At 43.6% G+C, this 121,896-nt stretch overlaps 4 protein-coding genes across 6 annotated transcripts in view; 2 read left to right on the forward strand and 2 right to left on the reverse strand.

Moving 5' to 3' along the window:
• The window catches only part of IL7R (interleukin 7 receptor), a 15,436-nt gene extending 8,965 nt beyond the window's left edge, over positions 1-6,471 (forward strand). Inside the window, exons 4-8 of the mRNA XM_009983116.2 lie at positions 123-277; positions 1,323-1,500; positions 2,375-2,465; positions 4,403-4,478; positions 5,842-6,471. Coding sequence (XP_009981418.1) covers positions 123-277; positions 1,323-1,500; positions 2,375-2,465; positions 4,403-4,478; positions 5,842-6,345 — 1,004 coding nt within the window. The 3' untranslated portion in view covers positions 6,346-6,471. The remainder of the gene's footprint in view (positions 1-122; positions 278-1,322; positions 1,501-2,374; positions 2,466-4,402; positions 4,479-5,841) is intronic.
• Positions 6,472-12,414: 5,943 nt separating this feature from the next.
• Positions 12,415-22,410, reverse strand: CAPSL (calcyphosine like). 2 transcript variants are annotated; one of them, XM_086629705.1, is made up of 4 exons: positions 22,274-22,410; positions 21,236-21,413; positions 20,163-20,372; positions 12,415-12,516 (listed from the first exon to the last, which is right to left on the reverse strand). In XM_086629705.1, exons 1-4 carry the CDS (start codon positions 22,408-22,410, stop codon positions 12,415-12,417), a joined length of 627 nt encoding a protein of 208 aa, XP_086485831.1. The 2 variants fall into 2 exon arrangements, with proteins under 2 accessions (XP_086485831.1, XP_009981417.1); XM_009983115.2 differs by lacking the exon at positions 12,415-12,516 and adding an exon at positions 17,824-17,925.
• A 25,092-nt stretch (positions 22,411-47,502) lies between these two features.
• LMBRD2 (LMBR1 domain containing 2) lies at positions 47,503-106,576 on the reverse strand. Of its 2 annotated transcripts, none has more exons than XM_086629256.1 (18): positions 106,542-106,576; positions 96,088-96,317; positions 95,556-95,635; positions 93,003-93,098; positions 92,191-92,358; positions 89,333-89,543; positions 81,877-81,951; positions 81,431-81,544; positions 71,362-71,545; positions 70,349-70,530; positions 69,433-69,566; positions 69,126-69,231; positions 68,297-68,394; positions 57,624-57,727; positions 56,404-56,450; positions 54,482-54,584; positions 53,123-53,252; positions 47,503-51,174 (listed from the first exon to the last, which is right to left on the reverse strand). In XM_086629256.1, exons 2-18 carry the CDS (start codon positions 96,259-96,261, stop codon positions 51,114-51,116), a joined length of 2,067 nt encoding a protein of 688 aa, XP_086485382.1. In that variant the 5' UTR covers positions 96,262-96,317; positions 106,542-106,576; the 3' UTR covers positions 47,503-51,113. The 2 variants fall into 2 exon arrangements, with proteins under 2 accessions (XP_086485382.1, XP_086485380.1); XM_086629254.1 differs by lacking the exon at positions 106,542-106,576 and adding an exon at positions 97,261-99,297.
• A 368-nt stretch (positions 106,577-106,944) lies between these two features.
• Positions 106,945-120,570, forward strand: SKP2 (S-phase kinase associated protein 2). Its single transcript, XM_086629211.1, has 10 exons — positions 106,945-106,982; positions 107,878-108,140; positions 109,774-109,885; positions 110,160-110,303; positions 110,874-111,008; positions 112,332-112,430; positions 114,762-114,889; positions 118,103-118,154; positions 118,862-118,969; positions 120,188-120,570. The coding sequence occupies exons 1-10, from the start codon at positions 106,975-106,977 to the stop codon at positions 120,396-120,398; spliced, it is 1,260 nt and encodes a 419-aa protein (XP_086485337.1). The 5' UTR covers positions 106,945-106,974; the 3' UTR covers positions 120,399-120,570.
• The last annotated feature ends 1,326 nt before the right edge of the window (positions 120,571-121,896 follow it).

Below are 121,896 nucleotides of genomic sequence, written 5' to 3' on the forward strand. Positions count from 1 at the left end.
CAAGACAGGTCACACCACAGGGGCTGTAACTTGAAGTGGATTTTTTTTGCACCTTTTTAAACCTGTTATTTTGTAGTAACATTATTCTACTCCTGTTAAATCTGGTCCGTTATGATTTGCAGTTAAGCCTGAAGTACCGTTCGATATAAACGTCACATACCAAAAGGAGGCAAATGAGTATCTTATTCATTATAGTACACCACACTCACGGAAGAAGTACTTAGATGGCAAATTAATACACCAAACAGCCTATCGGCAGGAAGAAGGCACTTGGAAGGTAAGTGACGACGTATTGGCAAGTTTACGATAATTTCTGGAATTAAACGTTATCAGAAATACCAGTATCATGTAAAACCCCTCAAATACGCATTTCTACAGTTGTCCAGCTGAAAACTTGGAAAGGTGCAATATTTGGCGTTTGGAAATTTCATCAGTCAAAACAATTCCAGACCGAGAGGGCTCATGTCTGTTAGACACTTCTCTGGGCTAACGAAGTTTCGTTCATTTGGTCTTTGCAGTGGGAAAACAAAACGTTAATAGCATCCTAACAGAAGCATCCTAAGTATTTGAATGGCTTGCTTTTTGCTATGGTGGTTTTGCTCTTATTTCCCATGGTCATCAGTCAGGAAATCGTATGACTCCTTTTTTTATTTAGCTACAATTTCTTCATTGAGCCTCTCCGGGCTTTGGGTGCCGCCCTGCAGCTCTCCCACCCTCAGAACATGTTTTGGGCTGCAGCTGCCTGTGAGCTGGATCTGGGCTCCCAACTGCTGGGACCTCTGTGTCTGCTGTCACAAGGGCAGCCGTGCAAACACTAGTCCAGATGGGGGATGTTTTAAAGCACGGACCATGCCTGTTTTTCACAGAGGGAACACAGGAGAATCGTAACTAGAAAATTATTCAGACAACCAAATACATTGAAATAAAGAGTGCCGGAGTTGCACTGTGGGATTTCAGCTTCTTTCCTGTAACTGCTCTTTCAGAAGTTATCTTTTTATGCCTTGCGAATGTGTTTTTTCCCCGCTCTCTTCTGAGCTTTCCCAGGGAAGCATGTATTGCCCACTGCAGTGTCGGCAGTAGCAAAGCACAGTTAACGCTTCCAGCTGTTTCTTAGAGAGGTTTTACTCAAAGCTAGTCTCTCTTCTCAATACTGTCTAGCTTAACTAGACTGACGCTGTGACAACCACCTTTACAATGAGCAAAGAGAAGGAACAAACAGAACAGCACTGCAGGAACACACCGATCTCATGCATTTTGCTGAAACTGAAAGATCCTTTTCCCATGTCTTCTAGAAAAATAATAGGACTTTTTTGTGTGTTTAGACAATAGAGTCGCCGTACCTTCAGGTAAAATTACTGGGGAAAAACCTCGAAAACGATGCATCGTATGAGGTGAAAGTACGTTCGCAGCCCAACGGAGTTTATTTTAAGGGCACGTGGAGCGAATGGAGTGCTTCCAAGAGCTTCAGGACTGCAAAGGAGCAGCACTCCACAGAGAGCTGTAAGGGCAGAAACCGCTTTGGTCCACCTGGAAGAAAGCAGAGCTAGGGGCCCTCGGCTGCCTGGCCACCCCCAGTGGCAGTAGTGACAAGAGCATGGGGAGGGAAGAGCCCATGGCCTCAGCAGGGTCAGCCCTCACGGGCATCGGGCACCCCTGAGAAGGTGATCCAGGGAGTGGCTGTATCGCTCTGGCCTGGGGCTGACTCTTCCCATGACATTAAATCTCCCTCGAGGGTGGTAAGATCAGATGAAATGATGCTGCATGGGAATGAGGCGGGTGCAAAGCGAGGTGAAGGCATACTCCTTCCTTCTCACTGCCCACTGACGTGCAGGGGGAAGGACCAGCTCGCACCCAGCGTTTCAGGTAAGGCACAAAGAATGGTGAAACAGGACCCACTCCAGGGCCCCGGATTTGTGTGCAAACACAGCACCTTAATCACAGATATCATACAGGATAAAATCTCATCTTTGCACTTGTAAACATGAATAATCCTTCTGGTCCTCGGGGTCCCTTCAGTCCCTAGGGGCACCTCAGCATTACACATGTTCGAAGTCACTCCGGTGCTGCTGTAAGGATGCAGCGAGTGGTGGCTTCAACGCGCTGCAGGTGATGGCAGACTTTGACCTGCTTTAATCCAAGCTGGGAACCCATCTTGGAGCTCAGCCAAGTGCTGACGCTCTGGCAGCCTACCTCTTTCCTCCTTCAGGGAGGAAGGAAAATGCACCACTGCATCAGTCCAGTGACAGGAGAGCGCAAGTCTTGGCACTAATTCCTAATTTATTGTCTGAAAAGACGTTATGGCTACAGTGGCTTAACAGTGGCTTAACAGTGAGGCATTTACATGCATTGGCTGATGTTCCTTGTTTTTCTTTAGCTAGTAGCGTGGTCGTGATTGTACTCTTCCTCTTGGGATTCATGCTGTCTGTTGTCATGATTGTCCTGATCGGAACTTTTTGGGAAAACAGGTAATCTAAGTTTCTTCATATCAGAAAAAGTGTTGGAAGCCAATCTTGTTCTGACAGGATTGACAGTCCTGTTATACTTGTGAACTACTCCCTTTCCATCTCTGGTCCTCTATATGAAGCTGAAGGCAGGCAAAGAGTAGAAGTGGGTAATACAAGAGAGGGTGTTGTCAGACAGAAGATGATTTTAGTCTTGGGCTCGAAACACTGGGACCTTTGAGGATCCGAAGTTGCCACGACACACTCAGAGTCAGTGTCTCACTGGGGGCAAATTTGACTCAAAATCTTCACGCGAGATCCAGAAAAGAAAGAAACCTGTGGGTTTTAGTGAAGTCCTAAGAGATGCGGAAACGATATAGCAGGGAGATTGCCTCTTATCCTTTCACAGGCTGAGTCAGCAGGGTGTCCGCTCTGCAGTGCTTTCGGAAGCAGCGGGGCAGAGCTCTCTGCAACAAGGGCTTGATAGTGTCAGCCACCAGCACAGCTGGACCCACGTCCACCTGTGTGGCAAACCCAGCCCCTACATCCCCCAAAGGCAGTCATAGCAGAGGTGGGACTGGAGAGAAGTTCATCACACAGGCAGCCCTTTCTCTGCATTATTTTTTTCTCATATATCGGCTACGCAGCAGCAGATAGATAACTGTAAATACAATTTTAAATACATGCCTACATATGCTTACATAGAATAGATAGTTAGTTGACAAGTTTAGGAAAATGAACAGATATGCAGACAACCTGGTGGAACCAGCATCTGGAGGGAACAAGGCCCAAGTTTAACCATAGGAGATGAACCCCTCTGTCCTGGTTTCAGCCAGGCAGAAAGCCCAGGGCTCTTTGGTGGCATTCCAAGCAGCCCATCCATGACATCCAGCTCCACTAACATCCAGGGAGACGGCTGCATGTGAGCTGCTTTTTGGGAACAACATTTGGGCTGTGCCAACTCCTGAATTACACACGGGGATTGCCCGGGAATGTGCCAGTTGGCCCCAGTGAAACCATGCCAGGAACAGGTTTAGTAATTAAGCATTTTAGACACTCAAGTCATCTGCCAGGGAATGCTCCTTGGTGTTGTTTCATTTGCAAGTATAGGTGTGGCTTGAGATTTCTAGCTCTTGCATTTTACTGTTGCTGAGCATCTGCAGTTCTCTAACTTTGCTGGCAGTTCTGTGTACATAAAAATGCTGAAAAAATAGGCTTTTAGATGTCAAAACTTTTTGAACTCAGAGAGATTTCCCTTTTTAAAAAAAGAAGGCTTTATACACGTGTGTATATATACCCACATATACAGACACATAAACCAAAATCTAGATTCATATACATCCATAGTTGTATTTGTATCACTGCAGCATTGAATGTCAGTTGGGCAATATTCTCTAGATGCATCATAGCTGAGGGTTTCCAGCAGCACAACGCAAAAACATTGCTAATTAAGACAGTAAAACGAGACCTGTGGGATAAGGCTACAATACAGATATCTGAAGCACAGAGAGCTGGGGTGAAGGAGTGGGACAATATGCAGTTGTTTGACTAACATAAATACGCAGAGGCAAATATCAGCAAATTTGCACTTTAACCACAGCATCTTTTTTCACTTGCAGAAATTGTTTTCATCATGCAAAACACAGTTAACACAGCTAGATGCAACTGAGATCTGCACCAGCACGATTCGCTGCTTTTCCAGTACTTAGTGAAGTCTTCCTTTAACTGTGACAATTTCTGTGCTTAAAAGAACAATGACTATTCAGTGACCTTTACAACTCCTCTACTCCTCCTGTCTTTGTTCAACTCTGAGACTTCTCTGTCAATATTCTGGGTAATGCAAACCAGCCCTAAGGCTTTGTGAGAATTAGTAAAAATGATGCAATATGAATCTCTGGTGTCTCAATACGTCTCTCTTTTGCTGCTGTCAAACCCCTTTTCCTCGATTGTTGCTGTTTCAGGATCAAGCCTGCTGTGTGGCCAAACCTTCCTGATCATAAAAAAACGCTGGAGCAACTGTGCAAGAAGCCAAAAAATGTATGTATTTCTGCTGCTGTTTTCACCTGAGTATAGGCTATTGGGAACAAAACATGACAGACAGTACATGCTGCATGAACTGGGACATCTTTCAGAAATGACTTCTACATTTCACTGAAGAGAACCCACATTTGCACAGGCAGATGCTAGTCAAGGGTATGGAAATAATGAACAGCTCAACTAGTGCCTGAGCTTTAACTTGTGCAAAGTAACTGCAGAGGGCTGGAGAACTTGATATATAAAGAAAGGCTGAAGGAATTGAGTTTGTTCATAGAAAAGGGGAAGCCCAGAGAGGGGAGTACTAATCACAAACTTCCGATTCCTAAAGTATAGGTAGAAGGAAGGTGGAGGGACTCTCTTCATAAGGCTGCATGGTCTCAGCACCAGAGGCAACAGGTATGTGTTGCTTCAGGGCAAACTTCATCTGGATATAAGGAAAAAATCTTTCTCCATAGAATTATTAAACATTGAGTAGTTGCCCAGAGAAGAAGTGCATTCTCCCTTGCTGGAAACATTCAAGGCTTTGCTTGATAGGGCCCTGGATAACCCAATCCAGATCCTGCTTCTGGCAGAAGGCTGGACTAGTTAGATCTCAGAGGCTGTTTCCAGTCAAGATAATTTTGTGATTCTATGAAACTGTGATCGTGGGGCTGGATGGGGACCCTTTGCAAACATCGCTGGTGACGCCTGTGTTGTTAGAATTGCTCATACACTGTACAGCGCATGAAGCGCTCCACCAGACAAAAGCCAGAAGGACAAATGTTACAAACTGTAAGGTGTGGGATTAACCCATTGCCTTAAAACTAGGTGTCTCATGCATTTTTTCACTTAAAAACTCATCAAGGCTGTTCTCCCCAGTTGGCAAATTATTAGCATGTTCTTAATTTAACAAGAGGTCTAAGATGACTCTACCAGCCTCTGTACTGCCCAGTGCAGGGATTCCCAACGTGTTTCAGGAAGTCGTGGCGAACTTTTACTTCCCTCACTGCTAAATTAGGAAGGTAAAACTGAAAGGAACAGCCTGGGTTGGCATGCTTATTCCTGTGAAATGGCAGGTGTGCAATAGATAAGTGGCTCAGAAAAGTCTCTGAAACACCAGTTTTCACCACGTTGCGCAGAGCATAGAGCACTCTCCACTGGTTGTGCCTGCAGGAAACCTCTGGATAGATTCAGATTAATACAGAAAAAGATTTTAAGCCACATGGCAGTTTATTTTCTGCTAACCTGTTTTTCAGCCTGCTCAGGGTTACTTTCAGATTTGAAGAAATAATAATTAACCTTTTTAGAATCGAATGAATTCTCGAAGTTTCTGTTAATCTAATACCCACTGTTAACTGACAACGCTGTTCCCTTTGTCATGCAGAATTTTGATATAAGCTTTAACCCAGAGAGTTTTGGTTACGTTCATATTCATAAAGTGGACGGCATTCGAGCAAAAGCTGAACTGGAAAACTTTCTACAGACATCAACTGCTCCAGAGACAAACCTTCCAGAAAAATTTAGGAGTGGATCAGACCTGAAGATGATCCCTGCCATGACAGACAAAAGCAACCTAAACCTGTCTGTGACTTATGGAGGAATCTGGCCGGCTGAAGCCCTGTGCAGACTCCTAGGCACCAGCCAGTTTGCAGTCACCGAAGCAAACTGCGGCTCCAGCACGTACGAGGTGTGCCACAGCAACGGTGTGCCGCTGTGCGATGATGGTTTCGACCTTTCCTCCACTCCTACCCTGGATCCCTCTGACCAGCCCAGATCAGAGCCCCTAAATGATGACATCGTATCCCAGATGCTGCCTGCCAGTGAAACGAGGTCACCAAACAACGAGGAAGCCTATGTCACAATGTCTAGCTTCTACAAAATTCAGTAAACCTTACAGGAATGACAGCCTACCACTTTTTCTCTGACACAAGCAGGACACTGAAGCTTTCTGTTTTGTTTTCCTGCATCCAGTGAGTTCCCACCTCCACAACGCAACCTGCTCACAGTGCAATGGTATACCTTCAAGGAAGTGGGTTCTCCCACGTTTCAGTAATAAGATGCCTAACCTCAGCTCTCAGTATGTCAGTAACAATCTCCACTGCAGCAGAAATTAAATTTTCAACCTGAATTTAATGTTCAGATCTGATTAATACAGACAATGACACTGCAGTCGTAGCTGAGGATCACAGCATGCCTCATAAAAGTTAATGAGCTCTTCTGTTAACCTCTTGGTTGCAGAGTTAAGCTCTTATTAATGCCTAAGCAAGAAATATGGAAAAAAAAAATCAAGTTAAATGGTTTCCAATATCTTTTAAACAGCAGTAGGTCAAGAGTAAGTCCTCGGCAGTCAGTGGAAGTCCTCCAGTTTGCAAAATGCCCGTAAATGAGAGTTGCTATCAAGCATTAGTTGCCTGGGGATCCAGGAGCTTGGTCACCATAAAGGGAGTTTGCTGAGCCCTCAGGAAAAGGGCACATGGACTCACTTTTGGGAAGATGTTTTCTCAGACTTTTTTCTCTCTCTCAAACTCAGAGAGAGAGAGAGAGAGATTGAGATTTAAACAAAGCAAAACGCTACATGTCACTATTTTTTGCTATTGGTAAAGATCTGCCCCGAAGTTAATTTTAGGATCCACAGGTACCTTTGCTAGTGCTATATATTAAAGATCTTCAGTATTTCATGTAGTAGCAATGTTTAGCTAAGACAAAAAAAAACCAAAGTCAATGAAAAGCAAAATCCTGTCTCTTCCTATAAACTGAAGTGGGGCTGTAAAATGCATGCTGCTGTCTTCCTCTGCAGCTCTCATGCAAGCATTAATGCAGCATATAAGTACTTTCCAGTTCAGAAGGGCTGAGTGGACCATGTTTGTTTACTAGCATTATTCCCAATGGCTGTGTCTGCAGGATAATAGTTTGAATATCGCCAGGCAATGTTCTCATGTAATATCTGACATAGGAGAATGGATGGAACGTCATGGATCCTGCCAGTGATCAGAAGACCCGTATTATTTTGAAACTACCTTGTAAATTGCCTGGAGATAGTTTTGTGGGTTTTTTTTTTTCACGCGTTATGATGGAGGAAGGCATCCTGTCCCTTCCCATTCACCTTTCTCGGGCTCCTAACATGCTGCCCTGCAGAGATGACTGAGCCACTTCACAGTCCGTCTGGGATGCTGCACATCGCGGAGCACACGCTTGGAGATAAAGCTGCTACGGCCACATGGTTGCATGACAGCTGAGCAGTGTGGCCATGGGAAATCCAAGATGCTTTGCTGCACTCTGGGATTGGGGTTCACCTCACTGTGCAGTCTCAGTTCCTCTAGCTGCTTGAAATTCTCCTTTTACTGAAATGTATTCACATTCGCAGAGTCCAAGGGTAAAAGAATTCTCTCTCATGCTCAGAGCTGCTCAAATTTGTTCTGACTGGTAATAATCACTGAGATGTTGCTATATATGATGTAGCCTGCTGGAGAAAAACAGCCCTCCCAAGACAGCACTCTACCTTCTCCACCTCCACCCAACGCCAGGGAAACTTTCAAATGGGGATAACTTTACAGTCCCTGCGTACAAAGGGGCTGAGGATTTGACTGAAAGCATTCCAGTGACATTTTACAGAATGGTTTTTATTGCTGTTTCTCACCGAACGGAACATTGATTAATGCAGTAGAAAAAGATGAAAGCCCTGGGCATTCATTTGCTTTATAATGCTTATATTTCTCTTTTAAAAGAGCCGCTGGTAATGCTCATACTGTGCTGACTTGCACAGTGTGGTTGTAGATGCAGACAGACTGTGCTGGAAAGGTATCCTCTTCCAGTAACACAGTGATGAACAAAAGGGAATAGAGGAAGAAGCAAAAGCGCATCAGAAAAATCCTGTACAGTATGTGCTATGATTGTTTCGAACTCATTCACATGTTTTTGAGGATTAAAAGGGACATCACAAATGTCTATTTGCACTATTTAAGCAGTAAGGTATCCATGTATAATAGTTCTTCTGTTTGTCCAGAAAGGTATACTGCTCTTTAATACGGGAAAAGTAGTAGAAACCTGATGTTTGCTTTTTAGTATGGGGAAAGTAGTAGAAACTTGATGTTTATTTACTTTAATCACTTGGAAATAGTTATGTTTTTCCTATGTAGTACTCATATTTTTGCATAGCTGCTAATGTTTAAACATTCATTCTATTTTCTACGTCTTATTATCATATTTAATTAGATAACATGTAACCTTGTTTCTATAATGTTTTTACTCTATTAAAAGGACATGACTATTTTACATGACCTATTTATGCTGCTTTAATTCAGTCTTCTAATATACATCTACCAGAATAGGACTTACTCTGCCCCCACTGAAATTAGGGTAACTCCATGGGCTTTACCTAGCTCTAGGCAGGATAAAATACCAAATAAATCCAGACTGCTCAGAGGCCTCAAAGCACTGTAGGGTAACAACAAGCATCACCTTTCCTTCATCACCACCACCCTGTGAGCCAGGGAAGCCTCTCTGCAACTCCAGTATCTACGTTTTGGGCTGGGCACGCCTTTGTTCATCCTGACTCTGATCGCCATCAGCCCTTGTTACCCAGAAAACAGAGAGGTAACAGCTCTGGGAATTAGGCAGGTGAAGCCCATCTCATGCCAATGGCTCGTACTTGCTCAGGCGAGTTTGCCCAAGCGCCCGTGTGCAGCCACAAGCCTGCACTACAAGCACCAAAGAAAGAAGAAAAACCCTCAGGGTTGCCATAGCATAGGTATGCATACAGTAAGGCAAAGTCTCGTAGAGGCTCTATTCTCAGAGATGGTACTTCATTAATACGCTGCTGAACGCTGACATATATGCAACTGGTAGGAAAAAAAGCAGCCTTTTTTTAATTATGTTCATCCAGATGAAGCTTTTCTTAGTGGAGGATATAGGCTAACTCATAGAATCACAGAATCATAGAATGGTTAGGGTTGGAAGGGACCTTAAAGATCATCTAGTTCCACCCCTCCTGCCATGGGCAGAGAAATCCTCCACTACACCAGGTTGCCAAAAGCCTCATCCAGCCTGGCCTTGAACACCTCCAGGGATGGGGCATCCACAACTTCTCTGGGCAACCTGTTCCACTGCCTCGCCACCCTCAATGTAGAAAATTTCTTCCTTAGATCTAATCTAAATCTCCCCTCTTTCAGTTTGAATCCATTGCCCCTTGTCCTATCACTACATGCCCTCATAAAAAGTCCCTCTCCAGCTTTCCTGTAGGCTCCCTTTAGGTACCTGAAAGGCTGCTATAAGATCACCCCAGAGCCTTCTCTTCTCCAGGCTGAACAGCCTCGACTCTCTCAGCCTGTCTTCATAGCAGAGGTGCTCCAGCCCTTGCATCATCTTCGTGGCCCTCCTCTGGACTCGTTCCAGTAGCTCCATGTCCTTCTTATGTTGGGGACTCCAGAGCTGAATGCAGTATTCCAGGTGGGGTCTCACAAGAGTTGAGTAGAGGGGCAGAATCACTTCCCTTGACCTGCTGGCCACACTTCTTTTGATACAGCCCAGGATACGATTTGCTTTCTGGGCTGCCAGCGCACACTGCAGGCTCATGTTGAGCTTCTCATCCACCAGCACTCCCAAGTCCTTTTCCTCAGGGCTGCCCTCAACCCAATCTCCACCCAGCCTGTACTCGTGCTTGGGATTGCCCCGACTCACGTGCAGGACCTTGCACTTGGCCTTGTTGAACTTCATGAGGTTCTCACAGGCCCACTTTTCCAGCCTGGCAAGGTCCCTCTGGATGGCATCCCTTCCCTCCAGCGTGTCCACAACACCACACAACTTCATGCCAGACATGAAGGTTACTCTATTCCAGGCATGCCCCTGGGTATATGTTGAAGCCTATCCAGAAGAGTATCTTTCCAGGAGAGCAGCGACAAGCATAGCCAAATAGAGGAGGGTTAACGGTTAGCATTAAGGTTTCTGAAGGACCATGGCCATGAAACGTGTTCACTCTACCACATCCAACTGCTACCAAGCCAATGCCAACAATTGGGTCATTACAGCAGTGGTCAGTCAAGTCCTGTCAGGCTGAACTTTAACAAGCACTAAGTTCCTCCAAGGTAGCTCTGTTTGGGAATTACGCTGCTCTGAGGCTTGCAGAGGCTAGCAGTCTTCTTCAGCTTTGACCATCTGGCCTGAAGTGTGGGAGCTAAATCTTTTGGAAAAATTGGTCTCTGACTATTTTGCAGGTGCTGGGTACCAATACATGAGCAGTGTCAGTATCAGCATCTCTGAACATCGTATGTAATTTTATAGTCATCAACATAAATTTCATGAGTATATACAGACATAACAGCTCTCAGCTTCCTTTTGGAAAAAAAGAAATCCAAATGTGCACCCAAGAAAGAAGCACCAGAAGCACTTCTGGTCCATGGCCAGCTTTTAGATGCATAGTGCATATATGAAGATACAGCCACGGCTATGTCTTGACAGCACTTCAAAAGGTCAGGACCGAGTAGTTTCCTTTTTCTACGAGACAGAGTTTCCCCCACAGCTGTTCACAAATTCCCATCTGACTCAACATCCGCACAGGGGTGTAGCTCAGCTTTCACACACTCCATGCACCTCCTTTGCTTCAGCACGACCTTCCTCCTCCACACTTTCTGCCTCCTGTGCTGATATTCAGCTGCACACATAAAAAAAAGCTTGGTGACCCTGGTTTCTATGCAGCTGCTTTATGACACTGTGCCTGGAGGTGCCCGATCCTCTCTCTGCACGTAACTCTGAGGCTCTGCCGCCTCTTCTGTGCTCATGGTACAACACTCTGCCAACTTTTTTTCTCCCCTCATCTACGTGCAGCTTGTTTGCACTGTGCAAACATCTCCCAGAGGCACATAAACACTAATCCATGAAATAAAGTAGGTCTTTTGTTGGTTATAACACCAAGTCACTGTGTAATTTTAATGATGCTGAAAAATGTTAATTACCTCTCAAGGCAATGCTTATCCCCTGCTGAATTTATTAGTTTGTTTACCAAATCTCCTCCTCTTGTGCGTGTTCATTATACAGGCTGATAAAACACACAAAAATGCTGTGTGTGTCGGTGAGATGGTAGAAGACCAGATAAGGGTGGAGAGGCAGGGGAAATGTTTCTGTCAGGATGAAGGGATGGTTAAATGCATGTGATATGCAGTGAAGTCTGGGCCATCAAATAACTGGTGTCCCACTGCCACAGGCAAATGTGGCTGAATTTGGAGCAGTTCTAGGCAAGCACGAGCTGACTGTGAAACCATCCCTTCTGGCAGCAAGGAACCTGGCGATGCTGGCAGGGTATTTCTGCAGGGCAGGAGTTCAGCCCTTTCTAGGGTTCTTAGCAAAAGTGTTTATTGACTTGAAGGTCCGTATTTATACAGCGGTACTGCAGTGCTGCAGCCCTGCGGGGAGCAGCAGCAGCTTTTTAGTCAATATGCCTTTGGCTCAAGCTAGTTACCTCTTTGGTTGTGAGTTTCTGAAGCTATCCTTTAAAACCAGCTAAAACATAACACAGAGGAGACTTACCATGTCTGTGAAGAATTATTTTAGGGTCAACCAGTTCCTTATTACTGTGATCATTAAGACACCCAAATTAGCACTCCTGTGTGTAACGAGAGGTTGGCAAAACAAATCTAACGTACAGGCACACAACAAAACAAGTGACAATGCCAGGAAATGCAATTGCTAATTTATACCAACTATGTCATCCCTTTGGTCACGCGGCAGCTCTAGATGGCACTAAGCCTGGTTATTCCTTGGCTTTTAAGCGCCACCTGTTGAAACTTGAAGCCACACGTCAGATTCCAGCACTTGGACACTTGCTGATGTCATCAAATCATGCATCTCTGCAAACGCCACTCAGAGGGGAGCTGGGAAAAAAAGTCAAACCCACAACAAACTAAGCAGCGCGTCACTTCTTTATAATCTCTGGTCCCAAAGAAGTTGGGGCAAATGAAAGCAAAAGTCAGAGTTTCCAGGATTTCTTCATCATTAAAATGAAGTAGGCATCACTGTCCACAGAAGCACTAACTCCAGAGTAGTAGCTCAAAAATTCATCTTTTGTAACCTAAGAATGAGAAAAACAGTGTTTACAATGTGTGAAGGCTATATACTGTGGCTCAAAGCAAGATGTTTATGTAACACATCCCCACATTTTGTAAAAAATTCTTTTCATTTTCCAGAAAGGTCTAATTCTTAGGTCAGACTGTCCTAATCTGACATTAGGATGTGTTGTTGCAGCAAGGTCTTGCACAGTGTGTGGTCTGATGACACTGAGGTCAATGGATTAAGCTTCTTGCTTTGGGAGAGAGAGAGCTGTTGCTGTGTCCTTGAAAAATGAATACAAGAATAATTATTCTGGTTATTGGTCATTATTGACTGTATAACTTAATTGTCACAATGAAATTAGATTAGTCCAACATTACCAAATGATGTAAAAATCCCCAAGGGTTAGCCAAGCAATAAAAAAGCAAGGAAGAAAGATGAAAGGCATTGGTGGAAAAGTCTAAAGGAATAAATCTATGCCACAAAATCAGAGCTTCTCTAAAGCAATCTGCTGGGTTTTTTTCCAGAAAATGCACATAAACTTAAAAAAAAACAACCAAACAACCAACCAAACAAAAAAAAACACAACCAAAAAAAACCAAAACAGTAGATTTTGAATGCTAAAGCACCAAAATTAAAAAAAAAAAAAAATTGCAGCTTTCGACAAAAATATCATGTTTTCAATTAAAAAAGAACAGATTTATCTCTGGAAAATAAACATTGCTCGCATTTTACCACAATCTCTGCTTTTCCACAGAATACCAGGCTTGAGTTAACTTTCGCAAAACATCACACTTCCTTTTTTTCTCACTATTCCTACTTGCCAAGACGTTCAACAAAGTCTGGATCCCATCCCCATTCTCCAGCTGCAGCTCCCGCTGGGATGGACGGCAACGTTGTAGTCTGGGAGGAAGCCTGGGTCCAGGTTTTGGCAGAGGGGGCTGCCGTACCCGGGGTTGGCTGCAATCCAGCAAGCTGAAGGTTTTGCACCCTAGAGCGCTCCCACCTCCCGCAGCCTCTGTTGGCATGAGAGGTGAAGAGGTGCTGGAGCCAAAAACAATGCTTGCTTTGAAACCAGAGACTCCAAACTCAGCTGGGACAAACTATTATGGCTGGGGGCTGCTTCAAATATCAAGGCTGCTCTCAGCCACCTGAGGACTTGGCATTGAGTGTAGCCCACTAGGAACCCCGCTTTCTGCTCATCCTCCTGAGCTGGCTATGAGAAAAGAATTCTAGAGAAACAGGACAGGCTATAATCATAGTGAAAGTCATAGAAAATGGGCAGCTGCTGACGGTGGCACGTTGCTCTTGACATTATTTGTTTTACCAGGGAAAGCTGAGCATGCTGCTGCTGCTGCTCTTGGCATAGAGGACAGGAGCTGGGAGGCAAAAATAACCAAAACCGCCAGGCTCGCTCCTTCTGCCATCCGGTGATGGGGGAGGCTGGGAGCCTGGCTCTGGGATGGCAAAGCTCTTCTCTGCACATGTGGCTGCAGAGGTTTGAGGCAGTACAGTGTAAAACCTGTTACATAAAGGCAAGCCGGCTTTCGCACAGCAACGTGTGCAGGTGGTTTCATCTGCAAAAACCTCAGCTGCTTCCATCCGCCCCTGCCGAGACAGCTTTGAGCCAGGAGACCAACAAAATGAATCAGATCAGTGAATATACCTTGTGGTCTAATTTCAAGAATACATGCCAGTGAGTGGGGCTTGCATTAAAACTCATTTGCTGCGGGAGAGAACAGGAGCTAAACAACAGTTCTGGGCTGCATCGAGCCAAAAATTTCCCCTCCAGGACAAAAACACGAAACCACAAAAGCACACAAGCAGTAAAGCTGAAATGCAGCAAAGGATGCTGCAGGAGGGCCACCTTTCCCCAGGGAACATGCTGGAGGGAGAGGTTGTCTCCTGCCTCTCCACCGTCATGCCTTGTGCTTTTGGGAGGGGGTCACAGAGATGTTCTGATGGTTCAAGTAGAGATCAGAGCAGAGTTTGGGGGAGGTACAAGCGAGCCTTTTCTCCCTGTGGGAGACCATTGGGCTTCACGAGCATTTTTGGAGCGCACTCCTGATGCTGCCTCGCCAGCAGCTCAGGGCTCAGCCCTGGCAAGGCGGTGAGCCACGGGGCAGGCTGGAGCTCAAGGTGGAGGCGAAACCTTTGCCTCTGGTGTTGGCCCACAGCCCTGCAGACTCAGATGTTCCTATGGTTTATGCCATCCTGTTTAGCATCTGTTGCACAATCAGAAAGAAGAAATAGGGCTTCGAACATGAAGCACCGACCAAGATCTGACAATCTTGATGCTAGAACCAGATATGATCACGCGCATTGCCACCTATCTCCAAGTATCTGCCGTGTGTGCTGTGCAACCACAGACTGGCAGGACAGCCTGCATCACCATCTATCTCCAGCATCTGCTGGGTCTGTAACCAGCACTCAGCAGCCTGCAGCTGAACACAAGCACTTCAGCTCCATTTTTGGCTCTCCCAGACCACAGCGCAGCAGCTTCAGCAGACAAGGACAGTGAAGTGCTACAGGGCGGCTCTGGGCACCTTCCTGACATTCTTTCACATCTGATTCAAATCCTTTTAACTTGACTTTAACCTCTGCAGAGTGCTTCCACTGAATCTCAGGTGTAGGTGTCCCAGTGTGTCATTATGGCTGCACATCTCCTAGTAGATATACCTAGTATATAAACAAAATACCTATGTTTGTTCGATGAATTTGCACACTTGTTAATCAAATGACATTTCTTGCACCGATTCCAATTTGTGTTATACGGCACCTGATTACAAGTGAAAAATCACGTGTTATTCTTTCGCAGATTTTATTTTTCCTGAAAGTGCTATACCTTTTTCTGCAGCTACCAGTTTGGGCTCAGGTTGCCCCAGGAGCAATTCTGTTCCCGCAGAAGTGAAAGGAAACTTTGCCACCGACTTCGAAGGAATCTGAAACCAGCCCTTGGAAACACGCTCTGTATAAATTTCAAAATTACTTCCTTGTGAAAAATGTCCTCTTGATGATAAGAAACATATTCAGCGAGCGATGAGATCTGCACGCAGGCAGACCCAAGGAGCCAGGAGCTGCTCTGAGGGCACCATGGAGGTGGGGGCATGAGTTGGGGCTCGTTAGTCGAGCTCAGTGCAGAAATCTCACTCTGGAGCACTAAGCCTTCCCCGGCCGTCACGGGCGCCTGGATGCTGGTGACAAAGCTTCCACTGGTTTAAAAAAAAAAGCATAGTTGCTTTCAGTACCAATTCTCCCTTCTGAAAAGCTATATCACACTCAGGATTAAGTAAAATCAGGAAGTACTAGCACTGAAAAGACAAACTGGTTGCAGTTATTCAGATTAAAACTTTCACTGCACTTGATTAGACATCAGCACAACAGATCGCTGTGGGGTCTGAAGACATGAGATAGCATGCCAGGAGGAAACAGTTTTTTCATTTTGTGATTCCCAGTCCATTCACATTATTTTCTCTTTATTTGAAACATAGAAGACAGATAACATGACACCCTGCTTCAGAGACAATAAATGAGAAATAGAGGGATTCTACTCAAGCTGTCAGGACATGTACAGCATCTATTGAATATTAAGTTTGTTTTTCATATACGGTATGTTGGCACTTCAGTAGCATTGCAGTAAGTAAAGGCTTCTCTTATGATCGACGGCAATCGTGAAGAGACTCAACCACTTTCCAGTGTCGGTCAGCAAGCAAGTTTCTGTAGGCTTACAGACCAAAGAAAATATTTAAGTTTGCACAATCTTTACTCAGGAATTGCAAGCAGATTTTTTTCGTACTGAGGTCATGACTGGACAAAACAAAAACAGAGTTTGCACAGGACCAAAGCAGCAAGCACCCAGGACTTCAGTGTTTGAGCAGTTAGCAGCCCAGGCTAAGTAAGAGCTGAGGCTTCATCATTCAAGACCTTTTGAAAGTCCAGTCCATAAGCCTGTATTGCTTTTAGCTGTCTGCCAGCCTGAAATGAAGCGAATGGTGCCATACACGAGCCATTTACTCTTTGCTACAGCAGCAGCATCTCAGTCTGGGAGAACAGCACAATGATGTGGGAGAAGCAGAAAGAAGATGAAAAAAGGCAAAGGAATCAAGGCAGGAATAATTAGACAGGACCACCACTCTCCTTCTTTTCTTTTTTTTTCCTTTTCTTTTTTTCTTTTTTCTTTCTTTTTTCTTTTTTTCTTTTTTTTCTTTCTTTTTTTTTTTTTTTATAGTTTCCTTTGTGCACCGTTTTCCCACTGTCTGTATGGGAAAAGGACAGAAGACCTCAGAACTGAGACAGCCTCATTAGTGTGACCAGGAGGGCAGGTTCCCATCCTTTTTTCAGCATCAGAAACATAAGATGATGAGACAAGAAAGTCACAAATTCTTGAATACCCAGAAAGTTCCCTGAAGTCATAGTTTGGCATTAACCAGTATAAACACAAAAAGTAGTAGGCAACTTTCAGTGTAGGTCTATACAGACAACAGCTACCAGACCAGTAAATGTTCCAGAAACAGTGAGAAGAAAATACTGTAAGATATGTACACCCTTTAAAGAAAAATATTAGAGAAATGATCTCACAGTTCAAAAAGAAAGAAATCAAAGTGGGGAAAAAAGCTATAAGCAGGCCCACAGAGGTTTGAAACAAGGCACGCACAGGAAAGATGCCTGTGTGCTGAGTTGAAAGCCGGGGAGAAAACAGGGCCTTAAAGAGCACTTAACATTTATTCTGCTCTGTGTCTCTCCTGCGTGATTTGTTTTTCCCTTCAGCCCTCTGGTATTGGGAACTCACTTGTTCCCAGCAGTGAGCTGAGCAGTTGGTCCATTGCACAAGTGAGACCCAAGAAATCAAGAGACAGTGCAGTGCTACAGGCAAGAGGGCTACATGACCCTCCTGGGACCAGCTTCCTCAAGTTTAGAACAGTCTGTCCCAGACACCACCCTGCCAGAACATTTTCGTTTCCTCCTCTTGCATCCTTTGTCGAATAGAGCTGTGTCTAACACTGGAGGAGGGGATGCATTCAGAAGCCACAGGGACCTACTGCGGATGTCTGAGAAGAAAGGAACAGCTCATCTCAGAAAAGACATGTCAGGGATGCAGGGAGAAAAGGGATAGATCTGTGGAGTGGATGGATGCCAGATCTGCTCTCTGATTATGCTCTGATCCCAAGAGGCTGAGCCTAGTGAAGCATTTGGGAATTATTTCTGCGGATTGACTGTAACTAGTACAGTTACTGGAAGCTATTATTATGAAAAATGAGCATGTTGTTGTGCATACACTTAATGATGGGAACCTACAAAAGGTGGAAGTCTTGCTCCTTTAATCACATGATCAGAGTTTCCAAGCATTCTTCATCATGATGATAAAATAGACATCTGTGTCTATGGAAGCGCTCACTCCTGCATAGTAGTTCATGAATTCTTCTGTTGTGACCTGAGACAGAAGGATTTAAAATAGGAAAATGAATCTTTATATTTTTTAGTGCTATAAGTCAAAACCACACATCGAGAACAACTTACACCTGCTATTTCACGTTGTTGTTAGTGAAAAGGAATCCAACAGGGAGAATGAAAACACTGAAAATTTGCATAAATACAATTCTTTGCTAGAAATAAGAGCTCTTGTCCTCCAGGAACACTTGGATGGAAATGAAACATGGAGTTAAACTAACCTTACCAGGAACTGAAGTCGCTGCCCAAGAAGACAAATGTTTTAATGGATTTTTTTTTTCCAGGAATGCTCTAATCTGGTTCTTTGTATTGTTACTAGTAAAAGTTGATGTGGTTTCTGATGCAACCCACAGATAGTTGGGAGCTTTATACCCATTCACTAGAGAGAAAATATCATTGCTCTAAACACTTAAAGAAGCAAACATTCTTTCAAATACCTAAGAGTTTTTAATATTTTTCATGGGTATTTCGAGGTTGACTCGGTTTTAAAATGACGATTAAAAAAAAAAAAATCAGATTAGCAGCTACAAACAGTGCATGTCTCTTGTGACGCCTTAACTCTTGAACGGTGAAGGGCATTCTTTGAATAAACATCATATAGAAAAATAGTTGCCCCTACTGCATTGTGCATTTGAGAGCTAATTGAAATGTGACAATGGGGACAAGTGAAAACTGTAGACTCTCCTAACATCAGGAACCGATTACAAGCTTCGCTGACCCTGCCTATTTCAGAGGCAACTGGCAAGACCGCAGTGAAGAGGATCTTTCTAGCAGATGCTTAGCCTTGAGACACTGTCGGTGAAAACATTTTAGGTGTTCGGTTCATACCAGTGTCATTAGTGACCTCTGATTCAGGCACAGGAAAGTCACAGCGAGTTCTCTTAAGAAACCGCAATCGAGTGGGTGAATGTCAGATTTGCTCAACAAGAGGTGGGTGCTCAGAGTAACTTTTCCATAAGCTCAAACACTGCAGCATTTATGAGGTACAAGGCACTGAACTTGTCAAGGATCATTCTGGGAACTCATTTAATGTATTCAAGTACGACCTCAGCACAAAAAGCAGAAACCTTTTGCTTGAGGTTTGCTAGACGTCCCCACTGCTGCAGACAAGGCAGGGGACACTTCACACAACTGGTACCTCTGAGGATGACGCAACAGAAAAAGAGATGAAAATTCAGCTCTATCAAGTGCAAAGTCATGGCCAAGGGAGCTAAATACCATCACCTTCCGACAAACAGAAAGTCTGCCTGTTAGAAACAAAGCAAGTGGAGGATTTGGGTGTAGTCGCCAGCCATTAGACAGGTAGGAGCCACCAGTGTGGAGCACCCATGAAAACCCAGATGCAATCTCAGAAGTGCAAAGTGTTAAAGATATTCCACAAAGCACTGATGAAACCTTATCTAGTTTGTTATTACAAACAGCTTGGACTGAGAATATCACCATGTGAACAGCAGAGATCCTCAATTGCTCTGAGCTGGTCAGGCACGTGTAAGTTCAGATCAAAGAAAGAAGTTTGCAGACCCATAGCAAGGGGAAACAAAGCATGCTTGGATCAGTTTACAAAGCAGGTGCATAAGAAGTCTATCACAGAAGGTGCCCAGGCTTTGCATCTGCCCCAGAGAGTCGAGGTGGAGGCCAGAAAGGGCTCCCAGCCCTGCCCCAGCTCGTGGCTCCTCTGGGCACATAGCTAGTGGTAGCCTCCCCCAGCCCCACCTGCCCTCCAACTCTCTGTGGATAAATCTATCTCTATTATGGACTGATTTCCAAGTCAGGTGTCTCAGTAATTGCACACACTGGAGAAGCACTAACTGTAAAGCATTTCACATATTAGGGAACCTGCTTTTGAACTGGATCCTGGTATTTATTCTCCTAAGAAGTGAAAAATCCTCCAGCTTGTGAGGATCCTGAAAATCAGCAATCGTGCACGTTAGTCTGAAGACATACTTAGAGTAACCTATGAAATTAGGGCATTAAGGCTACAAGCCTGTAAATGCAATCTCACATCTATCCTTGCACCTCCTGCAGAGCCACTTTACTTCTAAACATGTAAGCAAGCTGCACCAACAGCCCTACAGAGAAACTATGCATCCATTTTACTGTCCTCCACAAACGTGATGCAAATGCATGTTTGGTACTGCAAACACTCTCACATTTAATAATTCAAGTCAAATGCTGAGTCAGACAGTGATTTCCTGGCTCGACATTAGGTGTTTCACTTACCTTCCCATCTTTGTCATAGGGTGAATCAAAATTATCCAGAAAGGCCCTAAAAACTTGATCTTCTGTCCAGTCTCCATTTTGGTATTTGGGGTGATGCTTTGCATTATACACCCCCCGTAAGTCTTCAATTGTTATGACGCCATCCCCAGTCTTATCTAACTTCCTAAATGCCTGCATGATGATCTCTTTCCTTGCATTCGACATGGGAGGCTGTAAAGAAATATTAACAGAATAATTTTATTTCTGCCAACTACTTGCACAGTTCCAAATTCAAGTAACTCCTGTTGTTAATAGTAAATGTATTTCAAGGCACTAGGGACAACAAACCGCTGACAGTCTATGAGTTGGAAGGACAATATATCATCAAAAAAGCAGTGTGATGGAGACCATTCAGTGTCTATCAATAGTACAGTAAACGGACAATAAGAAAGAAAATGCTACCTAGAATACTTTTCTACTCTACCCCAATTTCTAACAAGAAACTACTAATTACTCTAAGAACTAACTATTTTCTTTCTTAGTTATTTAGAGTTCAGCAGAGCAAAGACACTCCAACCAAAACCAGTCACACCGTGGTTGATTAGAGAAAGCCACCACTGGGTCAGTTCAGGCTAAAATGAGATGCATCCTAAAATGACAGATAAAGAAGTGAGATTAATGGGCTGAACCACACAGGTACTCAAGACCGCAATACAGGAATTTAGGTACCTAAATCAAGGCAGCCATTCATAAAAGAAAAGTCACAACCATTTAATTGCAATATTCTATTCTATTCGATTCGATTCGATTCAATTCTAATTGTGAGAAGTCTTACGCCTTGCCAAAAACTGCAGAGACGTGTTGGCATCTGAGCTCTCTCATCTACAGAGGTGTTGTTTAGGGTGATTTTCTCCTTTAGCATATTTAGATGGAAATAGAATATTTTAACTTCTCAAGAGTTACTGACTTTTTAAATAGAGCTGTAGATATTGCTAATTATTAAGGTGAAAAAAAGTGTGTTTTGTGTTCAGCTAATGACAAATCAAGGCTTTTCCTCCATATAATGCAGTAATAACATAAATGCCCAGACTTACTCTCAGTGTAACAAGAAATTCATCAAAATCAATTGTTCCACTGCCATCTTTATCAAATATCCGGAAAATCTCTTGTGCTTCTTCCTTGTCTATCATCATAGCATAATCATTTAATCCCTTCACAAACTCTTTGAAATCAAGGGTCCTGCTGTTGTCATCATCCATAATCCGAAATACTCTGTGGAAAATGTGCAATATAAGGAGAACACATACGAAAACTGCAAGAATGCTGCAGTGGTTTATCACAATGCCAGAGCACAGGGATATCTTACTGAGATAACATTTTGCCCTTGTACAATCCTCTGAGAAAAACGCAAAAGACAGAGGAAAAAAAAAAAAAAACAAAAAAAAAACCCCACCCCCATACTTATCGATAGCAGAGATGACTTGCTTAGATTGAGTGCCCGAATATTACACAGCTGACATTAGATGAGGTGAAGTCTGCCTTAGCTGAAGGAGTCTTCCTATTCATTACACATTGAGCCACCTGAAAGTTGGGCATGTAGGTGAAGTTCCAGCTGGTCACCTAAGATCCTTCTGCAGTTTATGGGGCCCGGGATGAGTTTCAGGGTGTGATGCAGCTCCCCTTTCCTAGTTCTGGGGTGACCCACACTCTCAGGGTGACTACCAAGGAGTGTAGACATCTCCCATAAACTAGAGAGCTAATAGACCATTACACACAAGGGAATCACACTCCAAAGGAAAGGAAGTACAAAATCCTTAGTATCGAGATACTTCAGTTAATTATAGAAAATACCACAGAGAGAGATATGTTTTACGTTCCCCTCTCTCCCTGGCAGGATTTGTTCCAGGTCTCGAGGAAGCACCTTCCTCTGAGGGATGCACGAAGCTCAGTCCTTCAACAGGTAAGCAGGTCAGTCCTGTCTCCCAAAATACAGGAGCCCCAAGCCCAGGCTCTACAGATTGTGGCATTTGCACTGGAACCGGGAAAGCCAAGTTTTGGTCCCTGCTCAGCCTGTGAGCCTCCTGCAGCTGAAATTATTAGGCTGAATAATGGATTTGAATTATCAGACTCACCTGCCAAGTCCTTTGATGCCTGCAGATCCCCTCGCTAAACACTGCAGGCGAAGTCTTTCTACAGGGTCGGTGGTTTTAGACAAGTTTCTTTTGGCCTGGATTGCCATCTCTCGGTCATGCCTTGCTGTGCCTGGCATCTGGAAGACCAAAGTGCTCTTACAGCATGGATTCACATATACAAGGCAGAGTGCTGAACCCTGCCTTAGTATATGGAGTATCCCAAATCCTTCATTTGCAAGGTGCTGGCAACTGTCTCATGAGGACCCATTTTGATGCTCTGTTTTCTTTTCCTTATATCTTTCTGTCAGAAGGGGAAATTGCCAATATGGGCCACCAACCCTGAAAGGAAGGTTCAGTCAACCACCCTGTGATTAACCAAGATGCAAATATGAAAGTGTGGGTAAGAATTTGCTGCCTACATTGTACGAACACAGTAAAAACCAGTGGATGCCACCAGGAGAGCAGCTCCACTGAGTCTCAGCCTGGCCAGGTTTGCAGTGAGCATTTGCGTACAGGTAGGGCTGTGACAGCAAAAGTTGTCCTGGGTGAGGACCTTTTCCTTACATTTGCTTTTGTTCCACTGTAGTCCTAATTCTCCAGAGCAGGGCTTTCTCTCACTGCACATCTGAACAGCAGCGATCACCTCGAGACCCGATCTCACCTACAGATGACACCTCGCGCTATTTTAACACAACTGCAGAACAAATTAATACCTTAAACTTGCACAGAGTTCAGCAGTCCAGGATTTCAGGACTTTGCCAACAGTCACACAAGCCTTAGAGCTTCCCTCAGAGGAAGACCATGGATTTAAAAGTGGGACAACAGCCTGTAAACTTGCAGCACTGCAGCAGCACCACCCAGAGCAGCATGCCCGGGCAGGCAGAGGGTCTCTCTTTCTCCCATGGGAGTATTTGTGCCTAGTGCTTAGAGCCCCAGGGCTGCCCACGCCTATACTGATGTTTTAGAGGCACATTGAATCCTGGCCCCTGGGCACATGCTCAGGGCCAGGACTGTTGCTCTCTAGCCTGGCTGCTGGGTCTGCAGATCATGAAGGCCCCCAAAATATTTTCCAGCCTTTAAAGCATCACAGGACCAGTGCATGAAAGAGTCACAGAAGAGCTTGGGGGAGTTACAGCAGAGCTCTCGACTCGGAGGGCACTGGGTGCTCTGCCGAGGGTGCTCTGGGATGGGAAGATGACGAAGATGGGTGGCCCCGCAATGCATCGTCAGTGCACGTCGCACTTCCAATCTTGCTGTCATTGCATGTGTAGAAGTGTGAATTGAAACAGTCGGAGAAAACTACTGAGAAACATGGAACGAAACTGTTTCATCTTAACTACCCACTCCTGTCTACAGCACCTTGACTATGGCAGCTGGTAATGTCACGCATGCTGACTTTTGCAACCCCTTCAGACAACACCAGCTGGGCTTGGAAAAACAGAAAAATAGAACAGTTTTGTTCCCCTCAAATGGTTTCAGTACTAGCTTATTGTAGAAGTCTACTGTGGTAGAAAAGAGACCATTTCAGCTTTCTCTTCAGGCAGAATAAGCAAAGATCTTCTGGGAACTCATTAATGAATGACCAGAAAGACCTTACAGCTATGTGAGATCAGCAGTCAAAAATGTTTCCTGCAAACAATGACCTGTCCTTAATGGGAGATGTTTAGCTGGCAAGAACATAAAATACAGTGGAGTTACATAAACACAGTACAAACTATATTTACACTATATAATTACATACTACAGCTTATATACATATAATGCACATGCATAACGTATGCATAGCACTGTGCAGTATGCCTCTGTACTGTGCTAGGTACTGACATAGATCTATAAATACTGAGATCAATGATGACATAATTCATCTCCATCACACACTGCAAAAATCTATAGGAAGACACACCATGACAAGAGTGTGGTAGCTCTTTGCCTTGGGTTCAATGGAGGCATTTCCAATACACTGCAACGCGTGTCAAATAATCGTTGTAGCGAGATTCATGAATTGCGGCTAGACAGGGATCATCTGATATGATATATATTATGATCTCCTGTACCTCAATAAAAGCCACCGAAACTGGCCAATCCTTAGTTATCTCTGCAGTAAGTACAAAGTTTGCTTTTACATCTACAAGCATTTTCATCTTTACATCTTCTAGCTGAGAACTCACCATCTCTAGGCTAAGTTGTTCCAGTATTAAATAATTTTCTTTTTAAAACATGTTCTTTGTTTCTAGTTTGAATTTCTTCCACCATTAGACGCTGTTTTACTTTCTTTTGCTGGATTAAAGAGCTACGTACTAAAAATTTGTCCAGATGATGCAAACACTTGAAGGTCCCTTTTAAACGCTCTTTGGCTAAGTAATTAGAGCTTAGGACTCTTGCTACAAAACAAGTTTCCAGATGCTATGTAATTCTGCTGTTGTTCCTGAACTTTTCCATTTTTTTCCAGTGTTCCTTTTGAAGTGGGACAGAGCACTTAATAATCTCAATAACGCCATAGGCAGAGATATTCACATTTTTTCCCCCTTGTATCATGGTTAAAAATACTAACAGTAAATACTTCTGCTGCTCTTTGCATATTCTTTCTTTGTAATGCTCAACAACAAAATCACCAACCACATTGTTGTACAAAACTCGGCAGTTAAAGTCTGTAAAATGGCTGCACTTACACATTACACGAAAGCCTCTTAAACATGACCTGGCTTCCTGTGTTACACAGCTGTATGCATTTGAGAATCCTTTGTATACATTCAATAGACACAAAAAGTTAAATATAAACCCTACTACATGACAGCCTGGTCCATAGTAACATGACTACCTTTTCCTATTTCTGTCAGTTGCTGATTTAAGCCAGAGGTAAACCCTTCCTAGGCTGTTAAAAGTCTATAAACTGCATTGTAAGTGAACAGATTCTGAATCAGAGTAAGGATGGAAGAAAACCCAGCAATTCACATGTTCTCTCCTTTCCTTTCATTTTGCTCTTGCCTCTTTCTGGATAATGTGAAGTAATTAAAGATACAGTCGTGATTTGCTGAATATAACAGTTCTCTGCATACCTTACAAAAGTGTTACGTATTAATAATGATTAATAAAAAAAAAAAAAAGAAAAGGTCATCACCACAATTCTGCATGTTTTTAATTCTTATATCTCTTTCAAGATCATCAGATGTCTCCCACGGTGAAATGAAAAAGGGGTTGGTTAATTTAGTTCTGAATTCTAGAGTTTTGTTTTGCATAACAGCCTGGGTTATGAGCAATTAAAATACCCCACGTTCACAGCATTGTTTGTTTCTATGGGCAATGTTGTGTCGTGCAGACTGAATAGAAGTGATTGTATTTCTTCTTAACAAATAAAAAACCTGAAATTTTGTTTTGAGTTTTTCCCTAAGAAAGAACCTTAGGTTGCTCAGCAACCAGATCCCTTTACGTCCCTCTAAGCCTGAGGTTTAAACCTGGAAAGAGTCAGATTTAATCTAAGCTCAGCACCATTCGCTTATACATTATCCTTCAACTGAGACCAAGAGCCTCCTGCGAAAATAATGAAAAAAAACCCACTGTGGCAGGCAGAAACCCATTCCAGCCTCTGGACTATGACAGACTCCTGAAAGCCCTTGTCCTGGCCCAATGCCTCAGTTACATCCCCCCAAGCAGAAGATCGTAGAGTCTAGGAATTAAATGTAAGATTAAGTGGCCTGAATTTGGTTTATTCCTAACAATTTCACTAAATTACTAAGAGCAAGAAAGCTGTGTGAGTATGTGGCAACCATCTAAAGACCTCCTCAAAAATCTGGCTTCCCAGCCCTACTGACCTCTGTGTAGCAGCCTCCCCTCCGCTGCTCCACCATCCCCAGCCTTGTCCAGCTCCCATCTTCTAGTAGGTGAGGTATTACTGCTTTTGCCATTGTGCATATATAGAGAGATATACATGTGTATATACAATGTATATATAAGTATTTTGCAAAATATCTATATAATGATATATGTGTATCAAAAAACCTTCTTTTGGTTGAATCGCAAGCTCAACTGATTGGAGAGCTCACTGCAAGCTAGCAAACAAGAGAGAAAATTCTTTACCTGCAATGCTATCCTGCACCTGGGGTTTCCACCCAGGAGCTGGGAGGTGTCAGGGGCTGGGACGGCGTCGCGCCCCACCTGCCTCCCTGCTCCCCAGCTCTCACTGGGCTCAGGTGGCAAGTGGAGGGGATGCAGGGCTGTGGTTTCACTGCAAAGCTTCCTTGTCCATCTCGTTTTTCTTGTTTACACACCCGGCTGCCTTGCCCCCCTCCCTTTTTGGGAAGGCCTGGAGTTTACCAGCTGGTCTCCAAGGTGACGCTGGTGCCTGCGCCTGGCCCAACCTGCAATTATGCGGCTTCCCTGGGCGATTGCTGCTGAGTAGCAAGAGTCCTTCTACTCAACCTCTTTCTAAATCAACGGCTTCTCCTCTCTGCTCACACTGGCGGGGAGGTAGGGGGAGACATGTCATGCTGCCCCTCACCGAGACACCCAGGGATGCCTGCAGGAGGGTGCAGCATCGCCATGCCAGCGTTGGGCATGGTTGTGTTTAATAACACATTTCTCTGCTCTCTAGTTGATAGAGTTGAACAAACTTGCTAGTTCGAACCTTTACTGAAAGCATAATAGGAGAAAATAAGTAAAATCCTGTTGATAGTCTTTCACAAAAAAAAAAAAAAAAGTTGCTGGCATTTTTTTCTTGCTGATTAATTGCCATTTTGAAGACCCGCTGGTGGTGAGAACCTCTGGGCAGACGCTGAGATTGTGTTCACTTGCAGCAAGAAGGAAACTAAAAAGGTTAAACACCCGCATGAGGAGGAAAAATTGCTCCCTGCCTAGACATAGCTATTAACAACTCTGTCTGGAGAAGGTCAGGGACGTTATTAGTGACACAGTGTAACACTTGGAGAAGCAATCAGTGTATTGATAAGACTCCTTAGGGGTAAAAAATAGCCTGCGTTACAGCCCCGGCCCGCTCCAGCAGCAGCAAGCTGAACACACAGGATCGGGGCCAGTGGCCACAGTGGCTCCTACGAGTCAGCCTGAGGGTGCCTGGGAAATAGAGAGAGAGGCCAGTTCTGCCCAAGGATAAAACTCCGAGGGAGAGTAAATACTTGCATTGTTTCCTGACGAGGGCAGAAAATGATTTTAGGCCATTACTAGAGTAATAACATTGGCATCCTGGAGGGCTGCTTATCTTTTATCGACAGGTACTTCCTGGTACCAGAGCGTGCCTTGTGCACGGCTCTGTACCCATGTTGTGTCCCTCCTCCGGCGACCGGTTGCACATTAACGCGCGAGCAGGAAACGACGCTTATTAATCGTTCAGTGATTCAAAAATATTGACTTTGTGACAACGCAACACCCCCCGCCTCGCCCCCGCCGCCATCTCCGCCGTCCCTGTTCTCTTTGTTCAGTAAATCCATCTCCGGAGGCCCCGGCCGGCAGCGCAGACCGGGGCCGGGCCGGCGGCGCGGGGGCAGCGGCCGCTGGTGCCACCCGGCGGGACGGAGGCGCCGCGCCAGCGGGCACCGTCCTCAGCCAGCCGCACCTCGGCCCTGGGAATCCCGCGTCCCACCTGAGCGCAGCGATTCTCCGGACACGGACAGAGGGGCGCAGGGAGGCTGCAACAGCATGGACGGGCTCTGGGAAGCAGAAGAATTAAGTTAATTTAACAGCTGGACGCTGGGCTGCCTCCTGCCGCCTTTCCTGCCCTCTGCCAGTGGGCCCGGGCACACACAGAGACGCGGAGGTGGTCAGCCCACCTGCCCCATGTTCCTGTGAAAACTGGGCTGTGCCGTGTCTGAGCAGGGTAATGAGTTACGAATCCAAACAATTATTAATGTGCTTGCGGGTGTCTCAGGTGGCATCAGGCTCTGATTAAGCTTGTTTGATTGTACCTGCTCTGTGCCCGTGCGCAAAGCTGTAGGCAGAGCTCAGTTCGGAATTCATCTTCAAGGAAATGGAGAGCTCATCAGAATTCCAAAATTTTTCCTCCTCCTTTTCTAACTAGCTCTGAGTACAGATCTGCTTGATTTTTGGTTTTGTTCAGTCTAAACAGCCGGAACTGCCTGTTCAGTTTGCAGCTCAGCGCAGCACTTCAAAAAAAAAAAAAAAAAATATCTATGAAATCTAACACGATCTGTGCACTCATGACAGAGATTGAATCATAGAATCAAAAAATCGTCCGGTTGGAAGAGACCTTCAAGATCATCGAGTCCAACCATTCACCCTGCACTGTCAGGGTCCCTAAACCATGTTCCTCAACACCAAATCCACATGGTTTTTAAACACATCCAGGGATGGGGACTCTACCACCTCCCTGGGCAGCCTGTTCCAATACTTAACAACCGTCTCTGTAAAGAAATTTTTCCTGATATCTAACCTAAATTTCCCCTGGCACAGCTTGAGGATGATACCTGGAAAAGAAACTGAACTTTCCAAGACTCGTTTTGGAGTTTTAGAAAGCAGGTATTCTTTATTGCAGCGCTCGGTGCATGGAGGATTTCTCCTCCTAGTGTGCACATCATCTTCTGGACAGAAAACTAGCTATACACTACAGTCATGCATGATTCATAACATATTTACATATTCTGAAACAATTGGTTAATTTTATCTCACTTTACATGTAAATTACTTCGCATGCTCAGTTTTCCTCCTCCGCCCCTTTCTTTTTGGTCTGGGGTGTATTTAGGGTAGGTGGTCCCTGAGTCGGTGGTCACGATCTCCCCCTGCCGGAATTACCTTTTCCCCCAAGTCACTGCATGTTCACAGTTCAGAAAAATGTGATAACAAAGTTTATGCAGTTTCTGGCATGTTCCCTCCACGGGCAGACAGTTCTTTGATAAAGAGTCTCCCTTTTAATCACTTCTGACAGCTTCAAGGATGGTCATCTTGTTAGTTTCTTTTAGGTATGCGTAAATCACCTATTGCTGACTGAGCCCTTCATGAAACTTTTACACAAAAACTTTAACCCCTTTATTGCTGGGTAACAAGGCCATTCCCTCTCATCCTGTCATTCATAACATGGGAGAAGAGACTGACCCCCATCTCCCTACAACTTCCTTTCAGGTAATTGTAGAGAGCGATAAGGTCCCCCCTGAGCCTCCTCTTCTCCAGACTAAACAGTCCCAGCTCCCTCAGCCACTCCTCATAGGACAAGTTCTCTAAACCCTTCACTAGTTTTGTTGCCCTTCTCTGAATCTGCTCCAGCACCTCAATGTCCTTCTTGAAGTGAGGGGCCCAAAACTGGACACAGTACTCCAGGTGTGGCCTCACCAGTGCTGAGCATAGGGGGACAATCACTTCCCTGCTCCTGCTGGCCACACTGGTTTTGATACATGCCAGGATTCCGTTGGCTTTCTTGGCTGCTTGGGCACACTGCTGGCTCATGTTCAATTGGCTGTCAACCAGCACCCCCAGGTCCTTCTCTGCTGTGCAGCTTTCCAGCCACACTTCCCCAAGTCTGTAACGCTGCAGGGGGTTGTTGTGGCTCAAGTGAAGGACCTGGCACTTGGTCTTGTTGAATTTCATACAGTTGGCCTCGACCCATCGATCCAGTCTGTCCAGGTCCCTGTGTAGAGCCTCCCGATCCTCAGGCAGCTCAACACTACCTTCCAATTTAGTGTCATCTGCAACCTTGCTGAGGGTGCACTCGATCCCCTCATCCAGATCATTGATAAAGATGTTAAAGAGAACAGGCCCCAACACTGAGCCCTGCGGAACACCACTGGTGACCAGCCACCACCGAGATTTAACTCCATTCACCACCGCTCTTTGGGCCCGGCCGTCCAGCCAGGTTTTGATTCAGCGAAGCGTACACCCGTCCAAGCCATAGGCAGCCAGCTTCTGCAGAAGAATGTTATGGGAAACAGTGTCAAAGGCTTTGCTAAAATTGAGGTAAACAACATCCACAGTTCTTCCCTCATCCACTAAACGGGTCATTTTATCATAGAAGGAGATCAGGTTGGTCAAACAAGACCTGCCCTTCATAAATCCATGTTGACTGGGCCTCATCATCTGACTGTCCTGTACATGATGCATGATAACACTAAGGATGATCTGTTCCATGAGTTTACCTGGCACTGAGGTCAGACTGACAGGCCTGTAGTTCCCTGGGTCTTCCCTCTTACCTTTCCTGTAGATCGGCGTCACGTTTGCCAACCTCCAGTCAGCTGGTACCTCCCCTGTTAGCCAGGATTGTTGGTAAGTGATGGAAAGTGGCTTGGTGAGCACTTCTGCCAGCTCCCTCAGAACTCTTGGGTGGATCTCACCTGGCCCCATAGACTTCTGCACATTTAAGCTGTGCAGCAGTTCACTTACCGTTTCCTCTTGAAAGAACCCTTGATAATGCTCTCCATCTCCACCATTTGGTTTTAGAGGCATATCACCCAGTGAGTTGGTCTGACCATTAAAGACTGAAGAAAAGAAGGCATTGAGTACCTCAGCCTCTTCTTCATCCTCAGTCACTCTTTCTCTCATTGCATTTAGCAAGGGGTGGAGATTCTCCCTAACCCTCCTTTTACTGTTAAGGTATTTGTAGAAACTTTATTTTATGTCTTTAATGTTAGCTGCCAGATTAAGCTCCAGCTGGGCTTTTGCCTTTCTAATTTTCTCCCTGAATTGTCTCACAGAATCCTTGTAGTTTTTGTGAGTGATTAGCCCCTTTTTCCATAGGTCATAGTCTTTCTTTTTCTTCTTGAGCTCTAGCCAGAGCTCTCTGTTCAGCCAGGCTGGTCTTCTGCCCTTCTGGCTCGTCTTGCGGTTCACTGGGACAGCCTGCTCCTGGGCTCTGAAGATTTCCCTCTTGAGAATTGTCCAGGCTTCCTGGACCCCTTTTCCTTTCAGGACCAATTCCCAAGGGACCCTTCCAACCAGTCTCCTAAGAAGGTTGAAGTCTGCCCTCTGGGAGTCCAAGGCAGCACTTCTGCTGACCCCTCTCCCTGCTGCTTCTGTGACTGAAAATTCTATTATTTCATGGTCACTATGTCCAAGACAGCCTCCAACCTTGACACCATCAATGAGTCCTTCTCTGTTGGTAAACAGCAGGTCCAGCAGTGAGCCTTCCCTGTTTGGTTCCCTCACCAGCTGTATCAGGAAGTTGTCTTCCAGGCACTCGAGGAACCTCCTGGACTGTTTCCTCACTGCTGTATTCAAATTCCAGCAAATATCTGGAATATCTGTTGAAGTCACCCACAAGAACTAGTGGCTGTGATTGTGAGACTTCCCCTAATTGTAGAATATTTCATCTACATCTTCTTCCTAGGTGGGTGGTCTATAGCAGACTCCCACTGTGATGCCAGCCCTGTTGGCCTTCCCCCTTATTTTGATCCACAAGCATTCTACCCTTTCATCACCATTGCTGATCTCCAGACATTCAAAACTCTCCCTAAAGTACAGCGAGATCTTGAGATCTTGTCAATTTAAGTTTCCAAAAATCCAGATTTCTTGTTGAATTTAGGCAGGAGGAAAGGTATAAGAAATGCCTTATAAGCATTATAAGAAGTGTCTCAAAGGAAAGAGAGAAGCCACTGGGTATTTTGCCACAGTTAGTTTACATACAGTAACATCGTTTCTTAATGTGCTACCTGTGACCATCACTGCTGAGAAGTTCTCCAGCAGTGAGAGGTGCAGGTGTGAAAACATCCGCTTGTACTTGGCAGAGGAATCAGCATGATGTTTAATTTTCAATACAACTAAATTTACTATTAGAAAAAAAAAAAGCCAAGCATGAAGTACCAGAACACTATACATCAAAGACTGATTTTATAGGATAAACCTTTGGGTTTTGAGAAAGTTTCACATACACCAAAAAATAAACCCCGATGGTAAGTAACATTGTCAAGGGAAAAGTGTTCCCATTTTAAACCAAGCTATAACCCAATTAAATTGAACTCCCAATCCAAATAAAATATTTTTATATCCAAAAATGCTGTCTCCCTGTGTGGCTTGTAGTTATCCAGCTGAAATTTATTGTGCTCATGACTGTTCTCTGGAGCTGAGACCAGCTGGCATATGCAGACCATGCCCATGCTACTGAACTCATTCCAAAGAGAATGGTCACATCCAACCTGCCTGCCGGGGATGGTCCCCAGCCCCACTCATAGTGGGGACAAAGGCCAGTCTCTCCACGTGGGTCTGACCCCACAGCAGTGACCTTCAGCTCATCCCTCCAGGCTGAGGAGCCTGTTCAGCCCGGAGAGCCCACAGTGCCAGCAGCGCCTGCCCAGTGGATCACTCTGCCTGGCCACACATCTTGAGCATTCTTTACCTTTAACTGCTCTTACCTGACCTTTTCCCCTCACTCCGGAAGCACAGATTTATTTTTTTCAACACTATGTCTGCTGTTAAAGGCACGTGTCGCTTGACAAGTTTTTTAAGGTGATTTGAGATCAGGAGCATTCCAGAAAAGGAGGTAGTTATTTTGAAATATTTTTTCCTTGCAAATCTACCACAAATCTGTTTTCAGTTGGAAAATGGAAAATGAAAACACCAGATACTTCGGTTTTTAAAAGTTCAGCAACTAAAGTTTAACAAAAATCAATTATTTTTACCCTGCCCCTTGAAATAATGAAACTTAAAGTTCTTAAAGATTTCAGGCAAAGTGGAAAAAACTTCATGTTGTGGGGGTTTGGGTTTTTTTATTCTCTCACATTTCTCAAAAATATTGACGAGCTTCTGTCAACCACAGTCAAACAATGCAATAGAGGTCTGACATCCATGAGAAACTTCTATGCTCAACCCCCCCCCCCCTTTCCTTCAGAGAAGAAAACAGTTAAATGGACTCAGCATTTAGCAGGATCCAATATTTTTGGATTTTGACGCTGAAAAGCTGTGCTTGATCATTGCAGAGGGGAGGAGGTAAGGAAGAACAGGAAAGCAGCTTGCTGCAGTAAAAACGAGAACTAGCTGTCCTCAGAGAAGAGGGCAAAGAGAAGGGAGCCAAAACCAGAGAGGAGTTTTCAGTTAGCTGCTCCTCAGAGAGGCCTCCCTAAAGACGATCATAAAGTGCTGGAATAGGCTGAGGAAAGAAGAGCGGCTGTGAAGTCTCTGCTCTTGGCACAGGCACATGCCAAGAGGGGAAGTTTTGACCTTTTTTTGACGTTCCTTCCATTCCTCTGGAACATGGATTTTTACAGGTATATGGGAACATGCAGGCACAGTTAGGCAGGAGGGAAGAAGGTGGAGGGAAGCAATGTCAGCAGCTGTTCAGGAGAAGGCAGAGGCTCTTCTAGGACATGGGCAAAGCATTGGCTGCAGGAGTGGCTGGAGGCTGCAAGGAGGAGAAGCTGTGTTAGTGACTGGCAAGGAGAATGCGTCACTTGTCAGTCCATGGAGCCTGTCTGACTGCAGATATTACTTCAGTCTGTGCTGTACCATTTCTAAAACGACCACAAATACGATGCAGTTTTTGTTGTTCTCTGGAGCTTCCTCTTCAAATTACCAGAGACCGGTTTGGATCCTGTCTCCAGAAACTTGCTGGTGGCGTGCGAGTCAGATGCTTTTCCCTACGATGGCACACTTGACATGGCAGCACAATTCAGCACAGGCCTCCCTACCCCAACAGCCACTCTCTCATTCACTCTACTCATCAACATGCTGGTCATACACCATCGGTCTAAGCAGCTTAGTGATGTCCCAGATTCCTTTCTCTCCATGGCCTGCTCACTTCGGAAGAGATTTTTGTCATCCGGAAGGATTAGCTATTGTCAGGCTCCTCTGCACACGTTGAGCCCTGAGATAGTGCCTCCTTGGCATATGAGTTGCTGTTGCCTCAGCAAAGATCTCGTTTCTCGGGCTGTGAAGAGCAGATTTGTACAGGGATGAGTCAGCAGACTGCAGAGGCCGGGCCAGATCTCAAAACACGCTAATGCCAAGTGCTGGCATTTACTCTTTCCTAATGTGCAGTGCCCAGAATCTTATGGCTTGCGACCACCAGAACCTGAACGTTCAACTGCTTCAAAAGTACTGCTGTTCAAAGAGACCCTCTATCCCCCCAATTCTGACCTGGTCTCAGAAACAGTGAGAGCCCAATCACATGTACTTAGGGCCATTCTAGCCACCAAGGACACCCCAAGTATCTGCACAGAGCTACACAAGACTTACCTGAGCTCTCCTTGGAGAGGAGCTGGAGGGATGGCAGAAAGCCTAACAGTGCCAGATGCTGGCATTTAGGCAACTGAATTACTCTCTAGCTGTCCCTCCCATAGAATTATAGCATCATAAGAAAATTTAAAGTTTAAAAACATTTGTTTGGGTCAGCCCAAAAGTCTTCTGGCCCAATCTCTTAACCTCCACAGTTGTCAGGAGCCACCCTTGAGGTAAAGCACTGGGCATGACTGTAGAGCTCTCCTCCCCTATCTGCCCTCCAGCACCAGCCATTTCCCATCTTGAGCTGGAAGTCTCACCTATAGAGCTATTCTCCATGAGTTTCTTTAACCCGTCTTTGGACTTGTTAACACATTTGGCCCTTGTGAAGAATCTCACAGTAACAAAGATCACAAGCGCTGAGTTGTCATACCCTGCAGGTCACATCTGATCTTGCAAGCAGCCATTCAGATTTTGGGGCATCCTCACTGATGAATGAGGACTGGGAGGCAAGAGATGATGTGGTTGGCAAAGTCCAGCAAGAGCGTGTCTGCCAACGGGCTTGCCAAATGTGATGGCGGCTTTAAATCAGGTTTGCTGGGACTCATGACAGCCTGAGAACAGGCATGATGTGGCTCTAACACTTTCCAGCTGAAAGTAGCTCTGCTGGCAACCAACTCAAGTGCCCACATAGCACAGACGCACATGTACAAGAAGAACAGAAGAAATTAAAAGTCTAAGCACTCTCCTGCTTTACTCCAGTCAGATGTTATAGCAGCCTTCCAATACTGAAAGGGAGCCTACAAGAAAGCTGGAGAAGGACTCTTTACAAGAGCATGTAGTGATAGGACAAGGGGCAATGGATTTAAACTGAAAGAGGGCAGATTTAGATTAGATATAAGGAAGAAATTCTTCACTCTGAGAGTGGTGAGGCACGGGAACAGGTTGCCCAGAGTAGCTGTGGCTTCCCCATCCCTGAGGTGTTCAGGGCCAGGTTGGATGAGGCTTTGGGCAACCCGGTGTAGTGGAGGGTGTCCCTGACCGCGGCAGGGGGGTTGGAACTAGATGATCTTTGAGGTCCCTTCCAACCCTAACCATTCTATGATTCTATGATTCCTGTTTTTTTCCTGTTTGCCTGGTGAAAGAGTCAGACTTACCGGTTTGTAATTCCAGGCTAGGTCATCAGACATGGCTGTCTGAGGATGCTACTTTTTAGCCTTGATGGAATTAAATCTGCTTAGCACGTGGCGCACCTTTGTAAGTCTCTAAATTTTAGGTCTCTGAGAAAGTGTCTCTCTTAAATATAAGTGCATGCATTCATTACCTAACAGCGGACACGCATAGACACCTGTGACAACTTCCAAGCAAGCCCAAGGGAGTTTAATGTCCATTTTCCCCAAAGCTTCCAAGGAACCGAGGCTCTCACAGATAAACATGAAGACAGACTCCTTCTCCACTATCTCCTGGCCCCCTGTAGGCTGGCTTTGGATTGTTTTTCCAGTATCAGCCTCCAGCATCCAGTCTGGGCATGTTCTCCATTACTAGAGGAAGCAGACCACTGAGATAGGAGACTCTCTGGGGTTTGGCAGCAAAACTAGTGTTTTTCATATATTGGCAAGACCTGCAGAACAGGCTCAGATGCTGCAGCCCTTGTAGCTCAGAGCTCATTTCCATTTTAGCAAAAATCACATCCTTCAGACTCTTTCACTTTGAGGTGACTGGGGGGAGCAAGTCTGCTGGCAGGTCAGAAGGAGAAGAGTATCATGGACTTGCCTTTTCAAAGGCAATCCTGTGTTTGCTTTTCACTGTAAATTAAGACAAAAACACTTTTGAATTTTCTGGTGAAGGAGCTTTCAGCAAAGCAGTTTCAAGCAAATCATAATGTCCAGTTTTGATAAACACCAAGTGCTTTGGCTCTGACATGGATCTTACTGCACATGGCCAGCCAGTCATTGCTGAAACAAGGAAACACAAAGACGCTTCTCTTTCCCCTCTAGCTTTTGATATGCAAAATCAAAACCGAAACAAAACATCTACCCCAGTTTTAAAATTCTGTAGATTTTTTTTCTCACATTTCTTATCATGGAATGAAATACAGAGAATTCCTTTTAGTAGCTGCATACAATCTCAATCCTACAGGCTCCCTTTCTCCGACATGGCAGTTTTAGAAATCAAATTAGAGATGTCTTTCTATACTGTTCTGTCTCTTTCTGTTACAATGGCATTAAAGGCTTCAGCCAAGCGGATCCTATTTTAAAAGTCCTTTTGTAAAAGAATTCACATGAAGGAGTGCATGTAAACTAGTTCCATCTGCTTCCTACCCGCTGTGTATTACAAACCACTGAAATGAAAAAATCACAGTGCTGAGAGGATTATCTTACAAGAAAGATTTTCTCATGCCTTTGACCCAAATGATTCAAACTTTTGACTCCAGTTTGGCAGCATAGTACCAATGGTAAGAAAGGTCATAGAATCATAGAATGGTTAGGGTTGGAGGGGACCTCGAAGATCATCTAGTTCCAACCCCCCTGCCATGGGCAAGGAAACCCTCCACTACATCAGGTTGCCAAAAGCCTCATCCAACCTGGCCTTGAATGCTTCCAAGGATGGGGCATCCACAACTACTCTGGGCAACCTGTTCCAGTGCCTCACCACCCTCACAGTCAAGAATTTCTTCCTTATATCTAATCTAAATCTCCCCTCTTTCAGTTTAAATCCATTGCCCCTTGTCCTGTCACTACATACCCTTGTAAAAAGTCCCTCTCCAGCTTTCCTGTAGGCCCCCTTTAAGTACTGGAAAGCTGCTATAAGATCACCCCGGAGTCTTCTCTTCTCCAGGCTGAACAATCCCAACTCTCTCAGCCTGTCTTCATAGGAGAGGTGCTCCAGCCTTTGGGTCATCTGTGTGGCCCTCCTCTGGGCTCGCTCCAGCAGCTCCATGTCCTTCTTGTGCTGGGGACTCCAGAGCTGAACACAGTATTCCAGGTGGGGTCTCACAACAGCTGAGTAGAGGCGCAGAATCACTTCCCTCGACCTGCTGGCCATGCTCTTTTTGATACAGCCCAGGATACGGTTGGCTTTCTGGGCTGCCAGTGCACATTGCCGGCTCATGTTGAGCTTCTCATCCACCAGCACTCCCAAGTTCTTTTCCTCAGGGCTGCTCTCCATATATTCTCTGCCCAGCCTGTACTTGTGCTTGGGATTGCCCCGACCCATGTGCAGGACCTTGCACCTGGCATTGTTGAACTTCATGAGGTTCTCACAGTCTCGCCTCTCCAGCCTGTCAAGGTCCCTCTGGATGGCATCCCTTCCCTCCAGCATGTCCTCAACACCACGCAACTTGGTGTCGTCAGCAAACTTGCTGAGGGTGCACTCGATCCCACTGTCCATGTCTCCAACAAAGATGTTAAATAGCACTGGCCCCAGTACTGACCCCTGAGGAACACCACTTGTCACTGGCTTCCACATGGACATTGAACCGTTCACCCCAACTCTTTGAGTGCGACCATTCATCCAATTCCTTATCCACTGAGTGGTCCATCCATCAAAACCATGTCTTTCCAGTTTAGAGACAAGGATGTCGTGTGGGACAGTATCAAATGCTTTGGACAAGTCCAGGTAGACGATGTCAGTTGCTCTTCCCCTATCCATCAATGCCGTAACCTCATCATAGAAGGCCACCAAATTAGTCAGGCAGGATTTGCCCTTAGTGAAGCCATGTTGGCTGTCACCAATCACCTCCTTATTTTCTATGTACCTTACCATAGTTGCCGGGAGGCTCTGCTCCATGGTCTTGCTAGTCACAGAGGTGGGACTGACTGGCCTGTAGTTCCCTGGGTCTTCTTTTTTCCCCTTTTTAAAGATGGGTGCTATGTTTCCCCTTTTCCAGTCATTGGGAACTTCACCAGACTGCCATGACTTCTGAAATATGATGGATAGTGGCTTAGCAACTTCATCTGCCAGTTCTCTCAGGACCCATGGATGCACCTCATCAGGTCCCATGGATTTGATCAGGTCCCGAAATATGTGTTTGTGCACCAAAAGCTGAATTTGGTGCAGGACGATACGGGAGGTTAAAAAAACAAAAAACAAGAGCTGTTCCTTGCTTTGCTGCTTCATCCATAGCTATTGATCTCTAAAACTTTAAAACTCTGGATAATCTCTTTTGTTCATGAACACTCAACTAGAGACGTATGGAATTGCATTGGATGTATGGTTATGCATTGGATGTACTACATAATAAAAATTTAAAGGACTCCTCCACACAATAGCATGCCTTATTCCCGGAGAGGCAGGCAGGAAGCACTGGGAATCGCAGCAGTGTAGCCCTGTAACCTGGCATTGCCATTGTCAGCAACAGGCCACCAGCTTTGTCGTGAGTTTGCAGAACTTCAGGACGAGGGCCTGCCCAGCTCGCTTTGTCTGAATTTCCCTTTATCTGCCTGTAGCTTTGTTTTACTTCCCCCTGTGACAGCGGTATCTCTAACTGACCAGCTGCCTATCATAATTTGTTTAAGTTTTGTTTAAGTTTTGTTTAAGTTTTGTTTATTTTTTTATGGTGCAGTTTTATATAGATAGCAGTAACAAGCAGTAATTCTATGTAAAATTAGATGTTTACGACTAATACAATACAGGGCTGAGAAATACCAGACTGGTGCAAACGCAGAGGCCTTGAGAAGCGGAGACACAGGATGCAGCATAGAGCAGTACAGGCACAAAATAATAAAAGCTGGGGCACAGGCTTGGTTAGAGAAATGCAGACCTGGATCTGGACAAAACTGAGTTTAGGAGTAGCAAAGAGAACAAAGGAATAGCCTTTAGCATATGTGAAATATACCACATACAGTAAATTCAGATGTAACATGGAGCTGCAGACAAGTGAAAAAGAGAAAGGCATAAATGCATGTTAGGAAACACAGACAAATGACCTCAGGTAGATCCTAGAGCATCGTGGAATCATAGAATCATAGAATGGTTTGGTTTAGAAGGGACCTCAAAGATCATCTAGTTCCAACCCCTCTGCCATGGGCAGGGAAATCCTCCGCTACACCAGGTTGCCCAAAGCCTCATCCAACCTGGCCTTGAACACCTCCAGGGATGGGGCATCCACAACTTCTCTGGGCAACCTGTTCCAATACCTCACCACCCTCAATGTAAAGAATTTCTTTCTTATATCTAACCTAAATCAGCGTGACAATATTCCAAACAAAGGACACCAGAAGCTGAAGATCTAAAGTGTTAAGTCATTCTGCAGGCTGAAGATTTTGACTTTAAGACCACTCAGAGGAACAACAGAAGGGTGAGCATAATCCCAAGAAAATGGATAAAAACTAGATGTGTGTTATAGTTTTAATTGCATTATTAGTATTATTATTGCCACTTTTCCCTGTATTGAAGTTTTTTAACTGCATTACTATTCTTTCTTTTTCTATAACAACTAGATTTGGATTAGCAGGAAGGCTTCGGATTTCAATTAACAATAAATTGTCGGCTTTACTTATATATACGGTGTTCTTTCTTTTTGCCCATAAACAAGACCTTGAGCATAACAGAAGGGAGGCGAGATGAGCAAGAGGGCCTCTTCAAACTCAGCTCCCAGCAAGGGGCCAAAAGGCACTCTGTACCATCCCTCCTGCTCTCTCTGAGGTACGCCATGAACGTTGCCAGCTGTGAATGGCACTAGTGGGAAGTTTGACTGTTATCGTGTGTGGTTATTTTTACACCCATAGAGTTGAGGTCTGTCCCAGCAGTGAGATTGCTTTGCCCATTCTGAGTATTTCCCTTGAAATGGGGTGGTGTTTCTTTACTCAGTTGGGAAGTTAAGCAGGTGATTCTCTCTCCATACTGCCTGCAGGGTAGTGATATCTTTGTGTACACCACTCACTTTACCCTTGACTCCTGTTCAGCATATAATCAAGAATGATTTTAGACAGAGGCGATAGCATGTGTTCATTTTGCCTAGCAGATTTGGCATCAGTTATTTGGATCTTCCAGCAAAGATCTTCCAGTCCAGTTTGTGAAGAAATATGCCCCAGCTGTGACATGCTCCTTCCTTCACACCAGCAAGCTTTCTTCTCCATCTTCCCTCTATTTTAACAACTGCTGGGAAACAAAAGGTCTATGTTAACCTCCTCGACATGCACACAAGCTTTTCTGCCAGAACCCTGGGGCTCTCGTCTAGCTGCAGGTTAGGTGGGAGTACCATTAGGGGCAGGAGACCACAGCACCCAGGCAATCATTCATGACCCCACCTTCCACAGTGTAGTAGACATCTATGTGGCTTGTGTGGGAAGGGACCAAGGAGACTTGTAGTGTGGCTTAGTTCTGCAGGCTCATGCTGGAGAAGACATTCATCTGGGAAATGTGGAGAAGTAGGCACATCTAAGGTTGCAGAAATGGTAGCAGGATTCCCAAAACTTTTCTAGCTCCACAGGCCATTTTACAACCTGTTACAGACCCTCCTTTCTTTCAAGACCTTCTCCACTAGTCAAGTTGTAATTTTACTCTCTAGCAAAGTTCCTGATGATTTTAGAGGTGTGGCATCTAACACGTGCATTAGGTCTGAGGCAATGGAGATGAGGTGTCCAGTACCTGTACTTCTCCCTGAAGTTAGTCACCTGGGCTATGACCCTTTGCGCTAGCTGATGTTCTGGCTCTGTGTCTCACTGTATATCTTCATTACGGACACTGCTGTTGATGGCGACCTTGCCACAGTACAAACCACTAGCAGGAACTAGGAAGCAGTCTTTTACTCATCATCAAGTCTAGGACACTGGCATGGGTCATCATTTTGGTGTTTGTAAACTAGTTTTTCTGCCTGAGGACTTGTCCTTTTTAAAACCAAGTTGTCTGGAATGGATTTATGCTAGCGAAAAATGTAATTCAGCCATATGAACAAGCAACCAGACTACAATTACTGCCGTGCTTCTGATGCACTGTTCCTGCATTTGAGGCCAGATAATGCTAACAAGAGTTTAACATTATCTACCCAGAAATTGCATAATCTGGCATGTTTGTTATCTACAGGAGGAAGTCACTATCTTCTGATGGATGAAACCTCACAAGTTTTTGTACAAACAGTCATACGAGCCGGATGTCACCAAAGATGGATGTTTTGATGATGCCCAGCAAAAAAAAAAAAAAAACCAAACCAAACCCCAAGCAAAAAAAACCCAGTTCACATAGTAACAACAAAAACCCCAAAAAAGTAACAAAACATTTCTCAGATTGAAATATTATAAGAACAACGTGAATCCTAATTATACTACTACTGTAAATATTGTGTAAGCTCTAGTAAAGATGCATTTAGTCCACCACCAATTGCTTCTGCCACAGACAGAGTCTGCCGTGCTATCCCACAGTCCATGGCATGTTACTCCCTGCAGCTTCCTTGACTGAAAGAGGCTCTGCAGAGGGCACCTTCAGACTTCAGCAAGTCCAGCTCTTCCTCTGACATCATCTGGTGTCGCTCCCTGCCCGCACAGCTCTGTCCTGCCATCACCAACACGGCACGTAGCATCAAGAAAGAAGGTGGGAGCAGAGTGCCGAGACTGCTTCGGCTGCTTTCAGCAAAGGTTTTGACACAAATGTCAGGTAAACACTCCTAACTGCACTATCATCCCAGTGCCTGGTTGCTTCTAAGGAGTCCGACCTCCTATAGCCAAAATAAAAACAGAGCGCCCTGGACCTTTGGAAAATTTGGGGCTGCAAGCTTCTTTTGGGGGAGTTGTCTTCATTTTTGTTCTTTACTTAAATATACTAGTGCATTCGGACAATCTCTGTAACAGTTCCCAGAAAAATAACCACGTCGACATATGGTCTGGTACTGCTAGTGACAAAGGTCTTCCTCATTTCAATGAGAATCTAATCAAGCTCATAACTCCCAAGGCTCAACAGTAATTATTGCTCCTGGTAAACGGTAACTGAGCTTCTGATTATATTGCTGCAGCATTTCATCAGAGGTTTGCTTACAGGAAGCAAGTCCATCCCATTTTCTGCAAGTGTCTTTAAAGTTTTATTTACTTCTAGCTCTAAATTTGTTCCAAATCCCTCAGAACCAACAAGAGGGGGACGGACACTCACTAAAGTTCATGCTGTTGCCCCCTTTAGCTTATCCACCCGCTCCCCTGAGTCTGTAGATCCCAGTCCTGTTGTTCTGTGGGGGCTTGGCTATTGCTGTACAACACACCAGCACTGAAGCCTGCAGCCAGTCTCTGCGATGTTTATCACTCAGAGCTGACCAGTTTCTGGTGATTTGTAAAGATGTTTCAAGCATTAGTCTAGAAAGCCTGACTCCAACTGTTGATGTCTTCCCAAACCGCCACTGAACTGCCTCTGAGAAGCAAGAACCTAAGATAAGTCTTCAGTTTATTTTAGTGCTCTGAATTGCACCACGCTTGCGCACGCTCTCAGTTTCTCCCCCAACTCGCTCCCTCCTTTTCCCTCTGTTAGGGTATTCTTAACTCCAAGCATGAGTTGTGCTTGGGTTAGATACCTGAAATAAGACAGGCAAAAGCTGCAGGGCGTTTGCACAGTACTGAGCCCAAAGTAGGCTTTTATTGCTGCTCTGCAGTCAAAGCTACACATTCTCAGACCTCATGGGCCAGTCGTCAGCATGTTGCTATCAGATTTCCTACAGAAAATTAAAGGTGAGGCTGTGAGCCGCAAAAGGCATAAACTTGCCCCAGGAGCAGGCAGAGATCACACCTTCCTTGACACCATCACTCAAATACTCTCCCACGCTTTGCTTTGCTTCTGAACCCACTTCCTTTGTCCTGTCTCTCCCTGACCTGGGTTCACTTTGCCTCATTCCTTTCCACGCACTGTGACACACAAAATCCACCTATGCACTCTCCGAAGGGGTGATGCTGTGTCACACTAGCTGCAATGGGTGATAGCCTCTTGCAATAGACTTGCTAGTTACTTGTGAAACCTGGGCTCGAAAGCTGTTGCTTGCTCACTCAGACATGTTGGAGTAGTACAGTACTTTGCATCTTCTTCTCTATTCCCATAGATTTTTAAAAACAGCAAAATTTTCCAAAATAAAAAGCATGATGTTTTTACAGGAGTAACTAGCCTGGAAGGAGCCAGCCTCTGGGGCACAAGAGGAACACAGAACGCACAAGAAAAATTCCCACTAGCATCCAGCCTTTGTGAAGTTTACTTAGAAGAGATGACCTTTCCTAAGTTTGGAAGCAATTTCATTTGACAATGGATTGTTTAACTGCAAGTGTCCGCTCTGATTTCAAAGGCTTAGCAGGCTTCCACACAGTGTGTCTAGGCACTGCCTCAGTTACACCTTTGCTTTGATGCTGACTGAGGGACTTGAAACACACACCTTTAACCAGATAAGTTGTTTCTGTGGAAGGAACCCGAGAGCTTTTGTGTTTGCACCACAAACCCACATTCACAAACCACTCCAATACCTGGCCTCTGTTTATGAGCTGAATGTTTCTTGGTAGCCCAGGTCACGTTCCCCAAGAAGAATAGAAAAATTGTGTCTTCTGTCCAAGTCAGGCCCTGAGCAACTTTGTTGTCTTGATAAAGCTCTCAAAAAATCCAGAAGGCAATGGTGTGTGATGAACCAACACATATTCATGAAGAGAAAGGGTTAAGATCTTTATCACAGCATGCAGAGCAGAGACCAGGATGAACAACCAACACGCTGCGGCAGGCACACCACTGCACTGTGCAGGTAGAGGTTAAGTGAGAAGGGCAGAGCAAAGCTAATTTGCATTCAGTCAGTCAAATGTTATTTCAGAAGACTTAGAATTCACTGAGCATGCAAGGTGGTTGCATTAACAACCACTGATAATTAAGCAACAGAATACATATTGCTCTCTGAGCAAATAAAAACCTGACACTGAATTATGAGAAGTTTAATACAGGACAACTCCCGTCCTCTGAACCATATACTCTTAGGCTTATGGTAGCTACTGATCACATTAAGTCTGGAGGAAGAGTGTGGCTGGTTAACTATGCTTAGGGTAAGTCACTTCAACATCCAAATTGTCTCCGGAAAAAAATTAAAAACATACACAGAAGATCATACTGCTACTCCTACCTCTTCTCCCGTGAACAGAGAAATGCCATCCACTGGATTATGATAGATGGCTCAGTTTGGTCTGATGAACCTTCTGTTATTAATCTTTCTTAACATCTGCATGCATCATTCATTTACTACATGATTCTCAACTCACGTATATTAAAACTGCCTAACCAAAAGATCCAGAAAAAGACACTTGGCAGTGCAGCAGAACAGGGAGAGAAGAGATGTGACAGGACACGTCTTTACTAACAGTGCCAAGACATTCCTACCTACTGTGGTGATGGCACAGACTGGTCTTGAGTGTGCAAAATGTTCCCTGTAACTCATTTCAAACACCAGCTGCAGATTAAGTATAGGAGACAATGAATAATTAGGACAGGCTGAAAGAGTTGGGGCTGTTCAGCCTGGAGAAGAGGAGGCTCCGGGGTGACCTTATAGCGGTCTTCCAGTACCTCAAGGGGGCCTACAGGAAAGATGGGGAGAGGCTGTTCAGGAGGGCCAGTTATGATAGGACAAGGGGTAATGGTTTTAAAATAGAGGGAGGTAGGTTCAGGTTGGATATTAGGAAAAAATTTTTTACTATGAGAGTGGTAGAACACTGGAACAGGTTGCCCAGAGAGGTGGTGGATGCTCCATCCCTGGAGACGTTCAAGGCCAGGTTGGACAAGGCCCTGAGCAACCTGATCTAGTTGGAGATATCCCTGTTCCTTGCAGGGGGGTTGGACTAGATGACCTTTGAAGGTCCCTTCCAGCCCTAACCATTCTATGATTCTATGATTCTATGAATAATCAAATACAGGAATCTACCAGTCTTAGTTGTTACAAATACTCTGATGTGTTAAAAAGATGAATTATTACTTGCTCCAAGGGATGTCTTTTTGATTACAATATCCAGAAGATACTTCTGTACCTCAAGAAAAATGCCACTTTATCAGAATGAAAAAAGAAACCTAAAAACATACCTTGCTGCTGTAGCTGTATAGAGACAATAAAATATTTAAATTTTTCAAAAATGTTAGTTAGAGTTAACTCCTCCTTCACTTTGCCTATGTCTCCTCATCGCTGTAGTGGAAACAGTCTCTTGCTCTGTTCTCACCAGTGGCCAGCGGACATCTAATTATGTCTTAGTCCGACTGCTTATGGAAAGGAGGGAGAGGTGCATGAGCCCTACCTTCCACCCCACCTTATGGCCCACAAAAATACCCAGTGCCCAGACAGCCCCATGAGCATACAGGGTCCTCACAGGCTTCCTCCAGGCACTGCGGGAAGCTTACGTCTTCAGCTCGCCTGCTTGCGCTTCCGCAGTTGGGGTGAGCTGTAGTAAAGGTACTGGACCGAAGTGTGGGTCCAAGTCTCATCCCTGGACTCTGACAATGGCACATTTAGGTATCCAAGCTTCTTCGCAATTTCCCTTTTCAATCTGCTTTAAAGAAGACGCAAAAAGGTGACCAAAATATTGTTGGATTGTCTTCTGAAGTAAACTTAGTTTCTACCTGGAAAAAAGAAATAGGTCAAATTTCTCCAAAAGATCACTATCAAAGACACTTCGATGAATATCTAAAATACACCAGGGAAAATGTATTGTAGAAATTATTTATTTCATGCCAACTTAACTCTTTGACTAGATATTTTAACACGCATTTCAAAAATATATCCCGTACAACAATAATTTAGAACACTACAGAGAAAAATTTATAACTCAGTGAATTTCAAAACAAGGTTTTATGCATACATACTTGTATCATAAGGCAAAAGAAGATAGTCTATCCATAAGCAGCACTCCTACAGCCTATCCTTGACATACATTGGAGAATGAAGATCTTCTGTCGCTAAACCTCTACTTATAAATGAATTCCCTTATCTTCCAGATACCTCTATAGAAACATAAGGTATTTCTATAGAAAATAATTATTTTCTACAGTGACAGCTAAGCTATCACTCTGAAACTATTATAATTCACAGGAATACGTCAAACATAACAACACTGTCCTGAAGAAATAAATGAAGTTGTGTATTATTATTGCCTGCCAATTACAATTAAAACACACACACACGCATGCTGAGGAATACATTCCAGTGCATTTTAAGAGAAGCAAAGAATAAACCTGATTTGGCTTACCATATGACTGAAACAGAGGATACCAAATATAATGCAACATAACCAATGACAGCAATTTAATGTATTAGAAAGGGATCTAGTTCAAAGTGCTTTATTGCTAGGAATGCAAGGTTTTTGTTAACATAATCAAATGGTGTAGGAGTGTCTCAGCTTCAGACTAGACTACTTAATTAGAGGCACAGCTAGTATTAGAGAACTGTCATGAAGCAGTACATATTCCTGCAAAGCCCATTAGGGAAAAGGAATGTAAAAGTTTCAGAAAGTTTACAAGATTCACAAATAAGTTGCTCTGAAAAAATTAACCATTTTTGGAATTTTAAAGAAAAATGAAAAGCTAGGAGACAATACACACCCTAAGTAGTGTTTCTGTTAATAATTAAGATACACATATTTGTCTACAATGAATAGATCAGATTTCTTTAAGAAGCCACATAAAAAAATTTCCTTCATAAAATTATCTCCATTTGGTATTGTAAATGCCCCTCAGACTGCAAGTAATTACAGCAATAATGCAAATTCGAACAAAATATTGTATTTTTCAAATAACATTTACAGTATTCCAAGATAAATTTAATAAAATACAAATTATTGTAATTACAGAAAATCAGAGTAATCACTTTTCTAATACTTCATATGCAAAAATCATTGTCATGGTGATGTTTTAAAATAGCAAGAATAAACATTGAAAAGATAGCAGCTTTCTGCCATTCCCATTAATACTGTTAATGACAATTTATTTTACAAGTGCTTGACTGCAAAATAAAGGCAGATTACATACCATGATTTTTCCAGTAGTGTAAGTTACAGTAGTATAAAGTTTGTCGTTACTTAACCTGTTACCGTACCTAAATAATAAAATATATCATGGTTTGCCCAAAGCGTCGCTATTAGCACAGACTAAAAGTTGCATATCTTTTACCTTCCCTCATAAAAAGACTCCCTCACTTCACTTCACTTCACTTCACTTCACTGCTAGGAGCTGCACCTTTCTAAGTGGAGTGGGGGAGACTCATTTCCCAATATAGATACCAGAATACATATACTTTTTTTTTAATGCCTGAAAAAACAGAACTACAAATCTAGTAGTACTACGTTAGACTACAGCTTTTTGCTGTCCACAATTTACAAGAAATCCAGCACTGACACAGTTTTAAAGTAGCTCCTGTTTCCACTCCTGCTTTTCAAAGTTCATTACAACTTCGCATGGATTCTTTTCACTGGTTTAAATCTTTGACATGAGATGCTCCGACATTTTTACTTAACTTGGGTGGGTTTCTTGGTGTTTTGGGGGGTTTTGGTGTTCACAGCTGAAGAGGAAACTGCAGAAATGATGATGAAATGGAAGTATCCCCAAACTGTTCAGTAATTCAGAAAGTGAAATAATGAAGAAATACATAATTGACATTCTTTAGCTGCAAATAAATACGACTAATACTGACAGAATAAATACACTAACATGTAGCTCCCAAAAGCACAGTTTGCCAGACAGTTATATTTCAACACTTCTGTCATTGGCAGGGGCACCTTCATCACAGAATCAGAATGGTTTGGGTTAGAAGGGATCTTTAAGAGTCACCTAGCCCAATCCCCCTGCAGGAGGCAGGAACATATTCAAGGCGATCAGGTTGCTCAGAGCCCCATCCAGCCTGACCTTGAGTATTTCCAGGGATGGGGAATCTACCACCTCTCTGGAGTGGGGTAAATCCTGAGGCATGTAGCCCCCAAGTAAGTTCTGCATTATTTGCACTAGCAGTAACCAAACTAGTTTAAAACCAGCTCAAGTACACAGCAAACGCTGTGCAAGCATATCCCCTGTTTCTACAATGTTCTTCTACAGTCATACTCTGTATTTCTTTGTTTAAAGTCTTCCAGATTTAGTCATATGAACTCACTACTTTCAAAACACACTTTACGTTAATTGGTCTACAAATTGCACATAATTAGAGCAAGAGTAACTCTCGATCAGCAACACACTATGGATGAAATCTGACTTCACCTATCAACTCCTTACTTAAATGCCCAGGATCCGGGAGCATGTGACACTGGGGACCTCCAAGCACAACCCAGAGGAGAACTCCTGAGGGATTTTCAGAGCTTTAATTCCTATGCTTTCAAGAAGCAGCCATTGATCACTCCATTACTTCACTGTAACATCAAAAAAAGGACAGTGGATTCCCACCTTAATGAGCTGAGAATTTCTGTGTCAGCGACTGATATCCCACTGCCATTAATTTATCCAGCCAACTCCTCATATTATTGTATCCCAGCGAAAACTGCACAGAGGGCTTACACCAGGGACTAGTTAGTTTTTGTATATAAAATCCTGACCAAGTTTCCACTGAAAAACCTGTTTGCAGTCATTCCACTGATTTCTGAGAAGGGGCAAAAACAGACCTCAAGAAGGCTCAATCCCACTCTCTGAGGTCAGCAGGGGCTAGGTAAGCATACTCCACAAGCATTCCAAAAAACAAACGTTCCTTCTATAATTTTTCCATTAGCACTGAATTAGATCCCATTTCAAGATTAAACAAAGAAACTGAATCTTATTTCATCCAAAGATTTTTACAAGTAAAGTTCTGGGCAATTAAATGAGATAGAAATTTTAAAAATAGAAGTATCAAGTCTAAAAACATTCATGTGGATGGATATCCAAGAACATATTCAACCCTTTTCATATACGGCTGAATACAGGATAGCATTTCTAATTAGATCTAACATAAATTAAATAGGTGCTAACATAAAGTTGCTGAAGAACAATCTGAGTAAGAGTTTCATTTTCTCAGCTTCCAGTCCCTGATATAGCCATACGATTTTGATCAAGCTTTTACAATACACAAAATACCCAAACTAAGAAAGTGCTCTCTAAACAGGTAACCTGGAAATTGCATGAGCTTGAATACATGTGGGCATGGCTGTTGTTCAGTGTATTCACCTAGTAACAGAACTGACAATTATTTTATGTCTGCCAATTTGTTAATACAATTATTTCTATACAAATAGAGTAATTTTTCTCCTTCATAGTATCAATTCAGTGTTTTAAAACAAACAGATCAATATATTACAAGTACCACTACTGTTAGAACACACAATGTACTAGATCACAGGAGGTAGTTACATTCTGATTAACAACTACTTTAGAAAACAAATACTATTTTTAAGTATTAGTAGAACACCTCATTCATGAAAATGTACTTTTCAGAATAACTCACTTCTAGCTACTTTAAGTGATGTCTGTTTTTCAAACATGACAAAGAAGTTATGATAGAAACACGTTCTCCTTCAGTTTTCAACATAACTTTGCAATAAGCACGTAAGAAAACTTCCAGGTGGTAAAGACTTAAGACAAACTGCAATAAAGCAACATTTTAAATTAATCAAATTTCCAAAGATATCGTGAATTTGACCACATCTTTTACCTTATGATTACATTTGAAAATTCATTCAACTAGCTACGGTTTAGAAATATATCTACACCAATGAAATTAATGTGAAGCTTTTTTACACTGTTAATAATTGGCATTTTTGAATGGCATTCAAATGAATAAGCACTACTCTTTTTGCAACAACTTACTGCAAAATACAGGCACCTTAAAAACAGATACATAATGCAACCAGGGCATTTGGGACATTAAAAGTGTTTACCATTATCTAGTCATGCTATGTATTTCCCTCTCTACAATTTGAAGCCATGCCTGAGGTGTGTGGAAATTATAATGTTTCAGCATTTAACTCAGTTTTCACATTATTTTTCTTTTACAGTTACAAAACCACTAGTGTGCCAAGATTTTCAACCATTACAACTGTAAAAATCTGAAGAAGACATTGAATCTTCAATAATGTATTCTTGCTATTGCACATATGCTCATGTGACAGTGAAACTGGTCCATATACAATTTCAACTATTTACACATGCTAAAATCATTTATCTGCCTATCATGTTGGAAAAGAAAAAAACATAGCCTTTATTGACCAATACACCTTGCTCCAAAATTTATACCACCATATTTTATGAAGAACAGCCTGCCATTTGATCTTTCTGCTTATACAGGGTCTGATTCAAAGACTACTAAAATCAAAAGAAGCCTTAATCTAATTCAGTAGATTTTGGATTAGGCATAAAGTTCAAATAGAAAAATTGTAGAAAGTGTTTACTATACTAATCGATATAACTGCACTTTGGATGCATTAAGATGCTCTCACAGCATCTGTTAAAATACAAAAAAATTCCTTTCAAAAAATCCTCTTCCTAAAACTTACAATGTTACCGCTCAAGTTGAGTCCTATGTATATTTATGAAGTTTACTCTCTATTAACTTAATTAATAGATTTCTCCTTTTGGTCATGACACAAACGCCCACCCTGATGCACAACAATATCTATAACAGAAGAAGCATATTCTTGTCATAAGTAGTAAAGTTATCATACAGGTGCATTTCCAAAATAGTTGCTCCTTCATATTCTTTTTTTAAACAAAAGTTGTCTTTTCTGGTTCAGTGATATACCATAAACACAGTATTTTCCAAGCAATGAGTAGGAAATAGATTTCCACTGAATTTTCTTTAGCTTTGAGGAGTTTAGACATCATCAAATATTTTGCTTCGAGACATTGACAGGTATCTTCCACCAGGCTGGTACCTGCAAAATCAATTTTAAATATGATAAAGTATCACAGGAAATACAAAAATAGAAAAATAAAGACCCATGAAATCATATAACTCTCACTGCACTCTTACTTCTTAACTCTCCATTAGTTACAGGATCTGAAGTTCCACTGAATTACTGTTTCTACAAGAATTTGATAAGCAGTCATTAAATCTAATCTCATGTGACCAAGAAAAACAGTGATATGAATCCTGGGAGTCTTAAAGAACTTTGTTTCCTGATGCAAAGGAAAAAAATTGAATGTTTCTGTTGAACAAAACTTTTTATTAAAAAAAAAAAACTAAACCACAAATAAACAACAACAGCAAACCCCAAAACACATAACAGCATCCAAAAGTAGTTTAGGTGATTAACAGAACATCTCACTGGGTATTCCTAGGAAAAATAATGAAAATACATGGCTACATAGTTAGTGGGGAAAAAAAAAGCTTCACAAATTGTTGGTCAAATATACTCTAAAAGCATTTTAAAAGCATAAATAAGTTCCAATGCAAGCACAAAGCACTTCCTCTCAGCAGTACTTATCAAAACCCGAACAGACACAAAGCTAGAAACTAGTGTCCCTAGTGCTCTTACTGTCTTGGAATGCTTGTAACTATTGCAGGAGCTATAGTTTTAAAAATCAATGTCACATGAGCTATTTTTAAGTGCATTGAAACTTCACATGCAATTATTCTTGATTTATTACCCTTATGAAATGAAACGCATGTTACTAGAGGAAAGTTCAACTAAGTTCTGTGGCTACAGATTTTCTTTTTAAAGAAAAAGCTCAGAATGTTCCACTCTGCAAAGTCTCTATAGGTGCCAGAAGACTTCAGATACTGCACTTAAAAAGTATTTGCTCCAAAAGAATCATATATGCATATTCCTATTTTTGGAGACTATTATCCCTTTCACACTGTATAGAAGTCAACGGCTGATGGAATTTCTACGCTAGGTCCCCTTTAAACTCTTGAGCTTAAAAAGAACCAACTTTTGAAATATGGTGAGATTACACTAGACAAGTTAGTTGTTGACAGAAACTCACATTGCTGAATCGACCTGTAAAACCTGGCAGTGTTATTTAACAGCATTCTCTGCATGTTTTTGAACTGGCATTTATTTGTTGACATTCCAGATATAAGTCAACTGAAACCACTAATGGTTGTTTATTGGATTAGGTGTGCTAGTTTTAGATGAAAAATAATGTAAACTATAACTTTTCATACAGGAATTTAAAATTAAATTGGTTCTATATCACAACTACCTAGATAAAAAAGGCACCCATAAAACGTATTACTTGTTTCTTAAATATAAGCAGAGCTTCGCAGTTATATAAGATACTCTATTTCACGACTAAGGAAATTTGGTGTTGCAGTCACACCCACAGAAACACAGAATTCTCTATTTTAGACAGAGCTACACTGTACTGTCTGGGACTTTTTGTTCAGATTTTAATTTACTGCAGCCATTCCAAGATCTGATTGCCAGGTGTATTCCTCCAACTACCGCTCCTGTAATACTCAAGTTTTATTTCTTGCAGCTCTTTACGGTGGTTTTTACACAGGGAAATCAAGTGAGCTTTCTAAAGTCTTGTAGGAAATTAGAAGAAACCTTATATTGTACATATGCAGGTCATTCTCCAGTTCTTTCACTTTTTTTTTTATATGCAGTATTTTTCAGATTATGCCAATATACGAAACTACATTCAACTCAAATCTTACTCAGACACTTCTAAAAACTTGAAAAACTTCAGGTTTCAACTGCTTTTAAAACAATTCTCATATCATGGGGGAGAAGGAAAAAAGGAAAATGACTAGGTGAGATGATAAATTTTGTTCAAAAAACTATTATTATGAAATGATCTGATAGAGCTGTCATAGGTCAGAAGACAGAAGATATTAGTATCTTTTAATTGCAAATAACACAGAAGATTCCTCACCTTCCTGGGTCCGATTCAAGAGGGTCATCATTAATTGAATCTGCGTTAAAATCCAAAGGTTCTGCATCCTGGAGCAGTTCTATTCTATCTCTTTCAGTCCTACCATTTGATCGGGTGTACTTTGACAGTGCTGAAAAGGTAAAAAGAGAGAAAGACACTCATTTGTTTTATGAACACCTTGGAGTGTGTGGAGACATCAAAGACCAGAATAATAATTTACTAGCATCTCATCCAAAGTGTAAGTGTGATAACTTAGAGTAGACTGATTGAATATTAAACCAAATCTGGCTACATGCTCAAATTTGAAGTATTTCATTTTTGTATCTCCAGAGCCATGTAACTATTCTTTTCTTTTGCCCCTCAGGTAGGATAAGATCTACTTTGCAAAGAATCAAAGAAAATGAGAAGTAATATGCAAACTTTCCTTCTAAATCAATTAATCATCCATTCACCTCCCCAACTTCTCATTTTAACTATGCTAACTAGAGGTTTTTTGGTTTGGTTGGTTGTTTTTAAAGAGGGAATCTCATGAATTAATGAAATATAGTTGTTTTGCACTTCATTTGGCCACCTTCACTAGGCCAGTACCTACGGCTTGTTTTAGTGTTAGAATGCTACGTGTTCATACGGTTAACATTAAAATATAATTTCATGTAATTTCAGTTAGTCTACCACTGAAACTCTGTAAAGAGGATGGAGAAATCTACCAGAGTTGTCTCAAAAGCATGTTCAAAGCTTCCCTCCTCCCCCTTTTTTGTTCTTTTTTGCCGTTCCATTTCTCACTTTTGTTAGCTTACAAGAGCACATAAAATACACAAAAAACCACAGCAACAAATAAACTTTTTGGAACTTTACCGCAGGCACAAGAAACTTTTTTGCTAACAGACGTACGTTATTCAATGAACATGTATACACTCGTGTGATACGTTATTGGCTTTATATTTGTTGGTCATTTGATTTCTCCATTATTCCAGTGTGAGAAAGTTCATTTGCAACTAGAAGAGGTAAATTTTAAGATTTAAAACTCCCAACTTCAAGACATACCCTAAATAAAGTCTCTTTGCTGACAACTGCTGCTCTAATTGCAATCATTATACGTGCCATAAGAAAACCAAGTAATTGAAACTAGCCAGAATCTCCAACCTCAGCCAGCTAAAGTGCTGAAGATGGGAAGAAATACAGCACTCTTCAGGTGCCTTTAATGGACAAGATGGCACTGTGACACAGAAGGGAATATATCAGCACATCACCTAAGACAAAAGGAATCTCTGTGAAGCTACCCATACAGTCAGTGTTGTGCAGACAAGGTATTAAAAAACCAAAACAAACTAAACTCCCTCCAAAACCCATAAAGCTTACGTCTGCTGGTATTGGTCTCTGAGAAGCTGGATTCTTTTTGCTCTGTGTGGACTACTCTGTTTCTAGTGGAATCGTCTCTATTTCCATAACGCTCCTTCCACTCCTGGAAAAAAGACAAAAAAAGAAAATACAAGCTGTGAGAAAAAAGTAACACAACAAAAGCATATGTAGGATCAAGAAATATTCCAGACCTACAATTTAGAGCTAATTGGTCAATCGCATCAGACTATGAAAGTAACACTTTGAAAACGTTTCTGTTCAGTATCTTGATACAGGAAGAATTTTTGTTATGTTTTAAACTCAAGATATGTCCCTTCAACTAAACCAGTTACCATAACTGTTCGTTAGAAAACAGACTTGCAGAAAACAAACTACATATTAAATTTGCACTCAAAGTGCACTCAACTGCTCTAAGGTACAGTGGGAACGTTGCTTTTTTTGATTTCTACTTCCATCTAGTGGTAGACTGGTAGGTGTAGACAGCACAAAAAAAACCTTGGACGGGCTGTGTTTACTAAGCTTGTTGTTCTGTTGTGTTTCCATTCCATAGTGTTTTAATAGGTAAACATTTTAGCATGAAGTATAATGAAATATTGAAGAAGAAAATATCTCATGCTTTTATTAAGAGACAACTTCATGTCTCAATATAAACTTTTCCGATTGCTCCATTAACTTTAATATGTTTCAGATTCATAGTAGGTCCCAGATTACAGACTGTCAGGAACTGGCATACTCAAAGTTACTGTCCTAATTCGTGCCACATGTTACAGTTATAGCCTGCAGAGGGATCGAGTATTTAATCATAAACCAGTAAAAGACAACACTCTCAAAAGCCCGAAAATATCAAGAATGAACGCGCTACAGTATTTAACGCAAACTCAAAAAACAGACAACATCTGAAACTGAGTTTGCTGTTGAACTAAAACTGTTGCTTAACGTCAGATCATTTCAGTGTCTATTAAATGCATCATGCATTTGATATTATCTGATTTCACAATAAGTTCAAGTTCTAAAATCATGAGATGGAGGGGAAAGGATCAGAAGAAACATCTACGCAGTACTGGCTTTCATCCAGAATTGAAGAACCCCTGAGCTTGAAAAGCTGAGAGGTTGTAGTCCTAGTATTGTCTTGCCTTTCTGCAGATCATATTTTTCCCTTCCTTTAGTCAGTTCATTTTTTGCGTATATCCTTCCAATTTATCTCCTTGATTGTGAATTTCTATATGAAATTCCTAATGTTATAAATTAATGAAAAACGAAAGCCATAATTAACTGAAGCTTCCTAAAATGAAGCTGCCTGAATTATTTTTTATTCAGATTGACTGCCTTCACAAATCTTTCAATTAAGTATGCACTGGGAGTAGGATCTGAATCTGTTTGTTACTCAGTTGCAACAGTATTAATTCGTCTTAGATGTAATACCTTCCTGTAAAGAAAAAAATAAAAAATAAAAATCTGTGCCAGTTATCTTCCAATGAGCACACAAAGCAACAGGTAAGTTTGAAAGGAGCATACAGTCCCATTTCAGTAACTATGAAGACGCTGCAACTGCAGTTATTTCAAGCAGAGCAGTATCCACATAAGAGACTGATAATAAGCCATTTCAGATTACTCTGCAACCTATAAATTGGGACCCTTTTTAAAGCTTATTACACCTGTTGGCATACACCATTCTCACAGCACACTGAGTAACAAAAATTTCCAAGTAGTGTGACCACAATCACCCTCTTATTCTTTAAAATTAAAATGTAAATTATGTTTTTACCTCCAACCAAGGCTATTTTGCAAGATTAAACTGATTGTATCAGTTATTGGAGACTTACTTTTTTAGGAAATAGATCATGCAGAATTAAATAGCAATGGCAAACCCTATCAGATATTGAAGTATATTAATATTATAAATAGTTAACACAATCTCATACCCTTCTTCTGTTTTCACCTTCTTCCTGCCTTTGCCGTTTTCTTTTCTCTATAAATAAAAAAAAAAATCATCTGAGCTCCAGACAAGAAAAATCATTACCAATTTCTTTTTAAACAAACAATGAAAATCCAAAGTTAACTATCAAAGATTCCTACTGATATAGATGGCTCACACAATTAAATAAAAACAAAAGACAGAGCTGTTTGTCTATCATTATGAAGTTTTGCATTAAAATGAATTCATCATGGTGATATCTTGGGTCAAGGCATAACATGCGGACACCAGCTGGCAAAGCAAAAAAAAATTCTCTTAGAAATAGATGGGAAAAACACGATATTCAGAAGAAACTTGAGCATTACTGAATCAAAATCTAGCTGAAGTTCTATGACGCCCAAAGTATAACCCACATAGTTTGTGCCTCTATCTGCTATTAAGGCGGAAGCATAACATCAGAGCATCAAAGAAATACTAACTTCTTGTTTAAGGGAATGAGAGACATTACTCTTTCTCCAAAACCAGAAACGCAACTACTCTAAGTAAACTTAGGTTTTGTTTTTCATAAACTATGACAGGAGAATAAAAGTATTCCATAATACAACGTTGTATCCAGAGATTTAATTTCTACACATTTACTCAAGAACTACAACAGCTTTTAAGAGAAATTTGCAATAAAAACTAGCATAAAAATTAAAAAGCTCTCCAAAACAACAGATAATTACAGCTCTACAGAACAAGTTTTGTGTGCTAAAACACAGTTAGTTAAAACAGCAAAAAATCCTAAAAGAAGTGACGGAATTTGGACAGCTCAACCAACACTTACAGAAAGAAAGATTAAAATGAGTTTGTTGATGATGAAGACAAATTAAGTTTTAGCTATCCTTTACGACAGATTACACAAGCACCTGCTCAGGTATTATTAGATCAGTAATGACTTCAGAGGAACGCCACTTACTTGAACTGTAAAATATTTAGAAATATCTAAAATTCAGATACTGGATAAGCAAAGCTGATACTTCACTTCAGACGTCAATGAAGTCCAGCATTGTTTATGCAGCAACCACAATGCTGTAAGTCTCTTGCATTTTGTGCAGTAGACTGCCTCAGTCCAGTGTACAAAACATTGAGAAGCTACATGCTTTTTCTTGTGCAACATTTCAGAGAGGTTTAATACAACAATGTATTATATTTCGTAGGAAGACTAAGATAGAGGACCTAACTTACCTCGTCTGATTAGCTCTTTTCCTTCATCAATCAAGTCAGAGGTCATTTCACTATCCCCCATGAACTGCTGGAATCCCAAAAGATTCAAACAACGAGTTCCTAAACTGGTAAAAGCAGAAGGAGAAGCAATTTCCTTTGTTAATTTACAATGAAGAGTTTACATTACACTGCAAAATGTAAAACAAATTATTCAGAAATTTACAGACAATTTAAATAAAAAAAAAATCTAGAAGCAAAGACAGATTATTATACTAGCTGAGAAATGAGAAAATTCAGAACAGTGACACGTTCCTAAATCCGATTGAAAGTGATGGAATAAACCTATTTAAACAGAGAAATAAAACTGTTTATAATCTGACAGTAGTTCAAATGACTTAAAATAAGACAATTGCTTGAAATGTTATCAGATATAACAGAATTTATACCTACGGTATCTCATTGACTACTCTTTGCCAGAAGACAATTATCAGAGAACCAGAGAATCATAAAATGGTGTGGGTTGGAAGAGACCTCAAAGATCATCTAGTCCAACTCTCCTACCACAGGCCTGGACACCCTCCACCAGACCAAGTTGCCCAAAGCCTCATAAAGCCTGGCCTTGAACACTGCCAGGGATGGGGCATCCACAAATCCTGGATCAAAAATTGGCTGGACGGCCGGGCCCAGAGATTGGTGGTGAATGGAGTTAAATCCAGCTGGCGGCCAGTCACCAGTGGTGTTCTGCAGGGCTCAGTGTTGGGGCCTGTTCTCTTTAACATCTTTATCAATGATCTGGATGAGGGGATCGAGTGCACCCTCAACAAGTTTGCAGATGACAACAAGTTTGGCTCAATGGCCGCACTCAGAGAGTAGTGGTCAACGGCTCGATGTCCATGTGGAGACCGGTCACGAGTGGCGTCCCTCAGGGGTCCGTGTTGGGCCCGACCCTCTTCAACATCTTTGTCAGTGACGTGGACAGTGGCATGGAGTGCACCCTCAGCAAGTTCGCTGATGACACCAAGCTGTGTGGTGCCGTCGACACGCTGGAAGGGAGGGATGCCATCCAGAGGGACCTCAACAGGCTGGAGAGGTGGGCCCATACCAACCTCATGAAGTTTAACCAGGCCAAGTGCAAGGTCCTACATCTGGGTCGTGGCAATCCCAGGCACAAATACAGACTGGGCGGAGAATGGATCGTGAGCAGCCCTGAGGAGAAGGATTTGGGAGTACTGGTGGACGAGAAGCTCAATATGAGCCGGCAATGTGCTCTTGCGGCCCAGAAGGCCAACCGCGTCCTGGGCTGCGTCAAGAGGAGCGTGGCCAGCAGGTCGAGGGAGGTGATTCTCCCCCTCTACTCTGCCCTCGTGAGACCTCACTTGGAGTATTGCATCCAGTTCTGGAGTCCCCAACATAAGAAGGACATGGACCAGTTGGAGAGGGTCCAGAGGAGGGCCACGAAGATGATAAGAGGGCTGGAGCACCTTTCCTATGAGGACAGGCTGAAAGAGTTGGGGCTATTCAGCCTGGAGAAGAGGAGGCTCCGGGGTGACCTTATAGCGGTCTTCCAGTACCTCAAGGGGGCCTACAAGAAAGATGGGGAGAGGCTGTTCAGGAGGGCCAGTTGTGATAGGACAAGGGGTAATGGTTTTAAAATAGAGGGAGGTAGATTCAGGTTGGACATTAGGAAAAAATTTTTTACCACGAGAGTTGTAGAACACTGGAACAGGTTGCCCAGAGAGGTGGTGGATGCTCCATCCCTGGAGACGTTCAAGGCCCGGTTGGATGAGGCCCTGAGCAACCTGATCTAGTTGGAGATATCCCTGTTTGTTGCAGGGGGGTTGGACTAGATGACCTTTGAAGGTCCCTTCCAGCCCTAACGATTCTATGATTCTATGATTCTATGACACTAAACTGGGAGGTGGTGTTGAGCTGCCTGAGGGTCAGGAGGCTCTACAGAGGGACCTGGACAGACTGGATCTATGGGCTGAGGCCAACTGTATGAAGTTCAACAAGACCAAGTGCCGCGTCCTGCACTTGGGCCACAACAACCCCCTGCAGCTTTACAGACTTGGGGAAGTGTGGCTGGAAAGCTGCACAGCAGAGAAGGACCTGGGGGTGCTGGTTGACAGCCGATTGAACATGAGCCAGCAGTGTGCCCAAGCAGCCAAGAAAGCCAACGGAATCCTGGCATGTATCAAAAACAGTGTGGCCAGCAGGAGCAGGGAAGTGATTGTCCCCCTATACTCAGCACTGGTGAGGCCACACCTGGAGTACTGTGTCCAGTTTTGGGCCACTCACTTCAAGAAGGACGTTGAGGTGCTGGAGCAGATTCAGAGAAGGGCAACAAAACTAGTGAAGGGTTTAGAGAACTTGTCCTATGAGGAGTGGCTGAGGGAGCTGGGACTGTTTAGTCTGGAGAAGAGGAGGCTCAGGGGGGACCTTATCGCTCTCTACAATTACCTGAAAGGAAGTTGTAGGGAGATGGGGGTCAGTCTCTTCTCCCATGTTATGAATGACAGGATGAGAGGGAATGGCCTCAAGTTGCGCCAGGGGAAATTTAGGTTAGATATCAGGGAGAATTTCTTTACAGAGAGGGTTGTGAAGTATTTGAACAGGCTGCCCAGGGAGCTGGTGGAGTTCCCATCACTGGAGGTGTTTAAAAACCGTGTGGATATGGTGTTAAGCAATATGGTTTAGGGACCCGGACAGTGCAGGGTGAATGGCTGGACTCGATGATCTTGAAGGTCTCTTCCAACCAGACGATTCTATGATTCCTCTGGGCAACCTGTTCCACTGAATCATCACCCTCACAGTGAAAAATTTCTTCCTTAGATCCAATCCAAATCTGCCCTCTTTCAGTTTAAATCCATTGCCCCTTGTCCTGTCACTACACACCCTTGTAAAAAGTCCCTCTCCAGCTTTCCTGTAGGCCCCCTTTAAGTACTGGAAGGCTGCCAGAATGTCTGTCTGGAGCCTTCTCTACTCCAGGCTGAACAGCCCCATCTCTCTCAGCCTGTCTTCATAGCAGAGGTGCTTCAGCCCTTGCATAATCTTTGTGGCCCTCCTCTGGACCCGCTACAGCAGCTCCATGCCTTCTTGTGTTGGGGACTCCAGAGCTGAACACAGTATTCCAGCTGGGGTCTCACGAGAGCGGAGTAGAGGGGCAGAATCACTTCCCTCGACCTGCTGGCCACGCTCCTTTTGATGCAGCCCAGGATACAGTTGGCTTTCTGGGCTGCCAGCGCACATTGCCAGCTCATGTCGAGCTTCTCATCCACCAGCACTCCCAAGTCCTTTTCCTCAGGGCTGCTCTCAATCCATTCTCCGCCCAGCCTGTACTTGTGCATGGGATTGCCTTGACCTACATGCAGGACCTTGCACTTGGCCTTGTTGAACTTCATGAGGTTCTCACAGGCCCACCTCTCCAGCCTGCCAAAGTTTGGATGGCATCCCTTCCCTCCAGCTTTCAATCACATCACAGAGCTTGGTGTTGTCAGCAAACTTGTTCCTTCCTGAGGAAAATGACTTGGGAGTGCTGGTGGATGAGAAGCTCAACATGAGCCAGCAATGTGCGCTGGCAGCCCAGAAAGCCAACCGTATCCTGGGCTGTATCAAAAGAAGCGTGGCCAGCAGGTCAAGGGAGGTGATTCTGCCCCTCTACTCAACTCTCGTGAGACCCCATGTGGAATACTGTGTTCAGCTCTGGAGTCCCCAACACAAGAAGGACATAGAGCTACTGGAACGAGTCCAGAGGAGGACCACAAAGATGACTCGAGGGCTGGAGCACCTCTGCTATGAAGACAGGCTGAGAGAGTTGGGGCTGTGCAGCCTGGAGAAGAGAAGGCTCCGGGGTGATCTTATAGCAGCTTTCCAGTACTTAAAGGGGGCCTACAGGAAAGCTGGAGAGGGACTTTTTCCAAGGACGTGTAGTGAAAGCACAAGGTACAATAACTTTAAACTGAAAGAGGGGAGATTTTGATTGGATATAAGGAAGAAATTTTTTACTCAAAGTGGTGAGGCACTGGAACAGGTTGCCCAGAGAAATTGTGGATGCCTCATGCCTGGAAGTGTTCAAGGCCAGGTTGGATGAGGCTTTGGGCAACCTGGAGTAGTGGAAAGTTTCCCTGTCCATGGCAGGGGGGTTGGACCTAGATGATCTTTAAGGTCCCTTCCAACCCTAACCATTCTATGATTCTATGATTCAAAGTTTGAACAGATCAGATCTCGAAATCTAGGAATGAAGTCTCATGGGGAAAAAACTTGCACAAACTCAGTTATGAGTTCGTGCCCTCCAGAGGAGGGCCCTCCAGAGGAGGGCCACGAAGATGATAAGAGGGCTGGAGCACCTTTCCTATGAGGACAGGCTGAAAGAGTTGGGGCTGTTCAGCCTGGAGAAGAGGAGGCTCCGGGGTGACCTTATAGCGGTCTTCCAGTACCTCAAGGGGGCCTACAAGAAAGATGGGGAGAGGCTATTCAGGAGGGCCTGTTGTGATAGGACAAGGGGTAATGGTTTTAAAATAGAGGGAGGTAGATTCAGGTTGGACATTAGGAAAAAATTTTTTACCACGAGAGTTGTAGAACACTGGAACAGGTTGCCCAGAGAGGTGGTGGATGCTCCATCCCTGGAGACGTTCAAGGCCCGGTTGGATGAGGCCCTGAGCAACCTGATCTAGTTGGAGATATCCCTGTTTGTTGCAGGGGGGTTGGACTAGATGACCTTTGAAGGTCCCTTCCAGCCCTAACGATTCTATGATTCTATGATTCTATGACACTAAACTGGGAGGTGGTGTTGAGCTGCCTGAGGGTCAGGAGGCTCTACAGAGGGACCTGGACAGACTGGATCTATGGGCTGAGGCCAACTGTATGAAGTTCAACAAGACCAAGTGCCGCGTCCTGCACTTGGGCCACAACAACCCCCTGCAGCTTTACAGACTTGGGGAAGTGTGGCTGGAAAGCTGCACAGCAGAGAAGGACCTGGGGGTGCTGGTTGACAGCCGATTGAACATGAGCCAGCAGTGTGCCCAAGCAGCCAAGAAAGCCAACGGAATCCTGGCATGTATCAAAAACAGTGTGGCCAGCAGGAGCAGGGAAGTGATTGTCCCCCTATACTCAGCACTGGTGAGGCCACACCTGGAGTACTGTGTCCAGTTTTGGGCCACTCACTTCAAGAAGGACGTTGAGGTGCTGGAGCAGATTCAGAGAAGGGCAACAAAACTAGTGAAGGGTTTAGAGAACTTGTCCTATGAGGAGTGGCTGAGGGAGCTGGGACTGTTTAGTCTGGAGAAGAGGAGGCTCAGGGGGGACCTTATCGCTCTCTACAATTACCTGAAAGGAAGTTGTAGGGAGATGGGGGTCAGTCTCTTCTCCCATGTTATGAATGACAGGATGAGAGGGAATGGCCTCAAGTTGCGCCAGGGGAAATTTAGGTTAGATATCAGGGAGAATTTCTTTACAGAGAGGGTTGTGAAGTATTTGAACAGGCTGCCCAGGGAGCTGGTGGAGTTCCCATCACTGGAGGTGTTTAAAAACCGTGTGGATATGGTGTTAAGCAATATGGTTTAGGGACCCGGACAGTGCAGGGTGAATGGCTGGACTCGATGATCTTGAAGGTCTCTTCCAACCAGACGATTCTATGATTCCTCTGGGCAACCTGTTCCACTGAATCATCACCCTCACAGTGAAAAATTTCTTCCTTAGATCCAATCCAAATCTGCCCTCTTTCAGTTTAAATCCATTGCCCCTTGTCCTGTCACTACACACCCTTGTAAAAAGTCCCTCTCCAGCTTTCCTGTAGGCCCCCTTTAAGTACTGGAAGGCTGCCAGAATGTCTGTCTGGAGCCTTCTCTACTCCAGGCTGAACAGCCCCATCTCTCTCAGCCTGTCTTCATAGCAGAGGTGCTTCAGCCCTTGCATAATCTTTGTGGCCCTCCTCTGGACCCGCTACAGCAGCTCCATGCCTTCTTGTGTTGGGGACTCCAGAGCTGAACACAGTATTCCAGCTGGGGTCTCACGAGAGCGGAGTAGAGGGGCAGAATCACTTCCCTCGACCTGCTGGCCACGCTCCTTTTGATGCAGCCCAGGATACAGTTGGCTTTCTGGGCTGCCAGCGCACATTGCCAGCTCATGTCGAGCTTCTCATCCACCAGCACTCCCAAGTCCTTTTCCTCAGGGCTGCTCTCAATCCATTCTCCGCCCAGCCTGTACTTGTGCATGGGATTGCCTTGACCTACATGCAGGACCTTGCACTTGGCCTTGTTGAACTTCATGAGGTTCTCACAGGCCCACCTCTCCAGCCTGCCAAAGTTTGGATGGCATCCCTTCCCTCCAGCTTTCAATCACATCACAGAGCTTGGTGTTGTCAGCAAACTTGTTCCTTCCTGAGGAAAATGACTTGGGAGTGCTGGTGGATGAGAAGCTCAACATGAGCCAGCAATGTGCGCTGGCAGCCCAGAAAGCCAACCGTATCCTGGGCTGTATCAAAAGAAGCGTGGCCAGCAGGTCAAGGGAGGTGATTCTGCCCCTCTACTCAACTCTCGTGAGACCCCATGTGGAATACTGTGTTCAGCTCTGGAGTCCCCAACACAAGAAGGACATAGAGCTACTGGAACGAGTCCAGAGGAGGACCACAAAGATGACTCGAGGGCTGGAGCACCTCTGCTATGAAGACAGGCTGAGAGAGTTGGGGCTGTGCAGCCTGGAGAAGAGAAGGCTCCGGGGTGATCTTATAGCAGCTTTCCAGTACTTAAAGGGGGCCTACAGGAAAGCTGGAGAGGGACTTTTTCCAAGGACGTGTAGTGAAAGCACAAGGTACAATAACTTTAAACTGAAAGAGGGGAGATTTTGATTGGATATAAGGAAGAAATTTTTTACTCAAAGTGGTGAGGCACTGGAACAGGTTGCCCAGAGAAATTGTGGATGCCTCATGCCTGGAAGTGTTCAAGGCCAGGTTGGATGAGGCTTTGGGCAACCTGGAGTAGTGGAAAGTTTCCCTGTCCATGGCAGGGGGGTTGGACCTAGATGATCTTTAAGGTCCCTTCCAACCCTAACCATTCTATGATTCTATGATTCAAAGTTTGAACAGATCAGATCTCGAAATCTAGGAATGAAGTCTCATGGGGAAAAAACTTGCACAAACTCAGTTATGAGTTCGTGCCCTCCAGAGGAGGGCCCTCCAGAGGAGGGCCACGAAGATGATAAGAGGGCTGGAGCACCTTTCCTATGAGGACAGGCTGAAAGAGTTGGGGCTGTTCAGCCTGGAGAAGAGGAGGCTCCGGGGTGACCTTATAGCGGTCTTCCAGTACCTCAAGGGGGCCTACAAGAAAGATGGGGAGAGGCTATTCAGGAGGGCCTGTTGTGATAGGACAAGGGGTAATGGTTTTAAAATAGAGGGAGGTAGATTCAGGTTGGACATTAGGAAAAAATTTTTTACCACGAGAGTTGTAGAACACTGGAACAGGTTGCCCAGAGAGGTGGTGGATGCTCCATCCCTGGAGACGTTCAAGGCCCGGTTGGATGAGGCCCTGAGCAACCTGATCTAGTTGGAGATATCCCTGTTTGTTGCAGGGGGGTTGGACTAGATGACCTTTGAAGGTCCCTTCCAGCCCTAACGATTCTATGATTCTATGATTCTATGACACTAAACTGGGAGGTGGTGTTGAGCTGCCTGAGGGTCAGGAGGCTCTACAGAGGGACCTGGACAGACTGGATCTATGGGCTGAGGCCAACTGTATGAAGTTCAACAAGACCAAGTGCCGCGTCCTGCACTTGGGCCACAACAACCCCCTGCAGCTTTACAGACTTGGGGAAGTGTGGCTGGAAAGCTGCACAGCAGAGAAGGACCTGGGGGTGCTGGTTGACAGCCGATTGAACATGAGCCAGCAGTGTGCCCAAGCAGCCAAGAAAGCCAACGGAATCCTGGCATGTATCAAAAACAGTGTGGCCAGCAGGAGCAGGGAAGTGATTGTCCCCCTATACTCAGCACTGGTGAGGCCACACCTGGAGTACTGTGTCCAGTTTTGGGCCACTCACTTCAAGAAGGACGTTGAGGTGCTGGAGCAGATTCAGAGAAGGGCAACAAAACTAGTGAAGGGTTTAGAGAACTTGTCCTATGAGGAGTGGCTGAGGGAGCTGGGACTGTTTAGTCTGGAGAAGAGGAGGCTCAGGGGGGACCTTATCGCTCTCTACAATTACCTGAAAGGAAGTTGTAGGGAGATGGGGGTCAGTCTCTTCTCCCATGTTATGAATGACAGGATGAGAGGGAATGGCCTCAAGTTGCGCCAGGGGAAATTTAGGTTAGATATCAGGGAGAATTTCTTTACAGAGAGGGTTGTGAAGTATTTGAACAGGCTGCCCAGGGAGCTGGTGGAGTTCCCATCACTGGAGGTGTTTAAAAACCGTGTGGATATGGTGTTAAGCAATATGGTTTAGGGACCCGGACAGTGCAGGGTGAATGGCTGGACTCGATGATCTTGAAGGTCTCTTCCAACCAGACGATTCTATGATTCCTCTGGGCAACCTGTTCCACTGAATCATCACCCTCACAGTGAAAAATTTCTTCCTTAGATCCAATCCAAATCTGCCCTCTTTCAGTTTAAATCCATTGCCCCTTGTCCTGTCACTACACACCCTTGTAAAAAGTCCCTCTCCAGCTTTCCTGTAGGCCCCCTTTAAGTACTGGAAGGCTGCCAGAATGTCTGTCTGGAGCCTTCTCTACTCCAGGCTGAACAGCCCCATCTCTCTCAGCCTGTCTTCATAGCAGAGGTGCTTCAGCCCTTGCATAATCTTTGTGGCCCTCCTCTGGACCCGCTACAGCAGCTCCATGCCTTCTTGTGTTGGGGACTCCAGAGCTGAACACAGTATTCCAGCTGGGGTCTCACGAGAGCGGAGTAGAGGGGCAGAATCACTTCCCTCGACCTGCTGGCCACGCTCCTTTTGATGCAGCCCAGGATACAGTTGGCTTTCTGGGCTGCCAGCGCACATTGCCAGCTCATGTCGAGCTTCTCATCCACCAGCACTCCCAAGTCCTTTTCCTCAGGGCTGCTCTCAATCCATTCTCCGCCCAGCCTGTACTTGTGCATGGGATTGCCTTGACCTACATGCAGGACCTTGCACTTGGCCTTGTTGAACTTCATGAGGTTCTCACAGGCCCACCTCTCCAGCCTGCCAAAGTTTGGATGGCATCCCTTCCCTCCAGCTTTCAATCACATCACAGAGCTTGGTGTTGTCAGCAAACTTGTTCCTTCCTGAGGAAAATGACTTGGGAGTGCTGGTGGATGAGAAGCTCAACATGAGCCAGCAATATGCGCTGGCAGCCCAGAAAGCCAACCGTATCCTGGGCTGTATCAAAAGAAGCGTGGCCAGCAGGTCAAGGGAGGTGATTCTGCCCCTCTACTCAACTCTCGTGAGACCCCATGTGGAATACTGTGTTCAGCTCTGGAGTCCCCAACACAAGAAGGACATAGAGCTACTGGAACGAGTCCAGAGGAGGACCACAAAGATGACTCGAGGGCTGGAGCACCTCTGCTATGAAGACAGGCTGAGAGAGTTGGGGCTGTGCAGCCTGGAGAAGAGAAGGCTCCGGGGTGATCTTATAGCAGCTTTCCAGTACTTAAAGGGGGCCTACAGGAAAGCTGGAGAGGGACTTTTTCCAAGGACGTGTAGTGAAAGCACAAGGTACAATAACTTTAAACTGAAAGAGGGGAGATTTTGATTGGATATAAGGAAGAAATTTTTTACTCAAAGTGGTGAGGCACTGGAACAGGTTGCCCAGAGAAATTGTGGATGCCTCATGCCTGGAAGTGTTCAAGGCCAGGTTGGATGAGGCTTTGGGCAACCTGGAGTAGTGGAAAGTTTCCCTGTCCATGGCAGGGGGGTTGGACCTAGATGATCTTTAAGGTCCCTTCCAACCCTAACCATTCTATGATTCTATGATTCAAAGTTTGAACAGATCAGATCTCGAAATCTAGGAATGAAGTCTCATGGGGAAAAAACTTGCACAAACTCAGTTATGAGTTCGTGCCCTCCAGAGGAGGGCCCTCCAGAGGAGGGCCACGAAGATGATAAGAGGGCTGGAGCACCTTTCCTATGAGGACAGGCTGAAAGAGTTGGGGCTGTTCAGCCTGGAGAAGAGGAGGCTCCGGGGTGACCTTATAGCGGTCTTCCAGTACCTCAAGGGGGCCTACAAGAAAGATGGGGAGAGGCTATTCAGGAGGGCCTGTTGTGATAGGACAAGGGGTAATGGTTTTAAAATAGAGGGAGGTAGATTCAGATTGGATATTAGGAAAAAATTTTTTACCATGAGAGCTGTAGAACACTGGAACAGGTTGCCCAGAGAGGTGGTGGATGCTCCATCCCTGGAGACGTTCAAGGCCCGTTTGGATGAGGCCCTGAGCAACCTGATCTAGTTGGAGATATCCCTGTTCCTTGCAGGGGGGTTGGACTAGATGACCTTTGAAGGTCCCTTCCAGCCCTAACCATTCTATGATTCTATGATTCTATGAGTTAATAAAATCAATATTCTTCAAATGTATGCATTTCATACATATTAACAGCAACTTATTGTTTTAGTTTTTGCATTTTTGTTAATATGTCTCAACTCAACTGCTGGAAGAGGAGAAGTGAATCGCCTTCTGATTGCCGAAAATAGTATTATTAATGTGAAGAAACATGGAGGATCTGTCTTGTAAATCACTTACCTAAAGTATGTAGCAATGCAGAGAATAACAACAAGCATTGGGTAATATATATAGAATCCATCTGCAATGAAGGACAGCACTCTCATGGATCCCATGATCTGGAGAAAAAATCCACAAGAACAAGCTCTAATCAGATATATTCTACATATATCCATAAAGATTGTGCCATCTCACTGTTTTCTGTCCACAACACACAAAATACACAATTGTTTACAGTTACTGAAACACAGGTATTATCATCACAGATCTGAATCAGACAGTTGACCCAGAATGCCTAAGGCTCCTCCAACAGTGAATCAATTTTGAGGTTTCTAAGATGCTAGATCTTGTTGTCTCATCTAATCCAGAACCAGTTCAAATCTACTGGAACTTTTCACCTGCTGTGAAAGGAGTCTCTGGACAACACTAAGAATCTACTTCCTACAACAAAGACACGAGATGTAACTTGCTGTCCTACAGATATTGGTTGTTGAGTAAAACCAAACTGACTGGTTTTCAGTGGCAAGTTACGTTTGCTCCCAATCTATAAAGATGTCCCATAGGCTAAACTCAGTGGAAGCTAAAGCTATTACGAAGTGAAGAACAGTCTGAACTCTTCAACATAATACTTTATTTTCTTGGGATAAAGAGACCAAAACAGAAAAATTGAGCTATTGATGACTCCTGTGTAGCTAGCAATCATTACCAAACTCCTGGTCTATAAGTAAGTATTTCTACCCTGTTTAATACTGGTGAAAAGATTTGAATATCTGAATCTTACTGTAAGAAGTATATTTTGCCTATTCTCCAAACTATACAGAAGCCTCATAATCACATTTTCTGTACTTACAGACGTATAAGCAGTTGGCTGAGTGTTTTTGTGAGAGATTGTTGCATCCATATGGGTCAAGCCCAAAAAGTTCAAGCATAATGGTGGAGTAAGACGGCAAAATAACCTGCACAAATGCAAGCAGCAACATTTGAAACAATTCTTGCACTAAATATTAAGAATCATAAGTGGATATATCACAGAATAATTATGTACAGGTCATTAGGATTCATACCCATATGATTATAAATTAAAGAACATAAGTTTCATGGACATTTTCAATTGACTATTTGACAGAAAATCTGCAAAATACATGCCACATACTCACATGCCACTGAAAAGGAGACTGTACGCATCTGTCTGATGATGTGAAGCTAAGTAATAATAGTTAAATACACGGATCCTGAAGACAGTAGAGTAAACACAGATACTTAGGAAAAAAATGGTAAGAAAACAGGCCATCTGGGGGGAAAAAAAAATAGTCTGAATGAAAAACTCTACTTAAAAGTTTTACTGCATTCAGCACATAGTCTGTGCATGCAACAGGTTGATTGCAATCTGATTTTTAATGTTGAGATGGGAAAATAACACCAGCTCTGAGAAGCATTTCAGGAGTTTTGACTAGTTTAAATTGACAGTGATACTTGTAGCATTCTGCACTTCACATAAACTAACACAGCTGACCCTGGGAACATTTATTCTACTTATTTTTGTTATGTAAATTAAATTGCTGTAATTGCCTCAATAATTACTACGAATGATTTGACATTTCTTCCCACAAAAAGTGATAAAACTAAGTGTTTTCAGTTCAGTCTATTTGTCATTATACTGGAATTTTTCAGCACTATTCCTTCACTGATAAATTTGTGAATACGTCTGATAGCCACACCTGTGACTGGATTTCTGGTGAACAGCAAACTCCTGTTCAGGAAAGAAAGGTCACACACATGGTTGATTAGACACAAAGTCTATACACTTAAGCTCTAAGCTAATCCTTCACAAATTACTGTGCACATGATATTCAGCTCAACGGGGTCACACCTTCAACCTGTACTGGAGACTTGTAAGAAGTGGCAAAAGGTAAACTCCCTCCACAGAAACAAAGTCTGGTATTTTGTATTTTAGAGACTTTCTGCAAGTGGACAGATCATTTAGAAACTTATTTTTAAATCTATCTGGTCAACTATTATTGTAATAACAATCTATTTGAAAAGATCTTTGTTGTGTAATTATCTCAAACTTACCTCTATGTATATGTAATTATATGTCTTTTCTGCCAGCTGTATGAAAACTGCAAACAGAGATAAAACTGGTTTTGTGCTGAAAAATGTGCACTCTGACCACACAACAATTACAGAGAACGTGGCCAAAACAACTGCAAGCACCCTGTAAAACCATGGCCGTAGAAGACACTCCCAGTACCACTCTGGAAAAAACAAACACAAACACATCCGGAATGAGTTAATGAAAATTAAACAACCAGAAATGCAACTCCCTCACAAAAACTGTTATGAACTTCTTGCACTCACGTCCTTAAAATCAAGACTGTAATCTGTGGGGTCACACAAATTCAGGGCTTTTCCAATGCCTAGAGATCTGGCTCAGCCCTAAGGAATCACATACACAAGTGGGGAAAACAGGATGAGATTTGGGGGGAGTGGGGAGTGTAGAACAGAACTCTTCACTTTTGGCCCTACAGATGATCCACTTTTCATTTTGTTCAACTCTCACTCTCTCAGAAACAATGCGTAGGCTGTAAAATTAGATTGTCCTACCCTGGAAATAAGTCATAGCTAGTGCACAACAAATTTGAAGTTAAAACCTGATTGGCAGAAGACACTTTGTAAAAAGAAGCACAAGAAGCCGTGTATCCTAGTGTTTGGTATATGGCAGACAAAGAGTCTTTTCCTTCTTGCTTTACTCGAAGAGTGGTGCCACTTCAACAATATCCCACAAATGTAGAAGGTATCCATGATGTAATAATTTAAAGTTGCTATTTTTCTATTTTCTCCTAAGGCTTCCAAGTTTGCTATTGCTATTACAATGTGTAACTGATACTAAATATGTAAAAAAATTTAAGCTTATGGTCAAGAGTATAAATCAAGACCTGATGGCTATTCTGTTACGTAAGTGCATTAAGATGAACATGGGCTTCCCTCTACTGTAACTGAACTTTTTACATAAAACAATCAATTCTTCTTACAAAATGGCACGAGCTACTCCTTTACGTATTCAAAATCTGCATGACGGCACTCACCAACAGTTGGTGTGTAGAAATACTGAATGATTTTATTCTCTGGTTCCTGGGAATGAAAGGTATGAACAAACCGACGAGTTGCACTGGTTTCATTTTTCGCTACATCTTCTAGGTAAAATGCTTGTTCCAAAAGAATTTGCCACTGGACTTGTGTACGACGATGTCTCTGTACTGAATAGATTACCTATAGGAAATTACAAGAAATTGCGGTTACAACATACTTGTTTCAAGAAACAAAATAAAAGTCCTGCAAAATCCCTTCAAAATGTCTGTATTACAGAATTGCAAACATTGATTCTGTACACTCACAGAAACGGGCAGTTGATTCTCTAAATATATAAATCATAAGAGGACTACATACATGATTCCTCAGTTTAGCAGTTCTTTCATCAAAATTTATCTGTACTAATAAAAGCCTACTTTTTCCAACATACTAGAATCATAGAATCACAGAATCATAGAATTGTTAGGGTTGGAAGGGACCTTAAAGATCATCTAGTTCCAATGCCCCTGCCATGGACAGGGAAATCCTCCACTAAACCACGTTGCCAAAAGCCTCATCCAACCTGGCCTTGAACACTTCCAGGGATGGGGCATCCACAGCTTCTCTGGGCAACCTGTTCCAGTGCCTCACCACTTTGAGTAAAAAATTTCTTCCTTATATCCAATCAAAATCTCCCCTCCTTCAGTTTAAAGTTATTGTCCCTTGTCCTAGCACTACACGTCCTTGGAAAAAGTCCCTCTCCAGCTTTCCTGTAGGCCCCCTTTAAGTACTGGAAAGCTGCTAGAAGATCACCCTCGAGCCTTCTCTTCTCCAGGCTGAACAGCCCCAACTCTCTCAGCCTGTCTTCATAGCAGAGGTGCTCCAGTCCTCACATCATCTTCGTGGCCCTCCTCTGGACCCGCTCCAGTAGCTCCATGTCCTTCTTGTGTTGGGGACTCCAGAGCTGAATGCAGTATTCCACATGGGGTCTCACGAGAGTTGAGTAGAGGGGCAGAATCACCTCCCTCGACCTGCTGGCCACGCTTCTTTGGATGTAGCCCAGGATAAGGTTGGCTTTCTGGGCTGCAAGCGCACACTGCCGGCTCATGTTGAGCTTCTCATCCACCAGCACTCCCAAGTCCTTTTCCTCAGGGCTGCTCTCAATCCATTCTCCGCCCAGCCTGTACTTGTGCACGGATTGCCCCGACCCACGTGCAGGACCTTGCACTTGGCCTTGTTGAACTTCATGAGGTTCTCACAGGCCCACCTCTCCAGCCTGGCAAGGTCCCTCTGGATGGCATCCCTTCCCTCCAGCGTGTCCACAACACCACACAACTTAGTGTCATCTGCAAACTTGCTGAGGTTGCACTTGATCCCACTGTCCATGTTGCCAACAAAGATGTTAAATAGCACTGGTCCCAGTACTGACCTCTGAGGAACACCACTCGTCACTGGCCTCCACTTGGACATTGAACCGTTGACCACAACTCTTTGAGTGCGACTATCCAGCCAATTCCTTATCCACTGAGTAGTTCATCCATCAAAACCATGTCTTTCCAGTTTAGAGACAAAGATGTCGTGTGGGACAGTATCAAATGCTTTGGATAAGTCCAGGTAGACGATGTCAGTTGCATACTACTTCCTTTTTGCATTTTATTGAATACCAAGCTTTTACTACAAGGCTTACTCAGAGTCAGTTAAAATACTGTCATGATATAATGCAACAAGAACACTTTTCACACGTTTAGAAATTTGATCTGGACATCACTTGAGATATTACACTTCTATGTTTTCTTTCACTGACAAAAGTTTCTGCTAAGTACAAACCCCAAAACCCACTATACTCAGCAATTCAGGCAAAGCGCACTGAAAATCTTTGTTTGACTAGCATTTACTGTCATTACATTAGCATAAGTGAGGCACTCTCTCATTTATTAATGGCCTGGTTTCAGCTGAGACAGAGTTGGTTCTTCTTTTTAGCAGCCAGAAGAGCTCTGTGTTTTGGTTTTAGTCTGGGACTTGCTCTGAGAAGAACGTTGATAGTGCACTGATGTTTATAGTTGGCACTGAGGTCTCAAGGACTTCTCAGCTGCCGTGTTCTTGCCCGTGTGCAGGAGCACAACAGGATAGGGGTGAGCATGGCTGGGACAGAGGGTCCACGACTCTCCTTATGATTTGAACTTAGACTTAGGATTGAGGGCCAAACTGGCCAATGAAGTATTCCATACCATGCAGTGTCATGCCCAGTATAAAAATGAGGAACAACTGGAAAGAAGGCCTTTTGCTCTTCCAGGGCTCTCACTTTCAGACTCTCAGAGAGCTCTCTCGGTCTCGCTCTCTATTTTCAGGCCTCTCACTCATCCAGGACTGCGGTGTTGGGACTTATCTGTTTCAGGATCATTAGTTCGGGATGAGACGGGCCTCAGTCAAGGGGTGGTGAGCAATTACACCATATATCACCCATTTGTATATATTTATCATTGTACATATATATATATATATTCATATATTAGTAGTAGTAGTATTAAATTGTTCTTATCTCAACCTATGGGTCTCTCTTCCTTTTCTCCTTTAATTCCCTTCCTCATCCCTGGGGGGCGGGGGTGGGTGAGCGAGCGGCTGTTTGGAGTTTGGTTGCTGGAGTGGCCCAAACCATGCCGGTCCTTTGTGGTGCCGAATGTGGGCCCCGAAGGGTTGAGATTTGATCATGATGTGTTAAAATAAATTTGCCGTAATTTTTGCCATAATTGTTCATTATGTTTTCTTGGATGTCTCTGGATGGAATGTTGTTCTATGTGCTCTCACACTTGTTGCCAGAGTTCTGTAATTTAGCACCTGATTATCTGCCGTATATGCTGTTTGTCGGAACTTTTGTGCGGTTTACTATCTCTGGGTGTTGGACCGGAATGAAAGGCATTTTTTCGCTAATTAAGAGTTTTGCCATGCTGTGCTGTGTAATGCTGATAAAATCGTGGGTGTTGGGACCAGTTCTGTATCTATATTTGGTGGTGCAGATGGGGATGGTGATGTGGACCTCACTCATTAATTTGAAGCGCCACCTGGCCAGTGCTGTTGCCAATTACACTGGTAGGTTCTCTCCTTTGGAGAGCCAATTCATAAAGGGGATGGCTCCCTTCATTTTCCCCTCCTCCTCCAAACCATTTAAAAAAGCTTATGTGAATTTTGAGAATACTGAACATCACTGGAATAATCTAAACAGCTTGAATCTGTTGCAAGGTCTCCTGAATATACATTTAATTATATATATATATTTAGGGTTAATCAACCATTTAGAAATGTGTACCAATTCATTACTCGTGTTATTGTGCTTGCCGTCTCAACCCCTGTGACAAGCACTGCGGCTACTCAAACCCTGGCTTCTGGTATTCGGTGCAAAACCAAATGCCCTTCTCAAGCCACTACAAGCACTGCATCTAATCAGACTACAATGTTATCAGTTGCTCCCGTAAGGAAGAGGAAATGTGTACGAACATCAGAACGTAGAGGAGAGGATGATGATGAAGAGGAACCAGGGCCATCACGACGATTGGAAGAAGAGCAACCAGGGCCATCACGATGACTGGAAGAGCAGCAACCAGGGCCATCACGACAATCGGAAGAAGAACAACCAGGGCCACTTACTCAGAAGAGGAAGAGGCGGCAGGTGACTCTCAAGCAGGGCCATGACAACAACGAGAGATAAAGAGGGAACGTTCTCTTTCTCCCTAAATAAGAACTCGGCGGAGGAGAGACGATGATCTCACAGGTGAGACAATAACCACTCGATCTCTAAACATGAGTGAGCTGCGAGACTTTTGAAGAGATTATGGCCGTCATAGAGGTGAGCCCATTGTCATCTGGTTGCTCAGATGTTGGGACTTGGAGGCCAGTAGTCTGGAGTTAGATGGTAGAGAAGCCAGGCAGCTAGGAGCCCTTGCTTTGGATGGAGGCATTAATAAAGTGATTGGAAGAGACACAAGTCCGCAGCTTCTGGAGACGGCTCCTGGCAGCTGTAAGGGAAAGGTATCCCTACAAGGACGAGATTCCATGTAATTTAGGCAAATGGGTCAACATAGAGAGAACTATTCAGTACCTGAGGGAACTTGCTGTGCAAGAGGTGATTTATTATGACCTGAGACATGCACAGTTATCCAAAGATCTGGATAATGTCCAGTGCGTACGACCCATATGGCGGAAGATTCTACAGAGTGTGCACCAGCACACTCTACCTCACTGGCAGTAACGGACCTCGGAGACAACACATCACTCGTGGGTGATGTAATCATTCAACTCTGGCAGTACGACGATTACACTTCTATACAGACCTGCGTCACGGCTGTGGAGAAGCTGTCTGAGGAGGTCTGACAATTAAAAGAAGAAATACGCTACTCCCCACCTGCATGTTCCAGAATTTCAGCTGTTAGAACCAGACGTTACCCTCCTCGAGAGAGACAGTATAGATCATGTGGCAAGCTGTGGTTCTACTTGCGTGATCATAGAGAAGACACGAGAAGGTAGGATGGAGAACCCACCTCAGCCCTAGAGGAAAGAGTACGCCAGTTGCAAGGAAGAACCAACAGAAATAGGAATTTTTCTGATTTCTCCAGAAATAGGAGTTTTTCCGATTCCTTCAGGACAGATGTTGCTCCAGTCTACAGTGAGCAGTTCCCTAGACAAAATGGGAGGGCTGATCCTCATAACAATCCTTTCCTTTATCCTAATCCTGCTGATCCTCCTACACAAGGAGTGAATTATGGACATGATAACAGTTATTAGAGGGGCCCTGCCTCCAGCCAGGTGGAGGAAAGGGACAATCGAGTTCACTGGACTGCGTGGATTCATTGACATCAGACCCTCAAAAGTATAAGGCTTTAGTGGACACTGGTGCCCAATGCTCTTCGATGTCGTCGAACTTTAGAGGGGCAGAATCCATCTACATTTCTGGAGTGACAGGGGGGTCCCAACAGCTGACTGTGTTAGAGGCTGAAATGAGCCTAACTGGTAAGCAGTGTCAAAACCACCCCATTGTGACTGGTCCAGAAGCACCATGCATCCTGGGCATAGATTATCTTGAGAGGGTATTTCAAGGACTCAAAAGGGTATTGGTGGGCTTTTGGCATAGCTGCAATAGAGACAGAGGAAGTCAAGCAGTTGTCTACTTTGCCTGGTCTCTCAATGGACCCTTCTGTTGTGGGATTACTGAGGGTGGAAGAACAACAAGTGCTGATTGCTAATACAACTGTGCACCGATGGTGATATCGCATCAACTGAGACTCTGTGATTCTCATCCATAAGTTGATTTGTCAGCTGGAGAGCCAAGGAGTGATCACCAAGACCCGCTCACTTTTTAACAGCCCCATATGGCCTGTGTGTAAGTCCAATGGCGAGTGGAGACTGACAGTAGACTATCGTGGCCTGAATGAAGTTACGCCACCATTGAGTGCTGCCATGCCAGATATGCTGGAACTTGTCCTGGTTTTAGCTGGGCCAGTTAGCTCTTCTTTTTAGCAGCTAGAAGAGCTCCATGTTTTGGTTTTACTCAGAGGCTCACTCTGAGAAGAATGTTGATAGCAAGCTGATGTTTATAGTTGGCACTGAGGTCTCAAGGACTTCTCAGCTGCCGTGTTCTTGCCAGTGTGCAGGAGCACAACAGGATAAGGGGGGAGCATGGCTGGGACAGAGGGTCCACGACTCTCCTTATGATTTGAACTTGGACTTAAGATTGAGGGCCAAACTGGCCAATTAGTATTCCATATCATGCAGCATCATGCCCAGTATAAAAGTGAGGGACAGCTGGACAGAAGGGCTTTTGCGCTTTGGCTCTTTCGCCGCTTCTGCTCTTTTGCGCTTGCTGCGCTTTTGCTCTATTGCCTTTTCCCCCCCTCTCTCTCCCAGTACTCCCACTCTCGGAGTACTCTCTCTCTCTCTCCCTCCCTCTATTTCGGGCCCTCGCATTCGTCTGGGATTGCAGCTTCGGGACGAGACGGGCTTTGCATACGAGGGGGTGGTGAGCATCTACACTGTGTATTAAATCACCTGTATTAAATTGTTCTTATCTCAACCCATGGGTATCCCATTTACCCTTTAATTCTCTCCCTCATCCCTGGGGCTGGGGGAGGGTGAGTCAACGACTGTGGGGGGGCAGTTTGGTTGCCAGAGTGGCCTAATCCATAACAAACTTCAGCATGAACTGGAGTCAAAGGCAGCCAAGTGGTATGCCACAATTGATATCGCTAATGCATTTTTCTCAATTCCTTTGGCAGCAGAATGCAGGCCACAGTTTGCTTTCACCTGGAGGGGCATCCAGTATACCTGGAATCGACTGCCCCAGGGGTGGAAACACAGCCCTACTATTTGCCATGGACTGATCCAGACTACACTGGAACACCGTGAAGCTCCAGAACCCCTGCAATACATTGATGACATCATTGTACGGGGCAATACAGCAGAAAAAGTTTTCAAGAAAGGCGAGAAAATATTCCAAATTCTTCTGAAAGCTGGTTTTGCCATAAAACAAAGTAAGATCAAGGGACCTATAAGAGAAATTCGGTTTTTAGGAATAAAATGGCAAGACGGGTGTCATCAAATTCCAATGGATGTGATTAATAAAATAACAGCTATGTCCCCACCAACCAACAAAAAGGAAACACAAGCTTTCTTAGGCGTTGTGGGTTTCTGAAGAATGCATATTCCAGATTACAGCCAGATTGTAAGCCCTCTCTATCAAGTGACGTGGAAGAAGAATGATTTTTTTACGGGGCCCTGAGCAATGACAAGCCTTTGAACAAATTAAACACGAAATAGTTCATGCAGTAGCCCTTGGACCAGTCCAGACAGGACAAGATGTCAAAAACGTGCTCTACACTGCAGCTGGGGAGAATGGTCCTGCCTGGAGTCTCTGGCAAAAAAAAACACCAGGGGAGACTCGAGGTCTCCCCCTTGGGTTTTGGAGTCGGGGATACAGAGGATCTGAAGCCAACTATACTCCAACTGAAAAAGAGATATTAGCAGCTTACGAAGGAGCCCGAGCTGCTTCTGAAGTGATTGGTATTGGAGCACAGTTGCTCCTGGCACCCCGATTGCTGGTGCTGGGCTGGATGTTCAAAGACAGTGTCCCGTCTACGCATCACACAACTAATGCTACATGGAGTAAGTGGATCGCACTGATCACACAAAGCGCTCAGGTAAGAAACCCCAATCGCCCAGAAATTTTGGAAGTGATCACTAACTGGCCTGAAGGTAAAGACTTTGAAATGTCACCAGAGGAGGAGGAGGTGACACATGCTGAAGAGGCCCCACCATATAATGAACTATCAGACAATCAGAAGAAATACGCGCTGGTTACTGATGGATCCTGTCGCCTTGTAGGAAAACATCAAAAATGGAAAGCTGCTGTACAGAGTCCTACTCAACAAATTCACCTCTCCTTCAGAGGCTACTGAAGGAGAAGGTGAATTGAGTCAGTTTTCAGAGGTGAAAGTCGTTCAACTGGCTTTTGACATTGCTGAATGAGAAAAATGGCCAGTGCTCTATTTGTACACCGACTCATGGATGGTGGCAAATGCCCTGTGGGGGTGGCTACAGCAGTGGAAGCAGAGCAACTGGCAGCGCAGAGGCACACCAGTCTGGGCTGTCCCGTTGTGGAAAGACATTGCTGCACAGGTAGAGAAGCTGGCTGTAAAAGTACATCACGCAGATGCTCATGTACCCAAGAGTCGGGCCACTGAAGAACACCAAAACAATCAACAGGTGGATCAGGCCACTAAGATTAAAGTGGCTGAGGTGGGTCTGGACTGGCAACACAAAGGTGAAAAACTTTTAGCTCATTGGGCTCATGATGTCTCAGGCCATCAAGGAAGAGATGCAACATACAGATGGGCTCGTGATCAAGGGGTGGACTTAACTATGGACGTTGTTGCACAGGTTATCCATGAATGTGAAACATGCGCTGCGATCAAGCAAGCCAAGCGGTTAAAACCTCTTTGGTATGGAGGACATTGGTTACAATTTAAGTATGGGGAGGCTGGGCAAATTGACTATATCACACTTCCACAAACCCATAATGGCAAGCGTTATGTGCTCACAATGGTGGAAGCAGTCACTGGATGGCTGGAAACCTATGCTGTGCCCCATGCCACTGCCCGAAACACTATGTTGGGCCTTGAAAAGCAAGTCTTGTGGCAGCATGGCACCCCAGAAAGAATTGAGTCAGACAACAGGACTCATTTCCGTAACAATTTTATAGATACTTGGGCCAAAGAGCATGGCATCGAGTGGGTATATCACATCCTCTATCATGCACCAGCTTCTGGGAAGATTGAACAATATAACAGACCGCTAAAAACCACACTGAAAGCAATGGGTGGTGGAACTTTCAAACATTAGGATACACATTTAGCAAAAGCCACTTGGGTAGTCAACACTAGAGGATCTGCCAATGGAGCTGGTCCTGCCCAGTCAGAATTTTTATGTACTGCAGAAGGGGATAAAGTCCCTGTAGTGCACATTAGGAATATGCTGAGGAAGACAGTCTGGGTTATTCCTGCCTCGGGTAAAGGTAAACCCATTCGTTGGATTGCTTTTGCTCAAGGACCTGGGTGCACTTGGAGGGTGATGCAGAAGGACAAGGAAGTCTGATGTGTACCTCAAGGGGATTTGATGTGGGGTGAAAATAGACGATAAAATGAATTGAATTGTGTGATATTAATTGCTGAATAACCCTGTCACTGCATATAGAATCATAGAATCATAGAATGGTTAGGGCTGGAAGGGACCTTCAAAGGTCATCTAGTCCAACCCCCCTGCAAGGAACAGGGATATCTCCAACTAGATCAGGTTGCTCAGGGCCTTGTCCAACCTGGCCTTGAACGTCTCCAGGGATGGAGCATCCACCACCTCTCTGGGCAACCTGTAATTTCATAGCATATCATCATTGCTATGGTTATCGTATTATACTAATGACGTTATATTATACTAACAACGTTACATTAAGAATCACGCAGGTTAATGAAGAATGAACTTTGACAGAACCAGAACTGATTCCAGACACCCAGCAACTTCCTTGAGACTGACATCTTCAACCTGCAGGCTGTGAACATGGACTGTTGCCGGATACACCAACTACGAGCTCCAGATGTCACGTGCAGCAGAGACTACGTCATCCGTTCTACCGACTGAGTGAATTCCACATCATCCTTCCTGCCCTGAGAGACTGCTATAACAGATGAAGCCCGGAGTTACAGACTAAACGAACTCAACATGCATTCTGGAGGGATGACCAATGGACTAAGGGAATAGTATCTATGTATATATACATGAGGTTTGAGCATGACATGCATGGTATGGAATAAGGGGTGGATACTGTCCTGGTTTCAGCTGGGACAGACTTAGCTCTTCTTTTTAGCAGCCAGAAGAGCTCTCTGTTTTGGTTTTAGTCTGGGACTTGCTCTAAGAATGCTGATAGTGCACTGATGTTCACAGTTGGCACTGAAGCCTCAAGGACTTCTCAGCTGCCGTGTTCTTGCCAGTGTGCAGGAGCACAACAGGATAAGGGGTGAGCATGGCTGGGACAGAGGGTCCACGACTCTCCTTATGATTTGAACTTGGACTTAGGATTGAGGGCCAAACTGGCCAATTAGTATTCCATATCATGCAGCGTCATGCCCAGTATAAAACTGAGGAACAACTGGAAAGAAGGCCTTTTGCTCTTCCAGGGCTCTCACTTTCAGACTCTCAGAGAGCTCTCTCGGTCTCGCTCTCTATTTTCAGGCCTCTCACTCATCCAGGACTAGGGTGTTGGGACTTACCTGTTTCAGGATCGCTAGTTCGGGATGAGACGGGCCTCGGTCAAGGGGTGGTGAGCAATTAAACCGTACATCACCCGTCTGTATATATTTATCATTGTACATAAGTATATATTTATACAGTAGTAGTAGTAATATCAAATTGTTTTTGTCTCAACCCATGGGTCTCTCTTCCTTTTCTCCTTTAATTCCCTCCCTCATCCCCGGGGGATGCGGGAGGGTGACCAAGTGGCTGTGTGGAGTTGAGTTGCCAGAGCGACTTAAACCACAACAATTAATATACCTGCTTGTGAAGTTTGACCAAACTTTTTTCACTTGGGTAAGTGTTCTGTCTTTCATCAAAATCTTCATAATCATCCATGTTCCTACCCATTCTTGCCTGGTACTCAGTAGGGCACTGGAAGGAAAAGGGAAAATTAAGTGAAAGATGAAGGAGTAGCAAGTGCTTTTATTAATTATCTGTAAATGTCTGGGGCATTTCATGAAACTGAAAAGTTCACTCCAAGTGTAGTTTTTTCTGTTTCTAAAATACAACATATGTCAAAATACAGCATCATAAGAAAGCATTCCATGAAGAATTTTAACTCGAAGTCTGGTCAGAAACTTGTAAGATGCCAATTAGAGATTTCATGTTAAGGGGAAAAGAAAATAATGTACAAGTATTCAGTAGGTGAAGGAAGCACCCCCTCCCAATTGAACAATTATGGCTGAATATGAGCAATTTGTTACCTTTCTCAGTATTGTATCAACGCACTTTCTCAAAGGGTGGTTATACTTGATACTCTCACTTACTTTACGGACTTCCTGTTGAGGAAAAAAAAATATGGAGTTGTTTCATTATGTTAAATAGATCAAAAAATTTTACAGGGTCAGATAAGAGTTCCAGCCCTCCCAACCGAAAAGATAATCGAGCTTAAAAACAATAGAACTTCCTAAAAGCTGCAGCTTTACTGACATCTAACAAAAGATAACTGAAGGAGTATTTATAAAGAAAATACATGTATTTTTTAAAAAAATCCCACGATGACAGTGTGCAAACAATTACTCTGTGAATATGTGGAGGATTGGTTTCTAATGCTGGATGTTGAAATGGAAAATACTTTCTTATTTTAGTTGTACATAAAGAGGAGGAGCTCGTATCTTACCTGGTTTAGTTTCACTTTCATTACTTTAAGCAGCTCAATAAATTCCATTTTACACTACTTCATTTTATATCTTCCTCACATTTATATCCACGTAGCTCACTTCTCAGACCACTTCGCATTTATGATTAACAAAAAGATGCTACCTAACAGCTAGATAAGTTGTGTCAGAACTGGCTCTAGCAGTTTATCAGGCTTAGTGAGAGCTAGATTTTATTCTTCATCCTATTGGCAATCCAGAAATAACCTTTTGAGGCTTTTTTGTTGTTGTCACAAAGAGCACTTTCAAAAAAAGATGTAAGTTGTGGAGTCTGGAGGACAGAAATAATTGTAAAGGCTTAGAAATCTTGTTAAATAGGATGATTAGGCAGATAGAAGAACAGTATTTATTCAGTGGGACACAGGATGGATATAGACACTCCTTTGACCTATAAAAAGAAAAGGCTGTTCTAACAGATGACAGTCAGTAATTCTGGATTCCCCCTCAATCTCCTGAGCAAATCATCACAAGAGATCTGATTACTTTGTGGCAAAGAAATTTTCATTATGTAGTGGGATTATGCAAAACAAACAAACAAACAAAATCCCACAAAGAATGTCTGTAAAAGTCAATTCTAGCATATTCAGCCCTGTCAAGTAAAGCACTGGACTGGAAAAAAATAGAGAATAAAAAATTGTGAAGTATCCTCCAGTACTACACTTTCTTGCATTTTCAGAATCTCTGATAAAAGAAGCAAACTAAAGCCTAAAATAGAGTGGGTGAGAGCCAAAATTTTGTGATTTATTTGACACAGCAGCAATTCATAATATGTACCAAGTTCTCAGAGTCAGCACTGGCATTCCTAAGAATTTTTAAATATTTTCCCACACTTCAGTGTTCCTATGAAGATTTAAAATATAATATTGGCCAAGATTTGTAACGTACAGTGCAATTGTTTCTAGACTGAAAGAAAACAAAAAAGTGAAGCACCAAACCTTGAAACAAGGTTTTATCATGCATTAACAATACAATATATTTTATGTTGTGTATTACATAACCTCAGACTCTGTCAGTCACCCTTCCTGACTTAAAGGACAATCTAGTACAAGATCCTCTTTTCAGGGAAGGTTGCTGCCTCCCCAGGGTCTGTATTAGGGATGTCACCAGAAGACTGAAGAGCTTAGTTCAACCTTCATATTACTATCAATCCCTGTTCTTTCACAAGGGTACTAATGATGTTGCAATAAAAAGTTTGCGGTTGATCAGAAGATATTTCAGAGCCCTGGGAAGAACGCTAAAAAACTGAAGAGCAAAAAAGAGCACAGGTACTGTTTTCTTCAATCTTCCCAGTAACGGTGGGAGATCTGTAAAAACAGGCGAAGCCAGGATATCAATACCTGGTTCCAAAACTGATGCTTCCATCAAAACTTCGGGATTTTAAACCATGAAAGAGCCTTCGAGGCACAAGGCATGCTATATGGAGAGGAGACGGAGAGGTGAGGCAGAGGAGAAGAAGAGGAGACAGTAGTTCTGGTTGGAAAGGACCTACAATAATCATTTGGTCCAACCACCTGACCAATTCAGGACTGACTAAACATTAAAGAATGTTGTTAAGGGCACTATCTAGATGCCTCTCAAAGACTCACAGGCTTGGGGTATCGACCACCTCTTTAGGAAGCCCATTCCAATGTTTGCACCTTCTTGGTAAAGAAATGCTTCCTAATGTCCAGTCTAAACCTCCTGTGGCGCAGCTTTGAACTATTCCTATGTGTCCTACCAGTGTACACCAGGGAGATCAGCACCTCCCTCTCCACGCATTTGGACAATGCTCTTAATAATTTGCTTTAAATTTTAGTCAGCCCTGAAGTGGACTAGATGATTGCTGTAGGTCCCTTCTAACTGAAATATTCTATGCTATTTTGTTCTAGTTTATCTGAGCGCTAGTCTGGCAAACAAACCTTTTGTTGCTCATTTTCAAGTAAGCTTTGTAGTTATGTCCCACTTAGGCATTTCAAGCAATTTCTTCAAAATGCTATTACTGAAGAATGAAGATTCTACTACTATTTTCATAGAATCATAGAATGGTTAGGGTTGGAAGGGGCCTCAGAGATCATCTAGTTCCAATCCCCCTGACATGGGCAGGGAAACGCTCCACTACACCAGGTTGCCCAAAGCCTCATCGAAACTGGCCTTAAACACTTTCAGGGATGGGCCATCCACAGCTTCTCTGGGCAACCTGTTCCACTGCCTCACCACTTTGAGTAAAAAATTTCTTCCTTATATCCAATCAAAGTCTCCCCTCTTTCAGTTTATAGCTATTACCCGTTGTCCCATCACCACAAGTCCTTGGAAAAAGTCCCTCTCCAGCTTTTCTACAGGCCCCCTTTAAGTACTGAAAGGCTGCTATAAGATCACCCCGGTGCCTTCTCTTCTCCAGCCTGAATAGCCCCAACTCTCTCAGCCTGTCTTCAGATGAGGTGTTCCAGCCCTTACATCATCTTTGTGGCCCTCCTCTGGACCCACTCCAGTAGCTCCATGTCCTTCTTGTGTTGGGGACTCCAGAGCTGAATGCAGTATTCCACATGGGGTCTCACGAGAGTTGAGTAGAGGGGCAGAATCACCTCCCTCGACCTGCTGGCCATGCTTCTTTGGATGTAGCCCAGGATAAGGTTGGCTTTCTGGGCTGCAAGCGCACACTGCCGGCTCATGTTGAGCTTCTCATCCACCAGCACTCCCAAGTCCTTTTCCTCAGGGCTGCTCTAAATCTGTTCTCTGCCCAGCCTGTATTTCTGCTTGGGATTGCCCTGACCCACGTGCAGGACCTTGCACTTGGCCTTGTTGAACTTCATGAGGTTCTCACAGGCTCACCTCTCCAGCCTGGCAAGGTCCCTCTGGATGGCATCCCTTCCCTCCAGTGTGCCCATAGCACCACACAACTTGGTGTCATCTGCAAACTTGCTGAGGGTGCACTCGATCCCACTGTCCATGTCTCCAACAAAGATGTTAAATAGCACTGGCCCCAGTACTGACCCGAGGAACACCACTCGTCACTGGCCTCCACTTGGACATTGAACCGTTGACCACAACTCTTTGAGTGCGACCATCCAGCCAATTCCTTATCCACAGAGTGGTCCATCCATTAAAACCATGTCTTTCCAGTTTAGAGACAAAGATGTCGTGTGGGACAGTATCAAATGCTTTGGATAAGTCCAGGTAGACGATGTCAGTTGCTCTTTCCTTATCCATCAATGCTCTAACTTCATCATAGAAGGCCATCAAATTAGTCAGGCAGGATTTGCCCTTAGTGAAGCCATGCTGGTTGTCACCAATGACGTTATTTTCTATATGCCTTAGCATAGTGGCCAGGAGGATCTGGTCCATGATCTTGCCGGGCACAGAGGTGACACTGACTGGCCTGTAGTTCCCTGGGACTTCTTTTTTCCCCTTTTTAAAGATGGGGGCTATGTTTCCCCTTTTCCAGTCATTGGGAACTTCACCAGATTGCCACGACTTCTGAAATATGATGGATAGTGGCTTAGCAACTTCATCTGCCAGTTCTCTCAGGACCCACGGATGCACCTCATCAGGTCCCATGGACTTGTCCACCTTCTGGTTCTTTAGATGGTCTCAGATCTGATCTTCTACAGTGGGCAGTTCTTCATTCTCCCAGTCCTTGCCTTTGCCTTCTGTGACTTGGGCTGTGCCGCCGGAGCTCTTGCCAGTGAAGACTGAGGCAAAGAAGTCATTGAGAACCTCAGCCTTCTCCATATCCTGGGTAGCCAGGTGTCCTGTTTCCTTCCGGAGAGGGCCTACGTTTTCCCTAGATCTCTTTTTATCACTGACATATCTATAGAAGTTTTTCTCGTTGCCCTTGATGTCCCTGGCCAGATTTAACTCTATCAGGGCTTTAGCTTTCCTAACCTGATCTCTGGTTGCTCGGACAATTGCTCAGTATTCTTCCAGGCTACCTGTCCTTGCCTCTATAGGTCTTCTTTTTGTGTCCGAGTTGGTCCAGGAGAACCTTGTTCATCCGTGCAGGCCTCTTGGTGTTCCTGACTTTCTCTTTGTTGGGATGCACCGCTCCTGAGCTTGGAGGAGGGAATCCTTGAATATTAACCAGCTTTCTTGGGCCCCTCTTTGCTCCAGGGCTTCATCCCATTGTACTCTACCAAGGAGATCCCTGAAGAGGCCAAAGTCTGCTCTCCTGAAATCGAAGGTAGTGAGCTTGCTGTGCACCCTCCTTGCTTCCCTAAGAATCTTGAATTCCACCATTTCATGATCACTGCAGCCAAGGCTGTCCTTGAGCGTCACGTTCCCCACCAGTCCTTCTTTGTTGGTGAGAACAAGGCCCCGCAAAGCACCTCTCCTCTTTGGTTCCTCTATCACTTGGAGAAGAAAGTTATCACCCACGCATTTCAGGAATCTCTTGGATTGCCTATGCCCTGCTGTGTTGTCCTTCCAACAGATATCAGGGTGGTTGAAGTCCCCCATGAGGACCAGGGCTCATGAACGTGAGGCAGCTCCTATCTGTCCGTAGAGGGCCTCATCCACCCGGTCCTCCTGGTCAGGTGGTCTGTGGCAGGCCTCCACTACTATGGTCCCCTGTCCCTGCTCTCCCTTTAATCCTAACCCATAAACTCTCAGTTGGGACTTCATCCGTCCCCAGGTGCAGCTCCATGCACTCCAGCTGGTCTTTGACATAGAGGGCAACCCCTCCTCCTCTTCTCTTTCTTCAATTTTATGTTGACGTATCACAGAAGAAGTTATCACTCTACCTTACAACTCTTCAGAAATATTATTTACAAGCCATGGTATCAGAGCAATAGAACAGGGAATAGCTGTTCAATGGGTTGCATGTTGTTGCTCACCAGCCTGGGCTGCGGCACCAAGGACGCTGTTGCATCCTCCGCAGCCAGGAGGAAATGGCCTGCCTCTTGTAGGCAGGATAGGTACCTTGAGTTGATTAGTAATTAGTAGCTCGTTATCTCAACTCAGTCCAGCTGGGTAAGAATGATTGGTGCCATAATTCCCCCTTTTTGTTTTAGTATTTTTGTTTTCACAAAGGCTTTATGGGTGAGCAGAGACCCGGCCCATTCATCCAACTCCAGCACGCTTCCCTCCCGCGAATACCACATCGGGGCTTGCGGCTTTACCTTCTTCTCCAAAGGACTCTCGCTCGAGCTCCTGGCTCCGGCTCTTTTGGCTCGGCGAGGGAGTCGGGGCTTCCCAGGGTCTCACGGATGTATCACGTTGGGGTCACCAGTTGTTGCTCACCAGCCTGGGCTGCAGCACCAAGGACACTGTTGCATCCTCCGCAGCCAGGAGGAAATGGCCTGCCTCTTGTGGGCAGGATAGGTACCTTGAGTTGCATTATCTCAACTCAGTCCAGCTGGGTAAGAATGATTGGTGCCATAGCATTTCCATTCTATTCTTGAACTACATTAAAGCCTATTGCTCATTGACAAAGAACAATAAATACAGTCTCAAAAGAAACTCTGCAGAAAAGAAAATGATCTATATATTCTCTTCTCAGAAGGCACATAGCATGGTCTTGCAAATCCAACTCAGAAACTCAAGATTCTAGAAGTATACGGGGACCAAAGCATAAAAGCAGACATAAAAAATTTGCACAAACACTAGTGAAACATCTGTACACTATATTTTCAAGTTCTCTGGAATGTTATTTGTTAGTGACCAGTAGACTCCAAAATGGTCAAAAAAAAGAATAAAACCAACAAAAAATGGATATCGGGTTCCCACAGCTATCAAATTGCCGAATTCTTTACATCAGAGACTATTTTATAGATTTCATAGACTTTTATAGGTTGGAAAAGACCTTAGAGATCATCCAGTCCAACCGTCCCTAATCTCTCATTAAACCATATCCCTAAGTAGTTCATCCACCCTTTTCTTAAACACATCCAGGGATAGGGACTCAACCACCTCCCTGGGCAGCCTATTCCAGTGGCTGACAACCCTTTCAGAGAAGAAATACTTTCTAACATCCAACCTGAATCTCCCCTGACTAAGCTTATACCCATTTCCTCTTGTCCTATCACCCATCACTAATGTAAAGAGCCCTTCCCCCACCTCTCCACCATCCCTTCTCAAGTATTTGTAGGCTGTAATCAGGTCTCCCCTCAGCCTCCTCTTCTCCAGGCTAAACAGCCCCAACTTCCTCAGCCACTCCTCATAAGTTTTATTTTCCAGCCCCTGGATCAGTTTAGTCGCCCTTCTCTGGACCCGCTCCAGGAGCTCAATATCTCCCTTAAAGCGAGGGACCCAAAACTGGACACAATATTCCAGGTGCGGCCTCACCAGTGCCGAGTACAGGGGCAGGATCACTTCCCTGTTCCTGCTGGTCACACTATTCTTGATACACGCCAGTATCCCATTGGCCTTTTTGGCCACCTGGGCACACTGCTGGCTCATATCAAGCCAGCAGTCAACCAACACCCCCAGGTCCTTCTCCACCAGGCAGCTTTCCAGCCACTCTTCCCCAAGCCTATAGCGATGCTTGGGGTTTTTGTACCCCAAGTGAAGGACTCTGCACTTGGCCTTATTAAAGCTCATGCCATTGGCCTCAGCCCAACGATCCAGTCTGTTCAAATCCCTCTGAAGGGCCTCCCTACCCTCGAGCAGATCGACACAGCCTCCCAGCTTGGTGTCGTCCGCAAACTTACTGAGGGTACATTCAATCCCCTCATCCAGGTCATTGATAAAGATGTTAAACAGAACTGGACCCAGCACTGAGCCCTGGGGAACCCCACTGGTGACCGGCCTCCAGCCGGATTTAGCCCCATTTACTACCACTCTTTGGGCCCGGCCATCCAGCCAGTTTTTAACCCAAAGGAGGGTGTGCCTATCCAGGCCATCCTCTTTTGATTTTACACAGGATCGAGTGTCATCAAGTGGCACACTATTAAGATTTTCTTAATTTACTGGTATTTCACAGTAAGTTCACACTACTTATATTTTCTTGCCACAAGTGCCCAACACTCGGAAATTCAGAGATGATTAACAGCAGCCTTCACTTATTTCATAGTGAAAGCTAGTTACTTACTTCCATAATATCCTCTAAATTTTCCTCTGCATCTGCTTTTTCAGTCATCAGTTTGGCAGCTTTGAAATAGGTCTTCATTAGTAGATAACCCCTCTTGGCTCCATTCCAGTGAGAACGGGGAATTTCCACCAAACCATAACCCAAAAGCAACACAAGAAGAAAGAGACCCCATGTGTTTGCAGCAGCTATGCCAATAGTCTGAAGTTGGTTCCTAAGGAAAAAACAAATAGCAAGAATACAAAACAGAAAACAAACAACATCCTCCTATCCCACCTGGAAGAAAGTAACCTTGAAGTCCTGCACTTGGGTCACAACAATCCCATGCAATGTTACATGCTTGCGGAAAAGCAGCTGGACAGCTGCCTGGCAGAAAAGGACCTGGGTATATTGGTTGACAGTTGGCTGAATATGAGCCAACAGTGTGCCCAGGTGGCCAAGAAGGCCAACAGCATCCTGGCTTGTTGTAAGAAATTGTGTGGTCAGCAGGACTAGGGAAGTGACCATCCCTTTGTACTTGGCACTGGTGAGGCACAGCAGGTGCATCTGACCAGATAAAGGCTGGGGCTTTAGGACCACCGCATCCTTGCTTTTCGTGCCCTCACTTTTGCGCCTTTATGGTGTGGTCACGTACACCCCTTGTACACTCCTCGGGTGAGTGCTGACCATCGCCTACATGCCTTGGCCGAGGAATGAGGAAGGTGGGGTCCTCTGCCAATCAGAGCTGACATGACCACGTATGACCACAGATCATAGAACCATAGAATCACAGAATGGTTAGGGTTGGAAGGGACCTCAAAGATCATCTAGTTCCAATCCCCCTGCCATGGGCAGAGAAATTCTCCACTACACCAGGTTGCCCAAAGCCTCATCCAACCTGGCCTTGAACACTTCCAGGGATGGGGCATCTACAACTTCTCTGGGCAACCTGTGCCAGTACCTCACCACCCTCAAGGTAAAAAGTTTCTTCCTTATATCTAATCGAAATCTGCCCTCTTTCAGTTGAACCCATTGCCCCTTGTCCTATCACTACACGCCCTTGTAAAAAGTTCCTCTCCAGCTTTCCTGTAGGCCCCCTTTAGGTACTGGAAAGCTGCTATAAGATCACCCCAGAGCCTTCTCTTCTCCAGGCTGAACAGCCCCAACTCTCTCAGCCTGTCTTCACAGCAGAGGTGCTCCAGCCCTCAGATCATCTTTGTGGCCCTCCTCTGGATTCAACTAGGGTATAAATGGAGCTCCGCCACAGGGCACACTGAGTCAGTCCTCCTCAAAGCAGCAGGTCTGCAGTCAGGGACTCTTGGGACAGGACACTGCCCAAGAAAACTCTTGCAGGTTAAGAGCCCTCAGAGGCGAGTGATTGTGCGTGTTTTGGATCCTCATTTCTAAAGCTTAAGAATTCTTGAGTCGCTAGTGCAGTATTAATTCCTTGTACATCGTCCTGAACCACTGGCTTACTAACGTTGTTGGAGTGTTGAATTTTGATAAATCTCATTTCTACGTGGTTCTCTGCTAAACAACTTTGGCTAGAATAAAGTTTATCTTGAGTTTACCATCAGTCTAATTTGATTTTGTGAGCCTCCACAACATGAGGCTGCACCTCGAATACTGTGTTGAGTTTTGGGCCCATCACTACAAGAAAGACATGGAGGTGCTGGAATGTGTCCAAAGAAGAGCAATGAAGCTGGTGAAGGTTCTAGAGTACAAGTCTTATGTGGAGCAGCTGAGGGAACTGGGTTTGCTTAGTCTGAAGAAAAGGAGGCTGAGGGGAGACATTATCGCCCTCTACAACTACCTGAAAGGAGGCTGTAGCCAGGTGAGTGTTGGTCTCCTCCCAAGTAACAAGCAACATGACAAGAGAAAATGGCCTCAAGTTGTGCCAGGAGACTTTTAGATTGGATATGAGGAAAAATTTCTTCAGTGAAAAGGTTATTAAACATTGGAACAGGCTGCCCAGAGAAGCAGTTAAAAGAGGTGTAGATGTGGCGCTTAAGGACATTGTTTAGTGGCACACTTGGCAGTGGTAGGTCAACAGTTGGACTCGATGATGTCAAAGGTCTTTTCCAACCTAAACAATTCTATGATTCTAAGTATGTGTGCATTGATATGGCTTTCAAGTTTTCAGGAACAGACTTACTATCATTTGGAATTCTTGCCTAGCCCCAGTTTGCTACTTGGTCATATTTAAAGCTGCCACGATTTTTCTCTATCTCCCTATGTTTCCTCCCTCTCTGGAGGGAAGAAAAAAATGTTTGTTCTCACAGGAGTATGTTCCTTTAAGAAACAAAATGAACTTAGAAAACTTATCAAAAGTGAGGTCAAAACACTATAGGGACAGTCACTACAAGAAACAGCCTCAGAACCCAGGATCTGAATTCAGAAGCGGAAGTTGAAAGCAACTAGGCGGTATATGACAATGTTTACTACTGTATCTGTATATAAGACTATTAGAAATGTTACAAATACCAATTATTTTAGCTACCTTATGGCCTTTAAATAGAATCTACAGTAGACAGAGGCACTACACAGGAAATACTGACACAGACTTTTTGAAAGATGTTATTCTGAAAACACTGAGTTTCTGCACTAAGTTTGCAAACGCATTTGTAGGGAGAAAAAAAAACTATTGCAAATACGAGAGGATACCTCTGCCCTACATAACAAAATCAGAAAACAAAAAGACAAATTTCTACAAATAGTCAAAAAATCCCTCTCCCTTAAAAAAGTGAAAAAAACCTTTCCAGCTGTCTAACAAAAATCAGATGAACTAAAATTGTTAAGAAAAGACCCATTTCATCTATAGAAGAGATTACTCATTAACAATTTCTTGAGAATTCATGCAAGTGCTTACAAGTTATTCTTACCATTGTAAGTTGAAGTTTGGGTTTACAGCCACATATATTAAAAATGCTCCAAAAATCAGCAAGTAAGTGCCATAATAGATTGCATTCTCAATCAATGCAGTTTTAATCTTCCCAGTAATGGAGAACCCTCCAGATCTAGCATATGATTGCATGAAAGGTAGCAGAATCCTAGGAGAAAAGCAAACAAAACCAAACCACATCAGCCAAGCAACAGAAAAAAAAAGTGTTTAAGCTAAAGAATCTCAAGCTTCTACCAAGATTATCCAGTTATATGTTTTTATTCTAGAGGTATTGGTCTGATAGCAAACCTTAAACAAGCTGCCTTTACTATGAAAAATCCGTGATAATCGAGAACACACTACCAACCCTGATATTCTTGACTGGGCTACAAAAATAATTTCTTGATGACAGATCTAACTCAAAAGCATAGACAACCTGTTTGCTGTAGCTACATCTTCATATAGCGTATCAAACAAAACCAAATAGTTTACAATACTGCTCAAAAATCACCCAATTTATTCATGGTATTATTTTGGTGTCCTGTTGCCTAAAATCCACTTTTTCAGACAATATATACATAAACACCCTTATGTGTAAATTGCTCAGCTTCAACTACAAAAGTGAATGGCTGCCACCTGCAAATAGTACAGTAATTACTAGAGACATTTCACTGCTAGCAAATAATATATGACTAGACAGCTTTGTGAAATAGTGATATATATGCTTAAAGAGTATGCTATGACTAAGAACATAGATGTTACATTTAAAAATTGTATCTATACCACAGACTTTGTCACATTATTTTGCCTTACCATGTTAAAAACTGTGATGTCCAATATACGACACGCCAGAAAATTGGCATAATTCCATTAGGAATATAACTCCATGGTTTGAAACATTTTTGCCTGCTGTAATAATGTAAAGAAGCTTATTGTTAGTTGGAGGGTCAAAAGTATAAAATTATTTTCTATAAATTCCCCTATCTAGAAAGGACTTTGAAAACATCAAAACAGTAATACACTACTATTTCAGTAAGGAGTAAACCACAAACATCTCAGAAGAAAACAAACTGAATCACCACTTTATCATTCTCCTCACTGCAAATAATGTATCTGGACAAGGCAGCTTTCTTAGAGAAAAAACAGTAGCTTAAAGACTGAAAAGAAATGAGCAATCAAGCAATTTAAGGTTTTCTTATGCAATTTTTCTTTTTAGGCAGGGAGTAATTTCTTCATACAAAAAAAAAAAAAAAAGCTTTTCTGTAGACTGAAGACCACTAACTTCACTGAGCACAGCAGGTTTCTAAAAAATATCTAGGGACCCCATCACCTAGCTCTACTACATAGAGCATTTAGTGGAAAAAAAGAGCATATTAGTTGTTTCTTCTGTCACTCAGCTGGATTTAGTCAGGCTCACATAAGCTTTGATGTGTTGAGCCAGTACTTTTCTAACAGGTAGTGTTTGCTTCGGAAGACCAGAAAAGCTATGAGAGCCTTCTAGCAAAAAGAGAGCAAAAGACAAAGTGCCTATCCGTAGTAAGACACTTGGGTTTTTTTCCCCACACCAGTCTAGGTAATAAACAATGGTGAGTCAAAGGGCAATACAGTCAATTTAACAGGAGTATCTATTGAGAAATAATTGGTGTTTTCCAGGGTCAAACTAGTTAAGCCTGAATTGTGAGTTTTTATGTACACGGCCAAAACACTGTCAAAACTATCAAATTACCACAGAGTGACAGGTAGTGTGACTAAAGGTTTCAAACAAAGACTTCAGATCTGAGTTGCATCAGTTGCACAGTATCTGCTCCATTACTACTTAAGCTGGCCACCGATTAGTGAGCAATTATACTATGCATCACTTGTTTATATATTATCATTATATATATCTCTCCATATATTATTTTATCATTATTACTTTTGATTTTATATTATTACTATTATTATTAAATTGTACTTATCTCAAGCCATGAATCTCCTTCCTTTTTCCCCTTTAATTCTCTTCCCCATGCCCTGGGGGTGGGGGAGGTGAGCAAACAGCTGTGGGGCGTTTCATTGCCGGCTGGGCTAAACCACAATACTACATTTAATTAACACACACTAGGTGATCTTAAATAAAGGGTAAAATGTTGTGTCACTAAGCCTGGCATTTTACTGTTCTTCCACAGATATACAACCTCCAGATAGCGCCTGCTTTGGGGCAACAAAACCGGCAATACTTTGCACGGACTTATCAACTGACATCTTAAATGTTCTAATCATCTTGCACGTAACGACACTGCACACATCTACAAGACGCAGAAACAGCCAGCGGGGGCTACAGAACGAGCACCCACGGAAACAGTCCACATTCGCCTGTATTCCCCATGTTTTAGGAATTCCTTCCTTCCTACCAGAAGACTGTGAGCAGGCTATCGTTACTTTGGTAGAACACAGCGTATTTCAGATAACTCCAATTACTATATATACACAATTATAATAAGCATTTAGATATGCTGCTTCTATATTAAGAGAAATTTCCTAATTTAATTCATAAGGTATAAAATCAGATTTTCAGGTCTGAAGTTTTTCAGATTGTGAAGGAAAAGTATTCTTTGGGGTTTGGAACTAGATGATCTCTAAGATCCCTGCCAATCCAGACCACTCTATGACTCTATGATTCACCAAGGCCTCTCCTCACAGGTAACCACAGTTGCTCGAAAAGCTTAGTTCTATTTCTTTAACAACAAAACAGAAGAAATCTAGCATGAAATTTAGGGGAAAAAAAAAAAGAAGTATTTAGGTAATCAGTTAGAACTATTGTATAAATTACTACTAATTGATGCAGATACACTTTTCTTCACCTCTTCCCTCACCCTCCTGTATACTGACAATCTTCAAATGTCGTATCACAGAATCACAGAATGGTTGAGGTTGGAAAGGACCTCTGGAGGTCATCTGGTCCAACCCCCCTGCTCAAGCAGGGCCATCTAGAGCTGGCGGCCCAGAGCCACATCCACACGGCTTTTGAATGTCTCCAAGGAGGGAGACTCCACAACCTTCCTTGGCAACCTATTCCAGTGCTTGGTTGCCCTCACAGGAAAGAGGTGTTTCCTGATGTTCAGAGGGAAGTTCAGTGTGTGACCATTGCCTCTGGTCCTGTAACTGGCACCACTAAAAAGAGTCTGAGTCTGTCCTCTTTTCACCCTCCCTTCAGGTGTTTACACACAGTGAGAAGATCCCCCTTTCTCTTCTCCAGATTTTATATGACACAGGTAACACTTGTTTATTAATCTTAAATACACATTACACTCCTATCATTTAAAAAAAAAGAAAATCATAAAATATTTCCTCAAAAACAGTCTAACGAAGAAAACATATAGCTGATACCTTGGAGCAAGAGTAACATAAGAGCCATTACTTTCTGCAGGGCTGGAGTTAACAGCAAGTCTGCATCGATTGTAAATGGTCTAAAAGACAATTAATTTTGTATTAGTGACCAGAAAAAGGTTCAACATTTACTTAAAAATATTAAGTACCATTTTTAAAGACATTTCCTGTATTCCAGGTTAAAATTTGGGAGCAGTTATACTAATAAACCCTCAAAACAACGTGCAATCTGCAGGACAATTAAGTAAAAAACTGGAAGTGTTTTTATGTCACCAAGAGATTAAAAAATTGCTATAAACAAATAATGATATTTTAAAACATTTGAAAAATATTTGTTGTGATGAGGTCAACAAAAAGTAAAATTAATGTAAACACAGACACTGTTGTGCAAAAAGGTAATAAGTGTTTAGTTTAGTAAGATACTATTAGGAAAATTCATTTGCTGTTTAAGACACTGTCTTTGGCAATAACGATTAAAAAAAAATCATACACATTTTATACAACTAAGCAGAAAATCTCATAAGTTTCTTACCGTACTGACATCCAGAGGCAGTATAAATACAATCAGAAAGCAGAGATACCAAGCCAATAATGTAGCTATTATCACCAGCCTGTGCTGTTTCTTGAAGTCTCCATAGCGATGAAGTAGGAATAAGGCCAGAAAAAAGACAAATACTATCTCAAGGCCCAGTGCTGCACCACTCATTATTGAATGTTCACTCCAGTCACACTGCACAGCTCACTTAAGAAAGCAGGTCACAACTGCAAGACAAAAAGACATTTAATTACATTAATACCTTTGGAGATATTCAGGCAGAAAAGAGTTGTTTAACAGATATTTTTAAACATATTAATAGAGTGTTCTAATTTCACATGAAAAGAATTCTGATTAGATGAAGAATAAGATTTTCAGCAAAGTGCTTTAAAGTCCTCTGCAGAAATTAAAATATCATGTCATTCCAATTTTGGCATTTCTAGCAACATATTAGGACAACTTCTCTTCATCTTCTTGATATACAATAGATTCAAAAGTCAAATCTCTGTCCTTGAATAAGGCTATATGCCTAACTTTTAAGTCCAGTATAAATTTCAAAAGAAAATCTATTCTGCGCTTTTTTTTTTTTTTTTTTTTTTTTTTTTTTTTTTTAAGAAATCAACTAATTTTGACAAAGGGTTAAATGTTTAAACTAAATATTTCAGGAAAACTAATGAGCGACTTTTTTAATGGAACATTCCTCAACTATGTATTTAAATTCTGTGCTCAGAGTTAATAGAGCATAAAAATACAGCAAAGTATATGTTAGTCTACTTATGATGTACCTCTTCGAGGTTTGAAATTTCAAGTAATAAGGGGCAACATGCTAGCTAGCTCACCTTCCTATTCCACTTCTGTCCTTCTTCAGAGAAACAAAGCTCTCAATTCGTTTATTATTAGTTGTTCCATAATATATTTCTGCTTTTCTCATCCTTCTGGGTTTAGTTTCTCTGTGTTATAGAGTAAGGACTGCTAGAAATGCCTAGAAAGCTCATACATCTTCATACAGGCATGCTATTATGCAAAGGACCAGTGAGCTACACAAATCTATTAGAGAAAATTTCACTGACTTGCCACATTTTTAGTTAAACTGCTTCTGACCTTTTTAATAAGCGTCATTTTTATCACAGCTACTTCACATTTTTATTTTTTTTTTAAAAAAAAGCTTACCACTCTGGTCAGGTTGACTTGCTTCTCCATCAAGATTACTGTCTTAGCTGGTTGGATTTAACCGCAAGAGTTTTTCCTATGGCTTCCCTACTGTTGTATTTCAAGTGCTTTCAATCTTCATCGGAACTTCACAGATTTAAAAGAAATGCTACTACTAAAATTTCCCTCAATTTACTTTTAAGTCCCTTTACTATTTGTTAAAGTGAATCATTTCCTTTACTAATCTCTCAGTATACTGCTTAAGCAGATCTGTTATGTATGAGGGCACTAAGCGGTGAAAATCGTCTTATTTCCACTACAAAATTCCAAAGTTTGTGATGTCAGTACTTCCTTGAGGACACACAGGACAATTATTCTGCCATTTTTGACCAAAGATGTGTCTCCCCTCATTTTGCTACTTTCACATTTCATTTCCAAATAGTGAGAGCAATTTGTTTACTCTGTATCAGCTGTTAGACGCAGAGCATCCCATATTCTGAAAACAGCTCCAGTTACCTTGCTGTTTCTTATCAAAGATGCACACACTTTTTACCTTCTGCCTTTCATCTAATGTGTTTCTCAAATTTTTCTCAAATTATTAGCATTTCTGCTAGGTCAAAGAAATGACCTACTATCATCTTGTATTACATTTTGGCAAGATTACTCGTAAATCATGAATGCAGGATATATAACCTATTTCTCAATTACTTACTCTAAGCAACTCCTTGTCTATTCTATTTTACTGTTCTTGCTTCCTCAGAAAACAGTCTTCTGTATCGATAGTATAGTAGCAATCTCCACCAAAAACATGGATGGAAAATAAATACTAGATATCAACTTTATTAAGGCAGTACTAGTTGACATACGTAGCTCTAGGTGTCAATTACAGCCACACCTTATGCTCTATAAACAAAAAAAATTATACAGCATATCTTCCATTAGTCACACCTATACAATTTTTTACTACAGTCACACCTAAAAAGCTGCTATCAAAACAGAAGCTGAAAAGTTTTTGTGCAAGATGCTGCACTCAGTTACTCCTACGAGGTAGCTACCAAAAAGATTATAAACATGTATGGAATACGCTAAAATCGAGAGGGAATTGAGGCCTAGCACAACTTAATTCATTTTCAAAGCCAAAAGCAACTTTGCAGTTAGTTATCAAACTACTTTACGTTCTTCACCCGGTTCCTATTTTAATCTCAAAATACAAAACGAAAGGCCTAATTTCTACAAGACTGAAAAATAGAATTGTTTTGAAATAACGTATACGCATTTTCAAAATTACAGTTCAAAATTTTTAGACAGAAACCACTTAAAACTAGTTATCAGCATAAATAGCTTAAATGGAAAAAATCCACAAGGTGTGAAACGTTGTGCTTGAGAGGAGCTCTGACTGTGAACTAAGTCCTGCCTAACAGAACACCCATATGTGGGACCCGTGCTACTATAACTATTAGTATTAGACCTTAAAATATATTATTGCAGGCTGTAAAGCCATGTCCTCCTGTGGCAAGCAGCATTTGCTTCTGAATCTGATTGCTAGCTCAAAGAAAGGTAAGTTCCTTATTCTTGCAGACCCTGGTTGTCATGGGGGACTTCAACTATCCTGATATCTGCTGGAAGGCCTACTCAGCCAGCCATGCACAGTCCAGGAGGTTCCTTCAGTGCATTGATGATAACTTCCTGATGCAAATGGTGGATGAGCCTACTAGGAGAGGAGTGCCGCTGGATCTTGTTCTCACTAATAAGGAGGGTCTGGTTGAGGCGCTGAAGGTCGAGGGTAGCCTTGGTTGTAGTGACCATGAAATGGCGGAGTTCAGGATCTCATATGGCAGGAAGAGAATACCTAGCAGAACTAGAACCCTGGACTTCAGTAGGGCCAAATTCGATCTTCTCAAACAATTGCTAGGAGAAATCCCACGGGACAGAGTACTGGAAGGTAAAGGGGCCCAAGATAGTTGGTTAGCCTTCAAGGACCTCTTCTTCTGAGCTCAAGACCAGTGCATTCCAACAGGTAGGAAATCAAGAAAGGACACCAAGAGACCTGCATGGTTAAATAGGGAACTGTTGGGCAAACTCAGAGGAAAAAGAGAGTGTACAGATCATGGAAGGAGGGGCAGGCCACTTGGGAGGAATATAGGTCTGCTGTCAGAGGATGTAGGGAGGCAACTAGGAAAGCTAAGACCTCCTTGAAATTAAACTTTGCAAGAAAGGACAACAGAAAGGGCTTCTTCAAATACATTGCAGATAAAACTAACACTAGAGGCAATGTAGGCCCACTGCTGAATGAGGAGGGTGCCCTGGTGACAGAGGATGAGAAGAAGGCAGAGTTACCGAATGCCTTCTTTGCCTCAGTCTATACTGCTGGAGGCTATCCTGATGAGCCCCGGAACCTGAGGAAGTCAGGACAGAAAAGGAGTCTACCGTGGTTGATGAGGACTTGGTTAGGGACCAGTTAAGCAACCTGGCCATCCATAAGTCCACAGGTCCTGATGGGATGCACCCGCAGGTGCTGAGGGAGCTGGCAGATGTCATTGCCAGGCCACTCGCCATCATCTTTGCTAAATCGTGGGGAACGGGAGAGGTGCCTGAGGACTGGAGGAAAGCAAATGTCACTCCGGTCTTCAAAAAGGGCAAGAAGGAAGACGCAGGTAACTATAGACAGGTCAGCCTCACCTCCATCCCTGGAAAGATAATGGAACAACTTATCCTTGGTGCTGTCTCTAGGCATATCAAGGATAACAGGGTCATTAGGGGCAGTCAACATGGCTTCACTAAGGGGAAGTCATGCTTGACAAACCTGATAGCCTTTTATGAGGACATCACCCAGTGGGTGGATGATGGTAGAGCAGTGGATGTGGTATATCTTGACTTCAGTAAAGCATTTGACACAGTCTCCCATGGCATTCTCACAGCTAAACTGAGGAAGTGTGGTCTGCATGATCAGATAGTGAGGTGGATTGTGAACTGGCTGAAGGATAGAAACCAAAGAGTAGTGGTCAATGGGACAGAGTCCAGTTGGAGGCCTGTATCCAGTGGAGTCCCTCAAGGGTCGGTACTGGGACCAGTATTATTCAACATATTCATCAATGACTTGGATGAGGGAATAGAGTGCATGGTCAGCAAGTTTGCTGATGACACTAAACTGGGAGGAGTGGCTGACACACCTGAAGGCTGTGCTACCATTCAGAGACACCTGGACAGGCTGGAGAGCTGAGCGGGGAGAAACTTAATGAAATACAACAAGAGCAAGTGTAGAGTCTTGCATTTGGGCAAGGACAACCCCATGTACCAGTACAAGTTGGGGACTAAACTGTTGGGGAACAGCACAGGAGAAAGGGACCTGGGGGTCCTGGTGGACAGCAGGATGACCATGAGCCAGCAATGTGCCCTTGTGGCCAAGAAGGCCAATAGCATCCTGGGGTGTATTAGAAGGAGTGTGGTTAGTAGGTCAAGAGAGGTTCTCCTCCCCCTCTACTCTGCCCCGGTGAGGCCGCATCTGGAATATTGTGTCCAGTCCTGGGCCCTTCAGTTCAAGAAGGACAAGGAACTGCTTGAGAGAGTCCAGCGCAGGGCCACAAAGATGATGAAGGGAGTGGAGCATCTCCCTTATGAGGAAAGGCTGAGGGAGCTGGGTCTCTTTAGCGTGGAGAAGAGGAGACTGAGGGGAGACCTCATTAATGTTTATAAATATGTAAAGGGTGACTGTCGTGAGGATGGAACCAGGCTCTTCTCAGTGGCATCCAATGATAGGACAAGGGGAAATGGATATAAGCTGGAACATAGGAGGTTCTGCTTAAACATGAGGAAGAACTTCTTCACAGTAAGGGTAACGGAACGCTGGAACAGGCTGCCCAGAGAGGTTGTGGAGTCTCCTTCTCTGGAGATGTTCAAAACCTGCCTGGATGCGTTCTTGTGTGATCTGATATAGGTGGTTCTGCTCCAGCAGGGGGATTGGACTAGATGATCCTTTGAGGTCCCTTCCAATCCCTAACATTCTGTGATTCTGTGTGATTCTTCATTTTATTTAGAGAGGCTTCTCATTAATAGCACATAGCTCTCTAGTATCAGCTGGCTGAAATTCCCGAACCCCTAAAAAATGTTCTCCTGAGATCAATGAGCTACTTCAGAAGAGTTCTCTAGTTCTGTACAACCTTCAACTGCTTAGAAGATGCTCCTTTTAAGCAATGACTAAAAGTAACAAAATTCCTCACTCTGAAGGGAGAAGTATCTATTGGCGTACGGCAATTCAGGAGAGTAAAACACTATGGATTAATACAAGTAAGATCAAAAGCTGAAACACTGGCACTGGAAGTGTAACATAGCCCATAAAAGACATGCTCTTGTGTAGGCTTAGGACTTTCTTGTTTTGTTTCAGACATAGTTAAGTTTTTAATTCTGTGACTGGACATAAATTTCAAAATTCTGACACAAAATCTGCTAGAGTCCAAACCCAACTAACAACTCTTAGCAAGCACCATAAAGGGCTCAGTCCACACTCAATTCTCTTGGAGACTCACTACTATCAGCAGTATTAAATTACCTTGACAACCTCAAGACTAACGACACTCATGACCATTTACATTACAAATGAACTAACTACTCTGCCTGGTACAGAAATACTCAAGTTACTAAACACAACAACAAAGAATAAAAAAAAACTCCACACTGCCTTAGAGCTTTTACATATCAGCAAAACTAACAACAAAGGCACTGCAATATTATATTCTTAAAGAAGAGTACAGCACATCTGTGAAGAAAGTAACTTGGTCTCACTAAACTGGACTCTGATACCCCTTCAGACAGAAATCTCTGTGCCACACTATTCTTTTCAGACTTTGCAGGAAAGCATGTTACCAGCAGACTGTTCATTGGTGCTTCAATCCCTCCCAGTCAGGCTAAAATCACACTTTTTGCAGATTCTCACTGCTGCCCTCGGCACTCTCTTCAGCTTACCCACTTCCTTCTTCAATGAGCTGGATCCCACACAGTGCCCAGCTGATGCCTGAGAAGGCCTGATCCAAGGGTAAACATTGCTTCACGTGCCTTACTGATACATATTAACAGAAGTATAACCTGCACGATGCTCCCTTCACCTGTACAGCTCATTATGCCCTCCAAATTCTTTCCTTCTAAGAAACACAACACTGTTCTCTGTTTATGTAGCTGATTGCTGCTGCTTAAGCCCAGACACAAAACTCTACTACTCATTTCTACCCCTTCCCCTCCCACAGGCTTCTGAATCTTCAAGGCATTTTGATTCCCACTACTACACTCAGAAAGGTCTGCAGTCTCTCCTAACTTTGCACCTCTTTAGGTTTTAATAATCACATTATTTCATTATAGAAACTCTTTGTGAAAATATTGAAGAGTAGTTGACATGGGACTGGCCACTTATCACAACAGCAGCAGTTCCCAACTGTTCCTTCACAGCAAAAACTGCTCCTCCCCAGCAAAAACATCCTGAGAAACAATCAAAATTCCTATTAAAGACCAAATATAAGACATCACTGGTCCTCTCATATACAGCAGGTCTATCAGTGAAATAAATCAGGTTACTTCAACAATCTGTCCTTGAAAAACTGATACCATCTTTTGCTCAGCTATTATACACTAGACGCTTACAAATAGCTTTTATTCCAATTTTTTTTTTTCAGGAATTCAAAACAAAGCAGACTACTCTGCCAATCTGTAGTTCTCTCTGTCCTTTGAAAATCAGTAGTAAAGACAGTTACTATGCTTCTGGTTTTCATCTTGGGTACATTAGTAATTTTTAGGATACTACAGTCTTTTTCTGTTGCTTGTGAAATATTCTTGGGTAACGATCATCAAATAGATTTGGGAAAGTTACATTTCTAGAAATATTGGATATTTCAGCTATAACACCTGAAGAACCAAGCATCCAGAGATGTCTTTGCCTTACTCTGTATTTTAAACACCATAATTACATCTGCAAAAAAACTGCCACCATGAAAGCTACCAAACTACGAAAGCGATACCAAAGACAGTGGTGGACAAAACCGAGCGAGAGCCACAGCACACCGAAAGTAACATCTGTGCATCTGCGCATCAGCTCTGGAGTCCCCAACACAAGAAGGACATGGAGCTGCTGGAGCGAGCCCAGAGCAGGGCCATGAAGATGATCAGAGGGCTGGAGCACCTCTGCTATGAAGACAGGCTGAGAGAGTTGGGCTTGTTCAGCCTGGAGAAGAGAAGGCTCCAGGGTGATCTCATAGCAGCCTTCCAGTACTTAAAGGGGGCCTACAGGAAAGCTGCAGAGGGACTTTTTCCAAGGGTGTGTAGTGACAGGACAAGGGACAATGGATTTAAACTGAAAGAGGGGAGATATAGATTAGATCTAAGGAAGAAATTTTTCACTGTGAGGGTGGTGAGGCACTGGAACAGGTTGCCCAGAGAAGTTGTAGATGCCCCATCCCTGGAAGTGTTCAAGGCCAGGTTGTATAAGGCTTTGGGCAACCTGATGTAGTGGAGGGTTTCCCTGCCCATGGCAGGGGGGTTGGAACTAGATGATCTTTGAGGTCCCTTCCAAACCTAACCATTCTATGATTCTATGATTCTATATTCCACCTCAAGCTGAATTCACAACTCGGCAGCAAGTATAAACTGAAAGCTGCCATCTCCAGCAAAACATCAACGGCCTGTTCAATGACGACCTTCTGCCTTTCTATCAGGCAACAACCTGCTAGTTCCTATTGAGTTTCTTCTGGCACATATCACTGGGCAAACGAAAAACAGTACGCCACAACACCTGTGACAGGTTTCTGAAGCTGCCATACTCTGCAAAAGTATGCTGTTTACTAATCCTAAAGTAAGACTTCGCTTTACAGACATGATTAAACCTTTTGGGCTGCCAGAACTGCCCCACATTAAGAGCCCTTGAAACTTCAATCGGGCTTTTTTGAAATGTAAGATTTTAGAAAACTTAAAAAGAGATGTAAAAGAGGTCAAGCAATAATAAAAATAATCCCTTCAGCCATTTTCATATCCAAGTCTGCTTACTGTGTTGTTGGGGTTTCTTTTTTGTTTAGGTTTAAGGGTGAGTGGGTGGGGTTTTTTACTTCCTTATTACACACTGACCCTTGCAGCTTGGTGAAAGAGTATTTATAAGCAGACCTCAGACAGACGAAGAGTTTCTTAATCTCAGCACAGTGAGAAAACTATCTCAAGAAAGAAAATAGCCATGAACTGCCGAAGAAAACTGACCAGTGAAGTTATCTGATTGCACGATTTGGCAGAAATAACCTCTAAGATGAATCAAGAAAACATAATTTGCATCGCTTTGTTATTCTAAGAAACACTAGTCGATCTATGTACTGATTAATATTTTATTAGTACATGTAATTTCAACTATCTTGCAATGAAGAAAAGATTTTAAATTGACTAAACATCTATTTGGTCATATATCAATTGGCAGGGGGTTGACGAGATCATCTTTGAGGTCCCTTCCAACCCTATCCATTCTATGATTCTATGATCAATATTTAGGGAAACAAGTTTTGTATCTGCTAAAGACAAGAAAAAAAAAACCTGACTCCATTCAAAACAGCAGGATTCTCTGATTTGGTGGGAGACTAGATTCTCCACAGAAGCACTAAACAAAAGACAAATGCTTTACCAAGGAACATCGAGATTTTTGTGTTCAAAAGCAAGCAGGAACCATCAATACAAAACCATGGGCAAGTTATCTGCTTTACACGACGCTGTCTTGTCCTCTAATAAAGGATATTAAGTACCACAGAGGCTGATGCTTTCATAGGGTTTAGGGGAGTAGTATGGAAATAACACATTGAAGAAAACAACTTGTTTGGAGGAACTAAACCAGAATCAGATACAAAAGCTGTACAGTTACAATAGAATGTAAAAAAGAACAGAAATTGCTACCCAGGCTGCCAGACTAATGCACTCACACAAAACAGGTGTCAGTAAAGCAGTCAATCACATGATTACAACCCAGAATGGCATTAAGACAAACTTAGACTACTTAGTAGTTCAGAGCTTTTAAAAAAATAATTTCAGCTTACCCCTTTCAGCAAATTTTTTCAATTTCCCACACATAACAGAGAAAAGTGAAAAGACTTATAAAAAAAAAAAAGGGGGGGGGGTTGCTGAACAGGTTAAATATAGTCAGCTTATTTTTTTAAACTAAAAAATCATCTCTATTTCATTTCATTATTCACTTGAATAACCTTTAAACAACTGTTCCATGACTTTAGTTAAAACTGGAAATGGTTAACATAAATTCTTTTTTAAGATTATATGAATGCCAATTTGAGTCACATTGCTGTCTGTATCTGACTTAATAGTTGTGTATGATTTGCCATGCGTTCCATTGCCATATTCAATTTTACAGGCACGTCTCTCCATCGCTACACTGTAAACAAAGGGCAGCATTTACAAGGAAGTGGCTGACTAAGAGTGGAGTTGTAAGGGTGTTCAGAATTAGTTTTCCATCCCCACCAATTTCAAAACAAGTAAGACCTTTTTGAGTGCAATAGTGGAAATCAAAATGCCTTGAAGATTCTGAAATTTCTCCACGCTTGGAGAAAAAGCATGAAGAGCTGCACTACTGAAAGAAAGCCTGGCATAAACCTGAAACGTGGTGTGAAAAGACTGCAGAGTTTAAAAAAGCGTGGTTAGGGACAGGACCAGAATGCATTGGCAGTCCCTCAACTGCAGGCCTTCACAGCAAAGGCGTTTCCAAAACGCAGGAAAACCTTTCACGATAAAATGTCACTGTCAGCACGATTCTGGTCTTCCAAACCAGATACTGCCACTGCTCATTAAAGCTGATCGTCGTGCATCCATCGGCCTGGAAAGCGCACGGAATCAAAGACGACAGACAAGTAACAAACACCAACGTGCATGCCTTAAACGAACGTGCTTGGGGTATCTGAGGGAAGGAAAAAAAACAGGGGCCAAGAGCAGAAAAGCGAACACGCCCATTTCCCCCGTCCCCTTGCCCGCGCCCAGCCCTCCCCTCCACTTCCTCGTCAAAGGGAGCTCGGATCGTGCCCAGGATCTCCCCGCTCCCGACCCGGGTGGCGGACCCCGCTCGGAGCGCTGGCGGTGGGCGAGGGGACGCGGTGGGACCCACCCCTCCCAACGGCGCCGCGCTCGGCCCGGCCCGGCCCCGCGCGAGCCTCCACCCCCCGCCCCGCGCCGTGACTCGGCGCTGCGGCAGCCCCGCGGCCGCGGGGCCCTGACTGGACGCTGCCTCCCGCCTGCCCCGGGGCCCGCGGCCCTGCCTGCCGGCGCCCTGGGCCGCACCGCCGCCTCACCGCAGGCAGAGCCCCCTGCTCAGCACTCAGTCTCTCGCAAGACACCGCCGCCCTCCATGCCGGCTGCCGCCGGCCTCCACACGAGGTCTCAGATGGCCACGCAGAAAGCGGCGGCCGCGCCCGCCTCCTTCCGTGTCAGGGCCACCGGCGCCACCGCCGCCGACAGTCACCCCTGACGTTGCCGGCGCCTCCGCCCCGGAGGCGGGCGCGAAGTACTGTGGGTACGGCCCCTCCGCGCTGGGCGGCGGGCGGGCGGCTGAGGGAAGGTGCGCGGGCGGCGAACTACAGCTCCCAAGAGGCTTCGCGGCGGGCGTCCGCCGGCTTCCGGCCGGCCCGGGGAGCCGCGCGTGCGCGGCGGGACGGCGCGGTGCTGAAAAGCGCGGTGCGCGCGGCGGTGCGCGGGGTTTTTGCCGGTGCGCGCGTCTCTGCCGCTATGCACAGGTACGGGGCCGGCGGCACGCGCGCACGCCGTGGGAAGCGTTTGGCACCCGAAGCGCCGTCCCCGGGAATGAGCCGCGTGGTGCCTGGGCCCTGCGCGAGCCCTCGCGGGGGGCGTGCGCGGGTTCTCGCTCTGCCCGAGGGCGGAGGGGCGTGCGTGGGAGCCCTGGGAGCCGGGAGCGCGCACGGGTCCCGAGGGAGCGCGCGTGGGTTCCTGAGGTTCTCCGAGCATGCGGGGCGGGGGGAGGTGCGTGGGTCCCCGGGGTGCGCGCGTGGATGCGCGACGGGCGTGGATCCGGCCCGCGTACCTACGGCAGGGGCGGGGGGGGGGGTTGGCGTCCTCCCAGCCTGAGGCGGAGCCCCCCCTCCCGCCTCCGCGTATCCCGCGGGGCGGCGGCGCTTCCACGGCCCGCGCGGCGCCGGCGGGCGGGCGGTCCCACGCGCTGCTCGTGCCCAACGGCCGCCCCGCGCCGCTCCGGTGCGGCGCGTCCCGCTGCGCCTCCCCCGGCGCTGCCGCTGTCCCGCCCGGTCCCTGCCCGCGGGCCGGGTGCCGGCCGCGGCCCTTCCTCGGCCGCGCTCGGGTCCCCGCCGCTGCGGAGGCCGTGCCGCAGCGCGCCTCCTCCATCGGCTTCTTTCGCCAGTCCTTTCCGTTTGCCCCCTCATTCCAGCCGGCAACAGGGTGCGCTTAGTTAGGGCGAACCCGCCTGAGGGAGCACACGCCTCTGCTGCGGCTGATACTTGTGCTTCCCGCGCCCACGGTTTTAGTCCAAGTTCCTGTCCTGCACGGGGATGGGGCTTGTGCGTGGCTGTGAAACGCTTCTGTACGAGGAGCCCCGTCTTGGGTTTGGTGTCAGTCTGGTGGTGCCTTCAGAGCCTGTGGGTTTTGCTGTGTCTGCAGAAAACACCTCCAGGAGATCCCATCCTCCAGCAGCAATGTTTCCACCAGCTTCACCTGGGACTGGGACTCCAGCAAGACCTCGGAGTTTCTTTCCAGCATGGGAGTGTCTGTCCTTAAGAAGGATAAGCTGGGCAATGAAAACACTCCGCAGGACCTCCTGGTGCCGTCGTCCTGTCCTCCTCAGAAACGGCAGAAGATGAAGGAGAAGGAAAAGGACTTTATCATAATGCGCCGGCCTCGGCTGCTCCGAGAGGCAGAGTCAGGTACCGTCACCCTGGTCCTGGTTTTGTTTGCCCTTCAATGAAGACCGAGAGTGGGCATGACAAGTCATTAGTGCTTTACTCTTTGCTTTTTTTGCTCTTTCCCAGCAGAATATCACTTTTACATCTAGTGGTTTTCAGGCTTGAGCTGATAAGTCTTGTTTACCTAAGTCTTTAAGCAGAGGCGGTGTGTCTGGCTCCAGAACAGTGGCCTGTGTAAGCCATGGTTGGCTCCTTCCTAGCCTTCACCTTGCCAGCCCTGTGTGCTAGGGATTTGTGTGCCCTGTGTCCCAGCCTGTGTGCTAGGGTTTTGTGCTGTGCGTGCCTGTGTCTGCCAATTCTTGCTGCTTGGGACCTGGGGGCACCTTGGCCCAGTGGGACTCTGAGCTGCATCTGTTGCTTTTCCCAAGAGACCTGTTCCAGGAGATGTTTTGCCACATACCAAGTGGGGCCAGTCTCCTCACAAAACACAGCTGTGGCTGCCAGGTGAATGTGGACTCTTGGTGCTGCTGTCCTCAATGTAACTCTGAAACCCAGGGGGGTTGATTTTTTTAAATTATTTTCCTTTTTTTACTTAAGCATCTAAGAAGTAAGATACTTGGTCCTCAAGACCAAATGGATCCAGATCCACATCTGTCACAGGCAAGGCTGAGGTATGCCAGAGGGGCAGCATCTCAGCTCCTGTTGGAGCTGACCGGTGAGCAATGCCAGGGATCCTGCCAGAGAGCTACAGGGAAGGCACAGCAAAGGGCACAAGGCCCTTGGGCTGGAGAGGGACTAGCAGGGAAAGAGCAGGGCTGTAATCTGGGGCCCTTGAAGAGGTTTATAGGATGATGTGTTTCTTTCCCTGGTATCAAAATGTATTTTCAGTCTGCAGTGACTACAGAATACAAAACAAACAGCTCTCTCCAGACACTAGGCTGTCACATGAAAGGTGGGAACGTCCTCAGACAGCTTGGCTTTTAAATGAGTTGAGTGCTGGGTCATAGGCAGCTGTTCTTGAGCTCCACCACCCAGAAATCTGCCATGTGAGTGGCAATGTCTTCTGGAGCCCTGAATCTACTTGTCAGAGGTTGAGATTGCACCACATCCTTTCAGATAATTCTTGGAGTGGTGGCAGTTAGCATGTGTGTTTTAAGGATCGGTTTGCGGTACCTCTTTTTCACCATGTACTATGCAAAAGCAGAGCGCACTTTGGGCTCCTTTCTGGGAGCCTGATAGCACAGGAAGGATGGGCGTTTTCAGCAGGGGAAAAAGAAAAAGGAGGACCCTACAAGCCTTAGAATACAAAGGAAGTTAACTGAGATGCTCGTTTCCAGAATGAGTACGTGAAAAAAGATTGTTGTCATTTTTTTCAGGGAAATTTTTTTTCTGTAGCTTTAATATGTATACTAAGTTGACATGGAAAGCTTTGCATTTGCTAGTCGTACCCAGGCAAAGATGGTGATAATATCCTTCTACAGTGAAGGGCTGAAGGCCCTAGTGAAGGGCTGAAAGAGGGATGAGTAGTGGGGCTGATGTCTGCAGAGCCTAGAGAGAGACTGTAGAGGTGCTTTTTTTGCCAAACAAAATATCTGATCAGATGCTGGCAAAAATGAAGGAGGCTTAACTAGAAATGTTTGCCCTTTTCCTAAAGGTGTTTCTTGGGATGCGCTTCCAGATGAACTGCTTTTGGCGATCTTTGCATATTTGCCCCTAAATGACTTGCTAAAAGTTTCCCTGATTTGCAAGAGATGGCATTGTCTTTCGTAAGTATTACTTCTCGTCATTTAGTACCAAGAAAACCTTTGCTTCGTAGACTGTTAAATGATCTGGTTCTCATCTTTTTTCATGTGTAATTCAATTTATGCTGTTTGTGGGTTATGTGTATGTATAATCAAAAGATGGCTCACATATATCAACATTAGTAAATTATATTAAATAGCTTTCCCTCCTCTTAGTCTTTTGTGACACTGAAAACTGTGTTGTACTCATAGTTCTGACCCTTTCTAACTCACTAACGAGTAAAATTCTGTGCCTTAGGTTTGACGAGTCTCTCTGGCACACTCTCGATCTGACTGGTAGAAACCTGCTGCCAGGAGTAATTGGACAGTTGCTGCCTGCAGGTGTTACTGTATTCCGCTGCCCAAGATCTTGTATTGGGAATCCGTTGTTTAAAACAAGCAAGTAAGGCTTTTTCTGCATGTTCTGGGTCCTGAAACCACGTCTCAAATATTCCCAATTTCTCTGTGTGTTTTTGGTTTCAAGGTCTCCATCTTAGTAGTAGTGTTTGTGCTCCCTCTGGAGGGTCGATGAGCTGATCAATGGTTAGGTGTGCGTTGAAATAAGAGGATCTGCATTCGCCTGTCTGTTACTTAAAACCAAGTTAATGTGATTTTTGAAAGTATCAAGCACCGTCATGCCCCCTTGCTAACAGTTCTTGGTACTATAAGGTACAAATTGTATCTCCAGCATTTTTATGTGGGAAGCTCAAATTATTTAACTCCAGCAGGACAGACTTTCAGACGTTGTGAGGAATCCTGTAAATGCCTCGAAGATTAGAGTTCTGCGGTTTTTGGCTGGTAGCTTCGCAGTAGGCCCAGTGAGCTTAGCATGTCCAGTGTGCAGCTGAATACAATAGTGTTAAGTATTTTCTGCAAGCTTTGCACTGTATTAGTGTATGGGGTATATTTATGGTATGGGGAATTTGTGGAGCAGGTTTTAATGCAATTTTAGTCACTTGCTTTTCTCCTCTAGTCCTCTCAGAGTTCAACATATGGATTTGTCAAACTGCACAGTGTCTGTTGCAGATCTCCAGAGTATTCTTTGCCTGTGTGAAAGGCTACAGAACCTCAGCTTGGAGGGACTAGTGCTTTCTGACGACATCATCAAGTGAGTGACGTGTCTGGGAATATTCAGGGAATACCTCCTGTTTTGTGCTATCATTTTGTGTAGGCTAGCAAAAGAACGCAGTTTAGAGTTGTTCGTGTGGGAGTCTTTTGAAACGGCCAGTTTTAGGCATCTAACAGAGCTAGCTGACAGGCTAGATGAGCTGCCTTTTTTTCTTCTCTATCCTTGAAGAGATAAGGTCAGGAGGAAACACGCCTCTAGAAGAGTGTTTCTTGGTGGCTTTTTTTTCATTTCCCTGAGTAGGGGGAGCCTGGAGAAACTGCTCCTCCCTCTAGGGCTATGTCCATTGGCTGTTCCCACAGCAAGCTGCACAGCAGAGCCTTTTATTTTCCCATTTCTGTGCTAGCAAGAGAACTTCGTTTGGCATACAGGTTCTTTTCTGGTTTAAGGGGCCTCAGCAGCTCCCCCCACCAGATGCTCGTTGTGCTTCTGCACTGTCTTACTACTTTGTTGAACTTCACTCTGCGTGGAAAATTACAGATTCTGCCAGGCAGATGAACTGTTGTTTGGTTAAACTGGAAAGACACTAATGGATGTACAGTCAACATCCGGCTCAATCACATCAAGTGATTGTGGAGGTGCCAGGAACTATCGGTCAGATAGAGCCTCTGGGTGTCTCTTACTTTTGAGCTTTCTGATGCCTTCCTCACACCAGAGGAGGGGGAAGACAAAAATAAAACCAGAGCACAAATAAACCAACATGGTTTGGCTTTTGATTCTAGATTAAAAGTATCTGAAAATTGGGTACTAATTAGGCACTATGATGGAATTTTGTTGCCTGTTTACAAATTTAGATACTGAGTGTAAGGGTTTTTCCAGATTTTGCCAACTGCATGCCTGCTCTAGTCTTGCAAACAAATGCATTCAGAGGGATGCTATTTGGACATGTGTTTTGTTCTGGAATAACCTCCCATCTTGCAGATGGGTGACTTCAGAGATGGGATGATCGCTTTGTCTTTTGTAGAGGTATAGTCATCTCTAATAAGCCATGGTGTGTGTTTAATGGCCTTCAACAGGGGGAAGTGGAAATAAGCTGTTTCCTTTTAAACTTCACAGTTTATAAATATGCAGACTTGTTAGGAATGTCAGATAAATAGGCAAGTATCCCTTTTGAAGTTGTACTGTCATGTAGCAAGTACAAATTTGAGATCCTTAGTGACTCCTAGGTTGGTCACTTTACTAAAGATGCAGTGCTGCATGTTTAACAAATAACTCTGTGCCTTAAAAATAATCACACATCCTAGCAATGCAAGCAATCTTTCAAGATTTAGATTTTATTAGACTTTTCTGTTTTCTTCTCTACAGGAGCATTGCTAAGAATCCCAGCTTGATGCGACTAAATCTCTGTGGCTGCTCAGGGTTTTCAGCAGAAGCCTTGGAGCTGATGTTGAGCAGCTGTTCTATGTAAGATAAGAATATTTTTCACTATTCCTTCTTACTGCAATTCTTGAGAAAAAGAATCCTTTTCATTTTTTTCCATAGCCATCCCAACTGTACTTGTCTCTGTTTTCTTTGTGAGCCTGTTTCTGTTCCTAAACACCTAACAGTTAATTATTAGCTGAATAGTCAGATAGTTTCTTTCCATCAAGTTTTCTTCTTTAATATCAAAGATGTATTTCAGTAGTTTTTCATGAGTTTCCTTAACCATCCTTAAAGGAAGTCTTGTTGGTGGGTGAACCCCATTTATGTTGTCCTGCATCAAGAGGAGCGTGGCCAGCAGGTCGAGGGAGGTGATTCTCCCCCTCTACTCTGCCCTCGTGAGACCTCACCTGGAGTATTGTGTCCAGTTTTGGAGTCCCCAACATAAGAAGGACATGGACCAGTTGGAGAGGGTCCAGAGGAGGGCCACGAAGATGATAAGAGGGCTGGAGCACCTTTCCTATGAGGACAGGCTGAAAGAGTTGGGGCTGTTCAGCCTGGAGAAGAGGAGGCTCTGGGGTGACCTTATAGCGGTCTTCCAGTTCCTCAAGGGGGCCTACAAGAAAGATGGGGAGAGGCTGTTCAGGAGGGCCAGTTGTGATAGGACAAGGGGTAATGGTTTTAAAATAGAGGGAGGTAGATTCAGGTTGGATATTAGGAAAAAATTTTTTACCATAAGAGTTGTAGAACACTGGAACAGGTTGCCCAGAGAGGTGGTGGATGCTCCATCCCTGGAGACGTTCAAGGCCCGGTTGGATGAGGCCCTGAGCAACCTGATCTAGTTGGAGATATCCCTGTTCCTTGCAGGGGGGTTGGACTAGATGACCTTTGAAGGTCCCTTCTATGATTCTATGATTCTATGATTCTATGATTCTATGATTCTATGATTCTATGATTCTATGATTCTATGATTCTATGATTCTATGATTCTATGATTCTATGATTCTATGATTCTATGATTCTATGATTCTATGATTCTATGATTCTATGATTCTATGATTCTATGATTCTATGATTCTATGATTCTATGATTCTATGATTCTATGATTCTATGATCCTTTTGATTAGTGTGTAAATTTGATTTTCTTAATGAAAGCAGTATGTGATCCTCACAAAGTGAATGTTCTTGAAACTGAAAAGTGGAGCCCCAGAGCTCTCTTTGCAATGAGAGTACAGCATGAATGGCAGAAAACATTGTGACTTTCCATCCATGATAGAATAATCCTTCAGTAACCTTCTACTTTATGAAGCACTGTTCAGATTGACAGCTCCAGTGATTAAACCATCTGCTGGCCGGAAGTCACTGAACTGAGCCCCAGTCAGTCTGGGATTTATATCCTGATCTTTCTGCTGACTTTCTGTGAGATGCTGGAAAATCTACTTAATCTTTGCTTCTGCAAAAGCATGTTTTTAATCAAATGGCAAGTTAGTGGACAGACAAAGCCTTAATCTTTCTCTGCCTCTCGTGGGCAGATAATGCTTTCTATTGCTTGGTCTGAATTACTTGGATCATGAGCTCTTTAGAGAACAGCAGTCTGTACAGTGCAGTGAATAGCAGATGGCAAACCTGATCCTAGGAATGCTAGTGGCAATTTAACTGTTTTTTTTTCATTTATGTAGAGATTGCCAGCTAAATGCTGTAGTTGGGCTGTTCACTGTGTCTTTGTCCTCTGGCTACATCTACAACACCTGCATGCAAAACAAATAGTTTGTCCCAGACCTGAATGGTGATAGGCTATAAGTAATCAAGCATGTAAAGAGAGTTAAGACCACAGCGTGGCCCATGCTTATATAAAACTATGAAGTATTTTATGCTAATGAGGATTAATTGGTCATCTGACCAATGCTAATGGATAGCCTTTTTTTCCTCTCAATATGAACATCTGTTCAGTAGTAACAGATTCAGGTCACAAACCCAGAAGCAACATGAAAAGACATTGTCTCCCCATGGCAGTCCCTGGAGAGAACCATTTCACTTCCGAAGGTATTATTGAATCATTCCAGTTGGAAGTCACCTTGGGAAGTCACTTTAAGCCTTTGCCCGAGGAGGGTCTAAATTCAGCACTGGCTAGGTTGACGAGGACTTTCTCTGGTTGGATCCTGAAAGCCTCCAAAGGCAAATTCTACAGCCTTGCTGGGCAACCTGTTCTGGTGCTTAAATACTGTCATAGCGAAATTTGAGGTCATGAATACAGGATGTCAGTAGTAGGTATGTTACAAGCTTGTGCCTTAAAAGTATCACCTGTAGTAGCTAATACCACAACTCAAACTGTATTTCAGTCATTCTTCAAAAAAACTTTGTTCATTTGTGTGTAGGTTGGAGGAACTGAACTTGTCCTGGTGTAACTTCACAGCCACCCATGTCAAAGCAGCAGTCAATCATGTTACTTCAAAAGTAACCCACTTAAATTTAAGCGGATACAGACAGAATCTACAAATAGCAGGTAAATAACACCATGGCAAACCTTTATCCCACTATGGGATAAAGCAGCAGGCTTTTTATTTTCTTCTGGTTGGCATCTGCTGTGTGTATAGAAAAATCATGCACCAACATTGATTTTGTGCTCTTGCTGTCAGAGAATCTTACTCATGTCTCTGGCTCAGCCAGGAGGGGTGAGGAGATTTGCTTTCTGAATTTAAAAATAGTCAGGTGAAAGCTCATTTCATCTTCAGTTGAAAGGTATAGCCCTTACTTCTGAAGGAAGTCCTGGAAGCAGAATACAGTGTCATGGTTTCAGCTGGGACAGAGTTAGTTTTCTTTTTAGTAGCTGGAACAGAGCTGTGTTTTGGATTTGGTATGGAATTTGTTATGAGAAGAATGTTGATACCGCACTGATGTTTATAGTTGGTGCTGAGACATCAAGGACTCTTCAGCTTCCCATGTTTTGCCAGTGTGCAGGAGCACAACAGGCTGGGGGGGAATATAGCCAGTACAAAGGATCTACAATTCCTGGCTTAGGATTTGAGTTTAGACTTAGGGTTGAGGTCCAAATTGGCCAAAGGAATATTCCATACCATGCAACGTCATTCCCAGTATATACATGAGGGTTGGCCGGTCAGTTTGGTTTCTAAGGCTCTCTCTCTTTCTCTCTCACACACACTCTCTTTTTGGATCTCTTTTTGGGGCACTTGCTCTTTTGGGATTGCAGTTTGGGGACTTATCTGTTTCGGGATCACTTAACCGGGATGGGACAGGTGTTGGTCACTGGGTGGTGAGCAATTACACTGTGTATCACTTGTTTGTATATATTATCATCATAATTGTATTATTTTTATCATTATTACTTTTTATTTTATTTCAATTATTAAATTGTTATCTCAACCCATGAGTCTCCTTCCCTTTTCCCCTTTAATTATCTTTCCCATTCCCCAGGGGTGGAGGAGGATGAATGAGCAGCTGTGTGGTATTTAGCTGCTGGCTGGGCTAAACCACACCACACTGGATCCCATGGTCCACTGTGAACTGTGAACTAGCCTTCCAAATCCTGGTTTTGGAGCATTCTTAAAGGTTCTGCCATTGTGGCTGCTGAAGGCGTCTTCCAAAAGAACAGTCATAGTAACTACTTGAGTTTCAGCCTGACATGACATACCAATAAATTTGTAAGGCAAATAGTTAGTGTTAATCACTGAGATTATTTACTTACTAATAGTTCTAGGAGGGAAAATTGGGTAAAGTTGCAGGGTAATAGAAAATGCAGAGAAATCTAGATTTGGGGAGAGGGCACAACAAAATGGGTAAGTGCATACATAAAGGATGAAATGGTTTTGGTGGTAAAGAGAAATTAATTTTCTCAATGAGTAAATGTGATGATAGGGCATTGGCTGACAAGCAGGTAGATCACACACAGGCTGTGACCTATCTTGTTCCTCTTTAAATGTCACACAGCATGCATTGCCTTGTTGGGAAGTACACCAGTCTTTTTATCTCAGCCCAAAGCCCAGAAACAAGTATGTAATCTCCTCAAAATCAGGAATTTGAACCTTCTGTTGATCTGACCATTAGAGACAATGTGTGGAGCTCTTCTGTTTGCATAACAGTTTCTACGACTTAATTTTGCACTGTTTCAATTCAATTTATAAGGCATAAGATTTGAATAGTTCACTAATGATTATAATTTAGGTATTTTCTTTATTTTTTGCACATGAATTCTGAAATATGAAAATTCTCTTGCATGCTGATTAGCACCTTGCTAATAATAGTGGCCTTCTAGGTAATATCCGAGTCAGTGGTGATTCTATGCTATTTACAGACAATGCAAAGATGGTCTCAAGAACATACACTTCAGATTGGGAAAACCTTAACCTTCTGTCATGAGGGAAGAACTTTCTGTGGGTAAAAACTGAGATGCCTAAAGAACTTTGTGGACGACACCAAGCTGGGAGGCTGTGTCGATCTGCTTGAGGGTAGAGAGGCCCTTCAGAGGGATTTGAACAGACTGGATCGTTGGGCTGAGGCCAATGGCATGAGCTTTAATAAGGCCAAGTGCAGAGTCCTTCTCTTGGGGTACAAAAGCCCCAAGCATCGCTATAGGCTCGGGGAAGAGTGGCTGGAGAGCTGCCTGGTGGAGAAGGACCTGGGGGTGTTGGTTGACTACCGGCTTGATATGAGCCAGCAGTGTGCCCAGGTGGCCAAAAAGGCCAATGGGATACTGGCGTGTATCAAGAATAGTGTGACCAGCAGGAACAGGGAAGTGATCCTGCCCCTGTACTCGGCACTGGTGAGGCCGCACCTGGAATATTGCGTCCAGTTTTGGGCCCCTTGCTTTAAGAGAGATATTGAGCTCCTGGAGCGAGTCCAAAGAAGGGCGACTAAACTGGTGAAGGGGCTGGAAAATAAAACTTATGAGGAGCGGCTGAGGGAGTTGGGGCTGTTTAGCCTGCAGAAGAGGAGGCTGAGGGGAGACCTGATTACGGCCTATAAATACTTGAGAAAAGATGGTGGGGAGGTGGGGGAAGGGCTCTTTACATTAGTGATGGGTGATAGAACAGGAGGAAATGGGTATAAGCTTAGTCAGGGGAGATTCAGGTTGGATGTTAGAAAGAATTTCTTCTCTGAAAGGGTTGTCAGCCACTGGAATAGGCTGCCCAGGGAGGTGGTTGAGTCCCCATCCCTGGATGTGTTTAAGAAAAGGGTGGATGATCTACTTAGGGATATGATTTAATGGGGATTAGGGACAGTTGGACTGGATGATCCCTAAGGTCTTTTCCAACCTAGAAATCTATGAAATCTATGAATCTATGAAACCTGATGCTCTGAAAGGGTATTTGATGTGTAGAAAGTCTTTGGTATTTTTTTCACTATGTATAAGAATTTCAGGCATCTCACCATTACTGTGTGTATGTAGATTTTTACAGCAATATCATTTGAATTATTCACTTGTTAGGTTGCTGGTGCAATTGACTTTTAGGGACACTACTTTGGACTAAATGTATCTGTTTTGCTGAGGGTTAAAAAAAGTCCCTGTAAGGTATTTTGATAGGCAGACTATGTGCTTTAAGTCTTAAGCGTGTATCTTTTTTTAACAAAAAGTTGTGTTTCAATTGTGGGGTTCCAGTAGAGAAGATAGAAATGAAGATATATGGAAGCGAGTAGCCTGTATAAAGCATGTTTGTCTTGTTACTGAAAGATGGACTGACTCTGTGTGATCTCTTTTCAGACGTTAAAACACTGGTGGAAAGATGTCCGTTTCTCATCCACTTAGATCTAAGGTAAGAAGACCTGTGCAGCCAGTCCTTAAATCATTATGGTTCAGGAATCTTTGCCAGTTCTATTGTATATAGCAATAATACATGATTGTGTAGGATTGCACAACCAGAAAATACTTTGTGGGTTAAATACACAAAAGTTTTGTTACCTGGCATGACCTAATCTGGAGCAGGCAAATAACTTGGAAGATTTGTTACCTCAGCATAAATCATTTACATACGTGCAGGATTTGTTAACTTACAAGTGATCGTAGTCAATGTGTAGAATGAAAGGCAGCATTTAGATGCGTATGGTTTGTAAGTCTAGCATCCTAGAGAGGGCTTAGTTCACCTCTGATATAAATTTGTTACTTGGCTATAGAACTGTAAAAAAAGAAGTGTATTTTGGTTTTGACTTAGTCAATTAACATATTTTGAAATCTTGATGTGTAAAGTAATTGTTTTTCATGGCATGAGTTCTGCTGCAGACTACCTGCCTGCAGAGAAGCTCGTGCTTCACTTGCCCTTCAGTGAAAAATCAAAATCCCTCCCCTACAACACACAAGAAAGAAATAGGTTACTTCCGTATTAAAAAAAAATACTTAAGTAGTAGGAAAAAAAGTTGGTATTCATTAATTTCTCAGTCTGAATTTTAGAAATACTGAATTTACTTCTGCTGAATTTACTTCTGCTTTATACTTAAAACCTATGTCATGTGCTCTGATGTGCAGTGACAGCGTGATGTTGAAGCCTGAGTGCTTCCCGTATTTTCATCAACTTGTCTTTCTACAACATCTGTGTCTTAGCCGATGTTATCAGATATCACCTGCTGCCTTAGTGTAAGTAATCTCTAAATGGCTTTGGTTTTGCTAATCATACAGAAGATACATTAATTTAAACTTGCTTTATTTTATGTTCAGAATTGCAAGTACTGTTTTGAAAAACTTACTGGTATGAGGAATTAGGAATAAGGAACTGAGATAAAATAACTTGACTGCTAGAGCATGTACTTTTGAGAATCCAGACTGGAATCAAAGGTATCTGAGATAATTTTTCTGTGATGTCAGTCTGCACTCATGGAACTTGCTGCTTAGTGCATGCACCATGTCTTCCCTTAATGGAATTGTACTACTTGGTACTTTTTACTGTGAGGTACAGTTGGAGGTTTCAGTCCTGCCAGTGACCAGTATTGGTGTCAATATTAGGCTTGCAGTTATGCAGCAAGGAATGCTGCATAAGGAATGTCCTTTGGAAAAGTTAACAAGAGTTGACAGTACTTGCTGACTAGATGATCTGACAAATTCTTTGCTTTTGTGTGCACCTGTGTCAGATATTGGTCGCCACTCAAACACAGCTTAGTTAGTTGCTTGTGGTTTTTTTTCTGCCTTTTAGTAGTATTGCAGCTATCCATCTTAATCCTCTCGGGAAGGATGTCAATCCTAAGGAAATAATCAACAACAAGAAAAAGGAATCAACAACAAGAAAAAGGTTGTGAGAGGGAGAGGACTATCAAAATGGAATCTGAAGAACCTTTTCTGCAGCAGTGCATGCTGTCATTTATTATAGCTTGTGTGTCTCTGCCTTTCGATTTTGTCTAATACTTGCTTACAGATACACAGTTCACATGATGACTGGGCAAACGTGAAGCAAGCAAGAAGCCAGGGCTGGCTACTCACCAAAACGTAACAAATTGGAGACCAATATTACCTAGGGGCTTGTGTCCTCTGAGCCACACCCCGAAACTTCATCTGGGGCAATTCCTTCCACTTATTCTAAATTTTTAAGACCAGGGAAATGAAAGAGTAGGAAGGAGTTTGTTTTCTCTCTGTGTGACAGAGAACAGCAAAAAGCAAGTTATTCAGCTGGTTTCTTGAATCATCAGTACAGAGAACAGTTTCAATTAAGTATGTGCTTTTAAAAAGTAGGAAGAGGAATTTAGCTTAAGTAGTTACCTTATGTCTAAAAAATTAGTAGAAATGCAGTTATCTAGTTTGAGTATGGACTGCAAAAAAAAAAATTCAGGTTAATGATCTAACTTTTTATTTTTCTCTTTCTAGAGAACTTGGTGAAATTCCAACATTAAAGACTCTTCAGGTATTTGGAATAGTGACTGATAGCTCCCTACAGCTCCTCAAGGAAACGCTTCCTGACATGGAAATCAATTCTTCGCACTTTTCAAGTATCGCAAGGCCAACTGTTGGCAGTAGTAATGATGAGATTTGGGGCATCAAATGCAGATTGATGCTGAGGAATCCTAGTGGCTTATGATCACCTACAATGCACTGGATGTGATGCATACACTGTGTGTAGTGAAGCTCGTTTTGAAGAAAAGTGCTGGAGCACCTTTATTCATAGTACTGTTATTGTAAAAAGCATTCTGACTTGGTCTTAAGCCTTAATGTATATTTTTTTACTCAAAGCCTTTAGAAATCTGATGACCTGTGAGCAATTGTAGAATTTTTTTTTTTTTTTTTACAGGAAAGCTTTTTTTAAAAAAATACTATGAAACAGTCACTGTAATTAATGTCAGTCTCTAGGAACTGTTGCAGGTTCTGATGCAGCTTTTGTTGCTCTGAGGTGTTCTAAAGGTGCTTTTGATTAGCTCTTCCAGCTCTACAACTCCTGAAATGTATTGCAGAGTTGCTAGATATCTTAATAAGGCTTAAGGAATTGTCCTTGTCTGAGTTTGCAGAACTCTAAATTAATAATGGTATTAAACCTATTTAAATTCTTAATTGGGCAAGATGTACAGTAAGATGAGAAGCTACCCACTGTTTGAGAGGGACAGAGGACTGAGTCTGAATTCACAAAACCTGAAAACCATAAATAGGGGAAGGGATCTCTACACAAAAGCAACTAAGAGACACCTCAATACTGTCAAAGTTAAGCAGCATAAAGGAGCACAGTGAAGTTTTTCTTTAGCAGGCCACAAAGGTGACATCTGGTTTTAGTATTCTTTCTTAGCAAAATATAGTCAGAAAAGCCCATTCAGAGTAAGCAGCTGTAAAAGCAGATGCTGGTGTGTGATATTGTGGTGCTGGGTTTTTTGATTAAATATTACAGAACCTTAATGTAGCTTCTGTGAGCTTCATCTCAGATAAAACTTATTATAAATGTTCTCTTACTTCTATAGTAAGATCTTTCAGCTGCAACTGATAAATTGGCAGAAATCTTGCAGGAGGAGGGCTCGAATGGTTCTAGATCACAGACCAAAAAGAAGACTTGGGACTGCAGTGTAACAATGCTGAAGAGATGCTTTGGTGCTATTAAGAGACATCAATTTCTCTCTTATATAATATCATTTCACTTCATGTATCTGTAACACTAACCACTATGGTCTGGCACTGATTTTTTTTTTTTTAAAGTCATATGAAAAGCTGAGTAACTGTCCAAAAAAAACCCTACCCCACCAAACTATGGATAGGGACAGATAATGACTTTAGGTAAAACTTTGATCTGGGTCTATCATCCAGGTCCTCATTCATAAGCCTGGAATGTCCAGCACATGTAAGTGGTAGTTGAGAAGTGTGAGGGCAAAACTTGCACCCTGTGTAGGGCATGAATATGCTGCTGCTGTTCCCGTGAATGCAGTAAGCAAGCAGGTGGTGAATTTATTCATGCATGTTTAACGTTAGCCTACAGCATTACTGACAGGGCTGTTGCTTAGGTAGTGTTTCCCATTTCACTCTGAAGAATTAAGAAATAAATACTTGGTAGCACAGAACAGATTAATTACTATGGAAAGATTGTATGAGTACTAGAATTT

Source organism: Tauraco erythrolophus, chromosome Z, assembly GCF_009769465.1.
Source record: "Tauraco erythrolophus isolate bTauEry1 chromosome Z, bTauEry1.pri, whole genome shotgun sequence".
NCBI lineage: Eukaryota > Metazoa > Chordata > Aves > Musophagiformes > Musophagidae > Tauraco > Tauraco erythrolophus.

Excerpts from the sequence above, each read along its gene's own strand:
- CAPSL (XM_086629705.1), bottom strand. The coding sequence starts at position 22,410 with ATGCCAGGCACAGCAAGGCATGACCGAGAGATGGCAATCCAGGCCAAA. Across the intron at positions 21,414-22,273 it reads GGCATCAAAGGACTTGGCAG|AGTATTTCGGATTATGGATG; the intron begins GTGAGTCTGATA and ends CATTTTCCACAG. Across the intron at positions 12,517-20,162 it reads CCTATGACAAAGATGGGAAG|GTTACAAAAGATGAATTTTT; the intron begins GTAAGTGAAACA and ends TCTCATTCTTAG.
- LMBRD2 (XM_086629256.1), bottom strand. The coding sequence starts at position 96,261 with ATGAGTGGTGCAGCACTGGGCCTTGAGATAGTATTTGTCTTTTTTCTG. Across the intron at positions 56,451-57,623 it reads AAAAGAGCTAATCAGACGAG|AGAAAAGAAAACGGCAAAGG; the intron begins GTAAGTTAGGTC and ends TTTTATTTATAG. Across the intron at positions 54,585-56,403 it reads AAGGTGAAAACAGAAGAAGG|GAGTGGAAGGAGCGTTATGG; the intron begins GTATGAGATTGT and ends TCTTTTTTCCAG.
- SKP2 (XM_086629211.1), top strand. Across the intron at positions 108,141-109,773 it reads GCTCCGAGAGGCAGAGTCAG|GTGTTTCTTGGGATGCGCTT; the intron begins GTACCGTCACCC and ends CTTTTCCTAAAG. Across the intron at positions 118,155-118,861 it reads CTCATCCACTTAGATCTAAG|TGACAGCGTGATGTTGAAGC; the intron begins GTAAGAAGACCT and ends TCTGATGTGCAG.